At 49.5% G+C, this 143,615-nt stretch overlaps 3 protein-coding genes across 4 annotated transcripts in view; 2 read left to right on the top strand and 1 right to left on the bottom strand.

Moving 5' to 3' along the window:
* cnot9 (CCR4-NOT transcription complex subunit 9) overlaps positions 1–2,805 on the top strand; it is a 23,580-nt gene extending 20,775 nt beyond the window's left edge. Inside the window, exon 8 of the mRNA XM_078552714.1 lies at positions 110–2,805. Within this exon, the coding sequence (XP_078408840.1) occupies positions 110–278 (169 nt within the window). The 3' untranslated portion in view covers positions 279–2,805. The remainder of the gene's footprint in view (positions 1–109) is intronic.
* A 37,500-nt stretch (positions 2,806–40,305) lies between these two features.
* LOC144686890 (1-phosphatidylinositol 4,5-bisphosphate phosphodiesterase delta-4-like) lies at positions 40,306–112,652 on the top strand. Of its 2 annotated transcripts, XM_078552713.1 has the most exons (16): positions 40,306–40,432; positions 44,946–45,004; positions 47,332–47,490; positions 49,152–49,407; positions 50,153–50,282; positions 52,253–52,487; positions 54,528–54,729; positions 57,178–57,322; positions 59,470–59,622; positions 78,778–78,942; positions 79,704–79,860; positions 87,412–87,528; positions 91,113–91,291; positions 98,934–99,069; positions 108,952–109,101; positions 112,549–112,652. In XM_078552713.1, the coding sequence occupies exons 2-16, from the start codon at positions 44,980–44,982 to the stop codon at positions 112,644–112,646; spliced, it is 2,307 nt and encodes a 768-aa protein (XP_078408839.1). In that variant the 5' UTR covers positions 40,306–40,432; positions 44,946–44,979; the 3' UTR covers positions 112,647–112,652. The 2 variants fall into 2 exon arrangements, with proteins under 2 accessions (XP_078408839.1, XP_078408838.1); XM_078552712.1 differs by lacking the exons at positions 40,306–40,432; positions 44,946–45,004; positions 47,332–47,490; positions 49,152–49,407 and having other exon boundaries at positions 50,156–50,282; positions 91,074–91,291.
* A 9,811-nt stretch (positions 112,653–122,463) lies between these two features.
* On the bottom strand, positions 122,464–134,181 carry LOC144686322 (SPEG neighbor protein-like). Its single transcript, XM_078551404.1, has 4 exons — positions 134,063–134,181; positions 126,764–127,071; positions 125,095–125,236; positions 122,464–122,922 (listed from the first exon to the last, which is right to left on the bottom strand). The coding sequence occupies exons 1-4, from the start codon at positions 134,179–134,181 to the stop codon at positions 122,784–122,786; spliced, it is 708 nt and encodes a 235-aa protein (XP_078407530.1). The 3' UTR covers positions 122,464–122,783.
* Positions 134,182–143,615: the final 9,434 nt, after the last annotated feature.

Below are 143,615 nucleotides of genomic sequence, written 5' to 3'. Positions count from 1 at the left end.
CTGGTAGGGTTGAGAGTCCCTAGTGTGCTTTAAGCTGTGTTTATACCTGTGTAGCCGTGCGTTACAGGTAATGTTTTGAATGGCTTGATGTTGCTTTTGGACCCTGCAGGGCAAGGGAGGCACTCCGACAGTGCCTGCCTGACCAGCTGAAGGACACCACATTTGCCCAGGTGCTGAAGGACGACACTACCACCAAACGTTGGCTGGCCCAACTCGTCAAAAACCTCCAGGAGGGGCAGGTGACCGACCCCCGAGGAATCCCCCTCCCGCCCCAGTGACTGAGATGACCCTCCCACATGCTGGGGCTGTCGGGCTGTACCATCGCTGCCGGAGCCCGGGTTTTGGGGGTGGGGTCAGGTTGACGCTGCGTTTGTACATTTTTCTCTCTGAGAGGTGGACCAAGCTGTCAAGGATCACAGTGGTCTTTTGGAATAATGGGGATGTTCGACATGAGGAGCTGGACAGTGAACTGCAGAGTGTAGCTGGACAACTCATCATCTTTACCTCTGTCTTTCTCTGCTGCCAAACATCAAGCATTCGCCTCATGGAGTGTGGATAAGTCATGTCCCTGGGCTGGTTCACCAAGACCCCGTCTGGACTACATCAACTTCCAGTGTCTTCGACTCCTACCTACTACCCTGCTCCTGACTCACCCCCTCCCATTCATACTCGGTGTTCAGTTGACGATGTAAAGAAGATTTTGTCCAGAGTTCCCTGGGCTCGTGCTGGGTTAGTGCTGACATTAGGATTTGTCCTAGCTCTGTTTGTCTCTGGGAGACTTCTCTCTGTTACATGTAGCCTTGCTGCATCAGAAACTAGGGAATAGTTGGGTTCCAATGTGAGACCATTCACTATTTTAAAAATTATTCCTCTTTACCCCCAACCACCCTCGCTCTCAATATCCACCTCCATAGTTCCTTGTTAACATGCCAACTCATACCCTGACTCCCCGCACTGTCCCATAGGAAGACACTCACCCTGTACTGGGGCACACCACCTGTGCTCTGTGTTGGTCTCCCCATGTGCCCGCTTATTCTCTGATCTTCACTAATGATCCAACAAGCCTCTAACTAAAGCCACGAGGTTCTGCTGAGATGTGGAATCTGTCTCTCCACAGGCACAGCTGGGGAGATGATACTTGGAGAGATGTGTGAGTAAAGCAGCCCTCTGGGCAGGTGGTCCACACATTCAACCATGGTGTATTCCATCATTCTTTGTTTCTATTCTCTCATCAACCCCCTCCCCCCAGCCCCCAACAAGTTCAGAGGTTTGAGGGAATCTATTCTCTTGTGCCCTGTTGCTGTCTGGCTGTGTTTAATAGACCAGCTCAGCCCCAGGCCCTGGCTCAGGTGAAGCTCCCTTCAGCCTTGTTTCACCAGTGGGAGAACTTTCAGGTCAGACGGCACTTGCGCAGCCACTGCTGGTCAGCAGCTGGCCAATATTGGAGTAGATCTACCCCAGCACCCCGAACTGCCTTAACATACCCCAGCCTGACTTACACAAGACTCAGGGCCCCTGAGGTTCTGTAACACCTCCAGGACATCACTTGCAGTAATTCCCTCCTTCTCTCTCCCCCCCCCCCCACCTCTGACCCAATCTCATGGCACAAGAATGTAGATTCTGGGCCAATTCTGTCCCAAGATTTTTTCTTTTTTTGTTTTGTTTTGGGGACATCCAAAGCTAAATGTAATAAATATTTTTAAAATGCTGTATGTAAATTGTGCTGATCAATGGATTCTGTTTAGGAAAATGGTGCATTGAAAGGTGTTTACTGTGAGTTCCATAATGGTCCTGAGCTGTTTACGAAAATGATAGTTGCCACTTAACCCCTTGCTGGTTCACCTGATTATTATCTCCCCCTCTGCCCCGTCTCTAGCTAGGCGTAAAGTGGCAGTGAGCACATATTTGGTGCATTAGTGTCTGGTATTCGGAGTCCACGTGGTGTTTCCTGACACCATTCGCTGAATCCCCCGTTGGTTTGCAGGTTTCTGTCAGTGTGATTTCGCTGCTTGCACATTGTGGAATGCCCCCCTCTGACGTGTTTGGTGGCAGGAGGAGGGTGCCTGGTGAAGGGACCCTGTTTCCTTCCTGCCCGGGCCTCCAGTAAGTCCATGGTGGGAAGGTTCATGGTCGACCTTCCTGTCCCACCACCAGTTGAGGCCTTTAAGTGATTAATCAATGCCCTCTTAAGGGCCTCATCCTGCCCCAGATGTGGAGTGGGGGGGTACTCACCATGCCGGGAGCCGAAAAAGCACACCTCGTATGGTTGCTTGCAGGCTCCCAGGGGAAGCCCCTCATTCAAAGGCACTTGGTGGCTGATCGAGAGACCTGGCATCGGGAAGGTGGAGAGGAGGGGTGTCCCCTGCCCTACCCACAATCTCACACACGTGACTGGGCCCATTGGTGATCCTGGGCCTCAGGTGGCTGCATTACCGGTGCTAGCCACTGCTGCCCTGGTAGCGCTGCTGAGCAGCAAAGAGTTACCAGCCTCTGATTGACTGGCAGCTCTGGGCAGGTGGAGTTTCCACTCCCGGGGTCCTTGATTCCATGGAAGGCTCGCTGCTGCCCAGTTAGATGCCTGATTGGCACTTAACTTGGCAGGCTTTCCCGATAAGAGACAACGTGGGGCTCTCATTGGCTGCCCAGCTGGCAGGCAAGGCCCCTGTTGCCTCTGTTAAATAGCACCGTGGGTGCAGGTTGAAGTGTACAAGGTGTGAAATGTGTGGAGTGGGGAAGACTGTGTTACTGCAGATAATTGGAACAGTGTTGATATATAATAAAAAACAGAAACATGCTGGAAATACACTGGCCAAATCTTGTTTACCTTCCTCAGGGTGTTTTACAGCCAAAAGCTCGCCTTTTCTCATTATAGATTCTCATGCCTGGTGTGCATTTCCCACTCTTTATTTCATATTGACAGCGCTAGCACACTCACCCATCATTCAGTCACTCAAGTGCAAATTAAGGAGATAATGTTTTGGCATGCAGCCTAGGGGTAAGTTGAGACATGACTTGCGGTGAGTGTAGAGTGACTTGGGAGGAACAGGTGACTTTGGGCCACTGGTGCCCAAATCTCTCCACCCCTGGAGGTTTTCCTCGCCTCACATCTGGGTCTGTCGTAGACTCAATTGATAAGAGACTGATCACTGCGATTGGTCAACAAATCTGTTATGTTGATGGGGTTGAGATGAAATAAGATGGAAGGATGTGGAACATAAACACCAGCACGTGCCAAATGGCCTGTTTCTGTAAGTTCTATGGAACACTGCCTGGGGAAAGTAGCCTGCTCTCACCAGCCGAAGAGGAATTCAACACAATGTGCTGAATTTGGCAGACAGGATTTTTGTAATGGCCTGGCGTTCTTGCTGCTGGGGCGGGGGCGGGGTGGGGGGGTGGTCCATGTTATATGCAAACACTCAGTGTATGCATATGCTGATCACAGTCCACACACCTGAGTTCCTGGAGTCGCTAGGTAGAAGTGTGGAGTGAGCTGTCCGCAAGCATGACCCAGACCTCCCTGTCGCTTGCCATTTCAACACCCCACCCTGCTCTCATGCCCACATGTCCATCCTTGGCCTGCTGCAATATTCCAGTGAAGCTCAACGCAAACTGGAGGAACAGCACCTCATCTTCCGACAAGGCACTTTACAGCCTTCCGGACTGAATATTGAGTTCAACAATTTTAGATCATGAACTCTCTCCTCCATCCCACCCCCTTTCCGATCCCCCCCTTTTTCCAATAATTTATAATCTTTTTTACGCTATATTTTTTTCTTTTCCCTCCTATTTTTAAATTTATTTTGATCCATTGTTTCATCTCCACCTTTTAGACCATTTCGATCCCTTCCCCCCACCCCACCCATACTAGGGCCATCTGCCACTAGCTTGCTTCCCCTAATGTCCCCATTAGCACATCCTTTAGATAATATCACCACCGTTAACACCCTTTTGTCCATGACATCTTTGGCAATCTCTTGGCCTCCACCTATCACTGGCCCCCCTATCGAGCTCCTCCTGTCCCACCTCCTTCTACCAGCTTATATTTCATCTCATTTCTATGTGTCTTAGTTCTGATGAAGGGTCATATGGACTCGAAACGTCAACTGTATTCCTCTCCGCTGTCAGATGCTGTCAGACCTGCTGAGTTTTTCCAGGTATTTTAGGGAAGATGGTGTTGGGTGATTAGAATTTATGGGGAAGAGAAGCATTTGGAGGAATTGAGCTGTTAAGTATCAGTGGTGTGGCTGAGGACCTTCAGGGAGAGGGTAGGGACAGAGGCTTACAGAAGGTGCAGTTGAATGGTTTAAGACCACCGATGTGGAGATGGGTGGTATGCTTGTTTTGTTTCAACAGGACAGGTGAGTGAAATCAGTTGTTGCTGTAATTTAAAACCCTCCTTAAAATTTACCTGTGACAAAGCTCATATTGTTCACCCCATGTTTCCCACGTGCAGCATCCATTTCCTTTTCTTTGTGCCTTACGCAAAATGCAAGTTATTTACAAGTATTCAAAATTTCATTTTCCCTAAGGCAGGATGTTTGATAGGAGGGGCAAGGGTTAAGAGAAGGGTTGGGGCTGGGTATTGTTGGTGTACATGAGGAAAATAACCCCATGTGTTCAGATGTTACTGAGGGGCAACATGTGGGTGAGGGAGAGGAGGGGCCCAAATATGATCCTTGGGAGACCCTGGAAGTGATAGTGGGCAGTTAACATTCCTTTCATCAGCTGTCTTCAGAGTCTGATCTGAATAAACATCAGATAGGCTCCCAGCCAAAGAGATCTTGTGAGGAAACTCCTTTTGCACCAGCTCTCAGGTCGCTTTGCATTAAAAATGCATTTGTGGAACCAAACACAAATGATAGCATTGCAATGTGTCTAGACAGCAGAATTTTACACCCACTGCCTCCTCAGGCTGCAGTCAGAGGACTTCGGAGAATTTCACCCGAGGCGTAGGGGTCATTTGGAAGAATTTGATCCCCTGTTGTGTTCTGGGTCATGCTACCCATGCAGTGTGCTTCAGGACATTCTGTACTTGGCTCAATTAATTTTTTCTCTCTCTCTCAAAATAACCAGCTGGTGACCCGTCAATTACAGCAGGTTCAGTGTGGTGAGCGTGCCAGAACCCTGACAGTCTGTTTTAGCCCTGCCCTCACATCCCCCTGACACAAATAACCAGAAGAATTAAATGCATCAATGAAGTACTTTCAAGAGTAATTAGCCTGTTGGTGTGGTGGCACAATTCCTCCTTCAGCCAACAGTTTAATTGTATTAATTTCTCCCAAGTCATTCGTCAGCTGTTAAGACTTCTCATGGACATGCCTAGGTTCTAGATAAATACAAAATGTTTCTTACAGTTGCTCCCCTCAAGCACTTCATCAGCAACTGGACTCATGAAGGTAATGTTAAGCAGCTTGTGCACTGGTTTCTCCTGGGGCAGAGGGTGAAGACAGGAGGTTTAGAGGTGCCTCGGGGGCTGTAGGGAGGTCTTATGGCACAGTGGATAGTGTCCCTGCCTCTGAACCAGAAGCTCTGGGTTTAAGTCCCATTTCAGGACTTGGTGGCCGAGGAGGTGCGTTCATAACGCGGTCAAACAGGTCGATTATCAGCCTACAAATCCTTCCAACACACGCCAGTGTCGGGGTAAGAGTGGGAGAGATTCCTGGTCAGCCGTGTGATGGAAATAAAGTTGGAGCCTCTACCATCACCGTCCACACACAGCTCTAGGCGACAGCATGAGTGTAAAAGGAATGAACTGTAACACACCCATGTAGGGCCTGTAGGTGGCAGTGGAGGTGAGCTGGTCTGACACTCGGCCTCATTTAATCGTGACCTAGAAGACAGAGGGGCATTGCAGGAGGTTGAGACAGAACTATCATGGCTTGCACTGGTTAAAATTGAGAAAAATGAGTATTGCATAGAATTTTACAGGTCATTCGGCCCAACTGGTCCATGCTGGCACTTAGGCCCCACAAAAGCCTCCTCCCACCACTCTTCTACCTAACCATCCATGTATCATTTTATTCCTCAAATGCTTCTACGTTATTTGCCTGTTTTTGGTACTAAGTTCCACATTCTTACCACTCTCCTGGTAAAGACACTTTTTTTTTAACTTCCAACTGGATTTATTAGTGACAATCTTATATTAATGGCCACTAGTTTGGGTCTCCCCCCACAAATGGAAACATCTCTCTGTCCTACCCTATCAAACCCTATCATCATTTAAAGGATCCCTTTGAGGTCACCCTCAGCTCTCTCATTTCTAGCCTCAGTCTTGTGTACAAGACGATGTAAGGATGGCAAAGAAATTTGGGGACAGCAGTGTAACGATTACTTTATTAATCCAATGAACTTCAGCTCAAATTCCACTACCGCAGTTTGAAAATTTGAATTCAGTTTCGAAAAAAAAAACCCAGAAGTAATCGCTGAGATAAAAGCACAATACTGCGGATGCTGGAAATCTGAAACAGAACAAAACTAGCTGGAAAATCTCAGCAGGTCTGACAGTCTCTGTGGAGTGGAACACAGTTAAAGTTTCGAGTCCGTATGACTCTTCATCAGAACTGTGTTCCTCTCCGCAGATGCTGTCAGACCTGCTGAGTTTTTCCAGCTATTTCTGTTTTTGTTCCAGAAGTAATAAACTGGTAAGCGTTAAAGTGATCATGAACCTGTTGTATTGTATTAAAAAACCCAACGAAATGTCCCTTGAGAGAAGGAAACCTGTTCTTCTGACCTGGTCTGGGCCTCTGTGACTCCAGTCCCGCACCAACACTGTTGCCTCTTAACTGCTGCCTGAAGCGGCCTCAATAGCCAGTCAGCTCTGACATACTGCAAAGAGTTAACAGTACTGTGGCAGCCCACTCGCTAGATGGACTGCAGCGGTTCAAGAAGGTGGCTCACCACCACCTTCTCAAGGGTAACTAGGAACAGGCAATAAATGCTGGCCTTACCAGCCCACTTCCTGAGAATGAATAATAACTGAAGAATTGTGGTGGTTTGGGAACTGGCAGTAATGAAAGGATTTTGAGATGGGTCAAATGGCAGATACTCAAACTTTGAGAGAGTTCTTGGGGAAAGACGACAGATTCAAGATAGCATAAAGAGTTTGAGACTATCCTTCCATGTGCGTAGGTATGAAAGGGAGTGTTATGACACAGCAGTTGGTAAAGGCTGAGTTGTTTAAATCCCAGAGGGAAACTTGAACAATTGTCATAACCTATATTTTCAATTGATAGGTTTGAGTTGCAGCTCTGAATTCAGGTATAAGACCACTGAGCCTCAAGAGGTTTTTATATAAAACTAAATTAAACATTTATTAATTTGCTAAACCGGCCGCCTTCCGATCACTGAAACTATCCACCACCCACCCCCCTCTCTCTTTGGAATAGGAAGCTCTAGAGGAGCTGAATATTGTTTAAATGGAGAAAGGCTGCAGAAAGCTGCAGCACAGAGGGATATGGGGGTCCTCATGCATGAATCCCAAAAAGCTAACATACAAGTTCAGCAGGTAATAGGGAAGGTATATGGAATGTTGACTTTATTTCAAAGGGAATGGAGTATAAAAATAGAGAAGTCTTGCTAAAATTATACAAGGCACTAGTTAGACCACACCTAGAATACTGTGAACAGTTTTGGTCCCCATATCTAAGGAAAGATATACTGGTATTGGAGGCAGTCCAGAGGAGGTTCACTAGGTTGATCCCGGGTATGGAGGGATTTTCTTATGAGGAGGGGTTGAGTAGGTTGGACCTGTACTCATTGGAGTTTAGAAGATTGAGAGGCGACCTTATTGAAACATATAAGATTCTTAAGGGACTTGACAGGGTAGATGCTGAGAGATTGTTTCCCCTTGTGGGAGAGTCTAGGACCAGAGGGCATAATCTCAGAGTAAGGGGTTGTCCATTTAAGACAGAGATGAGGAGGAATTTCTTCTCCCAGAGGGTAGTGAATCTGTGGAATTCTTTACTGCAGAGGACTGTAGAGGCTGGGTCGTTAAGTATATTCAAGGCTGAGATAGACAGATTTTTAATCAGTAAGGGAATCAAGGGTTATGGGGAAAAGGCAGGAAAGTGGAGTTGAGGATTATCAGGTCAGCCATGATCTCACTGAATGGCGGAGCAGACTCGATGGGCTGAATGGCCTACTTCTGCTCCTATGTCTTATGGTCTAATTTAACAACAAATTAAACACATATACATGTCTACAAATTGCTACCATACTAACTTTTAAACAAATCCCCAAATTAATCACTCCCAGGTAAATCTTCCCCAAGGCAACAATAACCCATAGACTTTAAACAGAGGCCAGGCAAAGCACATTTGACCTTATGAATTCATAATGAGGTTCCTTTCAATTTGTTTCCTTTGCAGACACAGTTATAGGGCTTACAGGCTGCTTAGATCTTAAATGCCTCTGACCCACACACATAAACTCCTTTCTGTTTATACCAAGCTTTTCCTTTGAATGTAAATTTTCCATTGTATTACTAGGTTTTTAAAATTTTACTTCTAACAATAATCCTTTCATTCCACCCAATTTTATGAGTAATATATAAACACATTGCTTGGTATCTCCCAGCTAGGTGCAAGATTTTACCCATCCTTTTGAATGGTTTATTCAATAAATGCTAATTTACACTTTACCTTCTCCTCCTTACGTTTACCTAATTAATATCAAAACACCCAGACTGGCTGGCTTTAATCCATTTAAGACACACACAGACACAGACCCTACTACAAATCCAATTTAAAAATAGCTTCCAATAACATTATGGACATTAATCTCTTCATGACAGGGAGTTCTGGATAGGATGCTTGGTTGTTGCATAGTCCTTGTTGAACATTATGCCAAGATTCACCATCTGGATTCCACATGAAGAACAACCACAAGGGGTAGAAATGGAACAGGGACAGATAGCACCTATGGAATTGTACCTATATAAGGAAGTACCCACTAAGGAAGCAGTAGCCTTCAAGGAGAATTCTTGAGGAGGTGGATGAAGGTTTGGGAAAGAAATGCTGAAGTTGGAAGGAGCATCTGTACCAGGCTGTTGTCCCCCCCTGAGTGTAAACTCTGCTGAACTTGCCTTCAGCCACCTCTCCTGTTTGCTCCCCACAGGTCAACATACTACCTCAAGCTGGGTTGCTGCCTGATGGTTTTGTGAAGCACTCCACTGTCTAATCCTCATTATAGTCGTTTGGTAGAACAGAACTTGAGTATCGCTGAAAAAAGAGACATGTCTAAACTTTTCATCTTGCACTCATCAGGACACTCACAAAAATACCAATATAAGGGGAAAACAACAATTTATACTGTATGTGAAGAGACTACAGATTGGTTGGCAAGTGGTATCGCCATGGAGAATGCACCACTGATGGTGACTGACAGTTAACTGCCAAGCATTGTTTGAAATTTAAACCAGGCAGCTTGAACCTGATTGGTCAAGGCATTGCCCTGAGGCATGAGTCAGCGAATGGCTGTCACTTATTTTGTTTAGCTGAAACAGGTGCAATGTGTGCACATGTTCTTCCTGTCTGCAAGAGCCCTGTGTGTTAATATATGTAGCTGCCAGTACACACACATGCCCCACACAGTGAGCCCGACTGACAATCTTAAACTGGTTGTCAGCGTAATTCTTCGCACATTAAAGATCATTGAGCACATGTTGTCCAATCACAGAGTCACGTCTAATGTTGGGACATTTCTGTATTTTGGAAGCCCGGGCTGCTTGGGTTAGATCTGGACCCTGCCCATTGCGAACAGCAGCTGGGACAAGCTGTTTGATACGATCTGCCAGTCTTTGGGACATACAACTAACACACCTAGTATCACACAGGCACTGAAATTCTATACCACGTCACTCAATTGTGAGATGGGCAGAATTTTATTTTGGCTTGACAGCAGCATCCTGTTAGTGGTGAATACCACTCGTGTTCCTACTGCATAGTAGCAGCAAGAAACAGTTAGCTTCACCTGTTGCTCAAATTTTTGAGATACCTTACCCTTCCAAGGTAATCTGAAGTAGACTGGGCACTTCTCAGGGCTGAAAGTGACAGCCTTAGGCTCAGTATCTGAGGAGACGTGAATGGTGCTGAACATTGTGCAATCATCAGCAAACATCCCCGCTTCTGACCTTATGATGGAAGGAAGGTCATTGATGGGGCATCAAGGAGCCCTAGCAAAACTGGAGTCAATGGGAATCAGGGGGAAAACTCTCCGCTGGTTGGAGTCATACCCAGCACAAAGGAAGATGGTTGTGGTTGTTGGAGGTCGATCACCTCAGTTCCAGGACATCACTTCAGGAGTTCCTCAGAGTAGTGTCCTAGGCCCAACCATCTTCAGCTGCTTCATCAATGACCTTCCTTCCATCATAAGGTCAGAAATGGGGATGTTCGCTGATGATTGCACAATGTTCAGCACCATTCGCGTCTCCTCAGATACTGAAGCTGTTCATGAGTTTGCGTATATACAGTGTGAAATGATCTGATCAGGGTGACCGTTATCCTGCAGGATACCTTTGTGCCCTATTTCAACATCAAGTTTGCATGGTGAACAAATGGCCCCAGCCTGATTTACGAGGTTGCCCATAAGACCAATCTTCTAGTGTGTGGAACTGTAAGAATCCCAATGCGTTTATTGACTTCACATGCAACTTTCACATGCAATGTGAATGTCTTACAGCGTTGTGAGGCCTTAAGACCAACCCGGACACACACATCAGTAAACCTGACAAAGGGACTTGAGTACTCATCCTTAACTGTGCCCCTAGCCAAGCTGTTCCAGTACAGCTACAACACTGGCATCTACCCAGCTATGTGGAAAATTGCCCAGGTATGTCCTGTACACACAAAGCAGGACAAATCCAACCCAGCCAATTACTGCCCCCTCAGCTTACTCTCCATCATTAGTAAAGTAATGGAAGGGGTCATCAACAGTGCTATCAAGCGGCACTTGCTTAGCAATAACCTGCTCACTGACACCCAGTTTGGGTTCTGCCCGGGCCACTCAACTCCTTACTTCACTACAGCCCTGGTTCAAACATGGACAAAAGAGCTGAAGTCCCGAGGTGAGGTGAGAGTGACTGTCCTTGACATCAAGGCCATATTCAACTGAGTGTGGTATCAAGGAGCCCTAGCAAAGCTGGAGTCAATGGGAATCAGGGGGAAAACTCTCCGCTGGTTGGAATCATACCTAGTACAAAGGAAGATGGTTGTGGTTGTTGGAGGTCAGTCATCTCAGCTCCAGGACATCACTGCAGGAGTTCCTCAGGGTAGTGTCCTCGCCCCAACCATCTTCAGCTGCTTCATCAATGACCTTCCTTCCATCATAAGGTCAGAAGTGGGGATGTTCGCTGATGATTGCACAATGTTCAGCACCATTCATGACTCCTCAGATACTGAAGCAGTCCATGTCCAAATGCAGCAAGACCTGGACAATATCCAGGCTTGAGCTGACAAGTGGCAAGTAACATTCGGGCCACACAAGTGTCAGGCAATGACCATCTCCAACAAGAGAGAATGTAACCATCGCCCCTTAATGTTCAATGGCATTACCATCACTGAATCCCCCACTATCGACATCCTGGGAGTTACCATCGACCAGAAACTGAACTGGACTAGCCATATAAATACTGTGGCTACAGGAGCAGGTCAGAGACTAGGAATCCTGCAGCGAGTAACTCACCTCCTGACTCCCCAAAGCCTGTCCACCATCTACAAGGCACGAGTCAGGAGTGTGGTGGGATACTCCCCACTTGCCTGGATGAGTGCAGCTCCCAAAACACTCAAGAAGCTTGACACCATCCAGGACAAAGCAGCCCTGCTTGACTGGCACCACATCCACAAACATTCACTCCCTCCACCACCGATGCACAGTAGCAGCAGTGTGTGTACCATCTACAAGATGCACTGCAGGAATTTGATGTGCCCTGTTTCAGCATCAAGTTTCCACGGTGAACAAATGGCTCTGGCCTGATTTACCAGGTTGCCCATAAGACCAATCTTCTAGAGTGGGGAGCAGAAAGAATCCCAATGCATATATTGACCAGTGAAGGTAGGCTTGTGGTAGACCGAGGTAGAGAACCCCCTGGCAGGTTTCTCAACCAGTATGTCGAGGAAAGGGAGCTCATCTGACTGCCCCATTTCAAAGGTGAATTTGAGCACAGGATGGAGCCCATTAAGATGTGTCAGGAAATTGTTACATGCAGCTGTGGATTTAAATATAGCGAACGTATCATCCACATATCTGAAATATGCCAGGGGTAGGAGGCTGGGTGTCATTCCATCAAAGACACGTTTCTCATGGAATCCAACAAAGGTATTTGCAAGAGTTGGGCCTGGAGAGAATCCATGGCAACACCATCCATTTGGACATACATGGTGTCATTAAAACTGAACTCAACTTCCCGAGCTGTGGAGTTCATAAGTTCAATGAATTCTGATTCACGCAATGGTGGCAGGTCTAGATCGCCATGGTATAGCGCTGCAGCACAAATATCTATGGCTTCTGCATTTCCAAGTCAGGGTGGTGAGTGACTTGGAGGGGAACTTCCAGGCGGTCGTGTTCCCATCTATCTGCTGCCCTTGTCCTTCTAGATGGTAGTGGTCGTGGGTTTGGAAGGTGCTGCCGAAGGAGCCTTGGTGAGTTATTGCAGTGCTTCTTGTAGATGGTACACACACTGCTGCTACTGTGTGTCTGTGGTGGATGTATCTCTCCCTGTTGCCCCCTCCCCGTTGCCCTCTCCCTGTCTCCATCCCCCCATTGTCCTCTCCCTGTATAAGACCATAAGACACAGGAACAGAAGTAGGCCATTCGGGCCATTGAGTCTGCTCCACCATTCAGTGAGTTCATGGCTGATCTGATAATCTTCAACTCCACTGTCCTGCCTTTTCCCCATAACCCTTGATTCACTTACTGATTAAAAATCTGTCTATCTCAGCCTTGAATATACTTAACAACCCAGCCTCTACAGCCCTCTGTGATAAAGAGTTCCACAGATTCACTATCCTCTGAGAGAAGAAATTCCTCCTCATCTTTTCCTGTCTCTCTCCCTGCCCCTCTCTTTCTCCGTGCCCATCTCTCCCTCCCTGCCCCCCTCTGTCTCCCCGCCCCCTCTCTCCCCACCCCCCCTCTCTTCCCGTCCCCCTCTCTCTCCCCGCCCCCTCTCTCCCCGCCCCCCCTCTCTCTCCCCGCCCCCTTCTCTCTCCCTGGCCCCCTCTCTTTCCTGCTCCTCTCTCTCTCCCCACCCCCCTCTCTTTCCCCACCCCCTTCTCTCTCCCCGCCCCCTTCTCTCTCCCTGGCCCCCTCTCTCTCCCCACCCCCCTCTCTCTCCCTGCACCCTTCTATCTCCCTGCCCCCCTCACTCTCTATCTCTTTCTCTTTCTCCCTCATTCTTCCTCTGTCTCCCTCTGCCTCCCTCTGTCACCCTGCCTCTCTCACCGCTTCTCTCTCAGTCTTTCTCCATTTCTCTCTCTCCTTCTCTCTCTCCATCTCCCTCTCCCTCTCTCACCGTCTGTCCCTCCCTCTTTCAGTCCTTCCCTCCCTCTCTCTCCATCCCTCTGACTCTCTCCGTCCATGTGTCTCTAACCGTCCATCTGTCTCTCTCTCTTTCTATCCATCTCTCTGTCTTTCCATCTGCCTTTCTATCTCCCAATCACCTTCACCCTTTCAGGATTTTGCCCGCCCGGTATTTATTATTGTGATGACCCATTTACTTAGGTAAAGCCTATTATTTTATTTTTGTGCAATTTCCCCCTTCAGACCAAAGTGAACAGGAGAGTTATCAGAAAGAGGGTTAATTGGTTTCCCAATTATGACATCATTAGGTTCCAAGAAATGCCCATGTGACCTGAGGTTGCAGTGGGGATTAAAAGCTAAGAAGCAAAAAGGTAAATTGAAAACTAATTGGTGGGGTTCCAGCCTGCCTGTTGGCAGGAAGTTCAGAACACGTAGACTAGGTGTGAGTGGAAACAAGCAAGAATCTCCACAAATAGATCAGTTTTCTGTTTGGCAGTTTAGAACAGCTCCTGGTGTTGAAGCAGGTCTCTGAGATTACAGCATAGACTGTGTTGCGGCGTGTGTTATATAGTTGGAAAGGACAGAGAGCTGAAGACAGAAAAACGCAGGGGATTGTGGATTGGACAAGGGTCACTGTTGCTGTTTCGGAGTTGCGAGACTCCACCAGACTCGAGGGCCAAAACGATTGACCGGGAAATGAGAGACCCGACATAATGGAGGCCGAGTTGAAAAGACTGAGATTGCCCGTAGTGTCACATTTGTGGTGGAAGTAATGCAGGTGCTTGTAACTATTTGAGACATATCTGTATTGACTATTAAAGTGAAAATTACCTTTTTATGTGTAATATCCTTCACCTGTTAATTAATGTTTAAATTATGTTGATTTTAGTTGGTTTACTGTAGAAGTTTTAGAAAAGTAAAATCTTGCCCATTGATTTTCTTTCTGTTGGTTTGGTGGGGATTCCTCTATTGTAAAAATGATCGGTCTCTCTGGGAATTGTAACATTCTCATGCTCTCTCCATCTCTCCCCCTTTTTCCTCCTCTCCACTGCTTCTTCTGTCTTTCCACCCCTGCCTGTCTCTTACCCTGTATCTTAATCTGTCTCTCTGTTTCTCTCCCTCTTTCTCTCTCTCCCTCCGTCTCTCCCTCAGTTTCTTTCTCTCCATCCTCTTCCTTCTTCTTTCTCTCTCCGTCTGCCTCCTTCTCTCCCCATTTCCCTCCCTCTATCCTTCTCTCCCCATCTCCCTCCCTCTATCCTTCTCTCCCCATTTCCCTCCCTCTATCCTTCTCTCCCCATCTCCCTCCATCCTTTGCTGCTGATGAAGAACTCTTCATTGTTGTGATGTTTTTTTCCCTGACAGGGGCAGCTCAGGGGTCCTCTTCCTTTACAAAGCTGGTGGAATGAATTATTGATTACCTGGCAGATGCCGTGGTGCCAGTGAGTCTATTGACACAGCAGGCGGTACCAATGCTAATCAAACCGTCAGGACAAGGGCATACTGGAGCTGGGCTACAACTGTCAGTCACCAACCCACAAGAGCGTTGACTCTCCCCAGTTCCTGGAGTGAGGCAAACACTCAGATCAGGTTCTGTTTCATTAAAAATGCAGAACCCAACTCCAAAGGCTAGAAAGGTTACCCTCTGCTTCCCTGGGAGATGTGAAGAAATTAAAGGTGTACTGTTGCCAAAACTGTTCACCTTTGGACCTTTTATTTCACTAGAGTTACACTGGTTCTGCCGTATCAATAGTGTGAAGTGCTAGGGACTGTGTATCTCGGACATCATAGAAGTCCATTCGGCCTGTTGTGTCTCTGCTGGCTCTTTGAAAGAACTATCCAATGATTCCTACTTCCCCTGCTCTTTCCCCGTTCCCTGCAAAATTTTCCTTTCAAGTATTTATCCAGTTCCCTTTTGAAAGTTCCCAATGAGCCAGTTTCCAAAGCGCGTTCCCGATCACAACAACTCGCTGTGTAAAAACATTTATCCTCATCTCCCCTCTGGCTCTTTTGCCAATTACCTTCGATTGGTGTCCCTCTGGTTAGCAACCCTCCAACCACTGGAAATAGTTACCATATCAAAACCATTCACAACTTGTGAGTACCGCTATTAAATATCCCCTTAATCTTCCCTGCTGAAAGGGAAAAAAAAGAAAAAATTGATTTTATAAAGTGCCTTTCATGACCTCAAGAAGCCTCAAAGTAATTTACGTTTCTGTTCCAGGTGTAGTCGCTGTTGTAATGTAGGAAATACAGAGCCAATTCACACACAGCAAGTTCCCATGTACAACAATGTTAGAATGACCAGATCATTTGGCTTTTGTGATGTTGGCTGAGTGATAAATATTGACCAGAACACTGGGGAGAACCTCCTTGATCCTCTGAATAGTGTTGCTGGATCTTTTAAGTGCCATTAAGAGCCTTATCCCGCTGGCACCGATATTTTACTCATGGCCAGGCAAGACCCATGCCATTTGGGAATCCTGGCATTCTAGCTGCATGGGCTAGTGTTGGACAAAGGGGTTGGGGGTTGTGATGGGACCTCCTTTGCAGTCTCCTGGACCTATCGGAGTCACCCCCTCAAAGGTCATTCCTCTCCTCTAGCCTCTTGAACCCACCCTCCCACCTCCGTTCACCATCCCTCGCTGAGGCCCCTGGCCCTGGACATCCCTAGGCTCCTCAGCGTGGTTGGACAGCCTGTAGTCCCAGCAATGCAGTGGTCCCAGTGGCGTTGATGTGACTTCAGAGCTGCCGGCCAATCTGATCCTCTGGCAATCCTCGAAGGCAAGACTTCCTCCCAAGAAAGAGGGGGGTGGTCTCACCTTAAAACAATTAACCCTGCTCCCAGTGTTAAATTACTGTGGGACAGCTATCGGGATCTCACCAAGGCTCCTTCGACAGCACCTTCCAAACCCATGACCACCACCATCTAGAAGGACAAGAGCAGCAGATAGATGGGAACACCACCACCTGGAAGTTCCCCTCCAAGTCACTCACCATCCTGACTTGGAAATATATCACCGTTCCTTCACTGTCGCTGGGTCAAAATCCTGGAACTCCCTCCCTAACAGCACTGTGGGTGTACCTACACCACATGGACTGCAGTGGTTCAAGAAGGCAGCTCACCCACCACCTTCTCAAGGGGCAATTAGGGATGGGCAATAAATAATGGCCCAGCCAGCGATACCCACATCCCGAGAATGAATTTTTTAAAAATCATGGTGGATTGGGGAAGGGTCTATGGTGCCCTGTAAGATCCAGTCCAATGGCTTGTCTCATATCACCCAAGAACCTGTGTTCCAATGAAATATGCCCCAATCTCTCAAGTCTTTTACCATATTTGTATTTCCTCATAACAGACAGGATCCCAAAGAAGCCTCATTGGTCTCTCTCTAAAGCAGTAGTTTTCAACCTTTTTCTGGTTACGCCCTGTCTCCTTCCTGTCACGTGGAGTCCAGTCCGACACACTGGAAACTCTCAGAGGCTGAGCCAGGTGGAAACTACAGTTGGATTTAGTGCCAGCTTCAGGTTAGGCAGGAAACACTCCAGACAGGGTTCCTGAGCTGATATTTAGCGGTTACACGTAAAAGGTTCTGTGTGCATGTAGGGTTAAGGCAGCATCTGGCTCAGTTGCAATGCCCACTGTGGCCGAATAGTCAATACTCAGTGTCTGGAATCACACATGATGAATAGTGCTTGGAGGGGCGCTGGAGGACACCAGTGGAACTGCACCCCAGGGAGGGAAATGATTTCTATGGGATAGCTGGTGCTCCCCCTTCACCTCCATCACCATCTCTATTCCCTTTCATTCCCATTCACCTCCCCACCCCATTCTCCGCATTGCGAATGTTGTTCCTTTCATGGCTACTGCTGGAGTCCAGCCAGTAAAACTCTTAACTCCAATGAGAGGTTGGAATTTTACCAAATTAAATTAGTGTTTAATGTCACTCAGCACTCCTGTCATTCATGATCTCTGATAAATGTTTAAGTAAGCTGGAGTCTCACTGACTCACACAGAGAATTTCTCCATATAGCTTTCCGAGCTGTCTTGTCTGTGTCTGTGTGTCTGTGTCTGTGTGTCTGTGTGTCTGTGTGTGTGTCTGTGTGTCTGTGTCTGTGTGTCTGTGTCTGTGTGTCTGTGTGTCTGTATCTGTGTGTGTGTCTGTGTGTGTGTGTCTGTGTGTGTGTGTGTGTGTCTGTGTGTGTGTGTCTGTGTGTGTGTGTGTGTGTCTGTGTCTGTGTGTCTGTGTCTGTGTGTGTCTGTGTGTGTGTGTCTGTGTGTGTGTGTGTGTGTCTGTGTGTGTGTGTGTGTGTGTCTGTGTCTGTGTGTCTGTGTGTGTGTCTGTGTGTGTGTGTGTGTGTCTGTGTGTGTCTGTGTGTGTCTGTGTGTGTGTGTCTGTGTGTCTGTGTCTGTGTCTGTGTGTGTGTGTGTGTGTCTGTGTGTGTGTGTGTGTCTGTGTCTGTGTGTCTGTGTGTGTGTCTGTGTGTGTGTGTGTGTGTCTGTGTGTGTCTGTGTGTGTCTGTGTGTGTGTGTCTGTGTGTCTGTGTGTCTGTGTCTGTGTGTGTGTGTGTGTGTCTGTGTGTGTGTGTCTGTGTCTGTGTCTGTGTGTGTCTGTCTGTGTGTGTCTGTGTGTGTGTGTGTCTGTGTCTGTGTCTGTGTGTGTGTCTGTGTGTCTGTGTCTGTGTGTATGTCTCACTCGGTGAATCTGTTTCTCTGTTTATCACTGTTTTTACCTCTCACCGTCACCCTTAATGCCTCCAAATGTTTCTCTTTGTTTTAAGATTTGAACTTATTCTAAACCTATCCACTAGCACAGGGTTAAGATTAAGCATTTTGTCTATTTTTCTGTCCCACCTTCCAAAGTGTGGATGTCTATATATCTCACCCTATCCGTGTCTCATTCTCTCTCTATTCCTTTTGTTAATCTCTATCGCTATTTCATTCCCTCTTTCTCTATTATCTATTGTCTCTCTTTTTCTCTTCTCTCTGACTGTCTTTTTTGAAACCTCTCCCCTGTCTCTACCCTATTTTCCTCTCTAAACGTTCCCATGTCCTTACAGCATTTCTTTCCTCTCCAGTTCTCTCTCTCGTTCATAGAATCATCGGCTGGGATTTTCCAGTCTCTCAATGCTGGAGGGATCGTCCGGTCCCTCCGAGGTGAACAGAGATTTCAATGGCTGGTTGGCCCCACCACAGGGGAACCTGGCATGGCCGTTGGGCTGGGGGGCGGGGGGCGGGTGGTTGTGAGGGTGGGGTGGGGGTTGGTGTTGGAAAATTCCAGCCATAGAATCTGTCAGCACAGAAAGAGGCCATTCGGGTCGATCCTTTCTGTGCCGGGTCTTTGAAAGATCTACACCATTAATCTCACTCCCCTGCTCCTTCCCCATAGCCCTGCAAAATTTCCCTCTTCAAGTATTTATCCAATTCTCTTTTTGAAAGTTACAATCGAATCTGCTTCCAATGCCCTTTTAAGGCAGCGCACTCTAGATCACAACAACTCGCTGCATTGATTAAAAAGTTTCCTCATGTCACTTCTGGTTCCTTTGCCATTCATTTTCAATCTGTGTCCTTTTGGTTACTGACTGTTATGGCAAAGCCGATGGTAAATGCTGAGCTGTTCAGATCCCAGAGGGAAACTTGAGACAACTGCCACAGCTACTTATTCAATTTGTTTGTTTCGAGATGCGGGCTTTGAATTCAGTAGTAATGAGACCACCGACGCTTATAGATTTTTACAAAATTAGATTAAACATTTTTTAATAAGAGAAATGATTTTAAACACATACATATGTCTACAAATTACTACTATAATAACTTCTAAATCCCCTAATTAATCTGACTCCTAGTTAAACCTCCATTAAGGCAACAGTAATACACACAGATTTTAAAAGTCCCAGGCAAAGAAACATAATACCCTGATCAATCCAAGTCAAAGTCAGTTTTCTTAACATTAGTTCATTGTGGATAGCAGCTTGAGGCATAGATGCTGAAGGCTTTTCACACTTGTTAGATCTTGAAATGCCTCCCTTTACACACAGCCTTCACCCCTTTATACATATTTTCCCCTTTGAAAGCAAATTCCCATTGTTGTACTATGTCTTTGGACTTTACCTCCCTGATCATAAAAAATGTATGATAGTACCAATTTCACCAGTAATCTTTGGGAAAAATAAACACACTGTTTCTGAACTTCACCTGGCTTGTTGATGCATTTCACCCCCTCCTTTGAAAACAATTTAGTATGGGTTATTTCAAAATGCAAATGTCCTTTTACACCTTACATTCTAAACTTCCCCCATGTTTACCTATTTAACATTTCAAACCCAGTTTATCTTCTAACACTTCAAACCCTTCAGGTCAGCTGCTTTTAATTCAGTTAAGTCTCTCTCACACACACACACACACACACACACACGCAGACACATATAGATACAGATTTTGTTAATATAACAAAAATAAATTCCAATAACGTTAATAATAATGTTATTGGAATTTATTATAAAATAGTGGTGAGATGGTAGTGACTGCCCTTGACATCAAGGCCGCATTTGACCGAGTGTGGCATCAAAGAGCCCTAGCAAAACTAGAGTAAACAGGAATCAGGGGGAAAACTCTCCGCTGGTTGGAGTCATACCCAGCACAAAGGAAAATGGTTGTGGTTGTTGGAGGTCAGTCATCTCAGCTCCAGGACATCACTGCAGGAGTTCCTCAGGGTAGTGTCCTCGGCCCAACCATCTTCAGCTGCTTCATCAATGACCTTCCTCCCATCATAAGGTCAGAAGTGAGGATGTTCGCTGATGATTGCACAATGTTCAGCACCATTTACAACTCCTCAGATACTGAAGCAGTCCATGTCCAAATGAAGCAAGACCTGGACAATATCCAGGTTTGGGCTGACAAGTGGCAAGTAACATTCACGCCACACAAGTGTCAGGCAATGATCATCTCCAACAAGATAGAATCCAACCATCACCCCTTGATGTTCAATTGCATTACCAACACAGAATCCCCCACTATCAACATCCTGGGGGTTACCATTGACCAGAAACTGAACTGGACTAGCCATATAAATACTGTGGCTACAAGACCAGGTCAGAGGCTGGGAATCCTGCGATGAGTAACTCACCTCCTGACTCCCCAAAGCCTGTCCACCATCTACAAGGCACAAGTCAGGAGTGTGATGGAATACTCCCCACTTGCCTGGATGAGTGCAGCTCCCACAACACTCAAGAAGGTTGACAGCATCCAAGACAAAGCAGCCCGCTTGATTGGCACCACATCCACAAACATTCACTCCCTCCACCACCGATGCACAGTAGCAGCAGTGTGTGTACCATCTACAAGATGCATTGCAGGAATTCAATAAGGCTCCTTCAATAGCACCTTCCAAATCTACGACCACTACCATCTAGAAGGACAAGGGCAGCAGGTAGATGGGAACACCACCACCTGGAAGTTCCCCTCCAAGTCACTCACCATCCTGACTTGGAAATATATTGCCGTTCCTTCCCTGTCGCTGGGTCAAAATCCTGGAACTCCCTCCCTAACAGCACTGTGGGTGTACCCACACCACATGGACTGCAGCGGTTCAAGAAAGCAGCTCACCACCACCTTCTCAAGGGCAACTAGGGATTGGCAATAAATGCTGGCCCAGCCACCGAAGCCCACATCCCGTGAATGAATAAAAAAAAAGGAGGTTGGCTGATGTATGTCAGGCAAATTCTTCAAGTGAGAACCTGGTCAAGTACAATAGGCTGCAAGGGGAGCTGAAGAAGAAAATTAGTCCAGCAAGGAGAGAGTATGAGAATAGAATGGCAGTCAACATAAAAGGGAACCCAAAAATCTTCTGCCAGCATGTAAATAGTAAGCGGGTAGTAAGAGGTGGAGTGGGTCCTATTAGGGGCAAAGAGGGTGATGTATGCTTAGGAATGCAAGGCAAGGCTAAAATACTTAATGAGTTCTTTGTATCAGTGTTTACTGAGGAAGAGGAATCTGACAAAATAGTGATAGAAGCGGAGATAGTGGAGGCAATGGATAGTGTGAAAATTGAAAGGGAGGACGTGCTGGAAAGGCTGGCTATACTTAAGAGTAGATAAGTTACCTAGAGCAGATGGCTCAGATCCCAGGCTGCTGAAGGAAGTGGGGGTGGGGATGGCAAAAAAGGCTTGTCATGGTCTTTCAATCTTCCCTAGATATGGGGGAGGTGCCAGAGGATTGGAGAGTAGCAAATGTATCACGCTTATACAAAAAAGGATACAAAGACAGTCCTAGCAGCTAAAGGCCAATTAGTTTAACATCAGTAGTGAGTAACATTTTGGAATCCTTAATTATGGAGAAAGATCAAAAAACTCTTCCAAGTTATCAACAGTCACAGATTCCGAGTACAATCACAGTTCTTGGTTTCCGGGAGTGGGACATGAACTCACAGGTTCAAAGGCGAGGGTGCTATGAACTGAGCCACAGCTGACACCTCAATTAATTCTTTCAAGTTATCAACAGTCACAGATTGCAACTCTTTCGAGTACAATCACAGTTCTTGGTTTCCAGGAGTGGGACATGAACCCGCAACCCTCTGATTCAGAGGCGAGGGTGCTATGAACTGAGCCACAGCTGACACCTCCTGGAGAAAGATCAAGCGGCACTTGGAGAGATTTGTGTTAATTAAGGAGCGCCAGCACTGATTTGGAACAGGCAGATTGTGTTTGACTGATCTAATTGAATTTTTTGATGAAGTAACAGAGAAGGCTGATGAAGGGAATGTAGTGGATGTTGTCTATATAGATTTTAAGGCTGATTAACAAAGCTGAGGTTATAAATTAGAAGGGTTGGTAACTAATTGGATAAAAAATTGGCTTAATGGTAGAAAACAGCAAGTGGTGATAAATGGTTGCTTTTTCCGGACAGGAGGATGGCAGACAGTGGTGTTCCCTGAGGGTGGGTGCTTGGACCACTTTTTTTTACAATATATGAATGACTTGAATCTTGGAATATGGAGTAAAATTTCAAAGTTCAAATTTCAATGAAGATTGGAAGATTATGACAAACCCTTCCATTATCTCCCCACTTCTTCAGCAATCTGGGATGATAGCAGACTTAGAGAAGTGGTAAAGAGTGAAGACAATATGCCTGCAACAGGACATCGATAGACTAGCGGACTGGGCAAACAAGTGGCAGATGGAATTTAATACAGAGAAGTATGAGGTGATGTGGCGAGGGAGCTTGTGGTGCAGTGGGTAGCATTCCCTACCTCTAGCCCAGTAAGTGCTGGGTTCAAGTCACACTTCAGGACTTGATGTATATGGAAGGTGTGTGTTCATAATGTGGCCAAACAGGCTAATTATCAGCCTGTAAATCCTTCCAATGTGTAGTAAGAGTGGGAGAGTTTCCTGGTCAGCCATACTGCAGAAGGCGATGGCAAACCCCTGCAGTACTTTGCCAAGCATAATGATGGTTGCCAAACCCCTTTTAGGACACAGTGCCTGAAGGAGAAGGAGGTGATGCATTTTGGCAGGATGGGTAGGGGGAGGCAGAATAGACCCCATCGCATGGTTCAAAAGAGTGTGCAGGCACAGAGGGGCCTGGGAATGCATTTGCATCGATCTTTGAAGGTGGCAGGACATATTGAGAGAGTGTTTAGCAAAGGATGTGGGATCTTGGGCTTCTTGAATTTTAAGCATTTAGTAGAAAAGCAGGGAAGCTATGCTGAGCCTTTATAAAGCTCAGGATAGGCCCCACTGGGGTATTGCGTCCAGTTCTGCTCACCATAGAGAGAAGGTGACCAGTGGTGCATGATAAAAATAAAGGTACCGAACTGCCAAATTTATAGTTGCGACAACAGGTTCACATCCAGGATCCCACAGAAGGTACATGGCGACCAGCTGAGGTGACAAGGGTTTGTTCAGAACCAAATCCTATGAAGCCATTACACACAGGCACAATGGTGGGGTGTAACTGAGGGCAAATCAGATCCATTCCAGCTCCCCAACCACCGTACGGTCCTATTGCATCTAGCAGAAAGTCCCAAACCCAACCAGGAACAACATCCAAGAATGACAGTCCCACAGATCACCATGAACAACTAAAGAAACCTCCAGACAAGGTTATCATTACAACATCTGGGGTACCAGCAGGTTACCCCTACACTTTAGAGCTCTTAGGGTGGTAGCGGGCAGGAAAAAAGGAGTTTCCGGTGGGTTTTCACACTGTATTGTCCCATTCCCGCCTCATTAATTATGCGACCACAGGAAACGCGCTGTCTCGCTGGCAGGTGGCATCCAATTTGCCCGCCACACCGTTACCTCGCCACCTCCTCAAGTAGGGCACCATATTTAAACTGTAGCTGTGCGCACACTTCTCAATGTTTGTAGCCCAGGACTGCTCCAGTGAAGACATGGCCCCAAAAGCCAAGAAGATTGCAGCCCCCCCCGATTCAGTGCCACATCCCTGGGACACCTCCTGGACACCATGGAGACCCATGGCTCTGGCTGCAGGAGGCCCATCAGTCTCATCACTCCGGCTCGGGGGGTGGTGACTGAGGTGGTCAGTGCCGATGCTGCACACAAGAGGTTGGCCATCCAGTGCAGAAAATGGATGAATGGTCTCATCCGTGCCACCAGGGTAAGGCAACCATCCCATCACTCTAAACTCACACACTCACACACTCACACACCCATCACACATTCACTGGCATCTCACTCACTGCCAGCTCAAGGGACATCACCACCCACTCTCACATTGACCCTCACATCTCCATCTGACCTCATCTCCTCTGGAGGCTGCCTCCTCAGCCCTCACCCTCTTGAGGCCACTTGCACAGATTAACATGAGCCCTCACACACACCCTGGGATACCCCCCTTCCCCAGTACAGCCCTCGCCCTGCAGCCTCTTCCCTTGCCTGAGGCCACTTCTCCCCTTTCCCCAAGCAAGCCCTAGTCCTGCAGCCGTTGAAAAGCTACCCCTGCCTTCCGGCTGGTCTGGTAGGTAGAGACCTGCCCGTGAGCCCCTCTAACAGTGATGTGGCGCTGCCTGTGAAGCCTGGCGCTGATGCCCGTGAGTGCTGCCCGAAGCAAGGTTGGCAGACAAACCTCGAAGTCCCGGGTGAAGTGCAGCTCACCAGGAGCACGTCGCTTATGTACAGTTGTGAAACACGTCAGCGTGATTCCCGGATGATCCAGCGTGGGGGGGATGATTCCGGCGAGCAGGGATTATAATGAGATGCTAATGTATTGAAATTAGGCTCCCAATGTGTGGCAGCGGTAGGAAACGCAGCCCGACACTGACAGGTGGAACGGACCATCGCAAACTGGTTCCATGACAGTGTAAAACTGATCTTTGTCCTTCTTACCATGACGCCCGACGCCATTGGGGCTGGAAAATTCCAGCCATAGATTCATTAGTTCTATACACTTATTGTAATGGTAACAGAGCATGTATTATAATGGAAACTGAACACATATTGTAATGGTAACAGAACATGTATTGTAATGGAAACTGAACACATATTGTAATGGTAACAGAACATGTATTATAATGGAAACTGAACATATATTGTAATGGTAACAGAGCATGTATTGTAATGGAAACTGAACATATATTGTAATGGTAACAGAGCATGTATTATAATGGAAACTGAACACATATTGTAATGGTAACAGAACATGTATTGTAATGGAAACTGAACACATATTGTAATGGTAACAGAACATGTATTGTAAATAGTTATACTTCTTTAGATGGGGGGAAATATCTTTAAAATGAAAGGGGGAGGTTGTGATATGTCTTTAAGGGATTGCAGCAGGACATCACTAGAAAGGAAGTGTGTCATGCAATCCAGCTTTAGTTTCACTTTTACTCTCAGCAGAGCACACACAGATAGCCCAGCAACTCTGACGTTTTCAAGCTTTATACTTCTGTATAAATATTCCCATGTGCCTAACCTCAATAAATGAACCCACAACGTGTTTGCACAATGCCTTATGAGCGATCGGTGCCTTTATGTTATTATAAAAACATGACAGAGGGGAGGTTTGATAGAGGTGTACAAGATTAACTCAGGCTTATAAAAGATGGACAAAGGAAAGCTGTTCCATTAGCTGATGGTAGAAGGACTAGGGGAACACAGATTTAAGACCTTGGGCAAGAGATGTAGGGGAGGAAATGAGGAAGAACTTTGTTATGCAGCAAGTGATAATGACCCTGGAGCTCACTGCCTACGAGGTTGGTGGAAGTGGAAACAATCAATGCTTCAAAAGGAAATTGGATGGACATGGGCCGCGGGGATTGAGTGGGGCAGTGGGACTGACTGGATTGCTCCATGGAGAGCCAGAATGGGCTCAAGGGGCCGAATGACCTCCTTCTATGCTGCGAATGACTCTATGAATCCATGCGACTGAGAGACAGAGAGAGAGAGAAACAGAGAGATAGTGGCAGATAAAGAGAAGGAGAGAGACAAAGAATCATTGTGAAAGTAACAAAGAGAGAAAAAGACAGAGAGACGGGGAAACAAAAAGGAAGAGAGACAAATAGAAGGAGAGAGTCAGAGAGCAATGAGACGAGATACAGAGAGTGAAACAGAGTGATAGAAAAGGAGAGACAGAGAGAGAGAGAGAAAGAGATGCAGTGAAAGAGGAAGAGTGTGTTTCTATAATATGGTGACCAGAACTATATGCAATATTCCAAGTGTGGTCTAACCAAGGCTCTGTAAAGCTTTAGTATAACTTCCCTACTTTTCATTTCAATTACAGAGGTAGAGAGGAGGCAAGGAGAGGGAAGCTATAGAAAGAGAGGGAGAAGAGACAGAGAGGCAGGGAGATGTTACAGAAACAAAAAAAGAGACAGGGACAGAGAGAGACAGAGGAAAGAGACTGAGAGGAGACAAAGAGCAAAAGTGGAATTATTCAGATGCAAAGAGGGAGAGGGAGAGACGAGAGGAAAAAAATAGGGAGATATAGAGAGAGGAAAAGAAAGTGAAAGAGATGGAAAGAGACATAGACTGTAATTTTCCATCCCCGCTGTCGTTGGACATCATGGTGGGTGTGAATGGACAATATGACGGGAAGGCCAAAAATCAGTTTCACACCATCTTGAAGCCAGTTTGTGATTGTCCACTCCGCCCGTCAATGGTGGGTCACCTCTCCTGCTGCCGCCTGTCGGGAACATCGCTTTAATACATCTGCCTCTAATCATAAACCCTGCTCATCAGAATCATCACCCCCCCCGCCCCCCATCAAATTTACTGCCCACATTGGTGGGAAAACACGTCGGCCCAGAACATGTCTTTACAATTGTGACGTGCAGAAGTTGGGATTCACAGTCAGGGTCTTGCTCAAATCGCGGACACCCGAGGAGCAGAAGGTGCTGGAGCCCCCGACAGCTACCTGAACCTGGAGGAACACGTACGTAGCGTGCTGGGTGGATTCACATGGACATGAAGCAGTTCATGGCAGGCGGGAGGTCACTGTTGGTGTCTGGAGTCTGCTTCAGGACATCAGTGTCTTGGCCATGGTCTGCTATCGATGATTGTTGAGGGGGTGGAGAGGAAGGTCTAGGTTTGATTGGAAGAGGAAACTCTTTCGAGTTATCAACAGTCACAGATTGCAACTCTTTCGAGTACAATCACAGTTCTTGGTTTCCGGGAGTGGGACATGAACCCACAACCCTCTGATTCAAAGGCGAGGGTGCTATGGACTGAGCCACAGCTGACACCTCTTGACTGGGAGAGGAAGGTATACTGTGGGCGGTGAGGTTGGGAATGGGGAAACGATAGTGTTGGGGTGGAAGAGGTTGGGGGGGGAGGTAATACGGGGGGGGAGGTAATACGGGGGGGGTAATACAGGGGGGGGCAATACAGGGGGGGAGGTAATACAGGGGGGGGTAATACAGGGGGGGGTAATACAGGGGGGGAGGTAATACAGGGGGGGGTAATACAGGGGGGGGTAATACAGGGGGGGGTAATACAGGGGGGGAGGTAATACAGGGGGGGGTAATACAGGGGGGGAGGTAATACAGGGGGGGGTAATACAGGGGGGGAGGTAATACAGGGGGGGGTAATACAGGGGGGGGTAATACAGGGGGGGGTAATACAGGGGGGGAGGTAATACAGGGGGGGGTAATACAGGGGGGGGTAATACAGGGGGGGGTAATACAGGGGGGGGTAATACAGGGGGGGGGTAATACAGGGGGGGGAGGTAATACGGGGGGGGAGGTAATACAGGGGGGGGTAATACAGGGGGGGGAGGTAATACGGGGGGGGAGGGTAATACAGGGGGGGGAGGGTAATACAGGGGGGGGTAATACAGGGGGGGAGGGTAATACGGTGGGGGGAGGGTAATACAGGGGGGGTAATACAGGGGGGGGAGGGTAATACAGGGGGGGTAATACAGGGGGGGGTAATACATGGGGGGGGTAATACGGGGGGGAGGGTAATACGGGGGGGGTAATACAGGGGGGGGTAATACGGGGGGGGTAATTCAGGGGGGGGAGGGTAATACAGGGGGGGAGGGTAATACGGTGGGGGGAGGGTAATACAGGGGGGGGTAATTCAGAGGGGGGTAATACAGGGGGGGTAATACAGGGGGGGGAGGGTAATACAGGGGGGGAGGGTAATACAGGGGGGGGTAATACAGGGGGGGAGGGTAATACAGGGGGGGGAGGGTAATACGGGGGGGGAGGTAATACAGGGGGGGGTAATACAGGGGGGGTAATACGGGGGGGGTAATATGGGGGGGTAATACAGGGGGGGGTAATACAGGGGGGGGTAATACAGGGGGGGTAATACAGTGGGGGGTAATACAGGGGGGGGTAATACAGGGGACGGGGGGGTAATACAGGGGGGGGTAATACAGGGGGGGTAATACAGGGGGGGTAATACAGGGGGGGGGTAATACAGGGGGGGGTAATACAGGGGGGGGTAATACAGGGGACGGGGGGGTAATACAGGGGGGGGAGGTAATACGGGGGGGGTAATACAGGGGGGGTAATACAGGGGGGGTAATACAGGGGGGGGTAATACAGGGGACGGGGGGGTAATACAGGGGGGGGTAATACAGGGGGGGGTAATACAGGGGGGGTAATACAGGGGGGGGTAATACAGGGGGGGGTAATACAGGGGGGGGTAATACAGGGGACGGGGGGGTAATATGGGGGGGGGTAATACAGGGGGGGTAATACAGGGGGGGGGTAATACAGTGGGGGGTAATACAGGGGGGGGTAATACAGGGGACGGGGGGGCAATACAGGGGGGGGGTAATACAGGGGGGGTAATACAGGGGACGGGGGGGTAATACAGGGGGGGGTAATACAGGGGGGGTAATACAGGGGGGGGTAATACAGGGGGGGGTAATACGGGGGGGGTAATACAGGGGGGGTAATACAGGGGGGGTAATACAGGGGGGGGTAATACAGGGGACGGGGGGGTAATACAGGGGGGGGTAATACAGGGGGGGGTAATACAGGGGGGGGTAATACAGGGGACGGGGGGGTAATACAGGGGGGGGTAATACAGGGGACGGGGGGGGGGGTAATACAGGGGGGGTAATACAGGGGTGGGGGGGAGGGTGCAATGGGGAGAACGTGGCAACTGAGGAGCCAGGTGCGAGGTGGGAGGAAGGTGTAAGGGAAGGAGTTTGGAGGGGGCAAAGCGTTCAAAGGGGTGAAGGACTTTGAGGGGAGGAAGGAATCCAGGGAGGGAGGAAGGAATTCGGAGTGGGGAAGGATTCCAGGGGGAGGAAGACGTCCGGGAGCAGAAAGGAGTTTGGGATGAGGAGAATTTTTTTCCCTCAGAGGGTTGTGTGACTTTGGAACTCTCTGCCTCAGAAGGCAGTGGAGGTGGGGTCATTGAATATTTTTAAGCAGAGGTAGATGGACTCTTGTCCAGCAAGGGAATCAAAGATTATCAGGGGGTAGATGGGAATGTGGAAATTGAAACACAAGATGATCTTATTAAACGGCAGCTCGAGGGGCCGAATGGTCTACTCCTGTTCCTATTCCTTATGTTCTGATGTTGTGAAAGAGTAAGGAGGAGGGTGTCCAGGTGAATGTGCAAGGGAGGGGTCTGCGGAGTTGATGACTGCCTCCTTGGGAGACAAGTCGGGGGTGGGGGGCATGGTAGGAGGGAATGGTGAGTATGAGAGAGGGTAGGGTGGGAGTGTCAGGGTGGGATCGTGAGGGTGGGTGTGTGAGGGTGGGAGCGTGAGGGTGGGAGCGTGAGGGTGGGAGTGTGAGGGTGGGAGTGTGAGGGTGAGCTGGCAGGGTGGGGGTGTGAGGGTGGGAGTGTGAGGGTGGGATCGTGAGGGTGGGTGTGTGAGGGTGGGAGTGTGAGGGTGAGCCGGTAGGGTGGGAGTGTGAGGGTGCGGTGATAGCGGTAGAAGGGACAGCGAGGGTGGTTGGTGGGACAGACACAGACCTGGGGGGTGGGAGGGAGGAGGTCAGGGAGGTCAGTGTGGGCCGGGGTGGGATTCTGGGGAAGATAGGGAAGGTTCACCTGGGCATCCTGGAAAGTAAAGGGTTCTGGCTGGTAGGTGACGGTGAGGAGGTGGAAGGTGATGCCAGGGGGGTCAACAGCGATGGGGGAAAGGACATGGGTGACTGGGGGAGGAGAAAGGGTGTGTTATGATGTTAATTGCTGTGCAAACCAAATCCCAGGGGGAAATTTGGCTCACGGGCCACAACCTTTCTATTGTATTCTGATAACGAGGAAAGACGTACTGATCTCAGCATTAGGAACAAGTCCAGTAACATTTCTGTGCTCTAAAAATTAAAAGGAAAAATGTTATTGATGAAAAATTAAAAGAAAATTAAGCACACAAGATTACAGTTACACAATTAAAGTTAGTCTTACAAAACATTTCCCCAAAAACTCTCTACTTGGTCAAACCCAGGAGTAAACACTTTCCAGGCAAATCTCCCTTATAAATATTTAAATATGAAATTCAGTAATATTGCACAAAGCAAACTGCTGTAGCTTCAATATGTGCGTGTGCCACATGACCTTTACCCTCTTCCACTTAATAGAATGGAATCCACTTAAGAATTAAACTGCTTGCTGCAGCCCAAGACTTCTCAACAGCTCAAACAGCTCCAGCTATCTCCAGCCATTTCTAGCTTCACAGCGATGCAGCCATCTCTCCAGCTCCATAGCAGACTCCAGCTATCCACAGGAACTCTAATATACCTTTTTTACCCTCTCACCTCAGTCTCATTGTTCTCACACCCCTTTGAAACTCAAACCCTCCCAAATATAAGATCTTTCATGTTTCCATCTTGTCCTTGCTTTTGGGTCAATGAAATATAATATCCCCTCTACTTGTTTACCTATGAACTTCTACAACATGCAAACATTTTTCTTGTCCACCTCTGACTCTCCTTTGATATTCGAACAACCTCCCAGCTTATCTAAAAATGTAAATGTTAGATCTAAACTATTGACTTGTGCCTCAACTTAAAACCTCTATCCTTTTCATGTTTCCAAACCCCCAGACAACCTGACTCCTATCAAACTCTTGCCCAGCTTCATTAAATCACACATAGGCACCCAGCCTTCTTAGAGAATACCACAATATTCCCCAAAATATTAAAACAATTACATCCATTCTCACAGGTGGCGGAGCTGGAAACATAACTAATAACCACGGTGCTTCTGAAATCGAGAGTGAGCGGAGCCTCGTGTTGGGCGGGAACAGGTGCTGCATGGGAGCGCGGTCAGTGGGTGGGCGGAGATGCAGGTCAGCTCAAATGGACAACTGAAAGAGAACCTCAGCAGGCAGCATTGAAAATGCTCGGAACAGTGAGATGAGTGTAACGGATGAAGGCTCTGCGTGTGTGGAAGAGGCTTGTATGAGGCTCTGAAAGGCCCTGCCACACAAACACTTGTCCCTCCAGAATCACTCGTGATCAGGCTGTGTGCAGCTGCTAGTGCGGGAGGGATGCACAGAGAGGATTAGCAAAGCCTGTCAATGAAGCTGAAAGACAACATCACACATTATTCAGTGAAAGTGAATATATTTTCAGATTATAAAGTGGCAAAATGTGTTCACCCATGCAACCACTTGTGATCAGAATTCTGTAACTTTTCTACCCCTACCACCACTTCTTCTAGGTGCTGCCCTGACATCCTCAGCAAGGGTGGAGACAGCCTGTACATTGGTTGACCCTGTTGCCTCTGATGACTGATGTGTGCGTCCTCTGGAGAGCGAAGACCTTGAGGGTCTTGTCTTGCTTTGGCTGTCCTCCTGTGGGCCAGCTGCTCCCTCTGTGCTGTCAGAGGACAACATTGAGCGTATCACAGGCAAAGGGGACTCAGAGGGAGAGGACAACATCTGAGATTCCTGAGTGGATGATCCCGGGGTGTCCAGCTGCTGTTCCTCCTCCCTTCAGGTGTCTGAGGGGCCCGGCCTGACTCCTTGAGGGTGGTTGAGGTGCCCCATTACCCTCTTGCGTCGCCACTTCAGGAACTCACCCCTGGCTACAACGATGGAGTGCAGCTCTGCGCACATCTTCACCTTCTGCTGGACCTGGGTCTCCATGGTACCCGCCAACCTTCCCATGGAGGCCTCCGTACCCGCACATGTGGGCACCACTTCATCAGAGAGCAGGTGGACGCACTCCCCCAACTCACGTGCCACTCTGTTGAAGGCTTCCAACAGCTCTGCATGATGTTCCCCTGCCTTCTGCTGACTCTCTAGGATGAGTTGGAAGGCTGAATCCAGAGGCTCGTCATCTGACTCGGGCCTCACAGATGCCTCTTCCCCAGCAGTTCTCCAAGTGCTGGAGGGGCTTGGCTGAACCTGCCTCCTCCTGCTGTGGACACGTGTCCGTGTGATAACCACCAGATTGTGAACCTGAGCCTGCTCTAGATCTGGGTGCCACTGTGGTGTGTGTCTCTGTGCTGATGGAGGGTGTGGGTTAGGGCTGTGATGGGTCTTCCAGGCTGCTTATTTCCAGCTCTTCAATGGAGGAGGTGTCCTCTTGGCTGGAGGTGAGGACCTGTGTGGAGGGACTGTCTGGCTGAGGGTGTCAGTCCCTAGGCAGAGCTCCCTGTGAACCAAAATAAAGATAATTAACGCGTGGCAGCAGAGTCAAAAGCAGGAGAGAGAGCACTCACAGTTGCATTGAGAGAGGGAAGATGTGGTGCAGGATCCTCACGTGGGTATTTGCCACCAATCTCACGGTCACCGCAGGCAGGGTCCACGTCTTCACCAGTCAACGCTGCTCAAAATGAGTGAGGGGTCTAATGTGAGCCACTCCACCCCCTGTCAGGGACCTGTCCCTGCTGTTGTGAACCAGCTCCTCCTGTGTGAAAACAGATGGAGAGAGTGTGAGCAGGACACATGGCTCTGTGTGGAATGTTTGTGTGGTGAGCGGAGCCATGGATGGGATGGGGACGTGACCTCCAGAGGATATGAGGCTGATGGAGATGTGAGGGTGTGTGTGAGAGTTAGTGGTGTTGTCCCTTGAGGTGTGAGATCCCTGTGGGTGTGTGATGGGTTTGTGAGTGTGCGAGTTGAGAGTGATGAGAAGAGTGACTTATCCTGGTGGAACAGAGGAGACTATTCATCCTCTTCCAGCACTGGGTGGCTGTCCTCTATTGCAGGGTAATGGCGCTGACCAACATTGCCTCTGCCTCCCATGCTAGATTGGTGACCTTGCTTGCTGGTCTTCACCCAGCACAGGGGGTTAGAGGAATTTGCAGCGGGCCTCCGCAACATCCAGTAGGAACTTGTGAGAGGCATCGCTAAATCTGGGGAGCAGCACATTTCCTCCCTTTGGCAGCCATCAGGTCCCAGCAGCTTCCTGTCCCTGTAGAGTGCTCGCTCTGTGCAGGTGCGGCCTTTAAACATGGCGCCTGGTTCACTGAAGGCCTGAGGTGACGGTGGGGTGGGCGAATCAGAGGCTGTCCTGCCAACGAGCCGCTGTATTTCCTGAGAATGCATAAGGAATGAGGTGGGATTGGGACGATAAGGCCTGAAAGCCACCACTGTGGCCGGCCGGTAAAACAGCCTTTTTCCCGCCCACTTCCGTACTTGCTTCAAATCTGGAACGATTCCGCCCAGAGCTTTCAAAAGGAAGTGTATAAATATTTGAAGAAGAAAATAATTTGTAGAAAATGGATCTAGTGAAGAGCTCTTTCAGAGAACAGGCAGACAGGCAAATAACCTCCTTTTGTGTTGTAAAATTCTCTTCTTCCTTTTAGCGTCAGCTGTTGACCTCTGATTGCCTCCTGAAGTGGCCCAGGAAATTGCTCAGTTGTATGTGGACCATCTACAAGATGCACTGCAGGAACTCACCAAGACTCCTCAGACAGCACCTTCCAAACCCACGACCACTACCATCTAGAAGGACAAGGGCAGCAGGTAGATGGGAACACCACCACCTGCAAGTCCCCCTCCAAGTTACTCACCATCCTGACTTGGAAATAACCCTTCGTTCCTTCACTGTCGCTGGGTCAAAATCCTGGAACTCCCTCCCTAACAGCACTGTGGGTGTACCTACACCACATGGACTGCAGCGGTTCAAGATGGCAGCTCACCACCACCTTCTCAAGGGCAACTAGGGATGGGCAATAAATGCTGACCTTACCAATGACGCTCACAAGAAAACTAAAATTAAAGTATGGGCAGTTCTACACTATCCGCCCATCTGTCATTTCCCTCAATATCTCCCAGAAATCATCTTTACAAAACTAAGTGATTTATTTAATAAATTCGATTTCAGAATTTCAGTCATTGAATAAAACATCAGATTCAGTTGATGCTGGAAGTCGCAAATAAAGACGGAAATTCTGGTAACGCCCAGAAGGGTTGGATGTTGTAGGTCGCTGACCTTTTAAAGCTGTTCCCTCAGAGCACATTGTGGTGGAATTGGAACCCAGGTTATTAGCTGGTACCAACCCTCCAGAATTGCCCTGGAGTCTCCAGGAATTGAAGGTTAATGCCCAGCACACTGCTGCGGGAAAAATAATAAACTATTGGATGGTATGGCGGGGAGCGGAGGGGGTTGTGCAGATTGACGTGTCAGTTGACCAATGGCAGGAGCTTGAGGGTTTGACAATTAGCGGCAGGGGGGGGTCATGTGACCAAAACACCCAGGAATATCTCTGACCAGAGTTGGCAACCCCATTATGAGCCCACCCAGAACACCCAGAACCCAGCTCAACCACATCCTCTTCTAACACCACCTGGGGTCCCTTTCCTCCCACGTTCATGTCTTCCTGACACCATCACCGTGGTTACTGTCGGCGGGTCAAACCACTTGTGGCAGCCAATTCAGCTGAGCAGTTACAGAGAGAAACAGGAATGGGAGGAAGCCATTCAATCTCTCGAGCCTGTTCCACCATTTAACCCGTGACCTAACTCCACAAACCTGTCTGGCCTTCATGTCGTTTTATAGCTTGTTTAGCAGAAATCTATCAACCCCAGACTGATGAGGAACTGAGCTAATGTCCACTGCTGTTTTGTGTCAGAGAGTTCCACACTGCTACTGCCTTTTTGTTTTCTAACCTCTCTCCTCAGTGGCCTGGGTTTGATTTTAAGGTTCTGTGTTCTGTACCCCTGTCCTAGACTCCAGGCTCAATCGAATCACCCCTTCACCTCCTGTAATCCAGGGGATACAAGCCTAATTTATATAGAATGAATTGCTTTCTGAAGCCTTTTACCCATTTACGCTTGCTAGAGGTGACACGCATCCATACGCAGGGATTCAATCCCTGCAAGCAAAAGGAATATGTTCAAGCCTTGTTCCTTTTTAGAGTTACCTGGGAGCTCAGGGAGCCTATAGTTCCCCGATGCTTTCCCCATGAGAACATAAGAAATAGGAGCAGGAGAGGGCCATTCGGCCCCTCAAACCTGCCCCGCCGTTCAATAAGATCATGGCTGATCTGCCCCAGGTCTCAACTCCTCTTTCGTGCCAGTTCCTCATAGCCCTCAACTCCCCGATATTTCAAAAATCTATCTACCTCCTCTTTAAATTCTTTCAGTGATCGAGCCTCCACAACTCTCTGGAGTAGAGAATTCCAGACATTCACTACCCTCAGAGAGAAAAAATTCCTCCATATCAGTTTTAAATGAGTGCCCCCTTATTCTGTAACTATGCCCCCTAGTTTGAGATTCCCCCACTAGTGGAAACATCTTCTCAACATCTACCCTGTCAAACACCCCAAGAATTTTGTACGTTTCAATAAGATCACCCCTCATTCTTCTAAACTCTAATGAATAAAGGCCTAACCTGTTTAGCCGTTCTTGATAAGTCAATCCCCTCACCCCAGGAATTAGCCTAGTGAATCTCTTTTGAACTGCCTCCAATGCCAGTATATCCTTTCTTAAATATGGGGACCAAAACTGTACACAGTACTCCAGGTGTGGCCTCACCAACACCCTGTACAGTTGTAACAAGACTTCCCTATTTTTAAACTCCAGCCCCCTAGCAATACAGGCCAAAATTCCATTTGCCTTCTGAATTACTTGCTGCACCTGCATGCTAACTTTTTGTGTTTCATGCACAAGAACACCCAGATCCCTCTGTGCTGCACTTTTTTGGAGTCTCTCTCCATTTAAATAATAGTCTGCATTTTGATTCTTCCTACCAAAGTGCATGACCTCACACTTCCCTACATTAAACACCATCTGCCAAGTTTTTGCCCACTCACTCAACCTGTCTATATCCCCTTGCAGATTCCTTATGTCCCCAACACAACATGTCCTCCCACCTATTTTTGTATCATCAGCAAATTTGGATACATTATACCCTGCCCCCTCCTCCAAGTCATTAATATAGATAGTAAATAATTGAGGGCCTCGGACTGATCCTTGTGGCACTCCACTAGTTACGTCTTTCCAACCTGAAAAAGACCCATTAATCCTGACTCTCCGTTGTCTGTTGTGTTAACCAATCCTCAATCCATGCTAATACATTACCCCCAATACCGTGAGCTCCTATCTTGTGCAATAACCTTTTACGTGACACCTTATCGAATGCCTTTTGGAAATCTAAATACATTACATCTACCGGTTCCCCTTTATCAACCCTGCTTGTTATATCCTCAAAGAGCTCTAGCAAATTTGTCAAACATGATTTCCCTTTCACAAAACCATGTTGATGCTTCGGCCAATCAGAGTTGACTTGCCAACCAATCAGCATCCTTTTCTCCTGTTGTATAAATTGTTGTGATCAGTTGAAATTTGGCATTCTTGTGTTTGTCCTGATGAGTGCAAGATGAAAAGCTTCAGCAACATGTCTCTCTTTGCAGCAATAATTTATATATAACAGGATTTTGGCCTGTCAGGGAATCAAGGGATCTGGGGAGTGGGTGGGAAAGTGGAGTTGAAGCCAATGATCAGCCATGATGGTATTGGATAAGGGAGCAGGCTCAATGGCTGAATGGTCCACTCCTGCTTCTATTTCTTATGTTCCTATAATCTCTCCTAATAATCTGATGTTCTGATGAATCTGCACTGTAATGAAATGAGGAATTTTCACTGGGACATTAGGAGGAAGTCATTTGGTTTCCTTCACCCCTACACACTGGATAATGTAAACCTTGGTATTAACTTGTCTGGAAGCTGAGGTCACAGTCTGTCAGTTAAGGAGGCTAAACTTAAACTAATCTGCAGTCTATCTATCGAACACCGTCTCCAGGGAGATGGTGAAAGTGTTTGGCATTGATTCAAATGCAGATGACATAGATTTCTTACAGAAACTCTGACTTTGGAATCCAGTATCTGAGTAATTTGAGCGCTGAATGAGGTGCAGTTTGCGAGAAACAGGTGACTTTAAATCCAGAGCTCTTCACTTGGGGGCAGCCTCTGTCTCAGAGACTGTTTCACCTCATCGGGTGACTCAGTGAATCTTTAGAAAAAGGCATTATTGTTATTTTAGTGTTTTAAGTTTCCTCCTTGCTTGGTTCAATTTTCTTTTATCAGTTTTGCCCCTTTAAAAACAATTGTCAGCCCTGGGGAGAGAGCGGCTGGGGGAACGGTTGGTGGGTTTAAAATGGGTCTTCAGTTGACAAAAATAAAAACAGAAAATGCTGCAAGTACTCAGCAGGTCTGACAGTGGAGAGAGGAACAAAGTTTTTTTTAAATTCATTCATGGGATGTGGGCTTCCCTGGCTGGTCCAGCATTTATTGCCCATCCCTAGTTGCCCTTGAGAAGGTGGTGGTGAGCTGCCTTCTTGAGCCACTGCAGTCCATGTGCTGTAGGTACACCCACAGTGCTGTTAGGGAGGGAGTTCCAGGATTTTGACCCAGCGACAGTGAAGGACTTTGCGGGGTTGATAGGGCTGAGTTTGTTGTTGTCCTTTCCAGTGCCGGGGTCGATGCCGGGTGGTCCATCTGATTTCATTCCTTTTCAGAGACTTTGTAATGGTTTGTTACAACTGGATAACTTGCTAGGCCATTTCAGAGTCAACCACATTACTGTGGGTCTGGAGTCACATGTAGTCCAGACCAGGTAAATATGGCAGATTTCCTTCCCTAAAGGACATTAGTGAACCAGATGGGTTTTTATGACAATCGACAATGGTTTCATGGTCGCCGTGAAACTTTGAATTGCAGATTTTTATTGAATTCAAATTCCACCATCTGGCCTAGCGGCATTCGGACCCAGGTCCCAGGGCATAGCAACCTTTTAGCATGACGACCTTTTGTGAGAAACTGGGAGATGTTAGAATTTGTAAGCAAGTGCAGAGCCCAGGGAGGAATTAGAGAGAGGGCCTGTGATGGGGCGGAGGGCAGGAGAGGTTAAATGATGTGAGGGATGGTGGTGAGAAGGAGGCAATAATGGGACAAGTGGCGATGGCACAATGACTCTGTATGGTTCATTAGGAAAAGGCATGATTTTGAGGAGTAAGAAACTTTTCTCTCCCCTATTCCAGGGGAGGTGGTGATGTAGTGGCATTGTCCCTGGACTAGTAATCCAGAGACCCAGAGTAATTCTCTGGGGACCAGGGTTCGAATCCCACCATGGCCGATGGTGAAATTTGAATTCATTAAACACCTGATGATGACCATGAAACCACAACAATTGTCATAAAAACCCATCTGGTTCACTAATGCCCTTTAGGGAAGGAAATCTGCTGTCCTTACCTGGTCTGGCCTACATGTGACTCTAGGCATAAGCAATGTGGTTGACTCTTAAATGCCCTCTGAACAAGGGCATTTTTCCCACATCCCATGAATGAATTTTTAAAAACTGGTCCAAAGGGGGAGGGTTTGCTCTGAATGTCTGGCCTCTCTTCCAGGGTTTGCTCTGAATGTCCGGCCTCTCTTCCAGGGTTTGCTCTGAATGTCTGGCCTCTCTTCCAGGGTTTGCTCTGAATGTCCGGCCTCTCTTCCAGGGTTTGCTCTGAATGTCTCGCTTCTCTTCCAGGGTTTGCTCTGAGTGTCTGGCCTCTCTTCCAGGGTTGTCAGCCGTGATTAACTGTATTCCTGGAGGTTTCATCACCTGGTTTGCCCCTGTGCTCTGGCTGTTAGTCGGCCAACACATCCATCCTAGTGATGAACGGCCTTCCTACACCGATTGGAAAGCAAAGACGCTCATTACCCAATCGGAAGATGCCTGACTATCAACCAAACAGCCTTTTCCCCTCCCATTCTCCATATTTTTATATCTGGCAAAGAGAAATGTTCAAAGAAAATGACGGAAAAAAAGCCAACCTCTTTTAATGTCCCGATGATTTTCCTCCAGGATTGCACACAGCAGTGTCCTGGAGATTGATCTTCAATTCCTGGCGACTCCAGGCTAACCCTGGAGGATGGGTAACCCCAATCTTTTCTGTGGTCTCCTCCACCTTTGGGTGTCTGTGGAGTAGGAGCGTGTGGTGTCCGCTGGTACATTTGATGCTTTCCTCAATCCTTGGGCCATTTTACTCCCTCAGTGGCGTTAGGGGGAGACGATGGAGGTTGTGACAATGTCGCAAGACTAGTAATCCAGAGGCCCAGGCTAATGGCCTGGGGTCATGGGTTCAAATCCACCACCACCACCACCACAGCAGCTGGTGGGATTTTAATTCAATGAATTAGATCTGGAATCATACAGCTCGTCTCAGTAATGGTGACCATGAAACTATCATTGATTGTCATAAACACCCATCTGGTTCACTAAAGCCCTTTAGGGGAGGAAATCTGGCCTACATGTGACTCCAGACCCACAGCCATGTGGTTGACTCTGAAATGCCCTAGCAAGCCACTCAGTTCAAGGGCAATTAGGGATGGGCAACAAATGCTGGCCTTGCCAGAGACACCCACATCCCATGAAATAATAAATAAAAAATATATAAATTCAAACTACAGTCATTGTAAGCAAAGAGTCCTCTTGGAAGGGAGATGTATATGAGGAGAGCTGGTGAGGACAGGATTGGGCTCAGCTGTGATGCTTCATGCAGTTGAAGAGCCTGACTGTCAAGGGCTCCTTTGTGTGAGTGATGATGACTTGGCTGGGGTACTAAGGGGCTGCTGGCATCTGTGAAACTGAACCCACAAAACAGAGAAGAGAGGAGGAAAGTAACAGAACAAAGTGAGAGAGAGTGAGAAAGAGAGAGACTGGAGAAGCTGGGATTGTTTCCCTTAGATCAACACAGGTACGATGGGCTGAATGGCCTCCTCCTATGCTGTATCACACTATAATTCTGTTAAAGAGGCACACAAAGCATGCGCTGGCATGTGGGTAGAATATACCTCATTAAAAATGCAGGAGGCCACAGTTGTTCCTGTTAATGCACTCAGACCACAGGCAGCAGGTAACGCTGACGTCCTTGCTTTAAGGCTGTGGTGGACTCCCTCCAGCTCTTTTTGACACTGCTAATCAATTTTCTCGGGCGAGCTCAGCACTGGAGTCAACAGGGATGCAGCAAACAGGCACCGAGCAGCTCTCAGCCTCCTGAAGGACACCTCCCTCCTCAGCCCTTCCTCAATGGAGTGCACACTCCTCTGGTGAGTCCTCCCTTATATTCAGTGTCCTCTATGTATTATTTATCCTGGTCTACTTTGTGTGAGTGAGCGTACGCGTGTTCACAGCCCGTGCCCTTGCTAATTAGTGTAGGTCATTCCCTGTGTGAGGTTTTAACTCTGCTTTATGTCACTTCTGTCACCCTGTGTTACAACCCCATAAATATTTTAAAGTGTGTCCGGGAGACGTCGACAGGGCCAGATGAAGAATTATAAAGTGAATTAATTGAGCGAGTCGAGTACAGTTTGTGCGTATTGTGCAGTGATAATGGAGAGGGAGTTTGGGAGGTTTGTTAAGGGAGGATAATCATTAGTTAGCAAATCAATGAGCTGGGCGCATTACCCTCAGTCAGCTGGCATGTTCCTGCCGGGTAAACGGGTACTCTGGGAGCCATCGGACCGCCTGGTGCTCCGAGAATTAATCAGCATGATACTCCCCTTCTCCACCCCGCCATTCCCCGGGGTATTCCCGGCAAAGTCCGGGATAAGGAGTCGCTGATATAGGCAACCTCACTGGAAGAGAAATAAAGCCGCTCCCTGGCAAATTCCAGTAACTAAAGTGTGGGATGGTGCCAAGCAATATTGCAGAATTGTTTCAGCCACAGCCAGTGCTCCCGCACCATCGTCCAGTATCCCGACTCTGTCATCCCGAATTCCCACTCCACCATCTAGCATCCCCTCATCAACATCCAGCGTTCCCATTCCGTGTCCTGAATTCCCACTCTGTCATCCTGAATTCCCACCCCACCGACCGGAATTTCTCTTCCATCAGCTCGAATTCCCATTCAGTATTCCCGTGCCGACCTTCACAATTGCCACTTCACCAAACGGAATTCCCACTCCGTCGCCCAGAATTCCGACACTGCTATCTAGTGTTCTCACATCGTTAAAAAGAGAAAAGACAGACTTGCATCTGTATAGCACTTTTCACATCCCAAAGCGTGTTACAGCTTTCCCCAGAAGGCGGTGGAAGCAGGATCTTTGAATATTTTTAAGGCAGAGTTAGATAAATTTTTGATTTACAAGGGGGTGGAAGGTTATTGGGGGTCAGCGGGAATGTGGGGTTGAGGTTATATTCCTATCAGCCACGATCTTATTGAATGGCAGAGCAGGCTCGAGGGGCCGAGTGGCCTACTCCTGTTCCCAATTCGTATGTTCGTAAGTACTTTTTGAACTGTAGTCACTGTTGTAAAGTAGGAAACAAAGCAGCCTATTTGAGCACAGCAAGATCCCACAAACACTGATGTGATAATGACCAGATAATCTGTTTTTGTGATGTTGATTGAGGGATAAATATTGGCCAGGACACCAGGGAGAACTCCCCCTTGCTCTTCTTCGAAACTGTGCCTTGGGATCATTTATATCCACCCGAGCAGGCAGGAAAAGCCTTGGTTTAAAGTCTCATCCAAAAGACGGCACCTCTGACAGTGCAGCACTCCCTCAGTACTGACCCTCTGACAGTGCAGCACTCCCTCAGTACTGACCCTCTGACAGTGCAGCACTCCCTCAGTACTGACCCTCTGACAGTGCAGCGCTCCCTCAGTACTGACCCTCTGACAGTGCAGCACTCCCTCAGTACTGACCCTCTGACAGTGCAGCACTCCCTCAGTACTGACCCTCTGACAGTGCAGCACTCCCTCAGTACTGACCCTCTGACAGTGCAGCACTCCCTCAGTACTGATCCTCTGACAGTGCAGCACTCCCTCTGTACTGACCCTCTGACAGTGCAGCGCTCCCTCAGTACTGACCCTCTGACAGTGTAGCACTCGCTCAGTACTGACCCTCTGACAGTGCAGCACTCCCTCAGTACTGACCCTCTGACAGTGCAGCACTCCCTCAGTACTGACCTCCCCTGACAGTGCGGCACTCCCTCAGTACTGACCCTCTGACAGTGCAGCACTCCCTCAGTACTGACCCTCTGACAATGCGGCACTCCCTCAGTACTGACCCTCTGACAGTGCAGCACTCCCTCAGTACTAACCCTCTGACAGTGCGGCACTCCCTCAGCACTGGTTCTGGGAGTGTGGGCCTAGATTTTTATGCCCAATCACTGGAGTGGCACTTGAACCCAGATTCTTGCAACTCTGAAGTGAGATTACTGTCAGCTGAGACACAGTTGATATTGTTATCTGGAGGTTCTACACTATCCTACCCTGTTCCATGTACCGTGTGGCTCAGTGTGTTGCATGTTCACTTCTGATTCAATAGGTTATTGCTTCAAGTCCTTCTCGAGAAGCTCAATTACATAATATGTGTTGAAGCTCCGAGTTCGGGCCGGAGGGTGTGCAGCACTGGCTGAGGTGCTGAACTCTCAGATGCAGCACCTTCTGCCCTCTTAGGTGGACAGGAAAGATCCCAAGGCAGGGGTGTTCTTCCCCGCTGTTCCCGGGGTCAATATCCATTCCTCAGCCAACAACACTGAAACAAATTATCTGGCCATTTATCACATTGCTGTCTGTGGGAGCTTGCTGTGTGCAAATAGGCAGCCATGGTTTCTGCATTGCAATCACGAGTGCCGTTAAAAAGAATTTCATTGGCCGTTAAGTGCTTTGGGATGACCAGAGGTCATTAAAGGTGCTATAGAAATGCTTGTTAAGAGAGGGTGCGGAAGAGATTTACCAGAATGGTGTCGGGGATGAGGAAGTTGGGTTAATGTGAAGGTACTGGAGAAGATGGGATTGCTCGCCTCAGAGCATAGAAGGTTAAGAGGAGATTTAACAGAGATGTTGAAAATCATGAAGGGTTTGAAAGAGTAAATCGGGAGAAACTGTTTCCAGTGGCAGCTAAGTCGGTAACCAGAGGGACACAAATTTAAGGTAATTTTGCTAAGGAACCAGGGGAAACTGTTAGAAGGTATTATAAAGACGCTATAGCAGGGCACTTGGAAAAAGTCAAGGCAATCAGGCAGAGTCAACATGGTTTTGTGAAAGGGAAATCATGTGAAAGGGATAAAGGGGAACCAGTGGATGCACTGAACTTGGATTTCCAGAAGACATTTGATAAGGTGCCGCATCAAAGGTTATTGATGAAAATAAAAGCTCGTGGTGTAGGAGGTAATATATTGGCGTGGACAGAAGATTGGCTGGCGAACTGGAAGCAGAGAGTAGGCATAAATGGGCCTGTTTTTGGTTGGCAGGATGTGGCGAGTGGTGTGCCACAGGGATCAGTGCTGGGGCCTCAACCTTCTACAATTTCTATAAATGACTTGGATGAAGGGATTGAAGGAATGGTTGCCAAATTTGATGACACAAAGATAGGTAGGAAAGTAAACTGTGAAGAGGACAAAAAGAGGATACAAAAAGATATAGATGGGTTAAGTGAGCGGGTAAAGATCTGGCAAATGGAGTATAATGTGGGCACATGTGAAATTGTCCATTTTGGCAGGAAAAATCAAGCAGCGTATTGTCTAAATGATGAAGAGATCTCAGAGTTCTGAGATGCAGAGGAATCTGGGTGTCTTAGTGCATGAATCACAAAAGGTTAGTATGCAGGTACAGTGAGTAATTTGGAAAGCTAATAGAATGTTTATTGTGAGGGGAATTGAATATAAAAGTAGGGAGGTTATGCTTCGGTTGTACAGGACGCTGGTGAGACCACATCTGGAGCATTGTGTACAGTATTGGTCTCCTTATTTAAGGAAGGATGTAAGTACATTGGAAGCAGTTCAGAGAAGGTTTACCAGACTAACACCTGGAATGGGCGGGTTGTCTTATGAGGAAAGGTTGGACAGGTTAGGCTTGTATCTGGTGGTGTTTAGAAGAGTAAGAGGCAACTTGATTGAAACCTTTAAGATCCTGAGGGGTCCTGACAGTGTGGATGTGGAGAGGATGTTTCCTCTTGTGGGAGAATCTAGAACTAGGGGTCACTGTTTAAAAATAAGTGGTCACTCATTAAAAACAGAGAGGAGGAGAATTTTTTTCTCTCAGAGGGTTGTGAGTCTTTGGAACTCTCTTCCTCAAAAGGCGGTGGAAGGAGAGTCTTTGGATATTTTTAAGGCAGAGCTACATAGATTCATGATTAACAAGGGGGTGAAAGGTTATCGGGGGTAGGAGGGAATGTGGGGTTGAGGTTACAATCAGATCAGCCATAGTCTTATTGAATGGCAGAGCAGGCTCGAGGGGCCGAGTGGCCTAATCCTGCTCCTCATTTCTATGTTGGTATGTTCATGTATATGTAACCAGAGGTGACATGAGGAGAACTCTTTTTGCACGGTGAGCTGCTGTGATCTGGAAGGCGCTGCCTGAAAGGGCGGTGGAGACAGATTCAACAGTAACTTTCAAAAGGAAATTGGATAAATACTGGAAAAAGAGAAATGTACAGGGCCATGTGGAGAGAGTGAGGGAGTGGGACTAATTGGATAGCTCGTTCAAAGAGCTGGCATGCGCAGGATGGGCTGAATGGCTCCCTTCTTTGCTGTATTTTTTGGAAGATTAAAGACTAGTTGTTGTTTGTGTTATTCTGGGACCTGCACAGCCTTTCCTGTTGTTTAATTTTTCAGATTGTGGAGTATCTGGCAGTGTGGACAGGTGCCAATGGCCTCTGCTAAACCCAACATGCGTGAGTACTCCCTCCTTCAGCAGAGATCGTGACGGTGACGGGGTGGGTGTGGGTGTGGGGGTGGGAGTGGGGTACAGGGGCTGGTGCTGGGTGGGGGGAATATGAGGTTTACCAGACCCGTTGAGTGTGAGCATGGGGGGCATCAGCAGTGCAGTGACTCCCGCCCCCCACCCCCTCAAAACTGCGACCTGCCCTCACCTACAAGGTAGCATCTCATGTGTGAGAAAGTCAACCCAATTCAATCTGTTCAAGCACTCATAGGAACTGGCGGTAACCATTCGGCCCCTCGAGCCTGCTATAAAGAAACAGGAGGAGGCCATTCAGTCCCTCGAGCCTGCTATAAAGAAACAGGAGGAGGCCATTCAGCCCCTCGAGCCTGCTATAAAGAAACAGGAGGAGGCCATTCAGCCCCTCGAGCCTGCTACAAAGAAACGGGAGGAGGCCGTTCAGTCCCTCAGGCCTGCTATAAAGAAACAGGAGGAGGCCATTCGGCCCCTCGAACCTGCTACAAAGAAGCAGGAGGAGGCCATTCAACCCCTCGAGCCTGCAACAAAGAAACAGCAGGAGGCCATTCAGCCCCTCGAGCCTGCTATAAAGAAACAGCAGGAGGCCATTCAACCCCTTGAGCCTGCTATAAAGAAACAGGAGGAGGCCATTCAGCCCCTCGAGCTTGCAACAAAGAAACAGCAGGAGGCCATTCAGCCCCTCAAGCCTGCTATAAAGAAACAGGAAGAGGCCATTCGGCCCCTTGGGCCTGCTACAAAGAAACAGGAGAAGGCCATTCAGCCCCTCGAGCCTGCTACAAAGAAACAGGAGGAGGCCATTCAGCCCCTCGAGCTTGTTGCACAGAAACAGGAGGAGGCCATTCAGTCCCTTAGGCAGATACACAGGAATAGCAGGAGGCCATTCAGCCCCTTGAGCCTGCTACATAGAAACAGGAGGATGCCACTCTGCCCCTTGATGCTGACACATCAAAACGGGAGGTGGCCATTCATCCCCTCAAGACTGTTCCACCATTCAATCAGATCACAGTTAACCTGTGTTGCAGCTGCATTTGGCCATTTTTCCTCCATGTCCCTCGATAACCTTACACAACAAAAACCGAACAACCTCAGTCTCAAAACCCTATGGGATGCTTTCCTTTATTGGATGAGGTATATAATACAAAAGCAGGGATGTAATGATGGAACTTTATAAAATGCTGGTCAGGCCACAGCAGGAATTTTATGGACAGTTCTGGTCGCCACATTACAGGAAGGACATAATTGCTCTGGAGAGAGTAGAGAGGAGATGTATTCTCTCCAGAGTACATCTTGTACCCTGATGTCTTGCCAGGGCTTGAAAAATGCGGCTATGAGGAAAGATTGGATAGGCTGGGGTTGTTTTCCCTGGCACTGAGGAGGCTGAGGGGTGACTTGATTGAGGAGTACAAGATTGAGGGGCCTAGATAGAGTAGACAGGGATGCCCTGTTTCCCCCTAGCAGAGAGGTCAATTACCAGGGGGCACAGATTTAAGGTGATCGGCAGAAGGATTTGAGGGGACATGAGGGAAAACTTCTCCACTCAGAGGGTGGTGGGTGTTTGGCATTCACTGCCTGGTTTGGTGGTGAAGGTAGAAACCCTTCACTCATTTAAAAGGCACCTGGATCTGCACCTAAAGTGCAGTAACCTGCCAAGGCTACAGACCAGATGCTGGATGGTGGGGTTAAAATGGACAACTAGTTTTTTTTTTGTATTTTTATTTTTTGGCTGGCGCAGACATGATGGGCTGAATGGCCTCTTTCCGTGCTGTAACTTTTCTATGGTTCCATGGTAAGTCCAGGGTGGGACCAGTGACCCTCTGACAATCTCCAAGGGGAAATCCTGAAGGGTATAAAATGGACCTGAGCCTTTCGATGTAAACCTTGCTCGAGTTACCTCCAAGGCACTGGAAGAAACTTCTGGAGCCTTCCATCAGAAAGTGAAATGGGTTTGGGGTCAGAGCACACTGGGTTAAAGGAAGTTCCTGCCCCTGGTCCCTATCCAGTGACTCCCAATCCCTGCTGGAAAGCAAATGGGCGGCAAGGATAATGGCTCCCAAGGTCGAACAGCTTTTTGATGTTTACTCTTTAGGCTTAACAATGAAGAACTGACATGGGGAGCAGGTCTCGTGACGTGTTCGATACCTTCAGTCCCGGGTTCCCATGCGGAGACAGACCCTGTAAGGAAGGAATGGGGAGGGGGAGTTCGGGATGTGTCAGCACTTGTTAGATTCTGTGTTGCAAAGGGCTTGTCTCCCTGGTCCAGGCTGTTGACCCTGAGCTCCCTTCCTCACTGTCTCTCTGCAGGCCTGCAGGTCGATGAGAACCTCCAGTCGATGTTGGAGGGGTCACTGATGAGGAAAGTCAAGTCCAGGAGCTGGAAGCGACAGCGATATTTCAAACTGCAGGATGACTGTATGAGTATCTGGTACAAATCCAAAAAAACTGGCAACCCCAAATCTACCTGTGAGTAGCAGCTGGGGGGGTGATGTGAGAGAGAGAGGGAGGGGGGTTGGGGGGGTGGGGGTTGGTGGTGGAGGTAGGATGGGGGTGGGATGGCGGTGGGGTTAGGGTGGGGTTTGGTGGGGGTGGGGTGTGGGTGGGGATGGGGTGGGGGTGGGGTTTGGTGGGGGTGGGGTGGGGTAGGGTGGGGGTGGGGGTGGGGTTTGATGGGGGTGGGGGTGGGAGGAGGATGGGCCCTGACATCAGTGCGGGCGGGGGGTGAGCGGGAATGAAAGCTCCCTGAAGGCAGAGAGAGCTGCCCCGGGGAGCTGAAGACTTCAAAAGTATTAAATAAAGATTTTAAAATCGGAACAAAAACGTCCAAGAATCACAAACAGTCACCTGAACATTTACGTTATAAAAATGCTGATCAAAGATTTTTATTTATAACGGAAACCTCATCCCGCCCTTGGATGAGGCTTCATGAAAATTGTGAAGGCCGCCCGGCCGATTTGCCCGTCCGCCAATCGTGAGGTTGGACAGAGCACGAAAAATCCAGGACAATTTCAACTTTAATGGGTTTAATCAACCTCTATATTGTCGGTGGGCTCCCTTCCGACTTCTGTGTGTGACTGCCGACTGGAACATTGTTTGAGTGTGGGGTAACGTTAACAACACTTGCCCAACACATGCCCAACACGCTCGAGCGGGTCGGGCACACACCCACACGCCAACCTGAAAATTCAGCCGCACGGTCCATGTGGTGGAAAAGGTGACTTCTGCCCAAAGCCTTGGTTTCACCCAAGATGATTTCAGCAGCCACATTGGCTACAGCAAACCACAGGACACCAGAGGTAGCAGCGCACAAAGGCACTTCCCCAAACAGAGAGGGGGAGAGAGAGAGAGAGAGAGAGGGGGAGAGAGAGAGAGAGGGGGGAGAGAGAGAGAGAGGGGGGAGAGAGAGAGGGGGGAGAGAGAGTGGAGGGGAGACAGGAGCGGAGAGAGAGGGAGGGAGAGGAAGGGGGGGAGAGAGAGAGAGAGGAAGGGAGAGAGAGAAGACGGGAGCAAAAGGGAGAGAGAGAGATGAGGAGAGGGAGAAGGAGGGAGAAAGAGGAGGAGTTGGAGAGGAAGGGACTGGGATAGAGGAATGTGAGGGAGAGAGAGAGGAGGAGAATGATGAAGGGAGTGAGGGGGAGATAAAGAGATGAGAGTGGCTGAGAGAGAGAGAGGGAGGAACGAGAGAGAGAGAGAGGGAAGGAGAAACATCACAAATAATTAAATATGTTTGATGAATGTTTGATGATGTGATGTGAATAAACTCAGTTTCTCCCTCATCCCGCAATGCCACAATTTTAAAATTCTCATCCCTCCGTGGCCTCACCTGTCTCTATCTCTGTAATACTGATTTCAATCACTCCGCCATTGGTGGCTGTGCCTTCAGCTGCCTGGGTCCCAAGCTCTCTAACCCTTCCCACCCTCTCTATCTTCTTTAAGAAAACCTGCCTCTTTGACCAAGCTTTGGGTCACCTGTCCCATGAATCTCCATGTGACTCGGTGTCAAGGTGTTGACCTTGTCCATGTGCCTGGGGTTGGGCCTGTTTTAGGATGCTAAGGATGCTGTTTGAATGTGAGCTGTTGATCGGTCAGTGACGACGAGGATCTGCATTTTGCTGTTTCCCACGCAGTCTCCATCAGCGACATTGAAACCGTCCGTGAGGGGCACCAGTCCGAGATCCTACAGTGCATCGCAGAGCAGTTCACTCCCGATCGCTGCTTCACTGTCGTTTTCCGTGGGAGGCGAGGGAACCTGGACCTTGTGGCTGATTCTGCCCAGGAGGCGGGTCACTGGATTCAGGGACTCCGCAAGCTCATCGAGAACGTCAAAAACATGGACCAGAAGGAGAAGCTCGACCAATATCCTTCCTTAATCAATCGCTTATTGTTAACGGCTTCCTCTGAGAGGTTTTAGGAGGGGGAATGTCACTGGCAGAGATCAGGATGGTCCCGTTCGAGATATCCAGCATCATGCACACAGGACAGGCTCCAACCCACTAGGAGTGTTTGATGGGGACAGTGTAGAGGGAGCATTACTCTGTATCTAACCCCGTGCTGTACCTGTCCTGGGAGTGTTTGATGGGGACAGTGTAGAGGGAGCATTACTCTGTATCTAACCCCGTGCTGTACCTGTCCTGGGAGTGTTTGATGGGGATGGTGTAGAGGGAGCTTTACTCTGTATCTAACCCCGTGCTGTACCTGTCCTGGGAGTGTTTGATGGGGATGGTGTAGAGGGAGCTTTACTCTGTATCTAACCCCGTGCTGTACCTGCCCTGGGAGTGTTTGATGGGGATGGTGTAGAGGGAGCTTTACTCTGTATCTAACCCCGTGCTGTACCTGTCCTGGGAGTGTTTGATGGGGATGGTGTAGAGGGAGCTTTACTCTGTATCTAACCCCGTGCTGTACCTGTCCTGGGAGTGTTTGATGGGGACAGTGTGGAGGGAGCTTTACTCTGTACCTAACCCCGTGCTGTACCTGTCCTGGGAGTGTTTGATGGGGACAGTGTGGAGGGAGCTTTACTCTGTATCTAACCCTGCGCTGTACCTGTCCTGCGAGTGTTTGACGAGATGCTGTGGACAGAGTTTTACTCTGCATGTCTAGCTCTGGGTATTTCTTTCCCTAACTCTCTCAGATGGATTAGTGATTGGTTCCATAAAGCTGATAAGGATAAAGATGGGCGGATGAACTTTAAGGAGGTGCGGGTTTTACTGAAGATGATGAATGTTGATATGAATGAGGGGCACTCCCTCCGGCTCTTCAAGGTAGGCCCCATCCCCCCAACTCCACTCTTCATAGGACTATGGAATCATAGGATCTCACTGCACAGAACGAGACCATTTGGCCCATCCTGAGTGTACTGGCTGAGTTACCCAATTGACACCGCTCTGCAGATGTTTCCCCATAACCCTGTAAATTAATCCTCTCCACGTACATGTCCAATTCCCTTTTGAAAGTTCCTCTGGAGTCTGCTTCCAGAGCCCTATCAGGGAGTATGCTCCACACACTAACAACCCTCTGTGTGAAGAAATTTCCCATTCCTCCTCTGGTTCTTTTGCCAATTTTGTTATTTATTTTATTCATTACTGACCCAGTTACCAGAGGAAACTCTTTCTCCTTATCCTCTCTACCAAAACCTCCATAATTTTGAATGTCCAAATCTCCCTGTATCCTCCTTGGGCCCAAGGAGAACGATCCCAGCTTCTCCAGTCTCCCCCAAATCGTTGAAGTCCCTCGTCCTTGGTACCATTCTGATAAATCTCCTTTGCACCGACTCCACAGCCTTGACACTCTTCTTTAAAGTGTGGTGCCCTTACCCACAGTGAGTGGCCAGGCAGTCACAGCACGGGGGGTTTGTTACTGAGCTGACTGGAGTATGAGTTGACATAGTCTTGGTGATCTTGCTGGAACACATTCCAGATGTGACTCGGTGACTCGGTGTTGGACCTGAGCCTGGTGCAAAGGTTAAGCAACAATTTCACATCCGGTGTAGTCAGTGCTCAGCACCCTTAGCGCAGTGGGTAAAGGAGCAATCGATTGAGCTGACTCTCCTTCTATGGTTGAAGATCCACCGATTACTCTTTGAAGAAGAGCAGGGGAGTTCTTCGTTCTTCCTCGATGTTCTGGGCCAGTATTCATTCCTCAGCTACTGAAACAGATGATCTGGTCATTAACCTGCTGCTGTTTGTGGCATCTTACTGTGCGTACATTGGCTTCCTGATTTCCCACACTACAACAACAACAACTACACCTCAGAAGAGTTCTTTGTTGACTATAAAACACTGGAGGATTTTCTGAGGATGTGATAGGTGCTAGATAAATGGAGTTCTTCAGTTAATGTTTTAGTTTCCCACTCATCCTTAAATATTGTTCTGGAATGTGGACATCACGCACGTGACCTTTAAGAATATAAGAAACAGGAGCAGGAGGAGGCCATTCGGCCCCTCGGGCCTGCTGTCCTGTTCAATAAGATCATGGTTGATCTGATTTTGATCTTAACTCCACTTTCTTGCTCTCCATAGCCCTTCTCTCCATTGTATCAATGGCCCAGCCTCCGCCGCTCTCTGCCGAAGAGAATTCCAGAGGTGAATGACCCTCTGAGAGAAGAAATTCATCCTCGTCTCCATCTCAAATGGGAGACCCCTTATTTTTTAAACTGCGCCCCCTAGTTCTAGATCCCACCCCCCGCATAGGAACATAGGAGACATGAGGGGGAACTTCCCCCCCAACATCTATCTGTCAAGCTCCCTCAGAATCTTACATATTTCAACAAGATAACCTCTCATTCTTCTAACCTCTGATGAACGTTGGCCCAACCTAATAACATCAAGGGATAGTGGGGACAAAGGTGCTGAGGTGGATGATCAGCTATTATCTGTTTGAATGGCGGAACAGACTCGAAGGGCTGAATGGCCTCCTCCTGCTCCTATTTCCTCTGTTCCTTTGTTCTTAGGTAACCTGCTCCACCTTTTCCTGACAGGACAGCCCCTTCATCCCAGGGATCAACCTTCTCTGAACTGTTTCCAATGCCAGTGGCCAAAACTGTACCCAGGACTCTAGGTGAACCTTACCAATGCCCCGTACCAGCTGTAGTCTTCCGCATCTCCCTAGGTCTCACGGAAACTGAGGGCAAATAAGCTGATTGGTTGGTGCCGGCAATGGCTCTTTCTGATAGGTTGGATTGACGGCCCACCGGGACAGGCCTTGATCAAGCTGTTGTTTCTGTATCTTCCAGATGGCAGACAAGTCTCAGTCAGAGACGCTCGAGGGCGAGGAGTTTGTTTTGTTCTATAAGGCGCTGACCCAGCGCGATGACATTCACCGACTCTTCAACGAGTTCTCCAAGGACAGGAAGAAGCTGACGCTGCTCGAGTTTGTGGATTTCCTGAAGTATGAGCAACTCGAGCACACGGAGAACGTGGAGAAGTTTGCCATGGATCTAATCGCCAGATATGAGCCATCAGAGACAGGTACTACAGCTGCCTGGACAAACACACCCTGTCGGGTGACAGGGCCACCAATTCCAGCCCGGCACGTCCATCTGAGAGAAGGAATTCCTCCTCATCTCTGTCTTAAAAGGGAGACCCCTTATTCTGAAACTGTACCCCCTGGTTTTCGATTTCCCCGCATCCTCTCAGCATCTAACCTATCGAGCCCCTTCAGGATCTTTTTCAATAAGATCACCTCTTATTCTTCTAAACTCCAGTGAGTATAGGCCCAACCTCTTCAACCGCTCCTCATGGGACAACCCAAACATTCCAGGAATCAGCCTAGTGGACTCTCTCTGAACTGCTCCCAATGCAAGTGTATCCTTCCTTAAGCAAGGAGACCAAAACTATAATCCAGTGCTGAGGGAGCCCTGCGTCCCGGTGCCGAGGGAGCGCGGTGTCCCGGTGCCGAGGGAGCGCGGTGTCCCGGTGCCGAAGGAGCCCCGTGTCCCGGTGCCGAGGGAGCGCGGTGTCCCGGTGCCGAGGGAGCCCTGTGTCCCGGTGCCGAAGGAGCCCCGTGTCCCGGTGCCGAAGGAGCCCTGTGTCCCGGTGCCGAAGGAGCACGGAGTCCCGGTGCCGAGGGAGCGCGGTGTCCCGGTGCCGAGGGAGCCCCGTGTCCCGGTGCCGAGGGAGCCCCGTGTCCCGGTGCCGAGGGAGCGCGGTGTCCCGGTGCCGAGGGAGCGCGGTGTCCCGGTGCCGAGGGAGCGCGGTGTCCCGGTGCCGAGGGAGCACGGAGTCCCGGTGCCGAGGGAGCCCCGCGTCCCGGTGCCGAGGGAGCGCGGTGTCCCGGTGCCGAAGGAGCACGGAGTCCCGGTGCCGAGGGAGCGCGGTGTCCCGGTGCCGAGGGAGCCCCGTGTCCCGGTGCCGAGGGAGCCCCGTGTCCCGGTGCCGAGGGAGCGCGGTGTCCCGGTGCCGAGGGAGCACGGAGTCCCGGTGCCGAGGGAGCGCGGTGTCCCGGTGCCGAGGGAGCCCTGTGTCCCGGTGCCGAGGGAGCCCTGTGTCCCGGTGCCGAGGGAGCGCGGTGTCCCAGTGCCGAAGGAGCACGGAGTCCCGGTGCCGAGGGAGCGCGGTGTCCCGGTGCCGAGGGAGCCCTGTGTTCCGGTGCCGAGGGAGCCCTGTGTCCCGGTGCCGAGGGAGCGCGGTGTCCCGGTGCCGAGGGAGCGCGGTGTCCCAGTGCCGAAGGAGCACGGAGTCCCGGTGCCGAGGGAGCGCGGTGTCCCGGTGCCGAGGGAGCCCTGTGTTCCGGTGCCGAGGGAGCCCTGTGTCCCGGTGCCGAGGGAGCGCGGTGTCCCGGTGCCGAGGGAGCGCGGCGTCCCGGTGCCGAGGGAGCGCGGTGTCCCGGTGCTGAGGGAGCGCGGTGTCCCGGTGCCGAGGGAGCGTGGTGTCCCGGTGCCGAGGGAGCACGGCGTCCCGGTGCCGAGGGAGCCCCGCATCCCGGTGCCGAGGGAGCGCGGTGTCCCGGTGCCGAGGGAGCACGGCGTCCCGGTGCCGAGGGAGCCCTGCGTCCCGGTGCCGAGGGAGCGCGGTGTCCCGGTGCCGAGGGAGCGCGGCGTCCCGGTGCCGAGGGAGGGCGGCGCCCCAGTGCCGAGGGAGCGATGTGTCCCGGTGCCGAGGGAGGGCGGCGCCCCAGTGCCGAGGGAGGGCGGCGTCCCGGCGCCGAGGGAGGGCGACGCCCCAGTGCCGAGGGAGCGATGTGTCCCGGTGCCGAGGGAGCCCCGTGTCCCGGTGCCGAGGGAGCGCGGAGTCCCGGCGCTGAGGGAGCCCCGTGTCCCGGCGCCGAGGGAGGGCGGCGTCCCGGCGCCGAGGGAGCGCGGCGTCCTGGCGCCGAGGGAGCGCCGCGTCCCGGTGCCGAGGGAGCGCGGTGTCCCGGTGCCGAGGGAGCCCCGCGTCCCGGTGCCGAGGGAGCGCGGTGTTGTTGAGTTTCTGGAGTGGGTGAAACGTGTGTTTGGATTGCCAGGCTGTGTTTGTTGCTCTGATGTTTGAATAATCCCTGTCCTTTCTTTCTTATTTATGTGTTTTTAGCCAGGAAGCTACACGCCATGACTTTAGACGGGTTCCTCATGTACCTCTGCTCTCCTGATGGATCCATCTTTAATCCAGAACATGAACCTCTATACCAGGACATGTCACAGCCGCTCTGCCATTACTTCATCTCCTCATCTCACAACACGTACCTGATAGAGGACCAGCTCCGTGGACACAGCAGTGTGGAGGGCTACATCAGGTATTGGCATAGCTTAGCTTACCCGACCCACTGGATGCTACAGGTGGCCTATACCTTTATTCACACTGAGTCCCATTCCCCTATCAGACTTGTGCCCGCAGACCAACATTGGCTCCTGGTCCAGCAATGCGTTGATTTTAAAATTTGCATCCTTGTTTTCAAATCCTTCACCTCCCCAAACTCCTCCAGCCCCCGCCCCCAATCCTCCCTGACCTCTGCACTCCTGCAATTCTGGTCTCTTATGCAGCACCAATTTTCATGCCTCGTTTCCGTGTATTCAACAGACTTGGGCCCTAAACTCTGGAATTGTCTCCCTAAACCTCTCTACTTCTCTAAAAAAAATAATAAAAAGCGCAAAGGTAAATTATGAAAGAAAACTAGATCAACATGTAAAAACTGATAGCAAAAGCTTCTACAAGTATATAAAAGGAAAGGGAGTAGCTAAAGTGAATGTTGGTCCCTTGGAGGATGAGGCAGGGGAGTTAATAGTGGGGAACGCAGAAATGGCAGAGACGCTTAATCAATATTTTGCCTCAGTTTTCACAGTGGAGGACACTAGTACCACCCCAATAGTAACAGGTAGTGCAGAGGGTATGGAGAAGGAGGAGCTTAGAACAATCACCATTGCTGGAGAAAAAGTACTGAGCAAACTATTGGGATTAAAGGGTGACAAGTCCCCAGGACCTGATGGCCTACATCCCAGGTTCTTAAAGGAAGTGGCAGCGGAGATAGTGGATGCACTGGCTATAATATTCCAAAATTCCCTGGATTCTGGAAAGGTTCCAGTGGATTGGAAAAATGCTAATATAACGCTCTTATTCAAAAAGGGGGGGAGGCAGAAAGTAGGAAACTATAGACCAGTTAGTTTAACGTCTGTCATTGGGAAATTGTTGGAATTAATTATTAATGAAGTAGTAATGGGGCATTTGGAAAGTCAAAATGCAATCCATCAGGGTTAGCATGGTTTTATGAAGAGTAAATTGGGTTTTGACTAATTTGCTAGAGTTCTTTGAAGATGTGACAAGTAAAGTGGATAATGGGGATCCTGTAGATGTTGTATATCTGGACTTCCTGAAGGCCTTTGATAAGGTGCCGCACAAAAGATTAATACACAAGATAAGATCACATGGAGTTAGGTGTAATATATTAGCTTGGATAGAGGATTGGCTAACCAACAGAAAGCAGAGAGTTGGGATAAATGGGTCTTTTTCTGGATGGCAAGCTGTAACTAGTGGGATGCCACAGGGTTCGGTCCTTGGGTCCCAACTATTTACAATCTATATTAATGACTTGGATTCAAGGATAGAAGGTACTATAGCTAAATTTGCAGATGACACCAAAATAGCTGGGAAAGTAAGTTGCAAGGAAGAAATAAGAAATTTACAAATGGATATGGACAGGTTAGGTGAATGGGCCAAAATTTGGCAGATGGAGTTTAACGTGGATAAGTGGGAGGTTATCCATTTTGGTCGGAAGAATAAAAAAGCAACTTATTATTTAAATGGAGAGAAACTTCAGAATGCTTCAGTACAGAGGGATCTGGGTGTCCTTGTGCATGAATCGCTGAAAGCTAGTATGCAGGTACAGCAGGTAATAAGGAAGGCAAATGGAATTTTGGCTTTTATTGCTAAAGGAATAGAGTATAAAAATAGGGAAGTGTTGTAATTGTACAAGGCATTGGTGAGACCGCACCTGGAGTACTGTGCACAGTTTTGGTCCCCTTACTTGAGGAAGGATGATGTTGCATTGGAGGTGGTTCAGAGGAGGTTCACTAGATTGATTCCAGAGATGTGGGGCTTGTCTTATTAAGAGAGATTGAGCAGTTTAGGCCTATACTCACTAGAGTTTAGAAGGATGAGAGGAGATCTAATTGGGATATATAAGATGCTAAAGGGGATAGACAAAGTAGACGTGGAGCGGATGTTTCCCCTTGTGGGGCATTCTAGAATGAGAGGCGATAGTTTTAGGCTAAGGGGCGGGAGATTTAAATCGGAGATGAGGAGGAATTATTTTTCTCAAAGGGTCGTGAATCTGTGGAATTCACTACCTCAGAGTGCAGTAGATGCCGAAACGCTGAATAAATTTAAGGAGGAGATAGACAGATTTTTAATTAGTAACAGGGTTGAAAGGTTATGGGGAGAGGGCGGGAAATTGGAGTTGAGGCCGAAATGAGATCAGCCATGATCGTAATGAATGGCGGGGCAGGCTCGAGGGGCTGAATTGCCTACTCCTGCTCCTAGTTCTTATGTCCCTATGTTCTTATGTACCTGTCTCTCCTCCTTGAAAGACACTCCTTTAAAACCTTGCTCTTTGACCAAGCCTTTGGTGAGCTGCCCTCATATCTTACGCTGCATAGCCCTGACTCTGTAGGCCTCAGCCCTTCCCCCTGTTGTCTATGTTGTGGAATTAGAGAAGGACTCTGGTTCACGTTCTCATTTTCCTCCTCAGAGCATTTAGAAAGGGATGTCGGTGTGTGGAGGTTGACTGCTGGGATGGACCGAACCTCGAACCCATTGTGTACCACGGATACACGCTGACTTCCAAGATTTCCTTTAAAGACGTCATCTCGGCGGTCAACAAGTACGCCTTCCGGGTAGGTACACGTGGACGAAGCATTGACACGCGTATGAGGTCAGATGGTGACCTGGGCCGCACTGTGAGTGGGCGATTGGTTTTCAGGCTTGAGGCCCAGTGACAAGCTGTGAAGAAACAGGGGGAGTTCCGGAATGTTCCCGGAACGTTCCCGGTGAGCTGCTCAGCGGATGAATCCTCCGGCCCTTTGTATGGAACTGAATTATTCCTGGGATGTGGGTGTCACTGACGAGCACACCTTTTGTTGCCCATCCCTAATTGCCCTGGAACTGAGTGGCCGGCTGGGCCATTTCAGAGGGGCAGTGAAGAGTCAACCACATGGCTGTGGGTCTGGAGCAACGTGGTTAACTCTTAACCACCCTCTGAAATGGCCTAGCAAGCCACTCAGTTCCAGGGCAATTGGGGATGGACAATGAATGCTGGCCCTGCCAGTGATGCCCACGTCTCATGAGAGAATAAAAAAAAGGAGATTTCCCAGAATGGTTCCAGGGATGAGGAGATTTTAGCGAGAGGGTTCGGTTGGAGAATTTGGGGTTGTTCTCCTTGGGGCAAAGGAGATTGAGGGGAGATTTGGTAGAGGGGGACATAATGAGAGGATTGGATAAGGTAGACAGAGAAAAGCTGTTCCCATTGGCTGACGGTACAAAGACGAGGAGACGCAGACTTAAGATTTTGAGCAAGAGGTGTAGGGAGGGTTGAGTGGTGATGACCTGGAACTCGCTGCGAGGGGGTGGGGGTGGGGTGGGTGGGGGGGGTGGAAGCAGAGACGATGATTTCAAAAAGGAGATTGGATGGACATGTGAGGGAAACAAACTTGTAGGGATACGGGGGCGGAGTGGGGTGGCAGAGAGCAGGCGATGGGCTGAAGGGCCTCCTTCTGTGCTGTAATATCTCTATATGCTTCTATGTTTCCATTTGTGGGGAGAGCAAAACCAGGGACAATCGAGATAAGATAATCACGAGTAAATATTCAGGAGAAACTCCTTTCCTCAGATAGGGGTGAGACTGTGGAACTTGCTGCCACTGGGAGTGGTTGAGGCGAATGGGGGAAATTTACAGGGAAGCTGGATAAACACAAGTGGGAAAGAGGAAGAGACAAATATTGTTTTTTTTATTCACTCATGGGACACGGGCATCGCTGGCTGGGCCAATATTTATTGCCCTTGAGAAGGTGGTGGTGAGCTGCCTTCTTGAACCGCTGCAGTCCATGTGGTGTGGGTACACCCACAGTGCTGTTAGGGATGGAGTTCCAGATTGTGACCCAGTGACAGTGAAGGAACGGTGATATATTTCCAAGTCAGGACGGTGAGTGACTTGGAGGGGAACTTCCAGGTGGTGGTGTTCCCATCTACCTGCTGCCCTTGTCCTTCTAGATGGTAACGGTCGTGGGTTTGCTGATCGGGTGAAATAGGGGAGGGAATGTTCGTGTGGAACATAAAAACTGACATGGACCAGCTGAGTCGAGTGACCTGTTTCTGTGCTGTTTCCCTATTTCTGGGTGATTGGAGATGGAATGGGAGGGGGTTTGATGTTGTGGGTTGTGTAGGGGTTCCAGGGGTGTGGAGGGTGTGGTGGGTTGTGGGGGGTGTGGGATTGGGGGAGCTTGTGGTTGGAGGTTGTGGTAGTGTGGGCGGTGGTGGGGGGGTGGGTGTGGTGTGGAGTGTGGGTGGTGGGGAGTATGAGGGTTTTTGGAGGGCGTTGGGGGTAGGGGTGCGGGGAAGGTAGGTGACAGGGGTTGTCAGGGTGTGAGGCGTGGGTGTGTGGGGTGGGGCGGTGTGGGGTGTTTGGGTGGGAGTGGGGTGTGGGGCAGTGTTCTGGTGTGAGGGTGTGGGGGGTGTTTGGGTGTATGGGGTTGGGGGGGTGTGAGGGTGGGGGCGTGTGGGGTGTTTGGGTGGGTGTGGGTGTGTGGGTTGGGGGGTTGTGGGGGTGGGGGATGTGGGGGTGGGGGAGGGGTGTGGAGCGTGGGGGAGGGGTATGGGGCTTGGGGGGTGGGGGTGTGGGTGTGTGTGGGTGTGGGTGTGTGGGGTGTTTGGGTGGTGTGGGGTGTGTGGTGTGTGTGGGGGGGGGTGTGGGTGGGTGGGGGGTGTAGAAAGGTTGTGTGTTTTTTCACTGTTTTGCCGTCCTGTTTATGATTATTGATGGTTGCAGGTGTCGGATTTCCCCGTGATCCTGTCCATCGAGAATCACTGTAGCGTTGAGCAGCAGAGTGTAATGGCTCATCACCTCCAGAACATCCTGGGACACAAGCTGGTGAAAAGCACCATCGATGGGAAGATCCCAAGTCGATTCCCATCTCCAGAGGTAAGAACTGAGAACTGGAACCCACAGAGCAGAGGGTGGGAGGTGGTCCCAGTGTCGTGTCACACGTGACTGAATTCTAGAAGGTTCTGCGATGAAGTTGGGTTAATAACAGAATTAAAATCATTTCTCTTGATGGATCAGGATGTTGACAAACAGAAACAACAAAAGACTTGCATTTATCCTCACACTTTTCATGACCACTGGATGTGTAAAACCGTCTTACAGCCAATGAAGTACTTTTTGTAGTGTCATCACTGTTGTAATAGGATTACAGTGTCTGAGTGTCTGTGTGTGCGTCAAATGAACATACAAACTAGGAGCAGGTGTAGGCCATTTGGCCCCTCGAGCCTGCTCCACCATTCAATAAGATCATGATGGATCTGATTGTAACCACCGGCCGACCCCCGATAACCTTTCACCCCCTTGTTAATCAAGAATCTATCCACCTCTACCTTAAAAATATTCAAAGACTCTGCTTCCACTGCCTTTTGAGGAAGACAGTTCCAAAGACTCACAACCCTATGAGAGAGAAGTACTCACCTCCTCTCTGTCTTAAATGGGCGACCCCTTATCTTTAAACAGTGACCCTTAGTTCTAGATTCTCCCACAAGAGGAACCATCCTCTCCACATCCACCCTGTCAAGACCCCTCAGAATCTTAAAGGATTCAATCAAGTCGCCTCTTACTCTTCTAAACTCCAGTGGATACAAGCCTAGCCTGTCCAACCTTTCATCATAAGACAACTCACCCATTCCAGTTATTAGCCTGGTAAAATCTTCTCTGAACTGCTTCAAGTGCAATTACATCCTTCCTTAAATAAGGAGACCAGTACTGTACACAAAAACAGAATTACCTGGAAAAACTCAGCAGGTCTGGCAGCATCGGTGGAGAAGAAAAGAGTCGACGTTTCGAGTCCTCATGACCCTTCAACAGAACTGAGTATAGTTAGGAGAGGAGTGAAATATAAGCTGGTTTAAGGTGGGGGGCGGGGGAAGAGAGAAGTTGAGGGTGGGGTGGTTGTGGGGATAAGCAAGCAGTGATAGGAGAAGATAATCAAAAGATGTCACAGACAAAAGGATCAAAGAGGTGTTGAAGGTGGTGATATTATCTAAGAAAATGTGCTAATTAAGAATGGATGGCAGGACACTCAAGGTACAGCTCTAGTGGGGGTGGGGTGGAAAGACTGACAGGGCATTAAAGGTATAGATTTAGAAATAATGGAAATAGGTGGGAAAAGAAAAATCTATATAAATTATTGAAAAAAACAAAAGGGAGGGGGAAGAAATGGAAAGGGGGTGGGGATGGAGGAGAGAGTTCAAGATCTAAAGTTGTTGAATTCAATATTCAGCCCGGAAGGATGTAAAGTGCCTAGTCGGAAGATGAGGTGCTGTTCCTCCAGTTTGCGTTGAGCTTCACTGGAACATTGCAGCAAGCCAAGGACAGACATGTGGGCAAGAGAGCAGGGTGGAGTGTTAAAATGGCAAGCGACAGGGAGGTTTTGGTCTTTCTTGCGGACAGATCGCAGGTGTTCTGCAAAGCGGTCGCCCAGTCTGCGTTTGGTCTCTCCAATGTAGAGGAGACCGCATTGGGAGCAACGAATACAGTAGACTAAGTTAGGGGAAATGTAAGTGAAATGCTGCTTCACTTGAAAGGAGTGTTTGGGCCCTTGGACGGTGAGGAGAGAGGAAGTGAAGGGGCAGGTGTTGCATCTTTTGTGTGGGCATGGGGAGGTGCCATAGGTGGGGGTTGAGGAGTAGGGGGTGATGGAGGAGTGGACCAGGGTGTCCCGGAGGGAACGATCCCTACGGAATGCTGCCGGGGCGGGTGAAGGGAAGAGGAATCGAACGCCTTTGCCAGGTTTACAAAGACAACGGCCAGCTCTTTCCTGTTGCATTTTGCCCCTTTCATGATATTACTGAGAATCGTTATGTTGTCATTGCAACCAGGAGTTGCCACCAGAAACCCTTTCTGCCTGGGGTCAATCTGGACCGCTTCACTTAAGCGTTTGGCGATGATCTTCGTATAGAGCCGTAATAAAATCGGGCCGATTGTTATTGGCCGCCAGTTGTCTATATTTTTAAGTTTTTCCATATCGTCAGTCTTGGGGATGAGGACCGTACGACACTTTTTCAGCATCCGAGGGACGGAATCAAACATGAGCCAGAGGGTGAAGACTGTACACAGGTCTCACTAGTGCCCTGTATAACTGAAGCATAACCTCCCTACAATTGTAATCATTCCCCTCACAATAAATGATAACATTCGATTAGTTTTCCTAATTACCTGCTGTATCTGCATACTAACCTTTTGTGATCCACACACTAGGAAACCCAGATCCCTCTGCATCTCAGAGCTCTGAAATCTCTCACCATTTAGATAATAAGCTTCTTTTTTATTCTTCCTGCCAAAATGGACAATTTTGGACAATTTCACATTTTCCCCACATTATACTCAATATGTGAGATCTTTGCCCATTCGCTTAACCTATCAATGTCCCTTTTCTGTGTGTGAGAGTTTGTGTGCATGTGAGAGAGTGTGCGGGTGTGTGAGAGAGTATGCGGGTGTGTGAGAGAGTGTGCGGGTGTGTGAGAGAGTGTGTGGGTGTGTCAGAGTGTGGGTGGGTGTGTGAGAGAGTGTGTGGGTGGGTGTGTGAGAGAGTGTGTGGGTGGGTATGTGAGAGAGTGTGTGGGTGTGTGAGAGAGTGTGTGGGTGGGTGTGTGAGAGAGTGTGTGGGTGGGTGTGTGAGAGAGTGTGTGGGTGGGTGTGTGAGAGAGTGTGTGGGTGGGTGTGTGAGAGAGTGTGTGGGTGGGTGTGTGAGAGAGTGTGTGGGTGGGTGTGTGAGAGAGTGTGTGGGTGGGTGTGTGAGAGAGTGTGTGGGTGGGTGTGTGAGAGAGTGTGTGGGTGGGTGTGTGAGAGAGAGTGTGGGTGGGTGTGTGAGAGAGTGTGTGGGTGGGTGTGTGAGAGAGTGTGTGGGTGGGTGTGTGAGAGAGAGTGTGGGTGGGTGTGTGAGAGAGTGTGTGGGTGGGTGTGTGAGAGAGTGTGTGGGTGGGTGTGTGAGAGAGAGTGTGGGTGGGTGTGTGAGAGAGTGTGTGGGTGGGTGTGTGAGAGAGTGTGTGGGTGGGTGTGTGAGAGAGTGTGTGGGTGGGTGTGTGAGAGAGTGTGTGGGTGGGTGTGTGAGAGAGTGTGTGGGTGGGTGTGTGAGAGAGTGTGTGGGTGGGTGTGTGAGAGAGTGTGTGGGTGGGTGTGTGAGAGAGTGTGTGGGTGGGTGTGTGAGAGAGTGTGTGGGTGGGTGTGTGAGAGAGTGTGCGGGTGTGTGAGAGAGTGTGTGGGTGTGTGAGAGTGTGGGTGGGTGTGTGAGAGTGTGTGGGTGGGTGTGTGAGAGAGTGTGTGGGTGGGTGTGTGAGAGAGTGTGTGGGTGTGTGAGAGAGTGTGTGGGTGGGTGTGTGAGAGAGTGTGTGGGTGGGTGTGTGAGAGAGTGTGTGGGTGGGTTTGTGAGAGAGTGTGTGGGTGGGTGTGTGAGAGAGAGTGTGGGTGGGTGTGTGAGAGAGTGTGTGGGTGGGTGTGTGAGAGAGTGTGTGGGTGGGTGTGTGAGAGAGAGTGTGGGTGGGTGTGTGAGAGAGTGTGTGGGTGGGTGTGTGAGAGAGTGTGTGGGTGGGTGTGTGAGAGAGAGTGTGGGTGGGTGTGTGAGAGAGTGTGTGGGTGGGTGTGTGAGAGAGTGTGTGGGTGGGTGTGTGAGAGAGTGTGTGGGTGGGTGTGTGAGAGAGCGTGTGGGTGGGTGTGTGAGAGAGTGTGTGGGTGGGTGTGTGAGAGAGTGTGTGGGTGGGTGTGTGAGAGAGAGTGTGGGTGGGTGTGTGAGAGAGTGTGTGGGTGGGTGTGTGAGAGAGAGTGTGGGTGGGTGTGTGAGAGAGTGTGTGGGTGGGTGTGTGAGAGAGTGTGTGGGTGGGTGTGTGAGAGAGTGTGTGGGTGGGTGTGTGAGAGAGTGTGTGGGTGGGTGTGTGAGAGAGTGTGTGGGTGGGTGTGTGAGAGAGTGTGCGGGTGGGTGTGTGAGAGAGTGTGTGGGTGGGTGTGTCAGAGTGTGGGTGGGTGTGTGAGAGAGTGTGTGGGTGGGTGTGTGAGAGAGTGTGTGGGTGGGTGTGTGAGAGAGTGTGTGGGTGTGTGTGAGAGAGTGTGTGGGTGGGTGTGTGAGAGAGTGTGTGGGTGGGTGTGTGAGAGAGTGTGTGGGTGGGTTTGTGAGAGAGTGTGTGGGTGGGTGTGTGAGAGAGAGTGTGGGTGGGTGTGTGAGAGAGTGTGTGGGTGGGTGTGTGAGAGAGTGTGTGGGTGGGTGTGTGAGAGAGAGTGTGGGTGGGTGTGTGAGAGAGTGTGTGGGTGGGTGTGTGAGAGAGTGTGTGGGTGGGTGTGTGAGAGAGAGTGTGGGTGGGTGTGTGAGAGAGTGTGTGGGTGGGTGTGTGAGAGAGTGTGTGGGTGGGTGTGTGAGAGAGTGTGTGGGTGGGTGTGTGAGAGAGCGTGTGGGTGGGTGTGTGAGAGAGTGTGTGGGTGGGTGTGTGAGAGAGTGTGTGGGTGGGTGTGTGAGAGAGAGTGTGGGTGGGTGTGTGAGAGAGTGTGTGGGTGGGTGTGTGAGAGAGAGTGTGGGTGGGTGTGTGAGAGAGTGTGTGGGTGGGTGTGTGAGAGAGTGTGTGGGTGGGTGTGTGAGAGAGTGTGTGGGTGGGTGTGTGAGAGAGTGTGTGGGTGGGTGTGTGAGAGAGAGTGTGGGTGGGTGTGTGAGAGAGTGTGTGGGTGGGTGTGTGAGAGAGTGTGTGGGTGGGTGTGTGAGAGAGTGTGTGGGTTGTGTGAAGAGTGTGTGGGTGGGTGTGTGAGAGAGTGTGTGGGTGGGTGTGTGAGAGAGTGTGTGGGTGGGTGTGTGAGAGAGAGTGTGGGTGGGTGTGTGAGAGAGTGTGTGGGTGGGTGTGTGAGAGAGTGTGTGGGTGGGTGTGTGAGAGAGTGTGTGGGTGGGTGTGTGAGAGAGTGTGTGGGTGGGTGTGTGAGAGAGAGTGTGGGTGGGTGTGTGAGAGAGTGTGTGGGTGGGTGTGTGAGAGAGTGTGTGGGTGGGTGTGTGAGAGAGTGTGTGGGTGGGTGTGTGAGAGAGAGTGTGGGTGGGTGTGTGAGAGAGTGTGTGGGTGGGTGTGTGAGAGAGTGTGTGGGTGGGTGTGTGAGAGAGAGTGTGGGTGGGTGTGTGAGAGAGTGTGTGGGTGGGTGTGTGAGAGAGAGTGTGGGTGGGTGTGTGAGAGAGTGTGTGGGTGGGTGTGTGAGAGAGAGTGTGGGTGGGTGTGTGAGAGAGTGTGTGGGTGGGTGTGTGAGAGAGTGTGTGGGTGGGTGTGTGAGAGAGAGTGTGGGTGGGTGTGTGAGAGAGTGTGTGGGTGGGTGTGTGAGAGAGTGTGTGGGTGGGTGTGTGAGAGAGTGTGTGGGTGGGTGTGTGAGAGAGAGTGTGGGTGGGTGTGTGAGAGAGTGTGTGGGTGGGTTTGTGAGAGAGTGTGTGGGTGGGTGTGTGAGAGAGAGTGTGGGTGGGTGTGTGAGAGAGTGTGTGGGTGGGTGTGTGAGAGAGTGTGTGGGTGGGTGTGTGAGAGAGAGTGTGGGTGGGTGTGTGAGAGAGTGTGTGGGTGGGTGTGTGAGAGAGAGTGTGGGTTTGTGAGAGACACGCATGGAGTCCGGCTTCTGAGCCAGTTATACCCACACAAACAATACAAACTCCTGATAGGGTCACCAGTTGCTCATTAACTTTGAACCCCTTGGGGGCAGACTGCAAAATAATCTGGGTTTTATGGGGCTGCAGAACAATTGGGATAACCGGGGAAGTTCGAGGATCCCCATGCGGGAGGTGGGAATGGGAATATCTGAGGGAGGTGCTCCGGAACTCTTGCTCTGTAGTTATTCGGGTTTGGAGCAGTAACCCTCATGGTTCACGCTGACCGCACAGCCCTGGAGAGCAGGTTAGGGTAATACCTGCACCGGAACTGACAGCACACGGGATGCAGTCAGAATCTGGGAAGGGGCCTTGAGATGCAGCTGGAGTTCCAGACTTAACCAAGAGAAGTCCTGAGGAGATGGACACAGAGCCTTGCGTCTCTCTTTTTGTTACTGCAGGAGGAGAACATTAGGAACATGGAGACTGGTGATCCTGCTGTCTGCCTCCCAGCTCACAGGCAGTGAGAAGGAGCCACATTGACAAAGGGAGGAGCACAACCCTCAAGATCGAGGGGCAACAGGGCCTCCTCCACAGGCAGAGGAAGATCCACGGAGAGCCGTTGTTCGTAGGCACCTCGCTGGACCCAGGGTAAGTAGGCAGCACTTGTCCTACCTGCAGATGAGCAAGAACCAGTGTCACCAGAGATTGCGATTGCCAAGGGAACTGGTTACTCACATAATGCCACCTTCTGAAGGATTTGGCACCTTGAGGACTCAGAGGGCATCCACTGCCAGTGGCCGTGAGAGTGACCGCGGTGCTGTATTTCCATGCCAGTGGCTCTTTCCAGGGCTCCACAGGTGACCCGGGAGGGATCTCACAAGCCTCCACCCACAAGTGTATGCAGGAGGTCACCGACGCCATCTTCACCAAGGCTCACATCTTAATTTCGACCGAATTCAGGCAACCCAGGAAGCAAGAGTGTTGGGATTAGCTGAGGTTTGCATTTCTCACCGGTACAGGGTGCTGTCAACTGCACCCACATGGCTCTAAGGTCTCTTTGGGAGCAAGGAGTTCAGTATGTGAACCACAAGGGCTTCCATTCCCTCAATGTTCAGCTGCTCTGTGACCATAACAAACACATCCTGCAGGTCTGCGCACGATTCCCACGGAGCATCCATGACTCCTACATCCTCAGCAGGTCTCAGATCCCTGACATCTTCCAGAGTCCACAGAGTCTGCAGGGTTGGCTCCTCGGGGACAAGGGCCACCCACAGAGGGTGTGGCTGATGATACTCGTGCGGCGGCCTCAGACTGCAGCAGAGAGAAGGTACAACGAGGCTCATGCCACAACCCGGACTTTGGTGGAGCAAATCATTGGGATCCTGACAATGAGGCTCCAGTGCCTCGACAGATCTGGCAGAGCATTGCAGTACCCCCCTCCCCGCCCCCGAGGGTATACCATGCATCATCGTGGCTGGTTGCACTCTGTACAACCTGGCGATGCAAAGGGTGGGGAGCTGCTGGCTGATGAGGAGATGGAGGAGCTGCCACATCTCCTCTGATGAGGAGGAAGTGGCAGGAGAGGAGGGTGATGAGATCCTGGAAGCCCGGGATTCAGGCCAGGATGAGGCTGTTGCTCTGGCCAGGGCGAGGCAGGGGTGCTCGTGAGGCCTTAATAGCTGCAAGATTCTGCGAGGAGGATGACGAGATGCAGTGAGGACTCTCCTGACAGTACAAGACAGCAACTGGGAGTGTCTGGCACCAGCCTGGCAGAGGTTATCACACTCGCACTCTGTGCAGAGTCTCATCCCAGACAGACCTCGCTGGAATACAGCGGGAACATGGACTTCAACAGTACCTGATCCTCTTGCTCCCTTCAGCATTACACCTTCACCGGCCCAGAATGCAGGTGAGAAGGGGGCAGCCCAGCCTCAAAGGTGCTCAGAGCACACGGAACATCACGTGACCCAGAAACGCTCGGGCACAATGTTCTTACAGGAAACACAATCGACATCAAGGTGCAGGTACCACTGAGGTGGGCTGTGGCTTTGGAGCAGGACAGTCGCTGTGATCAGAGGGTCACACACTGCGCAGAGCAGAGACCCTGGGCTGCCACTCCTGATTCAGTTTGTGCAGGGAGCAAGGTTTCATTTCTGAATGACACAAACGCACCTCATCATAACAAGGAGCTATCGACAAGGAGACGTGACTGTGAGTGTATTTACACTGGTGAACATTATTTACAAGTGATTAACACCCGTGCCCAGGCTGTGCAACTGCATCTTCCTTACTTTCCTAACCCTGCCCGGACTGGAGGTGGAGGCAGCCAGCTGACTGTGACACCCTGTCTGTGTGATGACCTTGATGGGCATCCTCTCAGGGCAGAGACCTGGAGGGCCCCGGCCTGCTTTCGGGGTCCTGCTGTGTGGCAGTGACACCCTCCTCAGCCTGTGGAGCTGGAGCTGCTGAGGTCACAGGAAGAGGGGATTCGGATGGGCCGGACACTCCCGGAGTCACCTGGGTGGATGGCCCTGGGGTTGGCATCTGCTGACCCTCCTCCCTATGGATGCCCCAGGGCCCCTGGCTGACTCATTAAGAGAAGGGGCAGCTGGAGTGAGTCCGAGATGCTTTGCCCCCCTCTCTCGGGGTGTAGGAAGCCAGCATGTGCCCCAGCGTTGGAGTGCAGCTCCTGCACCAGTGCAGGACCAGTGTCCTGGACCAAGGTCTCCAAAGCGTCTGCCATCCTACCAGTGTTGACCTGGGTGCATTGGCATGCCGGCGATATCACCTTGGTCTGACGGTGGACAGATTCCTCCATCGTGCTTTGCAGCCTGAGGAGTGCAGCAGACACCCCTTCCTGATCGTCCCCGGCTGCAATTCCAGCTCCAGCCACTGAGGTCGAACTGAATCCAAAGGCTCATCATCTCTCTCGGAGTCAGCAGATTTCTGCCCCCCTCCCAGCTGTCCTCTGAGTGTCGGCACCCTGGGATGTCCCTGCCCTCCACCTGCTCTGGATCAGACCCCAAGGCTACTCTAGAACTAGGTCCCACCGAGGTGTGTGTCTCTGCGCTGGTGGAGGGTGTGGGTGAGGCTGTGACAGGTCTTCAATGAGGGTGTCATCAGATTCCTCTTCCCACTCACTGTCTTTGGGGCTTGAGTCAAGGGCCTGGCTTGTGGGTGCCCTCGACTGTTTTCCAGATGTGCCTGTGAAAGAAAGGAGAGACCATTAGTGCGTGGCAGGGGACTGTGTAACAGGACACGTCACTCACAGCCTGGTTATCTGATGGATGTTGTAGTGCAGGATCCTCACTTGGTTGAGCAGCGCCGACCTCACCGTCAGCACAGGAACGTTCCAGGTCTTTACCGGCCAACTGGGTGACTCTATTTTCCAAGTCGGGAAGGGCCTTCAGTTGAGACATTCCACCACCAGTCTGGGACCTCTCCATTTCATTGTGAACCAGCTTGTCCTGCTTGAAGACAGATGGAGAGAGTGTGGGCAGGACATCTGCCAGGCCAGATGAGAAGGATGCCTGGCATGTGTGGGTGGTGAGTGGTGCCATGGACAGGACGAGGGCACAATATGCAGGGCAGATGACGGTGTGTGTGAGAGAATGAATGGTGATGTCCTTGAACCGACAGTGAGTGAGATCCCTGTGGGTGTGTGATGGGTTTGTGAGTGTGTGAGTTGAGAGTGATGAGAGGAGTCTCTGGCAGAACAGAGGAGATCATTCACCCTCTTTCGGCACAGCGTGGCTGCCCTCTTTTGCAGGGCGTTGGCGCTGATCACCACTGCCAGCGCCTCCCGTGCTGAATTGGTGACATTGGATGAGGTTCTATGCCCAGAGCCGGGGGTAGAGGAGTTCGCAATGGGCCTTCACGGTGTCCGGAGAGAGGTGTCACTCAGTTTGGGGGCAGTGTGTTTCCTTCCTTTGGAAGCCATGACTTTACCAACTTTCAATCCCTTAGAGAGTGAAAGCTCTGTGCAGGGGCAACCTTATAACATGGTGCTAAGTTTACAGAAGGCCTGAGGTGACGGTGGGGCGGGTGAATCAGAGGCTGGAAATCCAACATCAAACACGTGCCCCGCAATTTTTTCAGCAAAGTGATGCACGATACAACAGAAAAAAACTGCCATTACTGTCGGCGGATCACACACCAATTTCCCCACCCAATTTCAGACTTTGCTGATTTCTGGGACAATTCCACTGTGTGTGTGTGTGCATGCGTGTGTGTGTGTAAGTGTGTGTGTGTGTGTATGTGTATGTAAATGTGTGCATGCGTGTGTGTGTATATGTGGATGTGCGCGCGCGTGTATGTGAATGTGTGCGTGCGTGTGTGTGTGTGTGTGTGTATGTGTAAATGTGAATGTGTGTACGAGAGAGACTGTGTGTGTGTGTGTGTTTATGCATCTGTGAGAGTGTGTGTGCTTGTTTGTGTGTGTGAGACAGTGTGAGTGTGTTCTTCTGTCTGTGAGAGTGTGTCTGCTTGTGTGTGTGTGTGTGTGAGAGAGAGAGTGTGTGTGTGTGAGAGAGTGTCTAGGGTCTATGTGTGTGGGTGTGTGTGTGTGTGTGTGAGAGAGTGTCTAGGGTCTATGTGTGTGGGTGTGTGTGTGTGTATGAGAGAGAGTGTCTAGGGTCTATGTGTGTGTGTGTGTGTGTGTGTGAGAGAGAGTGTCTAGGGTCTATGTGTGTGGGTGTGTGTGTGTGAGAGAGAGTGTCTAGGGTCTATGTGTGTGTGTGTGTGTGTGTGTGTGAGCGAGAGAGTGTCTAGGGTCTATGTGTGTGTGTGTGTGTGTGTGTGTGTGAGAGAGAGTGTCTAGGGTCTATGTGTGTGTGTGTGTGTGTGTGAGAGAGAGTGTCTAGGGTCTATGTGCGTGGGTGTGTGTGTGTGTGTGAGAGAGCAATAGTGTGTGTGTCTGTGTGCATGTGTGTTGAGAGGGAGGTTTTAAAAAGTTTCTTGCAAATCATTCTCAGATGAAGTAATCTAATTACTTTTCAAAGAGCTTTGACCGGTTAGAGACTAAATAAGCTGCTAATATGATTTACAAACCAACTGTCAACAACTACAAACCATCTACATCATTTTACAACCCTTGTGTCATACTTGATCCCAAGATGTGCCACTGACCTCATATTCACACCATCACAATGACCGCCTATTTCCCCTACATTAACACCCAGCACCTTCACCCTGTCTCAGCTACCTACCTGCTACTTTAGTGTACTTTACTGGAGTTTGCCGATGATACAGAGCTGAGTAGGAAGGTAAGCTGTGGGGAGGACACAGAGGCTGCAAAGAGATACAGACAAGTTCAGTGAGTGGGTAACAAGATGGCAGATGGAGTGTAATGTGGGGAAATGTGAAGTTATTCACTTTGGTCGAAAGAATAGAAAAGCAGAATATTTTAAAAAGGTGAGAAATGTGTAAATATTGATGTTCAAAGAGATTTGGGTGTATCTGTACAAAGTGTGCAAGAAGTTAACATACAGGTACAGCAAATGGCATGTAGGCCTTTATTGCAAGGGGATTGGTCTACAGGGATAAGGAAGTCTTGCTAGAGTTGTACTGGGTTTGGTGAGACCACATCTGGAATACTGTGCGCAGTTTTGGTCTCTACATTTACAGAAGGATATACCTGCATTGGACAGGGTACAATGAAGATTCACTAAATTGGCCTCTGGGGTGAGAGGCTCTAAAATTAGGTCTATTTTCTCTGGAGTTTGGAAGAATGAAAGGGTATCTCATTGAAACGTGCGATTCTGAAGGGGTTTGGCAGGGTAGACCTAAGAGATTGTTTCTGCTGGTTGGTGAACCTAAAACACAGGGGCACAATCTCAGGGTAAGGGGCCGATCATTTAGGACTGAGATGAGGGGAGATTACTTCACTCAAAGGCTGGTGAATCTCTGGAATTCTCTACCCCAGAGGGTTGTGGATGCTCCATCGCTGATTAAATTTAAGGCTGGGATGGACAGATTTTTGGTTTCTCAGGGAATCAAGGGATAGGGGGAATGGGTGGGCAAGTAGAGTTGAAGTCCAAGATTAGCCATGATGGTATTGAATGGGGGAGCAGGCTCGATGGGCCGAGTGGTCCACTCCTGCTCCTGTTTCTAGTGAACTGAAACCCTCACCTGTGCCTTCATTACCTCTTGGCTGGACTATTCCAGCACACTCCTGGGCTGGCCTCCCACATTCTAACCTCCTTAAACTCCATGTCATCCAAAACCCTGCTGGAGAGGCCCTAACTCACACCAAGCCCGGTTCAACCATCCCCCATTGTACTCGCTGACCTACATTAGCCGCTGGTTTGGCAAATTTTAAAATTTCTCATCCTCCTTTCCAAATCCCCCCCACCCCACCCCCACAGCCTCAGCCCTTCCTCCCTCTGTAATCTCCTCCGGCCCCGCGCCCCTCACCTAATTCTGGTGTCTTTCACATCCCCGATTTTACTCGCACTGCCTCTGGCGGCTGTGCCTTCAGCTGCCTGGGGGCCCTGAGCCCTGGAACTCCCTTCCTAACCCTCACTGCCTCCCCTACCTCACTTTCCTCCTTTAAGTCACTCCTTAAAACCTACCTCCTGGACCAAGCTTTTGATCGACTGACCCAGCCTCTCCTTCAGTGGCTCAGTGTTAGATGTTGCTCCTGTGGAGTACCTTGGGACATTCTAATCGATTAAACGCACCGCACACCTCAAAATACAAGCTTTTGCTGTTATTTTTGAAAAAAAAAACAGCAATTCCTGTTGTTTATTTATTCCAAATTCCTGGATTTATAAGATGGCGGGATTGACATTCCTGCTATTATTAACAATTCCCTGTAAACTCCGGAAATCCAAAATACGGACACACCAATTATGCGGAGATCTTTTTGAGAGATTTACGCCACTACCAGACTCACCACTCAGATCTGCGGCAAGTCACAAAACGGTGAGTGTCTGATGGCCGTTAGAATTATTCTAATGGTCTTCCTTTCACTGAAGGTCAGAGTAACAGCTTTTGGCTGTTTCAGTGGGAAGGTAGCAGGAGGGAGAGGGGCAAGATGGGTGAGGGAGGAAGAAAATGCGGCTAATTAGTTAGGAATTGGAATTGAACGTCTGCTCCCTCAGTCTGTCTGCAGCCGACCAGGGGTAAGTTTTGCTTTTTTTTTTAAACCAATGGCATCTAAGAAAAGTGCGGCAAAATGTAAGCATGTTTAGAAAAAAAACATTTTTTTATTAGTGCTTCAAATGTTTGGAAGGGATGTCATGGAGCGCAGCGGGTGTTGTAGGGTGTTGGTTACAGTTTTTGGTAAGTCTGAAGAAGTCTTCGTAGTCACATGTAGGTTAACTGGAAGGTCTTTGTTGACTCTTCGAGCTATTTACAAATATAGTGTAAAGGGAACAAGCTGGGAGCTGTCTCCATGCTGGCTGGTACACACGTCTCAGTCCTCACACTCAGCTGGGTGCTGTCACATGCTCTCTTACATCACTGTGTGTGCGGTACTGCACTCAGTCCCACATTAACTCTATATGTGCCAGACCCTTATACTACATTTGGGTAGCACCCTTACCCCTGAGTCAGAAGCACCGGTCATAGTCTCACTCCGGGGCTTAAGAAGATGTGTTAATAACGCGGCCAAACAGATTGAGTATCGGCCTGTCAATCCTTCCAACACACGCCCGCGGCAGGCGGTAAGAGTGGGAGAGTCTCCTGGTCAGCCATGTTTGATGTGGAGCGGCGCCCCTCGAGGTATATCCTCGGACAGCAGGACAAACAGGCGTAAGCGTGTGCTTTCCCTGTCTCGTGTGTTACCAGACATGGGGAGCCTTCTTTATAATGTTTTGTCATGTTTTATTTCTCAGGTACGTGTATATATCCAGTTCACACACTTGCAGTTAGGCAGTCTAACACTATTCTATCATCCGGAAAATTCCAAAATCCAGAGAAGTCTTCATCCCAAACTGGGGGCGGGGTGGGGGGGAGTCTGGAGAGGTTACGGTGTGGGAATATAACTTAGAAAAACAGACTAGCATAAAAACCCTGTTTCCCTCTTCCTAGGTTCATGTCTTTGGGTCCATTTATAGATCATTAGAATCAGAGAGGATTCTTGATTGACAAGGGTGTGAAAGGCTAGAGGGAGTGACAGGAAATTAGAGGCCACAACCAGATCAGCCATGATCTTATTGAAAGGGGCAGCAGGCTCAAGGGGCTGAATGGCCCACTCCTGCTCCTAATTCATATCAAATACACAAGAGAAAATAAACCCTCGGGTGGAATCCCTGGGCATCCGCCAGTGATGATTATCCCATTAGGTATGACAGGTACCAATTATAAACCATATATAGGCCTCTCGAGCCTGTTACACAGGAACAGGAGGAGGCCATTCAGCCCCTCGAGCCTGTTACACAGGAACAGGAGGAGGCCATTCAGCCCCACGAGCCTGTTACACAGGAACAGGAGGAGGCCATTCAGCCCCTCGAGCCTGTTACATAGGAACAGGAGGAGGCCATTCAGCCCCTCGAGCCTGTTACACAGGAACAGGAGGAGGCCATTCAGCCTCTCGAGCCTGTTACACAGGAACAGGAGGAGGCCATTCAGCCCCACGAGCCTGTTACACAGGAACAGGAGGAGGCCATTCAGCCCCACGAGCCTGTTACACAGGAACAGGAGGAGGCCATTCAGCCCCATGAGCCTGTTACACAGGAACAGGAGGAGGCCATTCAGCCCCTCGAGCCTGTTACACAGGAACAGGAGGAGGCCATTCAGCCCCTTGAGCCTGTTACACAGGAACAGGAGGAGGCCATTCAGCCCCTCGGACCTGTTACACAGGAACAGGAGGAGGCCATTCAGCCCCTCGAGCCTGTTACATAGGAACAGGAGGAGGCCATTCAGCCTCTCGAGCCTGTTACACAGGAACAGGAGGAGGCCATTCAGCCCCTCGGACCTGTTACACAGGAACAGGAGGAGGCCATTCAGCCCCTTGAGCCTGTTACACAGGAACAGGAGGAGGCCATTCAGCCCCTCGGACCTGTTACACAGGAACAGGAGGAGGCCATTCAGCCCCTCGAGCCTGTTACATAGGAACAGGAGGAGGCCATTCAGCCTCTCGAGCCTGTTACACAGGAACAGGAGGAGGCCATTCAGCCCCTTGAGCCTGTTACACAGGAACAGGAGGAGGCCATTCAGCCCCACGAGCCTGTTACACAGGAACAGGAGGAGGCCATTCAGCCCCTTGAGCCTGTTACAAAGGAACAGGAGGAGGCCATTCAGCCCCTCGAACCTGTTACAAAGGGACAGGAGGAGGCCATTCAGCCCCTCAAGCTTGTTATGCAGGAACAGGAGGAGGCCATTCAGCCCCTCAAGCCTGTTACACAGGAACAGGAGGAGGCCATTCAGCCCCATAAGCCTGTTCCACCATTCAACCATATCATGACTGATCTGCATCTGAACTGCATCCACCTGCCTTAGTTCCAGAAACCTTAATCCCCTCACCCAACAAAAATCTAACAATTCTGATGGAGGGTCACACAACCTGAAATGATAACTCTGTTCCTCTCTCCACAGATTTTGCCTGACCTGTTGGATATTTCCAGCACTTTCTGTTTTTCTTTCAAAATCCATCACGGATTTCGAAATGCACCCCCACCCTCGCGGACCCCACCTCCTCTTGGTCTCAGCAGCTTGTTGTTGTGGGGGGGTGAGTTCCAGATTCCCACTGCCCTTTGTGTGGTGAAGTGTTTCCCGACATCACCCCCGAACGGCCTGGCTCGGACTTTAAGGTTCCGCCCTTTTGTTCCGGACCCCTCCCCCAAACCCCCCCCCCAAACACCCCCCACCCTCACTCCCCACATCCCCCAATCCAACTCCACCAGGGGAAACAGGCTCTATTTACCCTATTGAATGGCTTAACGTTTTAACACCTCAGTCAGATGACCCCCTCAATCCTCTAAACTGAAGGGAATACAAACTGGATTCTATATAACTGGTCCTCAACATTTAACCCTGTCCAAGTCTCGGTGTTGCTCTGGCAGAGTCCAGGTCATTCAAAAAAAACCTCAGACGTGAGGCAGCTGAGTTTCCATTATCATCTTAAAAAGATAAAAATCACAACAGATTCCATCCCCGTCGTTGCACCAGCTATTGGCCGCTTTAGAAACTTTTGCCATTTGTTGAAGAGTGAAACACGATCGCCTCAGGCCCGCGATGGGCAGCTGCTAACACATTTCACCAGCAGAGAGGTCAGTCTGCAGAGGAGAGTGAAATTAATAATTGACGGTCAGTGAGCAGCGAGACCGATTAACCCCTTGAGCACTGGGGACAGTGAGAACTCTCTGCCCAAAGGGGTGAGGCTCGGACACCTCCCAGTGAGCAGGTCGCAGAGGCGGAGAAATGGGAGGCATTGGGAGGCGGGGAAATGCTGAAAATGTACAGAAAAGCGTGTTCTGACCAGGACGGGAGGAGTGCTCAGTTTCCTTTAGCCCCACTACTGCACAGGTCGCACCCATAAGTGTCAATGTTTAATTCACTCGCCAAAATGGCCAATGGTTCACTTTTGCTATTTTAGACTCAGAGTAAAAGAGACTTTAACCAGGCTTCTTTCAATAAACTCACAATGATTGATTTATTATGTAGCAAAACTTCTTTTTTAAAACAAATTGCAAAAACTGGTTAACATACCATTTGTAATCTGGAAAAGTAACTATATACCCCTTTAAATCCACAAACACACACAGACACACACACACACACACACAGACACACACACACAGACACACACACACACACACACAGACACACATACACACAGACACACACACACACACAGACACACACACACACAGACACACACACAGACACACAGACACATACACAAAGACACACACACACAGACACAGACACACAGACAGACACACACACACAGACACACACACACAGACACACAGATACACACACACACAGACACACACACACAGACACACACACACAGACACACAGACACACACACAGACACACACACACACAGACACACACACAGACACAGACACAGACACAGACACACAGACACACAGACACACACACAGACACACACAGAGACAGACACACGGACACAGACACACACACACAGACATACAGACACACACACACACACACACATACAGACACACACACACACACACACAGACACACATACACAGACACACACACAGACACACACACACACACAGACACACACTCACAGACACACACTCACACACAGACACACACACACAGACACACACAGACACACACACACACAGACACACACTCACAGACACACACACACAGACACACACACACACAGACACACACGCACATACACACACAGACACACACACACACAGACACACACACACACACAGACACACACACACACACACAGACACACACACACAGACACACAATTGCAGTGGTTGGTGTAGGGAGCAGAAAACCTTTTCCCAGTGGGAACACATTATGAAAAAGGATAAAGTTTGAAGAGTTTTGGTGCTGTTGGTTTGGTGGTTCTGTGGGCAAAGATGGCTCTCTGATGATGGTAATTGACCGGCAGTTCTGTCCAAAGGAGCTTCGGTGAATCACTGTTCCTGGGAACTGTCTCTTGTCGCAGTTTCTCGGGTTTCTAAACATAGATAAGTTCTACTGAGATGAGCATTTTCTGGCTGAAGATTGATAACCAATTTCGGGCGAGTTTGGGAGAGAGATAATTGGGTAACCTTCCTTTTCAGTGTACCCCCAAACACATCCTGGGTTCAAAAACAAATGTTCAAATAGAGCTCATCTCAGGTCAGGTATTTCCAGAAAAGTCAGCAGCAGCCCACAGTGTGGAAACAAATAGCAGTATTTTGTATTTCCCTCCAGCAGTTAAAGCTCAACTACAAATAACTCTTATCTGCTCGGGTGCCTTGCTGGTCAATTAGCTGAAGGCTGGTAAAAAACAGCCTTTCCCACAGTCCACAGTGAACTTTTAACCCTTTACAAAAAAAAAATCAGGTCAGTCCCCAAGAAAGTCCAAATCATTCAATATCCTTCCAATTTTTAAAAACACATTGGGCGGAATTTTTCGGTTGGCGGGTGGGTTGGATTGGCTGGCCTGGGATTGGCCGGGGAGCGGATCGCCGAATGGCTGGCCTGGGATCGGCCGGGGAGCGGATCGCCAACCTCGATTGGCCCCCCCGACAGCGATTTCACGCTGGCCGGCCAGTTAATGGCTCAGTGCTGCCGGGGTGGAGCGGGGGGTGGGGGGTGGGAAGAGGGTGGGCGCTGACGCCAATGCGGGCGGGGGGGGCCGAGCGCTGATGGAAAGGTCCCTGAGGCTAAACCCAGGGAGCTGAAAACCTGAAGAATCGAAAATAAACTTTTGAAAGGCAGTAAAAGAATTGTCCAAACACCTCAATCAGGCACCTGAATATATATATACGATGAAAGTGCTGCTCATCGATTTTTATTTTTATTTTATTTCATCACGGAAATCTCATCCCGGCCCTTGGATGAGGTTACATGAAAAATGTGAAGGCTGCCCGGCCGATTAGCCCGTCCGCCAACAGTAAGATTGGACGGGCAGCGTAAAATTAGACAATTGTGCCGTTCATTGACCTTAATTGGGCCTCTTAATTGTCGGAGGGGACGCTTCCGACTTCTGCGTGTGCCCGCCGACTGGAATATCGCGGGAGCGCGGGAATGATGTCCGGACGCTCGCCCGACGTCATCTTGTACAATTTCACGCCGAATTGGGTCAGGCGCTCGCTCCCCCCACCCCCCACCCCGATCAGTGTAAAATTCTGCCCATGTAAGTTCTTGGGGATATAGATTCCTAACAAGAGGAAGACTGGCCACTGTGAGGGGGACAGGAGGATTGGAGAGGGAGAGGAGGAAAGGAGAGATAGAGAGAGAGAGAGAGAAGAAATAGACATGCATTTATATAGCGCCTTTCAGAACCGCAATGTAAAGTGTTTTACAGCAAATGGTGTAGTCACTGTTGGAAATATAGGGAACACAGCACAGCAAGATCCCATAAACAACAATGTGATTTTGATGTTGTTTGAAGGATAAACGTTGTCCCCAGGACACTGGGGAGAAGTTATTTTGGGATGTTTTCTTGCATCAAACGCATCAAAACTGTTGTTGTTGAGCCCGGGCCGGAAGCCTGGATGGTTGTTTGTCCCCCCTCCCCACCCAACCCCCCTCTCTCCCCCCGCACCCGGCCAGAACTGTTGGGGGGGCCAAACGGAGCCTCTCCCCCTCTCCTAACATGATGCTCAGCACAGAGCCAGGGTCAAATCTGGGAGCCTCAATACCAACAACAAACTGCATCTATATAATGCCTTTAAATGTAGTAAAAATGTCACAAGGTGCTTCCCAGGCGCCGTTACCTAACAGGATTTGATCCAGGAATCAATGATCGGGCTTATTGGCCTCAGTACCAGACCAGACAGCCAATAAACATTGTGCTGATGGGCAGCTTGATTAAATGTTTGTTCTGACAGGAGCTGAAGTGGAAGGTTCTGGTGAAAGGGAAACGGATTGACAAGTTGGAGGACTGCCTAAATGGGCAGGGGGAAGACCACTACACGGGGGAGGTCACCGACGAGGACGAGGCAGCAGAAATAGATGACGAGAACATCAAGAACGAAGTGAAGAGGAAAGGGAAGGTAAGGGCTGCATCTGAATGGTGCCAGGTCATCCCCACTAGTGTTAAATCCAAAGGGACAGAACCCTGGTGGTGGTGGGCGAGGGGGTGGGGTGGAGGATTCTCCTGCCACAGAATCAGACAAGAGCCTAGCGGAGTTTTGGGGATTATATTTGCTCACTTTCACCTCACTGTCCCAATTGGGGTTCTCCCCAGGTAAAAGGATTGTCAGGAAACCCCCGGGTGCTCCTGCACTGTGGGTGTACCTACACCACAGGGACTGCAGCGGCTCAAGAAGGCAGCTCACCCCCACCTTCTCAAGGGGCAATTAGGGATGGGCAATAAATGCTGGCCCAGCCAGCGACGCTCACACCCCATGCATGAATAGTTTACAAACCCGGGAGAAAAATCATAAAGGCATTAGAATGTGCTTTTGTTTACATTGAGCTTTGAATATTCATTTTGTGTAAGGGGATATGGATAATTGTGGTTAAATGGAGTTAAGATTCAGATCATGCCATGATCTAATTGAATGATGGAATGGGCTTGAGGGGACGAATAGCCTCCTCCTGTTCCTGTGCAAGAGGTTCGAGGGGCTGAATGGTCTCCTGCTGTTCCTGTGTAATGGACTGGATGGGCTGAATGGTCTCCTGCTGTTCCAGGGATTGGATCTCAGACAGCTCCCAGTGCAGCACCCGTGCAGCTCATGGCCCCCAGGCTGCAGTACATCCTCCACTGATTTTAATATTCACACCTGTCTCTCTCGCTTTGATTGGTTGCTAGGCGCCTAAGCAGAGTTTGGCCAAGGAACTGTCTGACTGTGTCATTTATTGTAAGAGCGTCCACTTCAACAGCTTCAAACACTCCCGCACACATTACAAATTCTACGAGATCTCCTCCTTCACTGAATCCAAGGCCAGGAAACAGATCAGAGAGTCTGGTGAGTGATTGCTCTGAGTACAGTGAGGGGAATGGTTTAGGTACATCGGGAATCCCTTCGAGGGCTTCGGGGTGGGGATTGGTGGTTTTATATAGGAACGTGTATAGGAACATACATAGGAACATGCAGATTAGGAGCAGGAGTAGGCCATTCGGCCCTTTGAGCCTGCTCTGCCCTTCAATAAGATCATAGCTGATCTGGTCATGGTCTTAACTCCACTTTCCTGTCTGTCCCCCAGGACCCTCGACTCCCTTGTCTATCAAAAATCTATCTAACTCGGCCTTGAATATATTCAATGACCCAGCCTCCACTGCTCTCTGGGGAAGAGAATTCCACAGACTAATGACCCTCTGAGAGAAAAAAATTCTCTTCATCTCTGTCTTAAATGGGAGGCTATATTTTTAAACTATAGCCCCTAGTTCTAGTCTCCCCCACAAGAGGAAATGTTCTCCCGGTTTCCACCCTATCAAGTCCCCTCAGGATCTTATACGTTTCAATAAGGTCACCTCTCCTTCTTCTAAACTCCAATGGGTACAGGCCCAATCTATTCAACCTTTCCGCATGGGATAAGCCCCTCATCCCAGGAATGAGTCGAGTGAACCTTCTCTGAACTGCTTCAAACATAATTATATCCTTTTTCAAATAAGGAGACCAAAACTGTACACAGTACGCTGGGTGTGTGCTCATCGATGCCCTGTACAGCTATAGTAAAACACCCCTACTTTTATATTCCATTCCCCTTGTAATAAACACCAACATTCCATTTACCTTCCGAATCACTCCCCAAACCTGCAGACTAACTTTTTGTGATTCATGTACCAGGACACCCAGATCCCTCTGTGCCACTGAGCTCTGTAAACTCTCTCCATGTAAATAATTTGCTGCTTTTCTATTCTTCCTGCCAAAGTGGATAAGTTCACATTTTTCCACATCCATCTGCCAAATTTATGCCCACTCACTTAACCTGCCTATATCCATTTGCAGACTCTCTACCTCCTCTTGACAACTTACTCTCCCACCTATCTTGGTGTCATCAGCAAATTTAGATATCATACATTCGATCCCTTCATCCAAGTCACTGATGTAGATTGTAAATAGTTGAGGTTCCAGCACTGATCCCTGTGGCACTCCACTCATCATATCATCTTGCTAACCCAAAAAATGACGCACTTATGCCTACTCTCTGCTTCCTATTAGCTAACCAATCGTCTCTCCGTGCTAATATGTTACCAGTTATACCATGAGCTCTTATTTTGTGTAGTGACCATTGATGTGGCACCTTGTCAAATGCCTTCTGGAAATCCCCCTCTATCCACCTTGCTTGTTACATCCTCAAAAATCTCTAATAAATTAGTTAAACACGAGTTCCCTTTCACAAAGCCATGTTGACTCTGCCCGATAACATTATGATTTTCTAAGTATCCTGCTTTAACATCCTTAATAATGAAATCTAGCATTTTCCCTGATGTTAGACTAATTGGCCTGTAGTTCCCTGCTTTCTGTCTCCTTCCTTTCTTGAGTAAAGGCGTTAAAGTTGCTTGTTTCCAATCCACTGGGATCCTTCCAGAATCTGAGGAATTTTGGAAGATTATGACCAACGTATCTACTATCTCTGCCACCACTTCTTTTAAGGCCCTCGGGTACAGGCCTACAGGAATTGTCAACCTTTAGGTCTAATAGTTTTCCCAGTATCTTTTCCCTGGTGATGGTGATTGTTTTAAGTTCTTCCCTCCCGTTCACCTCTGAATTTTCAAGTATCTTTGGGAAGTTTTCTAAGTCTTCTACAGTGAAGACAGACACAACTTACCTGTCCAACACCTTCACCATTTCCTTGTTTTCCATTATCAATTCCCCAGATTCACTTTCTGGAGGACCAACACTCACTTTAGTTACTCTTTTGCTATTTAAATACTTGTAGAAACTCTTGCTATCTGTTTTTATATTACTCACTAGCTTTCTCTCATGCTCTACTTTCTCCCCCTTTATTATTTTTTTAGTTATTCTTTGCTAATTCTTAAAATCTGACCAATCCTCTGATCTACCCCTAATCTTTGCAGAATTGTCGAGTGTTTCTTTCAATTTGATACAATCCTTAACTTCCTTATTTAGCCACAGATGATGCATCCTCCTCAAAGACTCTTCCTTTCTCACTGGGATAAATCTTTGCAGAGAGTTATTAAATATCTCCTTAAGTATCTCTACTGTCTTATCTTTCAGTCTAGTTTCCCAGTTACTCTGCTTTCGTACCCTCATACTTGCATTGCACTCATCGGGACAGATGACTGGAATAGTCATCCTTACCAAACGTGGCTATTTCAACAAAACGCATACCTTTCTTAACGATGGTTTTAATTTGTACCCTTTGGACCCACTGCTAATCATGATTGCATGGACCTGCTCAAAAGCAAGTTACAAAAGCGCTGGTTGGAGTTGTGTAAGCGTAACGAGCTGCCCAATGGTGTATATGATAGGATTCGCCCTCAGGACTTGCTGTCTCCGCGTATGTATGGACTGCCCAAGACACACAGAATGATGACCCTTGATGCTCTATCTTACCAATGACCGGTTCTGCACAACATGAATTGGCCAAATGGTTCAGTGAGTTGCTGTAATCAGTTCTGAGCAAGTTTTCCACGTACATGGTGAAGGATTCCTTAACCTTTGTGAAGGCTATACACAGCTTGCATGTCATATGAATGTACAAACATATAAATTAGGAATATTGGTAGGCCACTCGGCCCCTCGAGCCTGCTCTGCCATTCAATAAGATCATGGATCATCTGAATACGGTCTCAACTCCACATTCTGCCTACCCCCGATAACCTTTGACACCCCAGTTAGTCAAAAATCTATCTACCTCGGCCTTAAAAATATTCAATGACCCCACCTCCACCACTCTCTGGGGAAGAAAGTTCCAAAGATTGACGACCCTCTGAGAGAAAAAAATTCTCTGCCTCTCTGTCCTAAATTTTTAAATTGTGTCCCCTATTTCTAGTCTCCCCCACAAGGGAAACATCCATTCAGCACCCAATCTGTCAAGTCCCCTCAGGGTCTTTTATGTTTCAATGTGATCGCCTCTCAATCTTCTAAACTCCAATGGATACAGGCCCAGCCTGTCCAACCTTCCCTCATAAAATAACACTGCCCCCACCCCCCCCAACCCACCCCCAAAACCCAGATATCAGCTGGGTGAACCTTATCTGAACTGCTTCTAACACATTTATATCCTTTCTTAAATAAGGAGACTAAAATTGTACATAGTTCTCCAGCGTTGGCCCTGTACAACCGTAGCAAACTTCCCTACTTTTATATTCCAATCTCTGTGCAGTAAATGACAACATTCCATTTGCCTTCCTAATCACTCGCTGTCCCTGCAGACTAACGTTTTGTAATTCACGTACTGGGACACCCAGATCCCTCTGTACCACTGAGTTCTGCAAACTCTCTCTATTTAAATAATTTGCTGCTTTTCTATTCTTCCTGCCAAAGTGGACTAGTTCATATTTTCCCACATTATATTCCATCTGTCAAATTTTTGCCCACTCGTGTAACCTGTCTATGTTCCTTTGCTGATTCCTGATGTCCTTTTCGCAACTTACTTTCCTGCCTATCTTTGTGTCATCAGCAAACTTAACAGCCATACATTCGGCCCCTTCATCCAAGTCATTGATATATGTTGTAAACAGTTGAGGACCCAGCACTGATGCCTGTAGCATTTCACTTGTCACATCTTGCCAACGTGAAAATCACCCATTTATGCCCACTCTCTGTTTCCTGTTAGCTAACCAATCCTCTATCCATATCGATAGCAATGTCACGCCCATGCACTCATTCAACATTACTCGCCAATTCACTAATGTGCTGCTCAAGGAAGCAATAGGCGTTTGCACCACATCACTATATCACGGCAATCTAGACCCACCGCCATTGACTGAATCTGCACTCATTGAACTTATGAACTCCGAAACTCACACAGTTGAGATCAGTTTTAATGACGGTTTTAGTGAGGTCAGTTTGTCTAAATAGATGGTGTTGCCTTGGGACCCTCTCTAGGCCCAGCTCTCACAAACACCATTGTTGGTTTCCATGGGAAACACCTCTCTGATGGAGTGTTACCTAACCCCCTGCTCCTTGTATATTTCTGATATGTAGATGATATGTTTATTATATTTGAATCCACAGCTGCAAATAAGAATTTCCTTATACACCTTAATGGGCTCCATCCTGCGCTCAAATTCACCTTTGAAATGGAGCAGTCAGATGAGCTCCCCTTTCCTTGATGTACTGGTTGAGAAACCTGCCAGGGGGGTTCTCCACCACGGTCTACTGCAAGCCTACCTTCTCTGTTAATATGCGCATTGGGATTCTTACTGCTCCTCAAGCTATAAGATTGGCCTTATCAGCAACCTCGATAATAGGGCCTGAGCCATTTGTTCACTGTGTAAGCTTGATGCTGAAATAGGCACATCAAAGGAATCCTGCAGGATAATGGCCACCCTGATCAGATCATTGCTCACTGTATATCGCGCAACTTATGAATGGGCCTAAGACTGACACTTTCAGCCCTGAGAAGTGCCCAGTCTACCTCAGATTACCCTGGAAGGGTAAGGCATCTCAAAAATTTGAGCAACAGGCGAAGTTAGCTGTTTCACGCTACTACTATGCAGTAGCAACATGAGTGATATTCGCCACTAACATCTACCATCAAGCCAAAAAGACATTCTGCCTATCACACAAATGAGTAATGTGGTACATGAATTTCAGTGCCAGTGTGATGCTGGGTATGTAGCCTGTACGTACATCCCAAAGACCGGTGGGCTGTATCAGACAGCATGTCCTTTCAGCTGTTCGCAACAGGCGAAGTACTGACTGTACCCAACCAGCCCACGCTTGCAAAACTCAGTTCATAGTGTCCAACATTAAATGTGATTCCACGATTGGACAGGGCTTGCTAAACAATCCTGATTGCTAACAACTACACTGACAACCAATTACAGCCGGGATTGCGTTGTGGCTCACTTACACACGCTTTGCAAACAGAAAGAACAGGTCCATGCATTGTGCCTTTTTCAACCAGACAAAAGCTTGAAGGACAGCCACTCCTTGGTTCATTCCTCATGGCAATGCCTTGCCTATTCAGAGTCGACCTGCCTGGTTTGAATTGAAACAAAAGCTTGGCAGTTAACTGTTCCCTGGTATATTCTCCATAGCAATGCCTCTGCCAATCAGAGTCAACTTGCCAACCAATCAGCACCGTCTTCTCATGCAGTATATATCGTTGTTTCCTCTTTGGAATTTGATATTCTTGCGATTCTGTCCTGATGAATGCAAGACAAAAAACTTCAACAGCATGCCTCTCTTTTCAGCAATACTCAAGTTCTGTACTACCAAGAAACTATTTATAACTCACCAAGCAACTCACCGAGGCTCCATAGGCAGCACCTTCCAAACACACAACCACCACCATCTAGACAGACAAGTGCAGCAGACACATGGGAACACCACCACCTGGAAGTTCCGCTCCAAGCCACACACTATCCTCACTTGGAAATATATCGCCGTTCCTTCACTGTTGCTGGGCCAAAATCCTGGAACTCCCTCCCTAACAGCACTGTGGGTGTACCTACACCACATGGACTGCAGCGGTTCAAGATGGCAGCTCACCACCACCTTCTCAAGGGCAATTATGGATGGGTAATAAATGCTGGACCAGCCAGCGAAGCCCCACATCCCATGAATGAATTTAAAAATTTACCTTTTTTTAGATTTAAAACATTAATCTTAGACCCACACTCCTACCCACCAAACTGAAAGTAAAATTCTATCATGTTATGCTTGCTGTCACCTGGATGGTCCTTTACCATGAGATGATTGATTGATCCTGTCTCATTGCTCATTACCAGGGCAAGAATAGCTTGCTCCCTGGTTGGTGCTAGAATGTACTGCTCTAAGAAATTGTCCTGCATACACTCTATGAACTCATTTTCCAGGCTACCTTTGCCAATCTGATTTGTCCAATCTACATGTAGATTAAAGTCACCCATAATTATTGCGGTCCGTTCTTACAGACCCCACTTATTTCTTCCTGTATACTCTGTTCTACATGTAACAAATCTTAGGGGGCCTGTAAACTACTCCCACAAGTGACTTCATGCCTAAAGGGCATTAGTGAACCAGAAGGGCTTTTACAACAATCGAAAATAGTTTCATGGCCATCATTAGACTTTTAAATCCAGATTTTTTTATTGAATTCAAATTTCACCATCTGCTAGTGGTGGGATTTGAACCCTGGTCCCCAGAGCATTACCCTGGGTCTCTGGTGCACTAGTCTAGTGACAGTACCACTGCACCACCGCCTCCCTTTATTGGCTTTAATGGTTTCCTACACCATGGTGCAATGGTCAGCCCACTCATCCACCCTGCAGCCCCCACTCTTGTCCATCTAGGCTGCAAGAACCTCGAACCTGTTAGACAATTGCAAGGGCTGAGGCTCCTCCACTTCTACCTTCTCGACCCTCATACTTGCCTCACTCACATTCACACCTCCCTGTCCCTGGCTATGGACCAAATCAGAAGACCCTAACCTAAGACATGTGACCGCCTGCTGGAATAAAGCGTCCAGGTAACTTTCCCCCTCCCTGATGTGTCACAGTGTCTGCAGCTCAGCCTCCAGCTCAATGACTCTGAGCTGAAACTCCTCAAGCTGCAAACACTTACTGCAGACGTGTTTGCCGCAAATTACACTGGTGTCCACAGAGCTCCCACAGAGAAAAACAGATACCTGGGAGTGAGTTACAGACTGGAATCTAATCAAGGGGTTTGGGGGGTTTAGATATACAATAACAGATACCCAGGGGTGAGTTACAGACTGGAATCTAATCAAGGGGTTCGGGGGGGTTTATATATAGAATAACAGATACCCGGGAGTGAGTTACAGACTGGAATCTAATCGAGGGGTTCGGGGGGGGTTTATATATAGAATAACAGATACCCAGGAATGAGTTACAGACTGGAATCTAATCGAAGGGTTCGGGTGGTTTATATATAGAATAACAGATACCCGAGAATGAGTTACAGGCTGGAATCTAATCGAGGAGTTTAGGGGGGTTTATATATAGAATAACAGATGTCTGGAAGTAAGTTATAGACTGGAATCTAATCGAGGGGTTCGGGGTGGTTTATATATAGAATAACAGATACCTGGGAGTGAGTTACAGACTGGAATCTAATCGAGGGGTTCAGGGGTGTTTATATATAGAATAACAGATGTCCAAGAGTGAGTTACAGACTGGAATCTAATCGAGGGGTTTGGGTGGTTTATGTATAGAAAAACATTTGTCCGGGAGTGAGTTGTAGACTGGAATCTAATCGAGGGGTTTGGTTGTGGTTTTATATATAATTGACATCCTGGCATGAATCAGGTTTGATGGGCTGAGTGGCCTGATTTGATCTCCCCTTCTCCAGATGGTGAAATATTGATCAGTTCGTTTGCTTTTGTGCTCCATCTGATGTGGGTCACTCACTCTTGTGTTTGTTCTGTTTGGGTAACAGCGAACGAGTTTGTCCGTCACAACGCCTGGCAGTTAACCCGTGTGTACCCCAGCGGATTCAGGACAGATTCCTCAAACTTCAGCCCTCAGGAGATGTGGAATACAGGCTGCCAAATAGGTAACCATTCTCCGAACAGGATTCCACCCATGGTGTGTGTCCCAGGTCCTAGTGTCCTTCAGTGCTCAATCAGCTGATTTTAACCATGGTGGGGAAGTGAGACAACAACTTCCCCTCAAATCTTCGGGGTGAGGCATGGGATAAAGTCCCCCAGGGTCCCTCCAGGTCACTATCCTATTGGAAAGTGTTCAGAATGTAACTATCGAATGGTTACAGCACAGGAGGCCATTCCGCCCATCTTATCCACGCTGGCTCTTTGCAGGAACAATTCCCCTAGTCCCACACTGCAACCCGTAAGAGTTTGAACTTGATTCAGATTTTGGGCTGCTGGTATATTTTAGCCAATTTAACTTTTAAATCCCAAATTCACAATTTAGATTAATGGGTCCTGTTGAGCTGACCTTCCAATCAAATGAGAGAGAGAGAGAGAGAAAGAGAAAGACAAAGAAGTACGTTGAAATAAAGCAGAATTTATTAAGCATGAATGGTAAATGTTCTTAAAAAAGGCCAATGTTAATGCTCAGAGACCACAAACCCTCTAGTGCGAACAGCACAAAGTCTATCTCTTCGTTCTGGTTTGATGTCTCTCAGGGGAGTTGTCACCATAGGCACAATGGTTTTGTTTTTATTCTTTCACGGGATGTGGGTGTCGCTGGCAGGGCCAGCATTTGTTGCCCATCCCTAATTGCCCTTGGACTGAGTGGTTTGCTAAGGCCCTTTCAGAGTCAACCACATTGCTGTGGGTCTGGAGTTACATGTAGGCCCAGACCAGGTCAGGATGGCAGATTTCCTTCCCCTAAAGGACATTCGTGAACCAGAAGGGTTTTTTTTACAACAATCGACAATAGTTTCCTGGTCACTATCACCGAGTCTAGTTTTATATTCCAGGTTTATTGATCGAATTGAAATTCCCGGGGTCCCAGATCTTTAGCCCGGGCCTCTGGATTACTCGTCTTGAGACATTACACCTCCATCTCCCCGGTGATGACTGTGCCCTCAATGTCATGAAATTTTCAATATTTATCCCTAATTCTGAAAGTCCTTGTACTTTGTGCCATTTTTGGATATGACATGTATTAACATATGATTGAAAGTGAGGTCATTGGTTTTATCCCCAATTCCTTGGCCAAAGTCACATAAACAAGAAACTGAAAACAGTTGTTCATTCTTTGATTTCAATGTTATTTCTAGATGTTACGTGATTTAGGGTCCAATTGACATTCCCATAAACCACGTTCATCCTTATCACAAAATATTGCTAATTTGCCTTCTCAAGTTGTTGGACAAGGGTTAAGTGGTGTCCCTTGTGGTAAAAATAAACAAGAAGCTTGTACTTACAATCTTACTCTATTGATTATACTTAAATGGACAATATTAGAAAACTATTCTAATTAAAAAGGTATGTGTGATTTGAGTTGGCCCTTATCACTATAGGAGGGAGTCATGCTGAGAGCTGGTTCTGTTAGGCCTTGGGAGTGTCTTTTAAGACAAAGATCTGTAACCACTCCCGACAAGCAGGCAGCTAAGCTTTTAACAGTAATTCAGTTCTCTAAACTGTCAGCTCGGAGTCTCACAGCAGCAACCGTTAGCTCCACAGTCTTTAACTGTTTAATTACCTCTCTTAGCAGGCAAGAACTTAGGCCAGTCTATTTAAAGTGTGGTTGGTATGGGATCCCAAAATGTTAGTCGCCATGATTATAAAATCCTAAAATTAGTAGATTATCAAAATCTTACAGTCTTTTCCCTGTAGCCCTGCGAATCTTTCCTCTTCAGATAAGGATCCAATTCCCTCTTGAAAGCCTCAATTGAACTTGCCTCCACCGCACTCTCAGGCAGCGCAATCCAGATCCTAACCACTCGCTGCGTGAAGAAAAGATCTTCCTTGTGTTGTCATTGCTTCTTTTGCCAATTACCTTAGCCTCTGGTTCTCGATCCTTCCATCAATGGGAACAGTTTCTCCCTATCTACTCTGTCCAGACCCCTCATGATTTTGAACACCTCTATCAAATCTCCTCTCAGCCGTTTCTTCTCCAAGGAAAACAGTCCCAACTTCTCCAATCTATCTGTGTAACTGAAGTTCCTCATCCCTGGAACCATTCTGATGATTTTTTTCTGCACTCTGTCCAATGCCTTCACATCCTTCGCATCAAAGCAAGGTGACCAGGACTGGATGCAATACTCCAGTTGAGCCCGAACCAGTTTTTTGTAAAGGTTTAACATAGCCTCTTTGCTTTTGTATTCTCTGCCTTTATTGATAAAGCCTAGGATGCCAAACACTTTATTAACCACTCTCTCAACTTCCCTGCCACCTTCAATGATTTTTGCACACATACCTTCAGGCCCCTCTGCTTTAGAGTTGGTCCCTTTAGTTTGCCTTGTCTCTCTCTGTCCTTTCTACCAAAATGAATCTTTTCACATTTCTCTGCATTAAAATTCATCTGCCACTTGCCCACCCATTCCACCAACCTGCCTGTGTCCTTTTGAAGTTCTACAAGACCATCCTCCCAGTTCACAATACTTCCAAGTTTTATATCATCCACAAATTTTGAAATTGTGCCCTATACACACAAGTCTAAATCCTGGGGAACTCTATTATAAATGTTCCTCCAGCCCGAAACACAAACGTTCACTGCTCTTTGTTCCCAGTCACTCAGCCAATTTTGACTCCATGTTGCTACCGTCCCTTTTATTCCTTAATCTCTAACTTTGCTCACAAGTCTGTTGTGCGGCACTTTATCAAATGTCTTCTGGAAGTCCATGTGCACCACGTCAACAGCATTACCTTTATCCAAGCCCTCTGTAATGTCATCAGAAGACTCAAGGAAGTTAGTTAAACATGATTTTCCCTTAATAAATCCACACCAGTCTTCCTTAATTAAGCTGCAATCACCCAAGTGACTATTGATTTTGTCCTCAATTAATGTTGTTGAAGCTTCCCCACCACCAAGGTTAAACTAACTGGCCTGTAATTGCTGCTCCTGGGTGGTATAGGATAGAACTGGAGCCAATTATTACACACTTTTATAATCTTCTATTTACAGAGACACACATTACTTAACAACCAAAGTTTCAGCCTGGTCCTATACATAGGAACAGAAGTGAATCCCCACTGAATGCCTACCACTTGAATACAATTACATACTTAATTAATATACAATTAATAATCAGGTACATGAGGAGAGTGTTGGCATTATCTATTATGCTCTACCCATGAATCAACTCAGGATGTGTGCCCACGTGCGTGTGTGTAAACTGGAACATGTATGTACAGACAGCCAACACAGACATGGTGGGTCGAATGCCCTCCTTCTGTGCTGTAACCATTCTGTGTGTGTGTATGTGTGTGTGTGTGTGTGTATGTGTGTGTGTGTGTATGTGTGTGTGTGTGTGTGTATGTGTGTGTGTGTGTGTGTATGTGTGTGTGTGTGTGTGTGTATGTGTGTGTGTGTATGTGTGTGTGTGTGTATGTGTGTGTGTGTGTGTGTATGTGTGTGTGTGTATGTGTGTGTTTGATCTCATTGAGACACTCGCTATCATGTTGACAGGATTGTCTAACGTGGCATCTCCTCTTATCTCTCCTCGAGTGGCGTTGAATTTCCAGACAGCTGGGGAGGAGATGGATCTGAATGATGGGCTCTTCAGTCGCAATGCTCACTGTGGATTCGTGTTGAAACCCTCGTTTATGAGAACGATAGAATCCAACTTTGACCCGGAACATCCACGAGATACAGCTGGTTATCGACCACTAAACCTAACTATCCAGGTAAACTCATTGACAGTCTATCTGTCTCTCTCTGTCTCTCTCTCTCTGTCTCTGTCTCTCTCTTTGTCTCTCCCTCATTGGGGCTCTGATGTTCCCAGGACAGTCAGCACATGGGATTAGAGGAAATGGCCTCTTAGCCCATTTAGTTCCCAGAATACCAACAACAACTTGCAATTACATAGCACCTTTAATGTAGTAACGCATCCCAGAGTGTTAGCAGACAAAACTTCACACTGATCAGGTGCTCTGGGGATACAGGCTTTCCCAGCCTAACAACTTTCAAAGACAGGAACAAAGGAATATAGGACTTAGGAACAGGAGGAGGCCATTCGGCCCCTTGAGCTTGCTCTGCCATTCAATAAAATCATGGCTGATCTGATTGTGGCCTTAACTCCACTTTCCTGTCTGCTCCCCCATAACCCTCAACTCCCTTGTGTATCGAACATCTGTCTAACTCGGCCTTGAATATATTCAATGACCCAGCCTCCACTGCTCCCTGGGGAAGAGAATTCCACAGACTAACGACCCTCCGAGAAAAAAAAATTCTCCTAATCTCCATCTTAAAAGGGACACTCCTTATTCTTAAACTGTGTCCCCTGGTTCTAGTCCTCCCGGTATCCACCCTATCAAGTTGCCTCAGGATCTTATATATTTCAATATGATCGCCTCTCATTCTTCTAAACTCCGATGGGTATAGCCCATCTTGTTCAACCTTTCCTCATGGGATAAGCCCCTCATCCCAGGAATGAGTTGAGTGAACCTTCTCTGAACTGCATCTAACACAATTATATCCTTTTTCAAATACGGAGATCAAAACCGTACAAAGTATTCCAGATGTGATCTCATCAAGGCCCTATACAGCTGTAGTAAAACTTCCCTATTTTTATATTCCATTCCCCTTGCAATAAACACCAACATTCCAGTTACCTTCCTAATCACTTGCTGTACCTGCAGACTAACTTTTTGCGATTCATGTACCAGGACACCCAGATCCCTCTGTGCCACCGAGTTCTGCAACCTCTCTCCATGTAAATAATATCCTGATTTTCCATTCTTCCTGCCAAAGTGGGCAAGTTCACATTTACCCACGTTATACTCCACTTGCCAAATTTATGCCCACTCACTTAACCTGTCTCTATCCCTTTGCAGACTCTCTACCTCTTGACAACTTACTTTCCAACCTATCTTGGTGTCATCAGCAAATTTAGCAACTATACATTCGGTCTCTTTATCCAAGTCGCTGATGTAGTGTGTAAATAGTTGAGGTTCCAGCACTGATCCCTGTGGCACTCCACTTGCCACATCTTGTCAACCTAATAAAGACCCATTTATCCCTACTCTCTGCTTCCTGTTAGCTGAACAATCCTTGGACCATGCTAATATGTTTCCCCCTCACCATGTTCTCTCATCTTGAGTAGTAACCTTTGATGAGGCACCTTATCAAAGGCCTTTTGGAAATCCAAGTACACCACATCTACAGGTTCTACTTTATACACCTTGCTTGCTACGTCTCAAAAAACTCTAATAAATTAGCTAAACGTGATTTCCCTTTCACAAAGCCATGTTGAACTCTGCCTGATCCCATTATGATTTTCTAAGTAATCTGCAATAAATTCCTTAATAATGGATCCCAGCAGTTTCTCTATGACAGACGTCAGGCTATCTGGCCTGTAGTTTCCTGCTTTTGGTCTTCCTCCTTTCTTGAATAAAGGTGTTACATTAGCTACATTCCAATCCCCTGGGATCCTTCCAGGATCTAAGGAATTTTGGAAGATTATAACCAATGCATCTACTATCTCTGCAGCTGCTTCTTTTAAGACCCCAGGATGCAGCCCATCAGGTCCTGGGGACTTGTTGACCTTTAGGCCGAATGGTTTTTCTGGTACCTTTTCCCTGGTGATGGTGATTGTTTTAAGTTCCTCCCTCTCGTTCACCTCTTGATTTTCAAGTATCTTTGGGAAGTTTTCTAAGTCTCCCACAGTGAAGACAGACACAACTTACCTGTTCAACACTTCCACCCCCAGATTCACTCTCTAGAGGACCAACACTCACTTTAGTTACTCTTTTCCTATTTAAATACTTGTAGAAACTCTGTCTGTTTTTATATTCCTCACTAGCTTTCTCTCATACTCACTTCCTCTTTTTTTTAGTCATTCTTTGCTGATTCTTAAAATCTGACCAATCCTCTGATCTACCCTTAATCTTTGCAGAATTGTCGAGTGTTTCTTTCAATCTGATACAATCCTTAACTTCCTTATTTAGCCACAGATGATGCATCCTCCTCAAAGACTCTTCCTTTCTCACTGGGATAAATCTTTGCTGAGAGTTATTAAATATCTCCTTAAGTATCTCTAATGTCTTATCTTTCAGTCTAGTTTCCCAGTTACTTTAGCTCTGCATTCATACCCTGAGATTTATTAAATAACACCTAAACGTCTGCCATGGCGTCTCTACTCTCCTACCTTTTAACCTAGTTTCCCAAATCACTTTAGCTAGATCTGCTTTCATACCCTTATAATTAATTACCTTTATTCCGGTTTAAAACATTAGTCTTAGACTCACCCTTCTCCCCTTCAACCTGAACGTGGTATTGTATCATGTTATGATCTCTATCACCTAAAGTCTCCTTTACTATGAGGTCATTGATTAATCCTGTCTCATTCCTTATTACCCAGGCCTAGAATAGCCTGATCCCTGATTGGCTCTAGAATGTACTGCTCTAAGAAATTGTCCCACATACACTCTATGAGCTGATTTGCAAGGCTACCCTTTGCCAAATTGATTCATCCAATCTATATGTAGATTAAAGTCATCCATGATTATTGCGGTGCCTTTCTTACACCGCCTATTTATTTGTTCCTGTATATTCTGTTCTATAATGCAGCTACTGTTAAGGGCCTATAAACTACTCCCACAAGTGACCTCTTACCTTTCCTATTTCTTATCTCTACACAAACTGATACTATAGCTTACTCTTACAGGCCAAGGTCATCTCTCACTAATGTTCTAATGACATATTTAATTAACGGAGCTACCCCACCACCTTTTCTTAGCTTCCTATCTTTTCAAAATATCAAATACCCTTCAATATTCAGGTCCCAGCCTTGGTCACCTTGCAATCATGTCTCTGTGATGGCCATCAGGTCATACATATTGATTTCTATCTGTGCTAACAATCGTCCATTTTGTTACGAATTTTGTGCACATTCAGATACAAAGCCTTTAACCCTGACTTTTTAACCATTTTTGCAATCTCTAACCTTATCTGATGGAGCACTCTTGAGTTTGTACTCTCTGTCCCTTCATGCCATATTCTGGTTATCAATACCCAAATTATGCTCTGCTCTATTACCACATAAACTAGAGTGGAGCGGGCTGGGTCCCTGAGTGGGGAGGCACAAGAGAGAGAAGCAAAGATAGAAATGCAAGATAGAAAAGTAAAAAGCAAAAGTGGAAGGCGCAGGAAACAAAGGCAACAGCAAATAGGGCCATAATACAAAAAAAAGTGTAAAAATGTTAAAAAGACTAATCTAAAGGCACGGTATCACTGACATAGCATTCGCAATAAGGTAGATGAATTAACAGTGCAAATAGATGTAAACGGGTATGATATGATTGTGATTACAGAGACATGGCTGCATGGTGACCAAGGCTGGGAACTGAATATCTAAGGGTACTCGATATTTAGGAAGGACAGGCAAAAAGGAAAAGGAAGTGATGTGGGATTGTTAGTTAAGGATGAAATCAGTGCGTTAGTGAGAAAGGATATTGACTCTAAAAATCTAGATGTAGAATCAGTTTGGGTGGAGCTTAGAAGCAATAAGGGGCAGAAAGGATTAGTGCGAGTTGTCTATAGATCTCAAAACAGTGGTGATAAGGTAAGGGACAGTATTAAACAGGAAACTAGAGACGCATGTAACAAGGGTGCTACAGTAATTGTGAGTGACTTTAATCTACATATAGACTGAGCAAATCTAATTAGCAATAATCCTGTGGTGGATGAATTCCTGGAGTGTGTATGAGATGGTTTTTTACACCAGTATGTCGAGGCACCGGCTATGGACCAGGCTATACTAGATTTAGGGTTATGCAATGAGAATGGTTTAATTAATGATCTTCTTGTGTGGGGTCCTTTAGGGAACAGTGACCATAACATGATAGAAATCTTCCTTAGGATGGAAAGTGAAGTAGTCCAATCTGAAACTAGGCTCCTAAATCTAAACAAAGGAAAGTATAAAGATCTGAGGTGTAAGTTGGCTAAGTTAGATTGGGCATGATGGTGGATAGGCAATGGCTAATATTTAAGTAACAAATGTATACATTGCAACAGTTATATATTCCTTTCTGGGCACAAAAACACAACAGGAACATTGGCCCAACCATTGCCAGGAAAGGAAACTAAGGATGGTATTAGATCCAAACAGGAGTCCTATAAAGTTGCCAGAAAAAGTAACAAGCCTGAGGATTGGGAGCAGTTTAGAATTCAGCAAAGGAGGACCAAGGGATTGATTAAAAGGGGAAGAATGGAGTATGAGAGTAAACTTGAAAGGAACATAAAAGTGGACTGTAAGAGCTCCTCTAAGTATGTAAAAAGAAAAAGATTAGTGAAGATAAATGTAGGTCCCTTACAGTCCGAAATGGGAGAATTTATAATAGAGAAAAAGGAAATGGCAGAGCAATTAAACCACTACTTTAGTTCTGTCTTCACAGAGGAAGACATAAAATAACTTCCCAGAAATACTAGGGAACCAAGGATCTAGTGAGATGGAGGAATTGAAGGAAATTAGTATGACTAAAAAAAATAGTGCTGGAGAAATTAATGGGACTGAAAGCTGATAAATTCCCAGGGCTGATAATCTACATCCCAGGGCACTAAAGGAGGTGGCCGTGGGAAATAGTGGATGTGTTAGTTGTCATCTTCCAAAATTCTGGATTCTGGAACAGTCCTGGCAGATTGGAGGGTGGCAAATGTAACCCCACTATTTAAAAAAGGAGGGAGGGAGAAAACAGCGAATTACAGACCGGTTAGCCTAACCTCAGTAATAGGGAAAATGCTGGAGTCTATTATAAAGGATAACAGGACACTTAGAAAATATCAACGGGATTAGACAAAGTCAGCATGGGTTTATGAAAGGGAAATCATGTTCGACAAACCTGCTGGAGTTTTTTGAGGATGTAACTAGCAGAATAGATAAGGGAGAACCAGTGGATGTGGTGTATTTGGATTTTCAGAAAGCTTTTGATAAAGTCCCACATAAGAGGTTAGTGTGTAAAATTAAAGCACATGGGATTGGGGGTAATATGTTGGCATGGATTGAGAATTGGTTAATAGACAGGAGACAGAGTAGGAACAAATAGGTCTTTTGCGGAGTGGCAGGCAGTGACCAGTGGGGTCCTGCGGGGATTAATGCTTGGTGGGATAAAGATTCTGACCTTTGAGGTTCTGCTTTTCAATTTGGCCCCTATTTGGTCATAATCCCACAGCAGAATCTCCTTCCTCATCCTGCCTATGTCATTGGTATCAACATGGACCACGACCACTGGATCCTCCCCCTTTCCACTTCAAGTTCCTCTCCAGCCCCGAACCAATGCCCTGAACCCTGGCACTGGGCGGGCAACACAGCCTCCTGGAATCTTGTTCTCGACTGCAGAGAATGGTGTAAACCCCCCTGAATATACTGTCCCTTACTGCCACTACCTTCCGATTAACTCCCCCCACTTGGATGGCTTCCTGTTCCACATTGCCATAGTCAGTGTGCTCATCAATCCTGCAGCCCCCCTTTTTCATCCCTACAAGAACTTCAAACCTGTTGAACAATTGCAAGGGCTGAGGCTCTGCCACTTCCGCCTTCTCGATCCCCCGAGCTGCCTCACTCGCAGTCACACTCTCCTGTCCCCGAGCACTGACCAAATCAGACAACCCTAGCCTAAGGGGCCTGACTGCCTCCTGGAACAAAGTGTCCAGGTAACTTTGATCCTCCCCCATGTGTCACAATGTCTGTAGCTTGGCCCCCTGATCAATGACACTACAATATGTCTGTCCTGGATCACGCTGGTGGTCAGGAACTCCCACATTCTGCAGTCACAACACATCACCTGCTCTGCCATCTTTATTATGTTTTAATTAATTTATTCATATTTTCTTAACTAATTTATAATTAATAAACCCTATTACTCCCAGAGAGCTTTACTACTCCTAGTAAACCTTACTAATACTAATAAAACCTTACAATTACTAATAAATTACCCAAGATCCCAATATTCCTCCAATTCTTGCCTCTTGACCATCCCAATTCCTACCCCATCGGTGATGTATCTTCAGCTGCCTGGCCTCTGCCCAAACCTCTCCGTCCCCCTCTCCTCCTTTAAGACACTCCTTGAAACTGACCTCTTTGACCAAGTTCTTGGTCACTTGTCAAGGATATCTCCTTGTGGGGCTCAATGTTAACTTTCGTTTGATACTGTAGTTGTTTTTGTGAAGCACCTTGGGATGTTTTACCACATTACAGGCACTATATAAATGCAGTTTGTTGCTGATGTTAACAAATGACCCCATAACCTGTGGGTTCAGGTGAGGTCAGTATCTATGGCTACTGTTAGTGCCTAGATACGGAGAAACTAATGGAATATGTGTTGTTATCTCAACTGGATTGGAATATGAAGAGAAGGAAATGATCTTTCAGGTGTAGAGAGACTTGATTGGATGGCACCAGGAGTAGGGGTGGGTGTGTTACAGTTTCACTCAGGGAGTCCTGGTTGCTGTGGCAACATGCACTTTTACATGTATGTTGTAGCCTGTATTTATGGATAGTGATGGGAGAGTCTCTATCACATGGCTGACCAGGAATCTCTCCCACTCTTAACACCCACCATTAGCGTGTGTTGGAAGGATTTGCAGATTACCTGTTTGGCTGTGTTATGAAATCATCTTCTTCGGCCATCCGTCCCTCTCTCACTCCCTCTCTCACTCCTGCTCCCTCTCTCACTCCCATTCTTTATCTCCCTCTCTCCCCCTCTCTCCCTCTGTCTCTCCTGCTCTCTCTCTTCCTCTCACTCCCTCCCCTCTCACTCCCACTCTTTCTCTCCCTCTCTCTCTCCCTTTCCTACTCTCTCTCTCATTCTCTCCCTCTCCGGTAAAGTGAGGTACCTCGTCCCTTTAAGAGAATGCAAGTGTACCGATCATGTGACAGCACTGACGAATCACTGTACAGCGCGGGCAACTGTAGTCAAGTTCTGGAGGTTTCTGAGTGAGCGCATATGATCTGGTGCTCAATAAACCATCACTGTTTATTCTTACATCAATCTTTTCCTGTTATTAATTGCACGCAGCAGTTGAGGGGAATGTAGGAAGGTGTGCAGTTAGAGTTCGGTTGGCCAACAAACTCATTTACCCAAGAGATAAAACCCTCCCTCTCTCCCTCTCTATTTCCTTCTCTCACTCCCTCTCTCTCTCCCTCTCTATTTCCTTCACTCACTCCCTCTCTCTCTCCCTCTCTATTTCCTTCTCTCACTCCCTCTCTCTCTCCCTCTCTATTTCCTTCTCTCACTCCCTCTCTCTCTCTCTCTCTATTTCCTTCCCTCACTCCCTCTCTCTCCCCCTCTCTATTTCCTTCTCTCACTCCCTCTCTCTCTCCCTGTGTAGGTGATCAGTGGGCAGCAACTGCCCAAAGTGGAGAACAGCAAGGAGGGATCGATTGTGGATCCATTGGTGAGGGTGGAGATTCACGGTGTGCCCATGGACAATGTGAAACAGGAGACTAAATACATCGACAATAACGGTATAGACTTTATCAACCTCTCCCTATCCTTACTGATCCTGGACAGCCGCCTCTCTTCACTAATGGTGCTGATCATTTTCCAGTGCTGTGAGTGTCAATTACTCAGGCGCTTAAACCACATTAACCCACATTAAACGGTGTTATATTTCCATCGCTCCATCGATGGTGGCCGTGTGTTCAGCTGCCTGGGTCCCAAGCTCTGGAATTCCCTCCCTAAACCTCTTCACATCAGCAGCAGAGGAGATTAGGGGAGATTTGGTAGTTGTGTTCAAAATGATGAAGGTTTTTGACAAGTAAGGAGAAGCAGTTTGGAGTGGCAGGAGGGTCAGGAAACAGAGGGACACAGATTGAGGGCAATCGGCAACAGGGGAGAGGAGAAAATAATTACACAGCGAGTTGTTGTGAGCTGGAAGGCACTGTCTGAAAGGGAAGCAGACTCAATAGGAACTTTCAAAAAGGAATTAGATAAATACAAGAAAGGAGAAAATTGCACGGTTAATTCCCAGGGCAGGTACAGCACGGGGTTAGATACAGAGTAAAGCTCCCTCTACACTGTCCCCATCAAACACTCCCAGGACAGGTACAGCACGGGGTTAGATACAGAGTAAAGCTCCCTCTACACTGTCCCCATCAAACACTCCCAGGACAGGTACAGCACGGGGTTAGATACAGAGTAAAGCTCCCTCTACACCGTCCCCATCAAACACTCCCAGGGCAGGTACAGCACGGGGTTAGATACAGAGTAAAGCTCCCTCTACACTGTCCCCATCAAACACTCCCAGGACAGGTACAGCATGGGGTTAGATACAGAGTAAAGCTCCCTCTACACTGTCCCCATCAAACACTCCCAGGACAGGTACAGCACGGGGTTAGATACAGAGTAAAGCTCCCTCTAAACTGTCCCCATCAAACACTCCCAGGACAGGTACAGCACGGGGTTAGATACAGAGTAAAGCTCCCTCTACACTGTCCCCATCAAACACTCCCAGGACAGGTACAGCACGGGGTTAGATACAGAGTAAAGCTCCCTCTACACTGTCCCCATCAAACACTCCCAGGACAGGTACAGCACGGGGTTAGATACAGAGTAAAGCTCCCTCTACACTGTCCCCATCAAACACTCCCAGGACAGGTACAGCACGGGGTTAGATACAGAGTAAAGCTCCCTCTACACTGTCCCCATCAAACACTCCCAGGACAGGTAAAGCACGGGTTGGGATAGGGGGTGAGTCCACCTCTCACTAACCAGCCAATTCCAGGCCTGGATTATTTGTTGTTACAAATCCCACCAGCTGGTGGCGCTGTCAGAAATTTAAAGTCTGAAATGTCCCCACCTATTGACAGAAACTGCAAACTACAACCAGAGAGAGTGAGATAGAGAAAGGGAGAGAGAGAGACAGATAGAGAGTGAGGGAGAGAGAGTCAGAGATAGAGAGGGAATGAGAGATAGAGAGTGTAAGTGAGCGAGAGAGAGAGAGATAGAGGGGAGTGAAAAAGAGAGATAAAGAGGGAAAGTGTGAGAGTGAGAAATAGAGAGCGTGAGGGAGAGAGAGCGAGAGAGAGAGAGATAGAGTGAGGGAGAGAGCGAGAGAGAGAGAGATAGAGTGAGGGAGAGAGAGAGAGAGAGAGAGATAGAGTGAGGGAGAGAGTGAGAGATAGAGAGAGTGAGGGAGAGAGTGAGAGATAGAGAGAGTGAGAGATAGAGAGAGTGAGGGAGAGAGTGAGAGATAGAGAGAGTGAGGGAGAGAGTGAGGGAGAGAGTGAGAGATAGAGTGAGAGATAGAGTGAGAGATAGAGAGAGATAGAGAGAGTGAGGGAGAGAGTGAGGGAGAGAGTGAGAGATAGAGAGAGTGAGAGATAGAGAGAGTGAGAGATAGAGAGAATGAGGGAGAGAGTGAGTGATAGAGAGAGTGAGGGAGAGAGTGAGAGATAGAGAGAGTGAGAGATAGAGAGAGTGAGAGTGAGAGATAGAGAGAGTGAGGGAGAGAGTGAGAGATAGAGAGAGTGAGGGAGAGAGTGAGAGATAGAGAGAGTGAGAGATAGAGAGTGAGGGAGAGAGTGAGGGATAGAGAGAGTGAGGGAGAGAGTGAGGGAGAGAGTGAGGGATAGAGAGAGTGAGAGAGAGAGAGTGAGGGAGAGAGTGAGGGATAGAGAGAGTGAGAGAGAGAGTGAGGGAGAGAGTGAGGGATAGAGAGAATGAGGGAGAGAGTGAGAGATAGGAGAGTTAGAGGGAGAATGAGAGAGTGAGATAGAGAGAGACAGAGAGTGTGAGTCAGAGAGAATGAGCGAGATAGAGAGTGTGAGAGATAGTGTGAGATAGAAAGAGAGAGATAGAGAGAATCAGACAAAGAAAGGGGTAATCTCTAAATATCTAATTTTGTTTGTATTTACCATTTAATATCTAACTGAAATTTACTGTTTAAATTGTAAATTTCATTCAGGATGAAGCAGAGATATACGGGCAGAAAACAGAGAGTGGGAATAAATGGGTCATTCTCGCGATGGCGGGCAGTGACTAGAGGGTACCTCAAGGATCAGTACGTGGGCCCCAGCTGTGCACAATATATACCAATGAGTTCGATGTGGGGACCAAATGTAATATTTCCAAGTTTGCTGATGAGACAAAGCTCGATGGGAATGTAAGTTGGGAGGAGGATGTAAAGAGGCTTCAGGGGATTTAGACCAGGCTGAGTGAGTGGGTAAGAACATGGCAGATGGAATATAATGTGGAAAAATGTGAAGTTATCCACTTTGGTAGGAGGAACAGATGTGCATGGTATTTCCTAAATAGTGAGAGATTAGAAGTGTAGATGTACAAAGGGACCCGGGTGTCCTTGTCCATAAGTCACTGAAAGCTAACATGCAGGTGCAGCAATCAATTAGGAAGCTAATGGGATGTTAGCCTTTATCGCAAGAGGATTTGAGTACAAGAGTAGCAAAGTCTTGCTTCAGTTGTATAGAACCTTGGTTAGACCGCACCTGGAGTACTATGTGCAGTTTTGGCCCCCTTACCTCAGGAAAGAGATTATTGCAATAGAGACAGTGCAACAAAGTTCCCAGGAGGCATTGAACAGCAGGATCAGCCATGATTATATTGAATGGTAGAGCAGGCTCAATGGGCTGTCTTGTGAAGAGAGATTGGGGAAACTGGGCCTGTCTAGAGTTTCGAAGAATGAGAGGTGATCTCATTGAAACCTACAAAATACTTGAAGAAATAGACAGGGTTGATGCAGGTCAGATATTTCTCCTGTTTGGAGAGTCTAGAGCCAGGGGACACAATTTCAAAATAAGGGGGAACCTACTGAGGACCGAGATGAGGAGAAATATTTTTGGAATTCTCTACCCAGAGGGCTGTGGGAGCTCAGTCACTGAGTGTGTTTAAAGCAGAGATTGACAGGTTTCTAAATACCAATAACATAGAGGGACATGGGGATAGTGTGGGGGGGGGACATGGGGATAGTGTGGGGGAGACATGGGGGTAGTGTTGGGGGGGGGACATGGGGATAGTGTTGGGGGAGGACATGGGGATAGTGTGGGGGGGGACATGGGGGTAGTGTTGCGGGGGGGGGGACATGGGGATAGTGTTGGGGGGGGGACATGGGGATAGTGTGGGGGGGGACATGGGGGTAGTGTTGGGGGGGGGGACATGGGGATAGTGTTGGGGGGGGGACATGGGGATAGTGTGGGGGGGGGACATGGGGATAGTGTGGGGAGGGACATGGGGGTAGTGTTGCGGGGGGGGGGACATGGGGATAGTGTGGGGGGGGACATGGGGGTAGTGTTGCGGGGGGGGGGACATGGGGATAGTGTTGGGGGGGGACATGGGGATAGTGTGGGGGGGACATGGGGATAGTGTGGGGGAGACATGGGGGTAGTGTTGCGGGGGGGAGACATGGGGATAGTGTTGGGGGGGGGGACATGGGGATAGTGTGGAGGGGGACATGGGGATAGTGTGGGGGGGGACATGGGGATAGTGTGGAGGGGGACATGGGGATATTGTGGGGGGAGACATGGGGATAGTGTGGGGGGGGACATGGGGATAGAGTGGGGGGGAAAGGCATTGAACAGCAGGATCAGCCATGATTATATTGAATTGCAGAGCAGGCTCAATGGGCTGAATGGCCTCCTCCTGCTCTTATGTTCTGATGTTCCTATTTTCATATGTAAATACGTTGGAAGCAGTTCAGAGAAGGTTTACCAGACTAATACCAGGAATGGAAGGCTTGTCTTATGAGGAAAGGTTGGACAGGTTAGATTTGTATCTGCTGGTGTTTAGAAGAGTAAGAGGTGACTTAACTGAAACCTTTAAGATCCTGAGGGGTCTTGACAGGGTGGATGTGGAGAGGATGTTTCCTCTTGTGGGAGAATCTAGAACTAGGGGTCACTGTTTAAAAATAAGGGGTCACCCATTTAAGACAGAGAAGAGGAGAAATGTTTTCTCAGAGGTCTGTAAGTCTTTGGAACTCTCTTCCTCAAAAGGTAGTGGAAGCAGAGTCTTTGAATATTTTTAAGATAGAGCTAGATAGATTCTCGATTAACAAGGGGGTGAAAGGTCATTGGGGGTAGGTGGGAATGTGGGGTTGAGGTTACAATCATGGATCAGGCGCGAGGGGCCGAGTGGCCGACTCCTGCTCCTAACTGATATGTTTGTGCGTTGGAGAGTGAGAGATAGAGAGAGAAAGACAGTGAGGGATAGACAGAGTGGGAGAGACAGTGTGTGAGAGAGAGTGAGAGAGAGAGAGTGAGAGAGAGAGACTGAAAGAGAGAGAGTGAGAGAGAGAGTGAGAGAGAGAGAGAGAGTAAGGTATACAGGGAGAGAGAGGGTGAGAGCATGAGAGATTGAGAGAGAGAGAAGGGGAGAGTGAGGGAGTGACTGAGGGAGCGAGTGAGGGAGAGAGTGAGGGAGAGAGTGGGAGACAGGAAGCAAGAGAGAAGGCGTGAGAGAGGGAGCAAGAGAGAGTGAGTGAGGGTGAGAATAAGTGAGAGAGAGACAGAGAGAGAGAGTGACAGTGAGAGAGAGAGAGGGAGAGAATGGGAGACAGAGGGAGTGAGAGAGAGAGGGAGAGAATGGGAGACAGAGGGGGAGTGAGAGGGAGAGAATGGGAGACAGAGGGAGTGAGAGAGAGAGGGAGAGAATGGGAGACAGAGGGAGTGAGAGAGAGAGGGAGAGAATGGGAGACAGAGGGGGAGTGAGAGAGGGGGAGTGAAATTAAGAGTGAAAAGGAGAGTAAGAGAAAGAGAGAGACAGGGTGACAAAGCGAGTGAGAGAGAGGGAGCGAGACAATGAGAGTGTGAGAGTGTGAAAGTGAGAATGTGATAGTAAGAGAGAGTGTGAGAGAGATTGAGAGAGTGAGAGTGTGAGTAAGAGTGTGAGAAAGTGAGGGTGAGAGATAGTGTGTGCGTGTGAGAGTGCATGAGAGTGCGATAGAGGGTGTGAGAGAGTGTGAGAGACTGTGTGAGAGAGCGTGAGAGATATGTGACAGAGTGTGAGTGTGAGAGGATGAGATTGTATGTGAGAGTGTAAACGAGTGAGAGAGAGTGTGTAAGAGAGTGTTAGAATGTGTTTTAGAGTGTGTGTTAGAGTGTGTGTTAGAGTGTGTGTTAGAGTGTGTGTTAGAGTGTGTGGGTGTGTGAGAGAATGAGAAAGTGTGAGATAGTGTGTGAGAGTGAGCATGTGAGAGTGAGAGAGATTGAGAGAGAGCGTGTGAGAGCGTGTGTAAGAGAGTGAGTGAGGGAGCGAGAAAGAGAGTGTGAGAGAGTGTGTTAAGAATGTGAGAGTGTGTTAGAGTGTGAGTGTGTGAGAGAGAGTGTGTAAGGGAATGAGAGTGTGTGTGTGAGACTGAAAGAGAGAGTGTGAGAGTGTGAGAATGTGAGAGAATGCACGAGAGTGTGAGTGCGTGAATGAGACTGAGTGTGAAGTGTGAGAGAGTGAGAGTGAGAGAGAGTGAGTGTGAGTGTGAGTGTGTGTGAATGAGAGATAGAGAGGGAGAGAGCGAGTGTGAGGGTTTTCTTATTCATTCACAGGATGTGGGCTTCGCTGGCTAGTCCAGCATTTATTGCCCATCCCTAATTGCCCTTGAGAAAGTGGAGGTGAGCTGCCTTCTCGAACCGCTGTAGTCCATGTGGTGTAGGTACAACCACAGTGCTGTTAGGGAGGGATTTTGACCCAGCGACAGTGAAGGAACGGTGATATATTTCCAAGTCAAGATGGTGAGTGACTTGGAGGGGAACTTCCAGGTGGTGGTGTTCCCATCTACCTGCTTCCCTTGTCCTTCTAGGTGATAGTGATCGTGGGTTTGGAAGGTGCTGTCGAAGGAGCCTTGGTGAATTCCTGCAGTGCATCTTGTAGATGGTACACACACTGCTGCTACTGTGTGTCGGTGGTGGATGGAGTGGGTGTTTGTGGATTTGGTGCCAATCAAGCGGGGCTGCTTTGTCCTGGATGGTGTGAAGCTTCTTGAGTGTTGTGGGAGCTGCACTCATCCAGGCAAGTGGGGAGTATTCCATCACACTCCTGACTTGTGCCTCGTCGATGGTGGAGAGGCTTTGGGGAGTCAGGAGGTGGGTTACTCACCACAGGATTCCCAGCCTCTGACCTGCTCTTGTAGCCACAGTATTTATATGGCTGGTCCAGTTCAGTTTCTGGTCAATGTTAACCCCAGGATGGTGGATTCAGTGATGATAATGCCATTGAACATCAAGGGGCGGTGGTTGGATTCTCTCTTGATGGAGATGGTCATTACCTGGCACTTGTGTGGCGTGAATGTTACTTGCCAGAGGAGTGTGAGAGAGAGAATGTGAGAGGGTGTGAGTGTGAGAGTGAGAGTGAGAGTGAGCGTGAGTGAGAGAGTGTGAAAGAGGCAGAGTGTGAGAGAGAGAGTGTGTGACTGTGAGAGGGATAGTGAGAGTGTGAGAGGGGAATGAAAAAGGAAGTGAGAGAGTGTGAGAGTGAGAGAGGATGAATGTAAGAGGGAGAGGGACCGAGTGTGTGAGAGTGAGTGTGAGTATGTCTGAGTCTGGCTGAACATAGAATCACAGAATTGTTATGGCACAGAAGGAGGCCATTCGGCCCATTGTATTGCACCAGCTCTCCAAATGAGCATTATGACCTAGTGCCATAGTCCTGCCTTTTCCCTGTACCCCTGCACATTGTTTCTATTCAAATAATCATCTAATGCCCTCTTGAATGTCTCGATTGAACCTGCCTCCACCACACTCCCAGGCAGTGCATTCCAGACCCGAACCACTCGCTGTGTGAAAAGGTTTTTCTCAGCTCACATTTGCTTCTTTTGCAAATCACTTTAAATCTGTGCCCTCTCGTTCTCAATCCTTTTACGAGCAGGAACAGCTTCTCCCTATCTACTCTGTCCAGATCCCTCATTATTTTGAACATCTCTATCAAATCTCCAGCCCCAACCTCTCCAATTTATCTTCATAACTGAACTTTCTCATTCCTGGAACCATTCTCATAAACCTCCTCTGCATTCTCTCCAATGTGTTCACATCCTTCCTATAGTGTGGCGCCCAGAACTGGACACCATACTCAAGCTGAGGTCTGACGAGTGTCTTATATAAATTCAGCAAAACCTCTTTTCTCTTGTACTCTAAGCCCCTATTAATAAAACCCAGGATACTATATGCTTTATTAACTGCTCTCTCCACCTGTCCTGCCACCTTTAATGATCTTTGCACATATACACCCAGGTCCCTCTGCTCCTGCACCCCCTTAAGAATTGTAGTCCTTATTTTATATTGTCTCTGTGTGAGTGAGTGTGTCTGAGTGTGACTGTGAGTGTGAGTGTGTCTGAGTGTGACTGTGAGAGTGAGTGTGTCTGAGTGTGACTGTGAGAGTGAGTGTGTCCGAGTGTGACTGTGAGAGTGAGTGTGTTTGAGAGTGACTGTGTTAGTGTGTCTGAGAGTGACTGTGTTAGTGTGTCTGAATGTGACTGTGAGAGTGAGTGTGTCTGAGTGTGACTGTGAGAGTGAGTGTGTCTGAGTGTGACTGTGTGAGTGAGTGTGTCTGAGTGTGACTGTGAGAGTGAGTGTGTCTGAGTGTGACTGTGAGAGTGAGTGTGTCTGAGTGTGACTGTGAGTGAGTGTGTCTGAGTGTGACTGTGTGAGTGAGTGTGTCTGAGTGTGACTGTGTGAGTGTGTGTCTGAGTGTGACTGTGTGAGTGAGTGTGTCTGAGTGTGACTGTGTGAGTGAGTGTGTCTGCGTGTGACTGTGTGAGTGAGTGTGTCTGAGTGTGACTGTGTGAGTGAATGTGTCTGAGTGTGACTGTGTGAGTGAGTGTGTCTGCGTGTGACTGTGTGAGTGAGTGTGTCTGAGTGTGACTGTGTGAGTGAATGTGTCTGTGTGTGACTGTGTGAGTGAATGTGTCTAAGTGTGACTGTGAGAGTGAGTGTGACTGTGTGAGTGAGTGTGTCTGAGTGTGACTGTGAGTGTGTCTGAGTGTGACTGTGTGAGTGAGTGTGTCTGAGTGTGACTGTGTGAGTGAGTGTGTCTGAGTGTGACTGTGAGAGTGAGTGTGTCTGCGTGCGACTGTGTGAGTGAGTGTGTCTGAGTGCGACTGTGTGAGTGAGTGTGTCTGAGTGTGACTGTGTGAGTGAGTGTGTCTGAGTGTGACTGTGTGAGTGAGTGTGTCTGAGTGTGACTGCGTGAGTGTGTCTGAGTGTGACTGTGTGAGTGAGTGTGTCTGAGTGTGACTGTGTGAGTGAGTATGTCTGAGTGTGACTGTGTGTGAGTGTGTCTGAGTGTGACTGTGAGTGAATGTGTCTGAGTGTGACTGTGTATGAGTGTGTCTGAGTGTGACTGTGTGAGTGAGTGTGTCTGCGTGTGACTGTGTGAGTGAGTGTGTCTGAGTGTGACTGAGAGTGAGTGTGTCTGAGTGTGACTGTGTGAGTGAGTGTGTCTGAGTGTGACTGTGTGAGTGAATGTGTCTGCGTGTGACTGTGTGAGTGAGTGTGTCTGAGTGTGACTGTGTGAGTGAGTGTGTCTGAGTGTGACTGTGTGAGTGAGTGTGTCTGCGTGTGACTGTGTGAGTGAATGTGTCTGCGTGTGACTGTGTGAGTGAATGTGTCTGAGTGTGACTGTGAGTGTGTCTAAGTGTGACTGTGAGAGTGAGTGTGACTGTGTGAGTGAGTGTGTCTGAGTGTGACTGTGAGTGTGTCTGAGTGTGACTGTGAGTGTGTCTGAGTGTGACTGTGTGAGTGAGTGTGTCTGAGTGTGACTGTGTGAGTGAGTGTGTCTGAGTGTGACTGTGTGAGTGAGTGTGTCTGAGTGTGACTGTGTGAGTGAGTGTGTCTGAGTGTGACTGTGTGTGTGAGTGTGTCTGAGTGTGACTGTGTGAGTGAGTGTGTCTGAGTGTGACTGTGTGTGTGAGTGTGTCTGAGTGTGACTGTGTGAGTGAGTGTGTCTGAGTGTGACTGTGTGAGTGAGTGTGTCTGAGTGTGACTGTGTGTGAGTGTGTCTGAGTGTGACTGTGAGAGTGAGTGTGTCTGCGTGTGACTGTGAGAGTGAGTGTGTCTGAGTGTGACTGTGTGTGTGTCTGAGTGTGACTGTGTGTGTGTGTCTGAGTGTGACTGTGTGAGTGAGTGTGTCTGCGTGTGACTGTGTGAGTGAGTGTGAGCCTGAATGCCAAGTGGTTTATGCCTGGTATCCACAGTAGCAAAACGGATTTGGATTTATGTTTGTAAAAGAATAACATTTGCAGGAATGTGGGGATAGAGTAGGGCAGGTGGGCAACGGGGAGTGGGACTAATGGGATAGCTGTTACAGCACAGGTACAAACGGGCGGAATGGCCTGCTCCTGTGCTGCAAGATTCTATGCTGTGTCGGTTCACCCGAGTGCTCAACATCTTCCATTTTGCTGTTGTCAGCAGGTTTTAACCCCGTGTGGTACGAGACTCTGAGTTTCATTGTTCATGTCCCTGACCTGGCTCTCGTACGATTTGTGGTCGAGGATTATGACTTAACTTCGAAGAATGATTTTGTGGGTCAGTATACGCTACCATTCACCACGATCAAGCAAGGTGAGATATCCACCTATTCACTCTGGACTGATGTAAAAAAACCATCCCATTTCTATTCTGCATTTCACCCTCACAATAAGATAATAAGCTCATTAGAAACAGGAACAGGAGGAGGCCATTCAGCCCATCGAGCCTGCTCTGCCATTCAATAAAATCATGGCTGATCTGATTGTGTCCTTAACTCCGCTGTCGCCTGTTCCCCATAACCTCTGATTCCCATGTTGGTTAACATCTGTCTAACTCAGCATCGAATATATTCAATGACCCAGCCTCCACTGCTCTCTGGGGAAGGGAATTCAATGGAAAAATGACCCTCTGAGGGAAGAAATTCCTCCTCATCTCTGTCTTAAATGGGAGACCCCTAATTTTAAACTGTGCCATCTAGTTCTCCCATGAGGGGAAATCTCCTCTCAGCATCCACCTTGTCAAAGCCTCCTCAGAATCTTAAAACTTTCAATAAGATCCCCTCTCATTCTTCTAAACTCCAATGGGTACAGGTCCAACCTGTTCAACCTCTCCTCAAAAGACCAAACCCTTCATCCCGGGAATCACTTTAGTGAACCTTCTCTGAACTGCTTCCAATGCAAGTATAATCTTTCTTAAGTAAGGTGACCAAAACTGTACCCAGTACTCCAGATGTGGCCTCACCAATGCCCTGTACAGATGTAGTAAGACTTTCCTACTTCTATATTCCATCCCCCTTGCAATAAAGGACAACATTGCATTTGCCTCCCTAATCACTTGCTGTACCTACATACTAACTTTGTGTGATTCTTGTACCAGGACACCCAGATCCCTCTGTACCACAGCATCCTGCAATCTCTCTTCAATATTTAAATCATTTGCTGCTTTTTTATTCTTCCTGCTAAAGTGAACAAATTCACATTTTCCCACATTATACTCCCACCTGCCAATTTTTGCCCACTCACTTAACCTGTCTCCATCCCTTCGCAGACTCTTTGTATCCTCCTCACAACTTGTTTTCTTAACTATCTTCAGACAATTTGGCTACAATACTGTAGGTTCCTTCATCCAAGTCGTTAATATCAATGGTAAATAGCTGAGGCCCCAGCACTGATTGCAGCGGCACTCTGCTTGTTACAGTTTGTCATCCTGAAAATGACCCGTTTATCCCGACTCTCAGTTTCCTGTTAGCCAATCCTCTATCCGTGCTAATATATCACCCCCAACACCACGAGCTCTTATTTTGTGCAGTAACCTTTTATGTGACACCTTATCAAATGCCTTTTGGAAATCCAAATACACCACATCTACAGGTTCCCCATTATCCACATTGTTTGTTACATTCTCAAACAACTCTAATAAATTTGTCAAGTGTGATTTCCCTTTCACCAAACTACGTTGACTCAGCCTGATGGTATTATCATTTTCTACATGTCCTGCTACCACCTCCTTAATTATGGATTCTAGCATTTTTCCAAAGCCAGATGTTAGACCATCTGGCCTAGATGGTTTCCTGCATTCTGTCCCCTCCTTCCTTGAATAGTCATGTTATCTTTGCAGTTTTCCAATCCGCTGGGACCTTCCCGGAACCTGGGGAATTTTGGAAGATTGTAACCAATGCACCCAGCATCTGTGCAGCCACTTCCCTGAAGACTATTGCACACAGGCCACCGGGTCTAGGGGACTTGTCAGCCTTTAGACCCATTAGTTTTCCATTACTTTTTCCCTCGTGGTAGTGATTGTTCTAACTTCCAGCCTTTTTCCACTTGATTTTGTACTATTCTTGGGATTCTTTCTGTGTCATGAGATCATAAAACCATAAGACATAGGAGCAGAAATTAGGCCATTCGGCCCATCCAGTCTGCTCCGCCATTCAATCATGGCTGATAAGTTTCTCAACCCCATTCTCCCGCCTTCTCCCCATAACCTTTGATCCCCTTACCAATCAAGAACCTATCTATCTCGGTCTTAAATACACTCAATGACCTGGCCTCCACAGCCTTCTGTGGCAATGAATTCCATAGATTCACCACTCTCTGGCTAAAGAAGTTTCTCCTCATCTCTGTTCTAAAAGGTCTTCCCTTTACTCTGAGGCTGTGCCCTAGGGTCCTAGTCTCTCCTACTAATGGAAACATCTTCCCCACGTCCACTCTATCCAGGCCTTTCAGTATTCTGTAAGTTTCAATCAAAACCCCCCTCATCCTTCTAAACTCCATTGAGTATAGACCCAGAGTCCTCAAACGTTCCTCATATGTTAAGCCTTTCATTCCTGGGATTGTTCTCGTGAACCTCCTCTGGACCCTCTCCAGGGCCAGCACATCCTTCCTGAGATACGGGGCCCAAAATTGCTCACAATATTCTAAATGTGGTCTGACCAGAGCCTTATAAAGCCTCAGCAGCACATCCCTGCTTTTATAGTCTAGTCCTCTCGAAATAAATGCCAACATTACATTTGCCTTCCTAACTACCGACTCAACCTGCAAGTTAACCTTAAGAGAATCCTGGACTTGGACTCCCAAGTCCCTTTGCACTCCAGATTTCTGAATTCTCTCCCCATTTAGAAAATAGTCTATTCCTCTATTCTTCCTACCAAAGTGCATGATCTCACACTTCCCCACATTGTATTCCATCTGCCACTTCTTTGCCCATTCTCCTAACCTGTCCAAATCCTTCTGCAGCCTCCCCGCCTCCTCAATACTACCTGTCCCTCCACCTATCTTTGTATCATCTGCAAACTTAGCCAGGATTCCCTCAGTTCCTTCATCTAGATCATTAATGTATAAAGTGAAAAGTTGTGGTCCCAACACTGACCCCTGCGGAACTCCACTAGTCACCGGCCACCATCCTGAGAAGGACCCCCTTATCCCCACTCTCTGCCTCCTGCCAGACAGCCAATCTTCTATCCATGCTAGTACCTTGCCTCTAACACCATGGGCTCTTCTACTGTGAAGACAGATACAATATACTTGTTCAAACTCTCTGCCATTTCCTTGTTCTCCATTAATTCCCCAATGCTACACTCCTGACCCACCGCTAATCCTTGCAGTATTGTACATCTTTTCTTCCAGTTTGATACCACCTTTAACCTCCTTAGTCAGACACAGAAGGCGCATCCTTCCTGTTGCATCTTTCCTTCTCGAAGGAACGTATCTCTGCTGAGAGTCATAATGTGTCTCCTTAAATGTCTGTCGCTGTTTCCCACGCGCTCTCACGGGTGGGGTGTGGAAGAGAGGGTAATGTGGGAGGAGGAGAGGGGGGAGGGGAGCGACAGCGGGGATGGGGAAGAGAAGTGGAAGGGAGGGGGAAGGGGCCATAGCGGGGAGGGGGAGGTAAGGGGGAGGGGAGGAGGGAAGGGGCAAAGTGGAGTGGGGTTGGAAGAGATGCATGGTAGAGAAGGGGGGGTGGGGGGGGACTGCGGAAGGGGAGGAGGTCCTGCCTTTAACCTCTGCTGCTCTCTAACGACTTGGTCTCTTTCTCTTTCAGGTTACCGCCACATTCACTTGCTCTCGAAGGATGGGACAGGAATCCCTCCTTCCTCCTTGTTTATTCACACCAGGATTACTGAGGCAGCAGGAAGATAGTACTGCCCCTGACCACCCTCTCACCCCCTCACTCCCACCTCACCCTCCACCCGATTTGTTTTTATAGCCGTGTATAGATTTACTTGTATTTTTTATATTTATTTCACTGTTATTTATAAGTTAGCTCTGAGCCGCCTGTTTTTTTTTAAAACCCGTTAACAAAGTCGCGGGTCAAAGCGGGAGGTCACAGTTCAGCGGCTGTGAGTTGAAGGGTCACCGCTAAACCGGTAGACAGCACGTCCGTCGACGAAATGAGTTCCCTCGGGGAGTTCTCTGGAGCCAGATTTCGATTCCCAATTCCGGGTTTTTCTTTTCTCAGGGATACTGGGTGTGGTGAGAGGCGGTGCCATTGTCGATTGGTGGGTTGTACCAGGGTAGGCGGAACCTGCTGGCAAGGCCGTACACCCGCACCCACCCCCCCCCCCACCCCCCCACCCTGCCAGTCAGATCATCAGCTTTCTCATTGTACTGACCACAACCAGGGGCAGCCATGGTAAACTGAGTCCAAGGTGAAAGAGCGGGTGGTGGGGTGAGGGGGTGGGTAATTGAGAGATGGTTGGGGGGGGAGAAGTGTTGCTGTAAAGCTCTGGAAAGGGAGGACACATTCCGATAGTTCTGGCTGAGAGTCTCAAACTTTCTTTGGATGAGATTGTCCCTGGCAGGTGTTCGTCGGCATTAGGACCCCCATTATAGGGAGATCTCTCCATTAGGTCCCCCATTATAGAGAGATCTCTCCATCGGGACCCCCATTATAGGGAGCTCTCGCCATTGGGACTCCCATTATAGGGAGATCTCTCCATTGGGACCCCCATTATAGGGAGATTTTGCCATTGGGACCCCCATTATAGGGAGATCTCTCCATCAGGACCCCCATTATAGGGAGCTCTTGCCATTGGGACCCCCATTATAGGGAGATCTCTCCATCGGGACCCCCATTATAGGGAGATCTCTCCATCGGAACCCCCATTATAGGGAGATCTCTCCATCGGGACCCCCATTATAGGGAGATCTCTCCATCGGGACCCCCATTATAGGGAGCTCTCACCATTGGGACCCCCATTAGAGGGAGATCTCTCCATCGGGACCCCCGTTATAGAGAGATCTCTCCATCGGGACCCCCATTATAGGGAGATCTCTCCATCGGGACCCCCATTATAGTTAGATTTCCCCATCAGGACCCCCATTATAGGGAGCTCTCACCATTGGGACCCCCATTGTGGAGAGACCTCTCCATTGGGACCCCCATTGTTGAGGGACCTCCCCATCGGGACCCCCATTGTTGAGGGATCTCTCCATTGGGACCCCCATTGTAGAGAGATCTCTCCATCGGGACCCCCATTGTAGAGAGACCCCTCCATGGGGACCCCCATTGTAAAGAGATCTCACCATTGAGACCTCCATTATAGGGAGATCTCTTCATCAGGACCCCCATTGTAGAGAGATCTCTTCATCGGGGCCCCCATTGTAGAGAGATCTCTCCATTAGGACCCCCACTGACCTCTCCATGGGGAATGCAGTTAGAGACAGGGTCTGTCTCTCAGGTTGGACTCTACCAGACCCGGTGTGTGTAGAGGTGCCTAGGGTGGAGTTTGCCCCTCCAGATTCCAGTAGATCAAAGGGGGGATTGGGTTGAAAGGGTTAAATTATGGGGCCAGGTTCGTAGACTGGGCTTGTCTTCCCTCGGGAATGGAAGATTAAGAGATGATTTAATCGAGGTGTTTAACATACCATTCAGGGCGATGTCAGGAAGAACCTCTTCGCAAAAAGGGGACTGGAAACCTGGAACCCACCCCCCCACCCCTCCCAAAAAAACTGTGCAGGCTGGGGGTTAATTGAAAATGTCAAAACTGGGAAATGGTAAATTTTTGTTGGGTAATTAGTTAAGGGTTAAGGAACTGAGGCAGGTTGATGGAGTTAAGGTACAGACCAGCCACGATTTAATTGTGTGGCTGGGACAGGCTAGAGGGGCTGAATTGCCTTGTCCTGTTCACATGGGAGGCTGTAGGGGCCCTGGCCACATTTCGATGCTAGATGATGTCATGGAAGGTTCTGGAACCTTCTCTGTTGAATGGCTGCCTGGAGGGTTGAAGCTGCTGATACTGGGTTGAGGGGGGGGTGATTTTCACGATTTTAGCACATAAAACACACCCGCTCTCACGTGTACGTCACTTGGTAAGAGATGGTGCCTTGCAGTAATGACACTAAAAGCTCGTCGACTCTCCTCCCCTTTGTTGAGTCTCCCTGTTCGGCTCGGACTGTCCCAGAGTGTGTCGCACAGCTTAGGCCCTCTGTGCATCTCCAAATAGGTCCTCCTGACCAACTAAACATTAAAATGTTGAAATTCAATCTGTGCTGCCTTCCCGTTCTTCATTTATTGTCACCTGGGGGCATCAATCCCACAGTCCACCTGATCTCTGTCTGGACTTCACACCAAAAGAAATAATTATAAAGAGGGGTGGGGGTGGGGGTGGGGGCAGGGACAGAGAGACTGGGGAAGGGGGGTGGGGGATGTGTGTACATATTCCCTGGAAGGGTGACACGTTGAGAGTGCTGTTTATAAGAAACACACAGTCTTTATACTCAGTGGTATGTTGTACATAAAGCAAGGAATTTGTTTCAAAGAGCAAAGGTCATCTTCAGTCTTTATAAATCTCTGGTAGGATTCAGTTGGAATATTGTGGATAATTCTGGATCCGGGAAAGATGTAAACGTCAAAGAGACGGTCCAAAGGACATTGCTAGGATTTCTTAAGATGCACTGCAGCAGCTCCCCGAGGCTCCTTTGACAGCACCTTCCAAACCCACGGGCAGGAGGACAAGGGCAGCAGACACATGGGAACACCACCACCTGGAAGTTCCCCTCCAAGTCACTCACCATCCTGACTTGGAAATATATCGCCGTTCCTTCACTGTCGCTGGGTCAAAATCCTGGAACTCCCTCCCTAACAGCACTGTGGGTGTACCTACACCACATGGACTGCAGTGGTTCAAGAAGGCAGCTCACCACCACCTTCTCAAGAGCAACTAGGGATGGGCAATAAATGCTGGACCAGCCAGGGACACCCACATCCTGTGAAAGAATAAATAAATTGTGATCAGGGATGAGGAAGTTCAGTTCCGAGGGAGAGATTGGAAAAGTTTGGACTATTCTCTGTGGGATAGAGAAGGTTAAGGGACGATGGAATAGAGGTCCTCAAGATGATGAGAGATTCTGATTAGAGAGGAAGAAAAGTTATTCATTGTAGATTAGGTCAATAACCAAAGGTCATCAATTTCAAATCGTTGGGTTAGGTGGGGTGGAGAGATGAGGAGACGTTTTCACTCTGAGAATTGTTGGGATCAGGAACATTCCACCTGAAAAGGTGATGGAAGCTGATCGATAAAGAATTTAAAAAGGGGGTTGACAGGTCCTGGAGAATGAGGGTCGTACAGATTTGGAGACCAAAACGACAATGTGGGATTAAAGATGGCTGCTCTTTTAAAGGACCAGCACAGGTACAATGGGCTGAATGGCCTTCTCCCCTGTAAGTTTCTGCTCACCCCACACCACCCACCCCAGTGACCCCACCCCCGCGATCCCACCCCCGCGACCCCACCCCCGCGACCCCACCCCAGTGACCCCACCCCCGCCAACCCCTGCCCCCATCATCCTCAACTGGACAGTGATTCTGGAGTTTCTGATGGACACCTTTGAAAGGTTCAGTCAGGATCACCGATACTCACACATCCCGGGTTCCAAACCTGGGAATTTCCATGAGGAAAGCCCCCCATCCCCCCAGGGATGCAGCTGGCAAACACGTTGGGTTTTGCTGGGCATCCTTCCAGGACTGTGGGAGACCCACACGGCCTCTACTTGAGGCACCGCTAAATTGTGGTGAGCTCAGGGATAGCGGGTGTCCATTGTCTCATTAATGACATGTCGCGGGTGGTGGCTGGGGATCCCGTGTCAGTCCCTCCCTCCCTTCCACTCAGTCAGAGGGGTTTCTCCGGCCCTGGGAGGCTGGTGCAGTGTCTCGCTCGCAATTAAGTGGGCCCAGCAGCCATGTTTCCCATTGCCACAGGCTGCGTTAAACCCAGTCCAGGGTAGTGTGAGAGTGAGGGTGAGGGTGTGAGGATGAGTGTGAGGGTGAGTGTGAGGGTGAGTGTGAGGGTGTGAGTGTGAGGGTGTGAGTGTGAGAGTGTGTGTGAGAGTGTGAGAGTGTGAATGTGTATATGGGTGAGGGACAGTGTGTGAAAGTGAGTATGAGTGTGTGAGTGCATGTGAGTGTGTGTGTGAATGTGAATGCAAGTGCGAGTGTGTGAGCAAGTATGTGTGTGTGTGAGTGTGTGTGTGTGTGTGAGAGAGTGAGTGTGAGAGAGTGTGAGTGTGAGTGTGAATGTGAGTGTGAGGATAATGTTCCAGATGGAGGACACTGGCTGGTTTGAGGCGATGTGTGAGTAGATCCTCTCTTTCCCAGGAGACTCACTCTCATCTTGCTCGACTCTGATTAGGTGATGAGTTTGGGCTGAATCCCAGTTTATCTTGTAATAATGACACTTCCCCCTCCCCAAGGGGACACATGAGAGACCCCAGCACAAAAACATTTCCTATTATGGGATTGGCTGCCACTGACACCCCAGCTAGCCCGGGCTATAGATGGCTCTCTCTAAATTCGAAACTTGGATCCGTGAAGTTATTTTTACCCATTGATATTCAAACTGCAGCAACTGCTTTTGGTTCAAGCTGGTGAATTAGACTGAGGGACCAGGAGGGACTGTACCTCTCTCGGTTATCCTGACAGTCCTTATGACTCTCTCTCTCTCTCTCTCTCTCTGTATTATCCTCTCCCTTATTATTAACCCCTGACCATGGCTGTGACAACCTTGGTTGATTTGTAGCTCTCCCACCTCAGAGTCAGAAGGTTGTGAGTTCTAGTCCCACTCCAGAGGCTTTGAAAACAAACACTGGCCTGACACTGCAGTGCAGTACTGAGGGAGCGCTGTACTGTCAGGATTGTCTTTCTGAGGTAACAGTAACCCACTCCCGATCTGCCCCTCTCAGGTGGTTGTGAAAGATCCCCCGGTCACTATTCAAAGTAAGAGCAGGGCTGTACTCCCTGGGGACCAATATTTACCCTTCAGCTGACATCACTAAAAACAGATTAGTTGGTCATTATCACATTGCTGTTTATGGGATCTTGCTGTGCGTGAGTTGGCTGCCACATTTCCTACTATACAACAGTGTGAGAGGCGATCTTATTGAAACATGTAGGGTTCTGAGGGAGGGCTTGGCAGGGTGGATGCTGAGAGGATGTTTCCCCCCTCGTGAGGGAATCTAGATCTAGGGGGGGCACAGTTTAAAAATAAGGGGTCTCCCATTTAAGATGAAGACGAGGGGGGGAATTCCTTCTGTCCGAGGGTCATTAGTGTTTGGAATTCTCTCCCCCAGAGAGCAGCAGAGGCTGGATCATTGAATATATCCAAGGCTGAGATAGACAGATTTTTGAGTGACAAGGAGGTCAGGGGTAATTTTTGGTCCCCTTACTTGTGGAAGGATGTAGTTGCACTGGAGACGGTTCAGAGGAGGTTCACTAGATTGATTCCAGAGATGTGGGGCTTGTCTTATGAGGAGAGATTGAGCAGTTTAGGCCTATACTCACTAGAGTTTAGAAGGATGAGAGGAGATCTAATTGAGGTATATAAGATGCTAAAGGGGATCGACACGGTAGACGTGGAGCGGATGTTTCCCCTTGTGGGGCATTCTAGACCGAGAGGCCATGTTTTTAGACTAAGGGGTGGTAGATTTAAATCGGAGATGAGAAGGAATTACTTTTCCCAAAGGGTTGTGAATCTGTGGAATTCAGTACCTCAGACGGCAGTGGATGCCGGGACGCTGAATAAATTTAAGGAGGAGATAGACAGATTTTTAATTAGTAACAGGGTTGAAAGGTTATGGGGAGAGGGCGGGAAATTGGAGTTGAGGCCGAAATGAGATCAGCCATGATCGTATTGAATGGCGGGGCAGGCTCGAGGGGCTGAATGGCCTACTCCTGCTCCTAGTTCTTATGTCCCTATGTTCTTATGTTCACACACACACATTCACTCCCACTCATACAAACTCAGGAACACACTCACTCACACACACACAAGGTGCAATGATCCCTGTTTTACACTAAGTGCAGCAGCAGGTGGCCCAAAGAACATTTTACCAGGCGGCTGCAATGTGGCATTTCACAACTATCATCCCGATCCTGCCTCATTAATTATCCATTCCCGGGAAACAGGCTGTTTCCATGGTGGGTGGGCTCTCATTGGCCCACCACACCGTCACCTCACCCCTTCCTCACACCCGCTGCCATGTTTAACGTGCAGACGCCTGTCGGAGTTTCCAGCCTGGGGCTGCTGCACAGGAGACATGGGCCCGAAAGGTAAGAAGACAGCAGCCCCGCTACCTCACTCCCCCCCACCCCCCCACCCCTCAACCCCACCCCCGCAATTCAGTGGCATGTCCCTCCAGCACCTTTTGACGAAGTGGAGGCCCCCATGATGTCCTCTACCCCAGCTCTGGGCAAAGACCAGCAAACAAGGTCACCAACCCAGCATGGGAGGCAGTGGCAGCGTTGGTCAGCGCCAATACCCTGTGAAAGAGGACAGCCAGCCAGTGCTGGAAGGGGCTGAATGATCTCCTCCATTCTGCGAGGGGAAGTCACCCTTCTCAACAACTCACACACTCACAAACCCATCACTCATCCACAGGGATCTCACACCTCAAGGGACAACACCACTAACTCTCTCACACACCCTCACATCTCCATCAGCCTCATATCCTCTGGAGGTCACGTCCCCATCCCATCCATGTCTCCGCTCACCACACAAACATTCCACACAGAGCCATGTGTCCTGCTCACACTCTCCATGGGTGCATTCCTGCAATGGCAAAGTGAGAGGGAAACGGGGCACCTCAAAGTCCCTCCCAGTGCTCCTTCCCCTCAAGGAGTCGGGCCAGGCCCCTCAGGCACCCGAAGGGAGGAGGAGCAGCAGCTGGACACCCCTGGGTCATCCACTCAGGAATCTCAGAGGCTGTCCACTCCCTCCGAGTCCCCTTTGCCTGTGATCCCCTCAACCTCATCCTCCGTCACCGCAGAGGGAGCAGCTGGCCCACAGGATGACAGCCAGAGCAAGCCAGGGCCCCCAAGGCCTCGGCTTTCCAGAGGACACATGCCAAAGTCATCAGAGACAACAGGGCCAACCAATGCACAGGCTGTCCCCACCCATGCTGTGGATGTTGGGCAGCACCTAGAAGTGGTAGGCCTAGAAAAGTTAAGAAACTCTGATCGCATGGGTGGAGCAGGCAATGGATGGGTGGAGCGGGTGATGGATGGGTGGAGCGGGTGATGGATGGGTGGAGAGGGTGATGGATGGGTGGAGCGGGTGATCGATGGGTGGAGCAGGTGATGGATGGGTGGAGCGGGTGATGGATGGGTGAAGCGGGTGATTGATGGGTGGAGCGGGTGATGGGTGGAGAGGGTGATGGATGGGTGGAGAGGGTGATCGATGGGTGGAGCGGGTGATTGATTGGTGGAGCGGGTGATCGATGGGTGGAGTGGGTGATCGATGAGTGGAGAGGGTGATGGATGGGTGGAGAGGGTGATGGATGGGTGGAGCGGTTGATCGATGGGTGGAGAGGGTGATGGATGGGTGGAGTGGGTGATTGATGGGTGGAGCGGGTGATTGATGGGTGGAGCGGGTGATGGATGGGTGGAGTGGGTGATGGATGGATGGAGCGGGTGATGGATGGATGGAGCGGGTGATGGATGGGTGGAGTGGGTGATGGGTGGAGCAGGTGATCGATGGGCGAAGCGGGTGATTGCGGCATAAAACTGATTTTTGGCCATGTTGTCCGCTCATGTCCACCATGACGGCAACACCAGCGGCAAGAGAAAATTCACACACACACTCACACACACACACACACTCACACACACACATTCACACACACACACACACACACATTCACACATACACATTCACACACACACACACACACTCACACACACACACACACTCACACACACATTCACACACACACACACACACACTCACACACACACACACACGCACACACACACACACTCTCTCACACACCCACACACACCCAAACACACATTCACACACACACTCTCACACACACACTCATTCACACACACACACACACACACATTCACACACACACACACGCACACACACTCTCTCACACACACACACACATTCACATGCACACACACATTCACACACACACACATTCACACACACACACACATACACACTCTCACACACACACACATTCACACACACACATTCACACACACACACACACATTCACACACACACACATTCACACACACACACGCACACACACTCACACACACATTCACACACATACACACTCTCACACACACACTCATTCACACACACACACACACACTCTCTCACACACACACACATTCACACACACACACACACACACATTCACACACACACACACACACACATTCACACATACACATTCACACACACACACACTCACACACACACACACACTCACACACACACATTCACACACACACACACACTCACACACACACACACGCACACACACACACACACTCTCTCACACACCCACACACACCCAAACACACATTCACACACACACACTCTCACACACACACTCATTCACACACACACACACACATTCACACACACACACACGCACACACACACACACATTCACACGCACACACACATTCACACACACACACATTCACACACACACACACATTCACACACAAACACACGCACACACACTCACACACATTCACACGCACACACACATTCACACACACACACATTCACACACATACACACTCTCACACACACACATTCACACACACACATTCACACATTCACACACACACACACACTCTCTCACACACACACACATTCACACACATACACACTCTCACACACACACTCATTCACACACACACACACGCACACACACTCTCTCACACACACACACTCATTCACACACACACACACACACATTCACACACACACACATTCACACACACACATTCACACACACACTCATTCACACACGCACACACACACACATTCACACACACACACACATACACACATTCACACACACACATACATGCGCCTGCACACACACTCACACTTGCACACACAAACACACATAAGCACACTCACATGCACTTACGCTAAAAGACATACACACACACTCACATATACACACACGGTCTCGCATACACACACACACATACACATATACACACACTCACATATACATACATACTCACATACACACACACACTCACATATACACACACACTCACATATACAGACACACTCACATACACACACACTCACACATACACTCACATACACTCACATATACACACACACTCACATACACATACACTCATATATACACACATACACACTCACATATACACACACTCACATACACACACACTCACATACACACACACTCACATATACACACACTCACATACACACACTCACATACACACACATTCGCATATACACACACACTCACATATATACACACACTCACATACACACATACTCACATATACACACACACTCACATACACACACACTTACATATACACACACACACTCACATACACACACACTCACATACACACACACTCACATACACACTGCAGACACACATTCTCACACACACTAACACTCACACATAATCACAGAAACACACACAGAAAAGTGATAGTGAAACAGTTTCAAAATATTTATTTTAAACAAAGGCTAACATTTTGACATTGGTAAGTCTGTCAGAGGGAGAGGAATGGAGTTCTCATTAACACCAGCTAACTGGGAGCCTCCGAAATGAGTCAGGAACCTCCAATAGTTTGTCTTGTCTGGGTTACAGAGCAGCGATTGCTGGGATTGGCAATGCTGGGGGAGACTGGTCAGTTCAGCATTTCTCTTGTTTCTGAACATGGATGTAGGAACAGCGTGAGAGGGACAGAGAGAGTATCAGAGACACCAGGGAAAGATATAGAGGGAGAGAGATGGCGAATGAGTGAGATCAGATGACATCGACTCTGGCGAATGACTGATCCATTCCCAGACTGTTCTCCACGAAGACTTCGTACTTTCCTGCGTCGGCTACGGTGATGCTCTTGATTGTCAGAGTCGTGGTGTCTGCATCAATATCATAGAACAACCTGAGAGAGAGAGAGAGAGAGAGAGAGAGTTTCTGAACGAGGCTCCAGCTGTAAAATATATACTCCAGCCCATTCCTCCCACCCTTCCTCTCACATGTCCCCTGAGAGAGCCTGGAATCTTACAGCACAGCAAGAGGCCATTCAGCCCATAATGTCTGTGCCCGCTCTTTGAAGGAGCTATCCAATTAATCCCACTCTCTCCCCAGAGCCCTGTAAACTTTTCCCCCTTCAAGTGTTTATCCAATTCCCTATTGAAAGTTCCTATTGAATCTGCTTCCGCCGCCCTTTCAGGCAGCGCCTTCCAGATCTCAACATCTCGCTGTGTAAAAATAAAAATCTCCCCTCCTGGTATTTCTCACATTATTTTAAGGCCTTGCCAAAGTGCGGGGAAGACCTGGGGCCATTTGGAAGATGCCTTTTTTTATTCTTTCATGGCATCACTGGCAAGGCCAGCATTTGTTGCCCTTGAACTGAACTTGCTGGGCCATTGCAGAGGGGTAGTTAAGAGTCAACCCACATTGCTGGCCAGACAAGGTAAGGACAGCAGATTTCCTTCCCTAAAGGGCATTAGTGAATCAGATGGGTTTTAACAACAATCAGTGATAGTTGCCATGGTCACCATTACTGAGACTATCTTTATATTCCAGAGTTATTCATTGAATTTAAACTCCACCAGCTACCAGGGTGGGATTTGAACATGAGTTCATCGGGCATTAAGCTGGGCCTCTGGATTGCTAGCCCAATGACATTGCCACTACCCCACCATCTCCCTACCTCAAGGCAGAGCTCCCTGAGAGTTTACAAAGGAGTTGAGGAGATGACCATTGATGTAAGGGCACAGGCAGAAGACTCACCCTCCCGAACCTCCCTCTCCCACCCACCCCCCATCACAGGCTGAGACAGCACTTTGGAACTGGGCTCCAAATTCCTTTTTCCCACCTCCCGAGATTGAATTCTCTTTCACCAGCTCGGGTTATGGGATACAATAATGTTGTGGTTATGTTACTGGGCTAGTTATCTGGGTGGTTGTGGGCTAATAATCCAGAGAGTATGAGACCAAATCCCACCATAGCTTTGAGTTTGAGAATTGGCTTTGGGTTTTGCTATTGGTTAAAGTGACCATAAAACAGTTGGATTGTCATAAAAACCCACCTGGTTTACAAACTTCTCTTTAGGTGAGTAAAACGTCTATCCTTTGACCTAGTCTGGTGTGTGTATGTGACTCTAGACGCACAGTAACATGGCTGAATCACAACCACCCTCCGAAATGTCCGAGCACGCCTCTCCATTGTACCAAGTGGATAGGAAAAGGCCACTGTGGGTGTACCCTCACCACAGGGACTGCAGCGGCTCAAGAAGGTGGCTCAGCACCAACCTTTCAGGGGTAGGCCATTAGGGATGGGCAATAAATGCTGGCCCAGCCAGCAACACTCAGATCCTGTGAATGAATAAATGAATGGGGGAAAACATGCCCCAGCGAGTTGTATCAAGCCTGCAACCAGAAGACAACCATGGATTTGGAGGAGGCCATTCGGCCCCTTGAGCCTGCTGTGCCATTCAGCAAGATCATGGCTGATCTTCTCCATCAACTCCACTCCCCTGCACTACTCCTATCCCTTGAGTTTCTCCATAGCTCAGGAGATGATGGGGGGGAAGATGGTGGCATCACTGGGCTAATAATCCAGAAAAGGCTCTGGGGGACAGGGTTCAAATCCAACCACGGCAACTGGTGGGATTTAAATTCAATTAATAAATGCATCTTAAACATTAACGGTGACCATGAAACTGTCATCGATTGTTGTGAAAACCCATCTGGTTCACTAATGTCCCTTTAGAGAAGGAAATCTGCCACCCTTACCTGGTCTGACCTACACGGGACTCCAGACCCCACAGCAATGTGGTTGATACTTTACTGTCCTCTGCATTGGCTGAGCAAGACCCTCAGGTCAAAGGTCATTGGGAAAGGCAACAAGTGCCTAGTGAGCGATGCCCAAATCCACCAGCTGGTGGATGGACGATAAATCGTCAATGATGCCCACGTTCCTCAGAATGAAATAAAAAATCTATGTCAGCCCTTTTTAAGTCTTGACTCTGAGCTCCCATTGGAAAGCAGTCTGCCCTGCCCCAGAGATCCCCACTATCCTCCGGGCCTCCAGCGTCAGGTGCTGTTACCTGTCATCTTCGTCGACATCCTTGCCGTCCTTGGCCCATCCCACGTCAGGCTCCGGCTCCCCGCTAATGTATGCGACCAGCTTGACCGTCTGGCCTGCTTTCACCTTCACACTGTCAGGCCCCTTCTTAATCTTACCCGGAACTGGAACGAGATGAACAGGGTGAGAGCGACAGGCGCGGAGGTCACAAGGTCAGCTGGTGGAGAGCTACCTTCAGAGCCGGGGGGGCCAAACCAAGAGACCCTCGCAGGGGATGGACACAGTCATCTCCAGAGATCTATGGAATCACAGCAACTACAGCACAGATGGCCACAGACTGCAGCGGCTCGAGAAGGCAGCTCACCACCACCTTCTCAAGGGCAACTAGGGATGGACAATAAATGCTGGGCCCAGCCAGCGACACCCACATCCCGTCAAATTAATTAAAAAATTCACTCATCTCATCATGACTGTACCAGCTCTTTTAAAGGGTTATCCATCAATCTCATCAACATCCTGGGGGTTACCACTGACCAGAAACTGAACTGGACTAGCCATATAAATACTGTGGCTACAAGAGCAGGTCAGAGGCTGGGAATCCTGCAGTGAGTAACTCACCTCCTGACTCCCCAAAGCCTGTCCACCATCTACAAGGCACAGGTCAGGAGTGTGATGGAATACTCCCCACTTGCCTGGATGAGTGCAGCTCCCACAACACTCAAGAAGCTCGACACCATCCAGGACAAAGCAGCCCCCTTGATTGGCACCACATCCACAAACATTCACTCCCTCCACCACCGACACACAGTAGCAGCAATGTGTGTACCATCTACAAGATGCACTGCAGGAATCACCAAGGCTCCTTCGACAGCACCTTCCAAACCCACGACCGCTACCATCTAGAAGGACAAGGGCAGCAGGGGAGTGGGGGAGGTGAGGAGTCCCACGGTTTGAGGGGAGTGAGGGAGGGACAGGGGGGTCTCACAGTTTGAGGGGAGTGGGGGAGGGTCCCACAGTTTGAGGGGAGTGGGGGAGGGTGCCTCAGTTTGAGGGGAGTGAGGGTGAGGGAGGGTGCCTCAGTTTGAGGATTCTGATAAAGACGGGTTCGAGTTGGAGATGTTTTGTTTTGAATGCAGAGTGTAGGAGACAGAAAGGGCAGAAAATAAGACTTGCATTTCTATAGCACCTTTCACCACCTCAGGGCTTCCCAAAGCGCTTTCCTACTTTTGAAGTTCGGTCTCTGTTGTAATTAGCTGATTTGTGCACAGCAAGCTCCCACAAACAGCAACGTGACGATGAGTGGATAACGTAAGGGCCCAATATTACCCGGGACACTGGGGAGACCTCCCCGCTCTCCTTCAAACAGTGGCCTTGGGGTCTTTGAGGTCCATCTGAGAGGGAAGAGGGGGCCTAGGTTTAATCTGAAAGCTGGCCCCTTGGCAGTGTAGCCCTCCTTCAGTACTGCACTGGGAATGTTGCTAGCCTGGATTATGGGCTCACACCTCAGGAATGGGCCTCGGACCCGGGATCACCGCTTGCGAGTTGCGTGCGGGATGAGGGGCTCTGGAGCTCTGAAGGGACAAGAGGGGAAAGGTTCAGGGGATTTTCGATAGGTTGGTGCAGAGACGAGATGGGTGACGACATTTGGGAATGCAAAGCAGAGAGCACAGAGAGAGGCAGAATCTCTTTACCTTCAATGATGATCTTTGCAGAATCAAAAGCTTCTCCGAAGGTGTTGCTGATGGAGATAGAGTATTTTCCCAGGTCGGAAAGTGTCCCGTCCCTAACCACCAGCGCTACAACATCAGGGTCCTCAAATGTGTAGCGATACTTGGGTCCATCCTTCAGCTCCTGACCATCCTTGAACCAGCGGATGAGGGGGTCGGGGAAGGCGCTGACCCTGCAGTCCAACCTGGCTGCACTGCCTTCAATCAGCACCACGTCTTTCAGCTCCTTCAGGATCCTGGGAGGCCCCTTCTCCCTCAGCTCCTGACGGGATCTGGAGGGGAGGGGAGATAGGAGGGATGAAGTTGTTGGAGCAAGGAGAAGGGCGACTGTTGTATACAAAAGCACTGTCGCCTCAAACATAGAACCAGGGAAAAGTTACAGCATAGAAGGAGGCCATTTGGCCCATCTTGTCCATGCCAGCCCAAGGACACCCAGGTGCCCTTTCTAATCCCACCTTCCTGCACCCGGCCCATAGCCCTGCAGCTTAAAGCACTTAAGGTGCAGATCCAGGTACTTTTTAAAAGAGTTTAGAGTTTCTGCCTCTACCACCAACTTAGGCAGCAAATTCCAGACACTCACTACCCTCTGCGTAAAAAAGTTCATCCTCATGTCCCCCCTACACCTTCTGCCCTCCCAGTCACTCACTCATGCACACTCACCATCCTGACTTGGAAATATATCACCGTTCCTTCACTGTCGCTGGGTCAAAATCCTGGAACTCCCTCCCTAACAGCACTGTGGGTGTACCTACACCACATGGACTGCAGCGGCTCAAGAAGGCAGCTCACCCACCACCTTCTCAAGAGCAACTAGGGATGGGCAATAAATGCTGGGCCCAGCCAGCGAAGCCCACGTCTTCAGAATGGTATATGTGTGATATAATTTACCACTTCACTCTCAATCCCAGCCTCAATCCCAGCCGGTTTATACTGGATGGGACTGTGACCCTAGCTGAACCCACAATGTAATTCCTCAGCCACAGAGAGGAGACTGATGAGGTCATCGAGCTCCACTGTGATTGGTTGGGGTTCTGGGATCTGCTCTCATGTTTTGGGATTAAATTAACTCAATTCCACCAATCACGTCCTTCTCCACTGAAGCCTCCTTGGCCAGGAGTGTTGGAATTCCTTTTGCCTATCCCCTTCCCTCACACTCAATCCTCCCCCCTCGACTGTCTCTCTGCTTCTCCCCCCCACCCCCATTAACCCTTTGGCATTCCTGCATTCTGCTCTGTGGAGCACAGGAACAGGAGGAGGCCATTCAGCCCTTCTATACTGTGCTGATGTTTAATCAGACCACGGCTGATGTTTTGGAGGAGAGGATTCCATGTTCCTGCTATTCTTTCCATGAAGAAGGTCTTCCCGATGTCATTCACTCCTGAATCGCTCAGCTCGAATTAAATAGTCACAACAGTTAGGGTCAGGTGTGAAGGGAGGGTATTCGTTCCAATCGGAGTCCTTGTGGCAAAGTGACAGAGTGGAGTCGAAATCTGTGATTATGAAACAGCATCTGATTGGTTTGTTTGAGCTGTTGTCAAGGTGATGGGAAGAGTTTCATTCTCCATCTTTGCTGACCTTGTGAAAAGCTTGTCTGGGTCCAGAGCAATATCAGTGTTTAGTTACACCACACAGGGGCAAACCCAGAGTGTGGGACACAGTGACCACTGAGTAACCAGTGAGTGATCACTGATCGACAACATACTGACCACTCTCTGACCCCCACCCTTTGATCCCACTCTCTGACCCCATTTACTGACCCCACTCACTGACCCCACACAGTAACCCCACTCACTGACCCCACACAGTATCCCCACTCATTCACCCCACTCACTGACCCCACACTCTGACCCCACACTCTGACCCCACTCAGAATCACAGAATCTCACAGTGCAGAAGAGGCCCTTCGGCCCATCGAGTCTGTACTGACACATGAGAAACACCTGACCTACCTACCTAATCCCATTTACCAGCACTTGGCCCATAGCCTTGAATGTTATAAGACTCATAAGACCATAAGACATAGGAGCAGAAATTAGGCCATTCAGCCCATCGAGTCTGCTCTGCCATTCAATCATGGCTGATAAGTTTCTCAACCCCATTCTCCCGCCTTCTCCCCGTAACCTTTGATCCCCTTACCAATTAAGAACCTATCTATCTCGGTCTTAAATACACTCAATGACCTGGCCTCCACAGCCTTCTGTGGCAATGAATTCCATAGATTCACCACTCTCTGGATAAAGAAGTTTCTCCTCATCTCTGTTCTAAAAGATCTTCCCTTTACTCTGAGGCTGTGCCCTCGGGTCCTAGTCTCTCCTACTAATGGAAACATCTTCCCCACGTCCACTCTATCCAGGCCTTTCAGTATTCTGTAAGTTTCAATCAGATCCCCCCCCTCATCCTTCTAAACTCCATCGAGTATAGACCCAAAGTCCTCAAATGTTCCTCATAAGTTAAGCCTTTCATTCCTGGGATCATTCTCGTGAACCTCCTTTGGACCTTCTCCAGGGCCAGCACATCCTTCCTGAGATACGGGGCCCAAAATTGCTCACAATATTCTAAATGTGGTCTGACCAGAGCCTTATAAAGCCTCAGCAGCACATCCCTGCTTTTATATTCTAGCCCTCTCGAAATAAATGCCAACATTGCATTTGCCGTCCTAACTACCGACTCAACCTGGAAGTTAACCTTAAGAGAATCCTGGACTTGGACTCCCAAGTCCCTTTGCACTCCAGATTTCTGAATTCTCTCCCCATTTAGAAAATAGTCTATGCTTCTATTCTTCCTACCAAAGTGCATGACCTCACACTTCCCCACGTTGTATTCCATCTGCCACTTCTTTGCCCATTCTCCTAACCTGTCCAAATCCTTCTGCAGTCTCCCCGCCTCCTCAATACTACCTGTCCCTCCACCTATCTTTGTATCATCTGCAAACTTAGCCAAAATGCCCTCAGTTCCTTCATTTAGATCATTAATGTATAAAGTGAAAAGTTGTGGTCCCAACACTGACCCCTGCGGAACTCCACTAGTCACCGGCCGCCATCCTGGGAAGGACCCCCTTATCCCCACTCTCTGCCTCCTGCCAGACAGCCAATCTTCTATCCATGCTAGTAACTTGCCTCTAACACCATGGACTCTTATCTTAATGAGCGGCACTTTGTCAAAGGCCTTCTGGAAGTCCAAGTAGATAACGTCCATTGGCTCTCCTTTGTCTAACCTGCTCATTACCTCCTCAAAGAATTCTAACAGATTTGTCAGGCATGACCTGCCAAGTGCTCATCCAGGTACTTTTTAAAGGATGTGAGGCAACCCGCCCCCACCACCCTCCCAGGCAGCGCATTCCAGACCATCACCACCGTCTGGGTAAAAAAGTTTTTCCTCACATCCCACCTAAACCTCCTGCCCCTCACCTTGAACTTATGTCCCCTCATGACTGACCCTTCAACTAAGGGGAACAGCTGCTCCCTATCCACCCTGTCCATGCCCCTCATAATCTTGTACACCTCGGTCAGATCGCCCCACAGTCTTCACTGCTCCAAAGAAAACAACCCAAGTCTATCCAACCTCTCTTCATAACTTAAATGTTTCAACCCAGGCAACATCCTGGTGAATCTCCTCTGCACCCCCTCCAGTGCAATCACATCCTTCCTATAATGTGGCGACCAGAACTGCACACAGTACTCCAGCTGTGGCCTCACCAAGGTTCTATACAACTCCAACATGATCTCCCTACTTTTGTAATCTATGCCTCAATTGATAAAGGCAAGTGTCCCATATGCCTTCACCACCCCACTAACATGCCCCTCTGCCTTCAGAGATCTATGGACACGCATGCCAAAGTCCCTTTGTTCCTCAGAACTTCCTAGTGTCATGCCGTTCATTGAATACTCCCTTGTCAAGTCACTCCTTCCAAAGTGTATCACCTCACACTTTTCAGGGTTAAATTCCATCTGCCACTTATCTGCCCATTTGACCATCCCGTCTATATCTTCCTGTAGCCCAAAACACTCAACCTCACTGTTAACCACCCAACCAATCTTTGTGTCATCTGCAAAATTACAAATCCTACCCCCCACATAGTCATCTATGTCGTTTATATAAATGACGAACAATAGGGGACCCAGCAAAGATCCCTGTGGTACACCACTGGACACTGGCTTCCAGTCACTAAAGCATCCTTCTGTCATCACCCTCTGTCTCCTACAACTAAGCCAATTTTGAATCCACCTTATCAAATTACCCTGTATCCCATGTGCATTTGCCTTCTTTATAAGTCTCCCATGTGGGACCTTGTCAAAGGCTTTGCTGAAATCCATATAAACTACATCAACTGCACTGCCTTCATCTACACACCTGGCCATCTCCTCAAAAAATTCAATGAAATTTGTTAGGCATGACCTCCCTCTGACAAAGCCATGCTGATCCCTGATTAAACCTTGCCTCTCCAAGTGAAGATAGATTCTCTCCTTCAGAATTTTCTCCAATAGTTTCCCTACCACTGATGTGAGACTCACTGGCCTGTAGTTCCCTGGCTTATCTCTACAACCCTTCTTAAATAGCGGACCCACATTAGCTGTTCTCCAGTCCTCTGGCACCTCCCCCGTGGCCAGAGAGGAATTAAAAATTTGGGTCAGAGCCCCTGCGATCTCCTCCCTTGCCTCCCTCAGCAGTCTGGGACACAAATCATCCAGACCTGGAGATTTGTCCACTTTTAAGACTGCCAACACCTCCAATACCTTGTCATTCCCTATATCAATTTGCTTAAGAACCTCGCAGTCTCTCTCCCCGAGTTCCATACCTTCATCCACATTCTCTTGGGTGAAGACGGATGTGAAGTATTCATTCAACACTCTAGCGATGCCCTCTGGCTCCACCCATAGATTGCCCCCTTGGTCCCTTATGGGCCCTACTCTTTCCCTGGTTATCCTCTTCCTATTGATATACTTATAGAATATCTTGGGATTTTTTATTTATCTTTATGAGAGCTATCCTCTCTCACCGTGCCCTGCAGTACTCGCCAGCTGAGAGGTTTAAACAAAGGTTTCTGCCAATGCTGGTCCTTATCCAGGCTTGATGATATGTGCCTGAGCTATGAGTTATGAGTTATGCGCCACTCCATCCAAACCCTTAACACTATGTCTATCCCAATTAATGTTGGGAAAGTTGAAATCACCTAATACAATTACCCAATTGTTATTTTTTTACACACCTCCACAAATTGTGCACAAATTTGCTCCTCAATTTCCCACTAGCCATCTGGGGGTCTACAATAAACGCCTAACAATGTGGTTGCCCCTTTTTTATTCCTAAGCTCTACCTACAAAGCTTCATTCGATGCCCCCTCCAAGATATAATTTCTCCTTACTGCAGTAACTGAGTCCTTAATGTAACGCCTCCTCCTCTTTTACCCCCTCCCCTGTCTCGCCTGAAGATTCTATATCCCGGAATGTTGAGCTGCCAATCCTGCCCCTCCCTCAACCACGTCTCAGTGATGGCTACTATCCACATGTCAATCCTCACCCTTAACTCATCTGTTTTACCTGTAATACTCCTGGCATTAAAGTAGAGGCCATCCAGCCTTGCCTTACTCCCTTGAAACTTAACGCAGCTGTACTCCCTCTGACCTGATTGTTTTACTGTATTATGATGTGTCCCTATCCTGCTAACATTCTGTGTCCCCTCCCCCTGCCGAATTAGTTTAAACTCCTCCCAACAGCACTAGCAAACACGCCTGCAAGGATGTTAGTCCCGCTCTGGTTCAGATGTAGATCGTCCCGCTTGTACAGGTCCCACCTTCCCCAGAAACGGCCCCAGTGATTCAGGAATCTAATACCCTCCCTCCTGCACCAACTCTTAAGCCACGTATTCATCTGCACTATTCTCCTATTTCAGAGCTCACTAGCACGTGGCACTGGGGGTAATCCAGAGATTACAACCCGAGAGGTCTTGCTTTTCAGTCTACTTCCTAACTCCCTGAATTCTTGATGCAAGACCTCATCCCTCTTTCTACCTATGTCATTGGTACCAACATGTACCATGACCCCTGCCTTATCACCATCCCCCTTCAGGATGCCCTGCAGCTGTTCAGTGACATCCCGGACCCTGGCACCAGTGAGGTAACACACCATCCTGGAGTTACGTTGACGGCCACAGTAGCGCCTATCTGTTCCCCTGACAATAGAATCCCCTATTACTATTGCTCTTCCTCCCCTCCTCCCCTCCTGTACAGACAGGCTGCTTGTGGTGCCAGAAGCTTGGCTCTGTCTGCACTCCCTGGAGGAACCAGTGCCCTCATCAGCCTCCAAAATGGAATACTGATTTGCGGGCGGGACCCCAGGGGACTCCTGAACTACCTGACTGTTTCTCTTGGACTGCCTGGTGGTCACCCATTCCTTTCCTTCCTCAAGTCCCTTCATCTGCGGTGTGACCACCTCTCTAAACGTGCTATCCATGATGCTCTCAGACTTGCGGATGCTCCAGTGTCCCCAGCTGCCGATCCAGCTCTGAAACCCGAGCTTCCAGGAGCTGCAGCTGGACACACTTCCTGCACACATGCTGGTCCCGGGCACTGGAAATGTTCCCGGCTTCCCACATGGAGCACGAGGAGCACACCACAGCTTTGAGCTCTCCTGCCATGACTTATCCCTTTAAATTAGACCTTTTAAATCAATTACTCTAGGGCCCTTCTTTCCTGATCCTTGTTACTACAGAATATACAAACTATAAACCACAAAAAGACCTTAAACTATATAAGCAATAAAAGTAGTAAATACTTACCCGACCTTACCCACTACTTACCAGTCATTTCTCTCCCTTGTAGCCTCTACTGCTGCAGTAGGGCAAGACCATGCTCTGAAGATTTAAGAAGTTGGATAGCAAAGAAAAAATGCAAAGAGCACCTCTTCCCCTCTGCACTGAATTCCCACTGTGCACCAAATTGCCAATACCCACTCACTCTGGGTGTGTCTCACTCAGGATGAGGTCCCTCCCCTGCTCGTGTGCAAGTACACTCACTCTGACTGCACTCACTCTGACCCCACACTAACCCCACACTCTGACCCCGCTCACCGACCCCCACTCACACTGACCCCACTCGCCCTGACCCCCACTCACACTGACCCCCACACACTCTGACCCTACACTTTGACCCCACTCTCTGACCCCAGTCAGTGACCCATCTCGCTGCCCTCTCATTGCCCTCTCACTGCCCACCCACTGCCTAGTGGACAGACCCCGTATGAGTAGCCATGATCTCTCCCCATGTACCTGTGTCCTCGATAGGAAGCCTGGATTTTAATGGCTGCATCTTGTACTTTAGCATCTTTGATGTCGATGGTGCATCCCGGGGGAGGGGCAGCTTTCTTCGGTGCCGCTGTCTTCGACATCTGTCAACAACAACAACAACAACCTGACTGGCTGAGTGAGGGTGGGTGAGGGGGAGAAATAGGGGGTGTGTGTGGGGAAGGGGTGGGGGTGGGGGTGGGGGTGGGGGCGGGGGCAGGGGTGTGTGTGGGGAAGGGGTGGGGGTGGGGTTGGGGGTGGGGGAGGGGGTGGTGTTGGGGGTGGGGGCGGGGTTGGGGGTGGGGGAGGGGGTGGTGTTGGGTGTGGGGTTCGGGGTGGGGTGGGGGGTAGGAGTGGGGTTGAGGGTGGGGGGTGGGAGTGGGGTTGGGGATGGGGTGGGGGGTAGGAGTGGGGTTGAGGGTGGGGGGTGGGAGTGGGGTTGGGGGTGGGGTTGGGGGTGGGGGAGGGGTTGGGAGCGGGAGTGGGGGGTGGGTGTGGTGTTAGGGGTGGGGGAGGGGGTGGGGGAGGGGTGGGGGTGGGTGTGGGGGTGGGGGTGGTGTTGGGAGTGGAGGTGGGTGTGGCGGTGGGGGTGAGGGTGGGGTGGAGTAGGGAGTGGGAGCGGGGCAGGGGGGTGGGAGTGGGGTTGGGTGTGGGGGTGGGGGGTAGGAGTGGGGTTGAGGGTGGGGGGTGGGAGTGGGGTTGGGGGTGGGGTTGGGGGTGGGGGAGGCGGTGGGGGAAGGGGTGGGGTTGGGGGTGGGGGAGGGGGTGGGAGTGGGGGTGGGGGGTGGATGTGGGGGTGGGTGTGGTGTTGGGGGTGGGGGTGGGGGAGGGGGTGGGGGTGGGGGAGGCAGTGGGGGAGGGGGTGGGTGTGGGTGTGGGTGTGGTGTTGGGGGTGGGGGTGGGGGAGGGGGTGGGGGTGGGTGTGGGGGTGGGAGTGGGTGTGGGGGTGGGGGTGTGAGTGGGGGAGGGGGTGGGGGTGGGGGTGGGGGAGGGGGTGGGTGTGGGGGAGGAGGTGGGGGTGGGGGTGGGGGTGGGAGAGGGAGTGGGGTTGGGGGTGGGGGAGGGGGTGGGGGAGGGGGTGGGGTTGGATGTGGGGAGGGGGTGGGGGAGGGGGTGGGGGTGGGGGAGGGGGAGGGGGTGGGGGTGGGGGAGGGGGAGGGGGTGGGGGTGGTTGTGGGGGTGGGGGTGGAAGTGGGGGTGGGGGTGGGAGAGGGAGTGGGGTTGGGGGTGGGGGAGGGGGTGGGGGAGGGGGTGGGGTTGGATGTGGGGAGGGGGTGGGGGAGGGGGTGGGGGTGGGGGTGGGGGAGGGGGAGGGGGTGGGGGTGGTTGTGGGGGTGGGGGTGGAAGTGGGGGTGGGGGTGGGAGAGGGAGTGGGGTTGGGGGTGGGGAGGGGGTGGGGGAGGGGGTGGGAGAGGGAGTGGGGTTGGGGGTGGGGGAGGGGGTGGGGGAGGGGGTGGGGTTGGGTGTGGGGAGGGGGTGGGGGAGGGGGTGGGGGTGGGGGTGGGGGAGGGGGTGGGGGTGGTGGAGGGTGTGGGGTTGGGGGTGGGGGAGGGGGTGGGGGTGGGGGTGGGGGAGGGGGTGGGGGTAGTGGAGGGGGTGGGGTTGGGGGTGGGGGCCTGTTGGATGCTGAGTCGAATGACGACCCGGCGTGTGGTTTAAAAATGGCCCAGGAGCCACGGTAAAACACATCTTCAGTGCTGAAGACCAGAGCTATGGTCTCAAACGCGGCTGGAGATGCCAGGCAGGAGGGCACGTCAGGTGGGCACTCGGACCCCCCACCCGGTTTTCAGACGAGTGCCTTGCAATCCTCCTGGAGGGAGGGACACCCTCGCCCCCAGAGATGAAAGGAGGAGGTCACTGCACCAGACATAAAGAGCTCGGGATCCCTGTGCAGCCGTCACGATGGGGTGTGGCAGACATGGGTGCAGTGCCCCAAAAGGTTTAATGACCTGCTGTGCTCAGGAAGGGTGAGTACCGTGTTGGCGTGGGTCAGTGTGGTGAAGTGTTAAGGTCTGACCGTCCCTGCCTAGAGCTCCGGGGTGTTAGAGTCTGAGTGCCGACTGTCAATGCCGTCGGAGCTGGCCAAGGGGGTGAGCCCTGGCTGCAGGTACTGAGTGTCTTACGGCTCGAGGGCCACGACTCGGATGTGCCCTGTGAGGTGTTCCTCAGCTGGGGTTGGCCAGGCTGCAATGGGGCTGCAGGTAGAGAGTGGACTCATCATTGCTCCTCTGTCCTTTCAGGAGAAGATGAGCCATAACAACATTGAGAGGTCACAGACAGGCGGAAGCCCCGCTAGCCTCCTAATCCTGACCAGATACGAGCAGGAAGCCTCGGAGCTGGAGAGGCGCCACACACCTCGGTCCCTGGAGGTTCCCGAGGTCTGGCTCCACACCCTCAGTGTTCTCCTCACCAGCTCCTCTACTGACTCACCACTGGATCCATCCTCTGTGGCCTGTGGAGCTACCTCAAGATCCTCTTCCTCCAGTGGGTCACCCCTTGTCAGTGTCAGATTGTGGAGAGCGCAGCAGCAAACACTATCAGTGACACACGATCTGGGGGGTATTGGAGTGCACCCCCTGAAGAGTCCAGGCATTGGAAATGCATCTTCAGAAGACCAATGGCTCTCTCTATCACTGCCCTTGTGGAGGCATGACTCCTATTGTGCCGCTGCTCAGCCTCTGTTCTTGGATGGTGGAGACGCGTCATGAGCCACCTTCTGAGGGGATAGCCCTTGTCACCCAGCAGCCAATCATCCAGCCGGGCTGGAGCACTGAAGAGCCCCGGCACCTGGGAGTGTCTGAGGATGTTGGCATCGTGGGAGCTGCCTGGGTACCTTGCACAGACTTGTAGAATCTGCATCCTGTGATCACACACTATCTGCACGTTCATGGAGTGGAAGCCCTTCCTGTTGACGAAGGCACCGGGCTCACCTGCTGGCGCCTTGATGGCCACATGTGTACAGTCTATAGCACCCTGGACACGGGGGAAGCCAGCAATGGCCGCAAAGCCTCTGGCTCACTCAGCCTGGCTGGCCTCGTCCATACGGTAAAGAATAAAGGTCAGTGCCCGCCTGATAGAGCTTCTGTCACAAACTTGACACAACTGTGGACAGATTGGGAGACTCCACACGGAGACTCCACTCAGATCCCCCACTGAGCCTTGGAAAAAGCTGGAGGCATAGAAGTTGACGGCCGCTGTGACCTTCAGAGCCACTGGTATGGGATGTCCACCCACACAGTTGGAGCTGATCTCAGGCCCGATCCTCTGACAGATGGAGGTCACTGTCTCCCTGGAGAGGCGGATCCTCCTTCGGCATTGCACCTCAGACATATTGAGGTAGCTGCATCACCGCCTGTAAACCCGGGCAGCAGGATAGTGGCATCTTCTGTGGCCCCTCCCACCCTGCACTACCTGCTGACCCTGTGCTCCTTGTGCCTGCGCCTCTCCTCCCACAGGTCCCTCCCCTGGAGGCTGGATAGGGACACCCGGCCTCCTCTCCCTTCTACCCCTCTCGTCCTCCTCAGAGGAGGTGCCCCCAGCGGAGACCCCAATCCCCATTCCCAGGGTAAGGGAAGGCTGTCTGATACCTGGACGGGTTCACATGGCCTGAATCCACCGGGGGCCTTGGAGACACCAAGGAGCCTGAAATGAAGCCTGGAAATGCCAAGAATGAAGTTCAGAACTGAGATGAATCTGCCAAGTACCAATAAGCAACCAGCAGCAAACTATCTCCTAAACTCCTGAGTACCACAGGCAATGCTGCTGACCCTTTGTATCCCGCCCTTGGATGAGGTTTTGCAAAATATGGAGCTCAAAATCGCACAGGCAACGTAAAATTGGGTTCAGTTGGGTTTTCAATGGCCTTAAGAGGCTTTTTAATTGATGGCGGACACCGCTCTGTCTCTGGGGCGGGGCTCTGTCTCTGTGGGGGGGGCTCTGTATCTGGGGGGGGGGGCTCTGTATCTGGGGCGGGGCTCTGTCTCTGTGGGGGGGGCTCTGTCTCTGGGGGGGGGGGCTCTGTATCTGGGGCGGGGCTCTGTCTCTGTGGGGGGGGCTCTGTCTCTGGGGCGGGGCTCTGTCTCTGTGGGGGGGGCTCTGTATCTGGGGGGGGGGCTCTGTATCTGGGGCGGGGCTCTGTCTCTGTGGGGGGGGCTCTGTCTCTGGGGCGGGGCTCTGTCTCTGTGGGCGGGGCTCTGTATCTGGGGGGGGGGCTCTGTATCTGGGGCGGGGCTCTGTCTCTGTGGGGGGGGCTCTGTATCTGGGGGGGGGCTCTGTCTCTGGGGCGGGGCTCTGTCTCTGGGGCGGGGCTCTGTCTCTGGGGCGGGGCTCTGTCTCTGTGGGGGGGGCTCTGTCTCTGGGGGGGGGCCTCTGTCTCTGGGGGACACGGCTCTGTATCTGGGGGGGGGGGCACTGTCTCTTGGGGGGGGGGGGCTCTGTCTCTGGGGCGGGGCTCTGTCTCTGGGGGACATGGCTCTGACTCTGGGGGGCGGGGCTCTGATTCTGGGGGGTGGGGCTCTGACTCTGGGGGGCGGGGCCCTGACTGGGGGGCGCGGCTCTGACTCTGGGGGAGCTCTGTCGCTGGGGGGGGCTCTGTCTCTGGGGGGGCTCTGTCTCTGTGGGGGGGGCTCTGTCTCTGGGGGGTGCGGCTCTGACTCTGGGGGGGGGGCTCTGTCTCTGTGGGGGGGGCTCTGTCTCTGGGGGGGGGCTCTGTCTCTGGGGCGGGGCTCTGTCTCTGGGGCGGGGCTCTGTCTCTGTGGGGGGGGCTCTGTCTCTGGGGCGGGGCTCTGTCTCTGTGGGGGGGGCTCTGTCTCTGTGGGGGGGGCTCTGTCTCTGGGGCGGGGCTCTGTCTCTGTGGGGGGGGCTCTGTATCTGGGGGGGGGGCTCTGTCTCTGGGGCGGGGCTCTGTCTCTGTGGGGGGGGCTCTGTATCTGGGGGGGGCTCTGTCTCTGGGGGACATGGCTCTGTCTCTTGGGGGGGGCGGGGCTCTGTCTCTGGGGCGGGGCTCTGTCTCTGTGGGGGGGGGGCTCTGTCTCTTGGGGGGGGCGGGGCTCTGTCTCTGGGGCGGGGCTCTGTCTCTGTGGGGGGGGGCTCTGTCTCTTGGGGGGGGCGGGGCTCTGTCTCTGGGGCGGGGCTCTGTCTCTGGGGGGCGGGGCTCTGTCTCTGGGGCGGGGCTCTGTCTCTGGGGGGCGGGGCTCTGTCTCTGGGGCGGGGCTCTGACTCTGGGGGGCGGGGCTCTGACTCTGGGGGGCGGGGCTCTGTCTCTGGGGGTTGTGGCTCTGACTCTGGGGGGCGGGGCTCTGACTCTGGGGGGCGGGGCTCTGACTCTGGGGGGCGGGGCTCTGACTCTGGGGGGTGCCACTCTGACACTGGGGGGTGGGGCTATGACTCTGGGGGGCGGGGCTCTGTCTCTGGGGGGCACGGCTCTGACTCTGGGGGGGCGGGGCTCTGTCTCTGGGGGTCACGGCTCTGATTCTGGGGGGTGGGGCCCTGACTGGGGGGTGCGGCTCTGACTCTGGGGGGGGCTCTGTCTCTGGGGGGGGCTCTGTCTCTGGGGGGGGCTCTGTCTCTGGGGGGGCTCTGTCTCTGGGGGGGCTCTGTCTCTGGGGGGGCTCTGTCTCTGGGGGGTGCGGCTCTGTCTCTGGGGGGGCTCTGTCTCTGGGGGGGGCTCTGTCTCTGGGGGGGCTCTGTCTCTGGGGGGGGCTCTGTCTCTGGGGGGGCTCTGTCTCTGGGGGGTGCGGCTCTGTCTCTGGGGGGGCTCTGTCTCTGGGGGGGCTCTGTCTCTGGGGGGGCTCTGTCTCTGGGGGGTGCAGCTCTGTCTCTGGGGGGGCTCTGTCTCTGGGGGGGGCTCTGTCTCTGGGGGGCTCTGTCTCTGGGGGGGGCTCTGTCTCTGGGGGGGCTCTGTCTCTGGGGGGTGCGGCTCTGTCTCTGGGGGGGCTCTGTCTCTGGGGGGGCTCTGTCTCTGGGGGGGGCTCTGTCTCTGGGGGGGCTCTGTCTCTGGGGGGTGCAGCTCTGTCTCTGGGGGGGCTCTGTCTCTGGGGGGGCTCTGTCTCTGGGGGGTGCGGCTCTGTCTCTGGGGGGTGCGGCTCTGACTCTGGGGGGGCTCTGTCTCTGGGGGGGGCTCTGTCTCTGGGGGCGGCTCTGTCTCTGGGGGGGCTCTGTCTCTGGGGGGGGGGCTCTGTCTCTGGGGGGCGGGGCTCTGTCTCTGGGGGGTGGGCTCTGTCTCTGGGGGGTGCGGCTCTGACTCTGGGGGGGGCTCTGTCTTTGGGGGCGGGGCTCTGACTCTGGGGGGCGGGGCTCTGTCTCTGGGGGCGGGGCTCTGTCTCTGGGGGACACGGCTCTGTCTCTGGGGGTGCGGCTCTGACTCGGGGGGCGGGGTCTGTCTCTGGGGGCGGGGCTCTGTCTCTGGGGGGCGGGGCTCTGTCTCTGGGGCGGGGCTCTGACTCTGGGGGGCGGGGCTCTGACTCTGGGGGGCGCGGCTCTGTCTCTGGGGGGTGCGGCTCTGACTCGGGGGGCGGGGTCTGTCTCTGGGGGGCGGGGCTCTGTCTCTGGGGGGCGGGGCTCTGACTCCCGCCGACCTGAAGATTGCGCGTGTGCGGGATGACATCGGGATGCTCCCCCGATATCTTCTCGCACTGTTTTACCCCCGCTCGGGTCTGGCGCGCGCCCGCAAGGTGTAAAACTCTGCCCATATGTTGCAGCTCAGGAGGAGGTCACTCATCCCATTGTGTCAAAGCCATCTCTCTGCAGGAGAGTAACTCCAGGGCCCCAGTCCCCCTCCTTCTCCCCGTATCCTGCAAATCTCTCCCGACAGGTGTTCAGGCAATTCCTTTTTAAAACCCGCGATAAGTCTGCCTCCCCAACACCTTCTTTCCTCGTGTTGCCGTTACCACAAGTCGTTCGTATTCCTGACATCAGCCTCGGTCACAGCGGGACACTCCCAGGAGGCCGGTGAAAACGCTTTAGGAATGTCCTCGAATTGTCCCTGAAGAGGTCTAGAGGCCGACCAAATTGGAGAAGGCTCATTGGGGAGCAACCAACCCCATCGAGAGACTTCACCAGGAGCGTACGGAGGAGGAGTCGATGGAGTTTAGAAGGATGAGGGGGGATCTGATTGAAACTTACAGAATACTGAAAGGCCTGGATAGAGTGGACGTGGGGAAGATGTTTCCATTAGTAGGAGAGACTAGGACCCGAGGGCACAGCCTCAGAGTAAAGGGAAGATCTTTTAGAACAGAGATGAGGAGAAACTTCTTTAACCAGAGAGTGGTGAATCTATGGAATTCATTGCCACAGAAGGCTGTGGAGGCCAGGTCATTGAGCGTATTTAAGAGCGAGATAGATAGGTTCTTGATTGGTAAGGGGATCAAAGGTTATGGGGAGAAGGCGGGAGAATGGGGTTGAGAAACTTATCAGCCATGATTGAATGGCGGAGCAGACTGGATGGGCCGAATGGCCTAATTTCTGCTCCTAGGTCTTATGGTCTTAAGTCGAGGCTTCAGAGGGAGCACACAAATCTCCAAACAAGCCATCTACCCAACATCTTCAAACACCACCTGCCCCACATGTGGCAGAGTCTGCAGATCGCGCATTGGACTTGTCAGCCATCTGATAACCCATCGAGACGGAACGGGAGCAAATCACTCTCGAACACGGGCAACTGTCTAACAAGAAGGAGATACCCTCTGGTTCTCAATTCTTCCATCAATGGGGACAGTTTTCCCCTAGCCACACTGCCCAGATACCTCATGATTTTGAACACCTCTATTAAATCTCCTCTCAACCTTTCCCTCTCTAAGGAGAACAGATCTTCAGGGAAGTAAATCTGCCATCCTTACCTGGTCTGTCCCAGATTCACTAAATGTCGTTGAGTCTTCACTGCTCCCTGAAATGGCCCAGCATCGCCCAACTACACCACCCCCGCCCCATGCCCACAATATCACCAGCAACATTTTAATAATGTAAAGCCAACAGAAGTTGGATAATTTATTCAACTATTCCCCTCCCCCTCCAGCCCACCTGGCTCCCTTCGTGTCCGGTCTGTTACTGGGATGCTTCCTGCATCCAATGTGGCTATTCGACTATGGTGGTGTTTCACAGCTGAGCCAAGATCCAATCCTATCCTTTTGCACACATGATGGGGGTGTAAGCTGTGCAGCCTGAACTGAGTGGCTTGTTTGGCCATTTTAGGGGGGCAGTTAAGAGTCAACCACGTTGCTGTGGGTCTGGAGTCACATGTAGGCCAGACCAGGTAAGGACGGCAGATTTCCTTCCTTAAAGGATATTAGTGAACCAGATGGGTTTTTATGACGATCGATGGTAGTTGTCATGGTCACCATCACTGAGACTAGCTTTATGGAAACAACCAGCAGTTAAATGTTAAAACTAGGCCATTCGGCATTGCTGTGGGAGCCTATGGGATAGGGTTACAAAGCAGGGGCACAGGCTGGTTTCTCTTTGCCTTGTTAGCTCCCGGCTCCTCAAACACCAATCCGGAAAAGAGCAAGAGCCGATTCTGGATCTTTCCCAGTCCCTCACACCCCAACTACATCTCAGTGGAACAACAACATGCTGTACCGAGGTGGAAAAACACAATTTAGACAAAACCTAATCTCAAACAGTTACATCCTTCTACAACAACAATTTACGTTCGTATAGTTTTTTTTATTCATTGATGGGATGTGTCGCTGGCTGGGCCAGCGTTTACTGCCCATCCCCGATTGCCCTTGAGATGGTTGTGGTGAGCTGCCTTCTCGAACTGCTGCAGGCGTCTTTAAGACATCCAAAGACGCTTCACAGGAGGTGATATCAAACCAAATTTGTCACCAGACCACTCGCGGAGCTATTAGGACAGGCAACTAAAAACCTGCTCAAAGGGGTCGGTTTTAAGGAGCATTTTAAAGGAGTAGAGAGAGAGAGAGAGAGAGGCGGAGAGGTTTACGGAGGGAATTCCAGGGCTTAGCATCCCGGCAGCCAATCTACAGGGAAAAGGATGAGCGCAAGTTGAACAGCTTCAACATGTCTCTTGCCTCAGCAGCGCTTAAAGCCCTGGTTAGGCCACATTTGGAGGGCCGGCAGCAGTTTTGGGCACTGCACCTTAGGAAGGGTATACCGGGCGCAGAGGGAGCGCAATTTAAATTTACCGGGGTGATACCTGGTCCGGAGTTTTCTCACCCTGACGGAGCAGGAGCAACTGGGGGCACAGCCAAAAAAGCCCATCGATTTCCAGCGGGGACTGGACAAACCTGGGCGGTGAGCGGGGACTGGAAAGCCCCACCCCTGGACTGCAAGGGTTAAATCACGAGGAGAGGTTACACAGACTAGCCTTGCACTCCCTGGAACTTAGATGGTTAAGGGGTGACCTGTGCACATTTTTCAAGGTAATAAGGGGAATGGGTACGGTTAGGTAGAGAGAGACCATTCCCGCTGGTTGGGAGGGGGGCGGGGTGGTCTTGGACGAGGGGGCAGAGTCTAAAAATTAAAGCCAGAAGTTTTCAGCGATGAAATTAGGAAACATTTCTACGCACAAAGGGTGGGAGAT

This window comes from Cetorhinus maximus, chromosome 11, assembly GCF_964194155.1.
Source record: "Cetorhinus maximus chromosome 11, sCetMax3.hap1.1, whole genome shotgun sequence".
Taxonomy (NCBI): domain Eukaryota; kingdom Metazoa; phylum Chordata; class Chondrichthyes; order Lamniformes; family Cetorhinidae; genus Cetorhinus; species Cetorhinus maximus.
This window is presented reverse-complemented; position numbering and strand designations above follow the sequence as displayed.

What these genes read in the sequence shown, in the direction of transcription:
- LOC144686890 (XM_078552713.1), top strand. Translation starts at nt 44,980, where the DNA reads ATGGCCTCTGCTAAACCCAACATGC. An exon ending in TGGCAACCCCAAATCTACCT is followed by an intron (nt 47,491 to 49,151) that starts GTGAGTAGCAGC and finishes TTTCCCACGCAG; the next exon opens with TCTCCATCAGCGACATTGAA. An exon ending in TCAACAAGTACGCCTTCCGG is followed by an intron (nt 57,323 to 59,469) that starts GTAGGTACACGT and finishes TGATGGTTGCAG; the next exon opens with GTGTCGGATTTCCCCGTGAT.
- LOC144686322 (XM_078551404.1), bottom strand. Translation starts at nt 134,181, where the DNA reads ATGTCGAAGACAGCGGCACCGAAGAAAGCTGCCCCTCCCCCGGGATGC. An exon ending in TGCAAAGATCATCATTGAAG is followed by an intron (nt 125,237 to 126,763) that starts GTAAAGAGATTC and finishes ATCTCGTTCCAG; the next exon opens with TTCCGGGTAAGATTAAGAAG. An exon ending in GATGTCGACGAAGATGACAG is followed by an intron (nt 122,923 to 125,094) that starts GTAACAGCACCT and finishes TCTCTCTCTCAG; the next exon opens with GTTGTTCTATGATATTGATG.